At 35.8% G+C, this 121896-nt stretch overlaps 1 protein-coding gene and 3 long non-coding RNA genes across 4 annotated transcripts in view; 2 read left to right on the top strand and 2 right to left on the bottom strand.

Moving 5' to 3' along the window:
* Positions 1 to 6804: 6804 nt before the first annotated feature.
* LOC127844006 (glutamate--cysteine ligase regulatory subunit-like) lies at positions 6805 to 101111 on the bottom strand. The gene is made up of 7 exons (XM_052373973.1): positions 100726 to 101111; positions 75408 to 75473; positions 47873 to 47954; positions 41733 to 41792; positions 25311 to 25513; positions 13537 to 13651; positions 6805 to 9038 (listed from the first exon to the last, which is right to left on the bottom strand). Exons 1-7 carry the CDS (start codon positions 100837 to 100839, stop codon positions 8860 to 8862), a joined length of 819 nt encoding a protein of 272 aa, XP_052229933.1. The 5' UTR covers positions 100840 to 101111; the 3' UTR covers positions 6805 to 8859.
* On the top strand, positions 49718 to 51584 carry LOC127844010 (uncharacterized). The gene is made up of 4 exons (XR_008032504.1): positions 49718 to 49842; positions 50338 to 50451; positions 50703 to 50861; positions 51015 to 51584. It is a non-coding gene; the product is annotated as an uncharacterized LOC127844010 (long non-coding RNA).
* On the bottom strand, positions 51791 to 55004 carry LOC127844011 (uncharacterized). The gene is made up of 4 exons (XR_008032505.1): positions 54861 to 55004; positions 54247 to 54351; positions 53738 to 53877; positions 51791 to 53008 (listed from the first exon to the last, which is right to left on the bottom strand). It is a non-coding gene; the product is annotated as an uncharacterized LOC127844011 (long non-coding RNA).
* A 16492-nt stretch (positions 101112 to 117603) lies between the features above and the next one.
* The window catches only part of LOC127846471 (uncharacterized), a 35512-nt gene continuing 31219 nt past the window's right edge, over positions 117604 to 121896 (top strand). Inside the window, exon 1 of the long non-coding RNA XR_008033517.1 lies at positions 117604 to 117756. This is a non-coding gene — a long non-coding RNA (uncharacterized LOC127846471). The remainder of the gene's footprint in view (positions 117757 to 121896) is intronic.

Below are 121896 nucleotides of genomic sequence, written 5' to 3'. Positions count from 1 at the left end.
CATATATTACTTATCATCCCATTCAGAAATGCATGCAAAAAACATGTTGGAAAGGACGCAATTTCATCTGACAAAATTCCGAAAGGGGTTGTTTACGTGTCACAATGTGAGAGTGTACAGCTATATTGGACAACAAGAATGCCTTCTGACAGTCAATGATTTAATGAGTTTAGTACATCATAATCTGTTTCATGTTCCAAAAAGGAGAATATTCAACCAGATATGTTAAATGTATATAACAGAATTCTTACAGCCTTAATAATGCTTAACACTAACATCAAAATAATTTGTAAAACAATTGATCTCAGGTACAACAAACACAAGCAAAGAAAATTGACCACTTATTCAACCATTTTTTAAAGTTGTAGTAATGGATTTTGCTGGAAAGTACATTTCATCAAATATAGGCAAGTCAAAAAGAATGATAATGTCATTGATATGTCATTTGCAGGGTTTCAACTGGTTTCCAATAGAAAAGTAGGAAAAAAATAGGTTTTCTGAAGAAAAAGTAGGAAAAGTAGGAAGATTATCAACAAAGAAAGTAGGATTAATAGGAAGGATATCCACAACTTATTTATCTGTGTGAACCAACTCTTACCTTTACAAATGACTATTCTCACCATTCAGAAAGCTAATTTGTTGTAGATATCTCAGTTGCTGATACATGCCAAGCTTCTGTAGTTGAAAGGTGGGGACATCTGATGCTCACAGCCAAAAATGTTTATTTTATTTTATTTTATTAGTTACTTAATTACAGAAAGACGTTCTTATAATGTTGTTAGCATTATTGAGATCATCTCACAGCACCCAGCTAACTCAATTATAACACATGCAATACAATAGTTTGTACTCGAGCATTTAGGTTCACATTAGCAAAATAACTATATTTTACACACAAAAAATAAGTTTGGTCAACTCCAGAAGGATAGTCAGAGCATGTTATATCAATACTACCATATAATGTTCATGAAAACCTTATTTAAACTATAAAAAAAGTCCAAAATTATATTTTGCATTCTTTAAAATATAATCTTAGGACACAATTATTGTTTGAACATTTATTTAGTAGCATGTAATAATTGCATCTCCTAAAACCAGGATAAAGTTACAAGCAAGCGACAGAAAAACAGCTAAAGCTGCAGCAAATGGCATGATTTGTTTAAACATCATGCGCTGGTCATAGCTTTGCAATATTGGTTACTTTCAAATGTTAAACACACAAACACATAATTAGTTATAATAATATCAGTTAATACTTTAATGGACAGCATCTTAATAGTTGTTATTCGGAATTCTCCAGTCTGGGTTTTTTCCGATATTTGAGCACGCGCGGTAGGTACAAACAAAAGCTGACTACATATTTTAAAAGAGAGTGAATCAATAATTTCTCTTAAACACCACTTTTTCTCCTTAAACGTTCGTTATAGTTGATAAAAATACCATGGTATAATTATTTTTCTTTAGATGAACTAATCTCGATCGTGTTTAATTTGTAAGAATACTATGTAACACGAATATAATGCTGCATGTACTTTTAAACAGCTTCGGTCACGTAACTATGTCATTGCATATACTGTGTGTAAGCCTGGGCATATATACAGTTTTAATAGAAGTTCGTTAACGAAAACTACCAAAACATTGACTCCATTGTATATATATCATACTATTCAAATATCTTTAAAATCATACAGACAAGTACCAAACAACAAAAACCTTACTATCCTCAATCCATTCGTAGTACTAGAACTACTATATCGTTCCATATCAGTGGGATATTTTTATGTCTATTGATATAGCTCTATTGTGATGCTTTATTTAATCTTATCTGAAAAGTAAAGAAAATTATTCCCTAAAGACTAAGACCTTAAGATTAGAAGGCACATCACTAACGAGCTTGACCATACATTACTTTTATTTGCTATATCTATAAAGCATGCCGAAAAAACAAGAACATGAATAATGTTTTTCAGAAGAAATATTGCATATGTCAAACCGTTTGTATAGGTTCATTCATTACCATACAGCTGACAAAGTCTGTTTTTCATGTCTTTTAAGGATGTTAGCTACTGGACCCATTCGTATAGGCGGCTGTACATCTGAACGGTGTATTTAGAATTTAATCTTGTACTAAACGTCTGACATACATGTATATTAGTGTTAGATTTGTCATGTGTAATTGTTAATAATCATAGGCGCTCGATGTCAATGACAATGTTTTTTTAATTTATTTATTAGTTTTTTAGTTACCCATTGTTTATTATAATGCATACACATACTAAATTAATAAAAATCTTGCGACAAAACGTCTTAAAAAAAAAAGATAGTTTGACTATGTACATAGATATTATACATACATACATACATAGTCGAACTATCTTTTTTTAAGAAGACGTTTTGTCGGAAGATTTTATTAATTAAGTATGTGTATGCATTATAATAAACAACAGGTAACTAAAAATAAACAAGGGCTGTTTGTAAAACATGCATGCCCCCCATATGGGCCCTTGTTGTAGTGACAGCCATTGTGTGAATATGTTTTTTGTTACTGTGACCTTGACCTTTGACCTAGTGACCTGAAAATCAATAGGGGTCATCTGCAGGTCACAATCAATGTACCTATGAAGTGTCATGATCCTAGGCAAAAGCGTTCTTGAGTTATTATCCGAAAATCATTTTACTATTTCGGGTCATCGTGACCTTGACCTTTGACCTCAAAATCAATAGGGGTCATCTGCAAGTCATGATCAATCTACCGATGAAGTTTCATGATCCTAGGCATATGCGTTCTTGAGATATCATCCGAAAACCATTTTACTATTTCGGGTCACCGTGACCTTCACCTTTGACCTAGTGACCTCAAAATCAATAGGGGTCATCTGCGAGTCATGATCAATCTACCCATGAAGTTTCATGATCCTAGGCGTATGCGCTCTTGAGTTATCATCCGGAAACCATTTTACTATTTCGGGTCACCGTGACCTTGACCTTTGACCTAGTGACCTCAAAATCAATAGGGGTCATCTGCAGGTCATGATCAATCTACCCATGAAGTTTCATGATCCTAGGCGTATGTGTTTTTGAGTTATCATTCAAAAACCATTTTACTATTTCGGGTCACCGTGACCTTGACCTTTGACCTAGTGACCACAAAATCAATAGGGGTCATCTGCGAGTCATGATCAATGTACCTATGAAGTTTCATGATCCTAGGCCCAAGCGTTCTTGAGTTATCGTCTGACAACCACCTGGTGGACGGACCGACAGACAGACCGACGGACCGACAGACCGACATGAGCAAAGCAATATACCCCCTCTTCTTCGAAGGGGGGCATAATAAATCAATAAATTAAAACAAGAGGGCCATGATGGCCCTGAATCGCTCACCTGACTAACAAAATACAATCCCAACCCAGATTTCATCAAGATAAAAATTCTGACCAAATTTCATAAAGATTGGATTAAAACTGTGACCTCTATTGACTACACAAGGTTTTTCTAATATTTGACCTATTGACCAAGTTTTAGACCCCAGGTGACCCAAATACAATCCCAACTCAGATTTCATAAAGATAAACATTCTGATAAAATTTCATAAAGATTGGATGAAAACTGTGACCTCTATTGTCTAAACAAGGTTTTTCTATTATTTGACCTATTGACCTAATTTTTGACCCCAGATCACCCAAATACAATCCCAACCCAGATTTCATCAAGATAAACATTCTGACCAAATTTCATGAAGATTGGATGAAAACTGTGACCTCTACTGTCTACACAAACAAATTGTTTACGGTTTTTCTATTTTTTGACCTAGTGACCTAGTTTTTGACCCCAGATGACCCAAATACAATCCCAACCCAGATTCTATCAAGATAAACATTCTGACCAAATTTCATAAAGATTGGATGAAAACTGTGACCTCTATTGTCTACACATGGTTTTTCTATAATTTGACCTAGTATTTGACCTAGTGACCTAGTTTTTGACCCCAGATGACCCAAATACAATCCCAACCCAGATTTAATCAAGATAAACATTCTGACCAAATTTCATAAAGATTGGATGAAAACTGCGACCTCTATTGTCTACACAAGGTTTTTCTAATATTTGACCTAGTTTTTGACCTAGTGACCTAGTTTTTGACCCCAGATGACCCAAATACAATCCCAATCCAGATTTCATCAAGATAAACATTCTGACCAAATTTTATAAAGATCGTATGAAACTGTGACCTCTACTGTCTACACAAACAAATTCTTGACGGTTTTTCTATTATTTGACCTAGTGACCTAGTTTTTAACCTCAGATGACCCAAATACAATCCCAACCCAGATTTCATCAAGATAAACATTCTGACCAAATTTCATAAAGATTGGATGAAAACTGCGACCTCTATTGTGTACACAAGGTTTTTCTATTATTTGACCTAGTTTTTTACCTAGTGACCTAGTTTTTGACCCCAGATGACCCAAATACAATCCCAATCCAGATTTTATCAAGATAAACATTCTGACCAAATTTCATAAAGATTGGATGAAAACTGTGGCCTCTACTGTCTACACAAACAAATTGTTGACGGTTTTTCTATTATTTGACCTAGTGACCTAGTTTTTAACCTCAGATGACCCAAATACAATTCCAACCCAGATTTCATCAAGATAAACATTCTGACCAAATTTCATAATGATTGGATGAAAACTGCGACCTCTATTGTCTACACAAGGTTTTTCAATTATTTGACCTAGTTTTTGACCTAGTGACCTAGTTTTTCATGAAATTGTTGCCGGACGCACGCACACACGCACGCACACACACCGGATGCCGGACATCACACGGTCACATAAGCTCACCATGTCACTTCGTGACAGGTGAGCTAAAAAACAACAGTCATTGACATCGAGTGCCTATGTTAATAATAATAGTAATTACAACAAAAGACTTGAATTTTGACATTCCCTAAAAGAAACACTACTGTTGTTTAAATACTTATTATCCACTACTGAATGGGAAGCAAATCGGATATCGACGTTACTGGTCATTACTGAATTAATGACAATGTTCGTACCTCCCGCGCGTGCTCAGAAATCGGAAAAAACCCACAGCGCGTGAGTTCCGAATTAAATCTATAGTAGCCACAGAATATTTTGTTTATTGTTACTTCTTACATTTACAGATGAACCAGAACATTTTAAATGCAAATATAAATGTTCAAGCTTGCATCAATAACAGAGACTTCCATCTGTTGAATGTCAAGAAGAGACAAGGGACAAAATTGTCACAAAACCAGGTTTTCATTGTGAAAAAAAATCTGATAAAGGGAGAAAACTCAAACTGAACTTTTGAAATGAACAAACAAAATTACCCCCCTTTGTAAGTTTTTTTTTTTTTTTAAATCTATTTTTAGTCGTGGCGACCTTGACATTAGAGATATTGACGTGATTCTTTCGTGCGACACACCGTCCCATGATGGTGAACAAATGTGCCAAATGATTTTAAAATCTCACAATGAATGACATAGTTATGGCCAGAACAAGCTCATTTATGGCCATTTTTGACCTTTGAACTCAAAGTGTGACCTTGACCTTGGAGATATCGACGTAATTATTTCGCGCGACACACCGTCCAATGATGCTGAACAAATGTGCCAAATGATTTTAAAATCTGACAATGAACGACATAGTTATGGCCCGGACAAGCTTGTTCCGCCAGCCCGCCAGCCAGCCAGCCAGCCCGCATTCGCCAATCTAAAAACCAGTTTTTTCCTTCGGAAAACCTGGTTAAAAATACCAGTAGTCCAACTTTGGTATAATTCCCTGCTAATGTCCTGTTGTTTTTTTGCAAAATGTTGAAATTCCGTGATTTTTCTCTGCATGGATATTTTCCTGAAAATTTTCCCAGTTTTTCAGAATGTGTGGCCACCCTTATCATGTTGTATTTTTGCTAAGAATATTTGATGGTAGAATTGTCTATTTGAAGGTAACCAAAAGCCCTCATCAGTGCATCATTGGATTACATAATACCATTTAGTGTTTCTGGACGCTTCTGGAGTTGTACCCATATTTAGTATGTAGTATGTATATGTAGCAGTCCTATGTAATCAATAACTCCAATACTGACCTTAAAAACTACAATTTACATCAGATGGCTTGAGATGCTTGCCACACCTGTCCTCAACAGAAACTTGCCACACCTGTCCTCAACAGAAACTTGCCACACCTGTCCTCAACAGAAACTTGCCACACCTGTCCTCAACAGAAACTTGCCACACCTGTCCTCAACAGAAACTTGCCAGGTTTGCAGCTTTTACATTTTGATAATACATCTTACAAAAAATTGTTTTTTTTGTCTCCAGCAAAAAGTAGGAATAGAAGGAGGTTTTAGTGCAAAAATAGGAAAAAGTAGGAAGGAAATGGAAAAGTAGGAAAAAGTGGAAAAAGTAGGAAAAAATAGGAACGGTTGAAGTCCTGCATTTGCTTAAAACTTGATGAGACAATATTTTCAAATTACATGCAAAACAGCTTATGAGTATGAAAAACTGCTCTACTGATATTTTTGTTCATTTTCTTTGATTGTTTTGCCAATTTTAACAGTATTTCATTTCAATAACGGAAGTCAGTGTACAACTCACAAATATCCTAGGATAGCCTGGTATCAGTACTAAATGCACACACAAATATTTGCAATTGCAGCATGGTCAAAGAAAATAAATACAAAATACAGAAAAAAGTGATCACAAAAGCTCACCATGAGCACATTGTGCTCAGGTGAATGTGTGCTCAGGTGAGCTAAAAAAATACACACAGATGGTAATAGGAATGTTTTATTTACATGAAGTTCTTTCACTTATCTCACACCTGATGAAAAAAGATATATTCATATATATGCAATACAGATGTGCAAAACAGGAACATGCATTGTATACATCACAGACAGAATTGTGTAACATTTGACAATTAATGTGCAAAACAGGAACATGCATTGTATACATCACAGACAGAATTGTGTAACATTTGACAATTAATGTGCAAAACAGGAACATGCATTGTATACATCACAGGCAGAATTGTGTAACATTTGACAATTAAACTATTTAAAAGTACATAATACAATATGTGATGTAAGATAACAATATAAAACGTTTCACCCCTACAGCACAAGGCAGGGCATATTTTTAATACAGAGGAAGATAACACATATAGAGCTTGTTGTTTCAGAGATTTTTAAAGTTATTTCACTATAGTATACAAATACAAAAATGTGACCTCCTTGGCATAGCCAGTTTTTACCCCAGGGGCATGATTTGAGCAAACTTAGCCAAGGATGTGATTTTTTCCGCGGATTCGCCGCTTTCAACAAATACAATTTACTCAGGGATCATTTCTGAAATTTGTGTAAATTTGTTATAATTGGGGATGAGGGTGGGGGGTATGACCCATTCCGCTGCATAAAAAATAAATTATGAAATCTCTCTGCATATTACACTGGCATCATTATCTATTTGCATAAGAACATTTTTGTAATGAGCGATTTAATTGGCTGTTATTTCTGAATCTTCATATAACAAAATCTGCTTTTGACATCATTTTGTTTATGTGTTTGCTTTTGAACATGGGGTTGTTCTTAAGAATATGAAGGTTATAAAAAGAACAAATGACTGTCACCAAATCAAAGAATTTGACAAATTCCTAAAAACAACTTTGGAAATAATTAGAAAGTAATTCATGTTTCTGAACGGTTAAGGAAGATTGACCTCTGTAAGGCAAGCAACATGTGAACAAAATTGTGACATACAGACTCCATTATAAAGTGGAGTTCATTAAAGTTCACTTAACAATACTGTAAAAAAACTCACCATATTTATAAGGTAAAAATATGGGGCAGAAAGAAATAAAAAAAATATCATAGCTGTTGACCTCGTGGTTTAAGAGATTTTTAAAGTTATTTTGTTCTAAGATGGCGGCCATGTTTTTCAACCAACCGGAACTTGTCCAAGATATCATTGGGAAAAATCTTCTGATCAAGTTTCATGAAGATCAGACTATAAATGTCAGTTTTACAGTGTTAACAACATTTTACTACAGCCATATAAGGACAAATGCCCCGCCCCCTGGTGGCCATTTTTTTAAACTAACCATAACCATTTTCTAACTCATCCAAGATATTATTGGGACGAATCTTCTTACCATGTTTCATGAAGATCGGAAATAAATGTGGACTCTTATTAGAGTGTTAATACGGTTTAACTATAGCCATATAAGAAAAAATGCCCGTCCCCTGGTGCCCATGATTTTAAACCAACCGGAACCAATTTCGAAACTCATCCAAGATTTCATTAGAACAAATCTTCTGACCAAATTTTATGAAGATCGGACAATAAATGTGGCTTCTAGTATGTTAACAAGGAAAATAATGATGCCGCACAACGAACAAAAGGCAATCACAAAAAAGCTCACCATGAGCACATTGTGACCATGAGCATTATTAAAAAATTACAATTGTTTTGGGGAGATTATGTGGCCAGGGCAGCTCAAGGCCAGCCTTAGCATTAACACAGTCTGGTCATGATCATCATCAATAACAACTTCAACATCACACAATCATAGCATCTCTTTAATTGTTGTAATCATATTCGGAAATGAATTGTTCAACTGACCACCGTCGTATGACTGAGATAATTGTTTAAACTTTAACACCACAGATATCTGCCTCAAATAAGAACAAAATGTGCTACCAATGGATATGCAAAGATATTTATATTTAAGCTGTTCGGGGCATACACACACACACACACACACACACAGATGACCAATAATGACATGGGACTATTATTACATATCGCAACACTGTCTTAATATCAGTTTATTTTCGTTTTCGAATGTCCCGTTCCGCTTTTAGTATGTAACCCTTGGATTTGACAATTCCTCTGCATTTCACCAAGATTGAGTAGCGCAGGACCCAGAGAGGTTCCCAGTGTTCTGAGTCCCTTTCTGTGCTCACCTCATGCAGGACGTTCTGAAGGCTGTCTGCAGGGAGAATGGCTGAAATTGAGCAATGCAGCATTAGAAATTACAAAACAGAAAAGTAAATGGGTCTATGCAGCATCTAAGAGAAAAAACAAGATAAGTGTTGATGCAAAGCATCAAAGGGCGTCGGGAATTTCAGTGTAAAAGGCACTCAATGAAGTGACATGGAACGATTTTTTTTCTGCTGTAAATATTAATATATTGGCCGATTCTTTTAAACAAAACAGAAAAAGATACTGGTATAACCATTATCTATGATTTTGTGTTATAACCCCGAAATAACCATTATCTATGATGTTGTGTTATAACCCCCAAATAACCATTATATATGATTTTGTGTTGTAACCCCCAAATATTTCATAGTTCATTTTATTTACATTGGTTTCCTTTTTTATTTACTGGCATCTGTGTGCAGTTTTCATTAATGGAACAGAACTGTGTAGGTTCTAAAAAATCTGCTTCATCTTGTAAGCGTAATTTCATATTTTTCTAAACTTCAAGGGTAGATGATTCTGAACTTATTTTTATGTTGCTCATTTACGATAGGGGTTGAGTACTCATTGATATGAAAACACTGTAAAAGTTTTAATTGTGTTTATGAACCCCCCCCCCCCCCCCCACCCTCTCACACATATATTTCATGGGCATAATAAAACAAAAAGTGGTTACAATAAAACAGCATATTTTTTTAAACTAAAATGTCTACATCAAAACAAAAAGTTAACATAGAACACAAAATAATTTGATTCTACTGGGGCTCGAACCTTGGGCCTCTCACATGTGAAGCGAGCGTGTAACCACCACACTACGGAGCCGCTTGAAAAATCATCTTCTATCTAAGATATTAATATGCTATTAAAAGTCGGTTTAAATGGAAACCTGGAAGTTTAAACGCTGGATAGTGAGGACTTACTCCTGTGTATCTCAGGTGAGCAACTTTGGGCCTTTCAGGCCCTCTTGTGTTATTTACTTTGCAATTTAGATATTGGAATATAGTTGTACATGCTTTTTGCCATTTCAGATAATGCATATATCATTATTGGCGTCGCACTGAAGTGCGACGACTAGTATGTAATACGTTTTTTTTCGCTTATGGGAGGAGAAGTTATTTTACGGATCAATGTATATATTTTCGTTGTCAGAATATCTTGCATAGTGGTGATTTTCTGTGTAAATTAGTGTAAATTAGTGCTGCATTTGTGCCTGTTACATTTACTACAACATTTATTGCCAATAATGCAAAGCTAGTTCTTTTTCAGCGAAGCTGTATTAAGCCAGCTTTTCACCTGACCTGACATTTGTAAGTGTCCAATAAAATTCAAATAAAATTTCCAGCGGCTAAGTACGAATGAATACACTTCATTTATTCCATTGGCTGATTTGAGTTTACCACCAGAACATTGGACACATATCCGCGTCTTTGTAACACTGTTTGACTTCATGAAACAATTTTATCTGTAATGAAAAGGCTCAATAGATAGAACAGTTTTACACACAATTCTCGACATAAATACAGTTTGTGCGTGCACCTTTTATTTTCAGAGAATAACCAGCGCAAAAGAGTTTATACTTAAAGGCTATGTTCTCATATTTAGTACTTACTTCCATATTCCTGTCAACATGTTAACATGTGAAAGTATAAAGAGCAGTGGAAGCGAGGCTTCACTTGAATGCATTGCATTTCAACCTGCGAGGTATCGGGTCAATTCGCGGCCAGTGTGTGAATGTCAGAGTTTATATACAGTTCATCACTGGAGTTCGCGGCCAGTAAAATAATCGTTATATAATTAAGACGCTATCCGTGAACTAGGTGACCTGGAATTTCCTTTAGACCAGAAATATGTTAAATGAAGATATTCAGCATGTGTTTTCAACAATACAATGATAAATATTATTTTTGATTAATTTAACAATAATTATTCCACCATATTGACTAATGTATTAAGCATAAGCGCGATGATTCTCGATACTGTTAATAATCGAATCAAATAGCAATGCCCGACAAACCACTAAAACAGGTTTGTTCGAAGAACGCGCCTATAAATACGGATACTTCGCAAGTGGCCGGTTGACTCATATGTTTTAATTTCACTTCCATTCTTCTCTTGGTCTTCTGTTTTGTATCTATAGGTTTATGACCATCAATATGTAATAATGTAAAATAAGCCGCGTAACATCCGGTACTGTGTGTGATGCAGCTAAGAAGTGCACAGAAGTCATCCAAGATAACATTAAAACAAATGTTCTGACCAAGTTTCACCATAATTGGACAACAACAAGAGCACCGCATAACGGGTGCCAATGCTCCGCTGCGAAAGCTTGTCAGATTTTTTTTTTTTTTTTAGAGGTCACAGTGACCTTGACCTTTGACCTAGTGACCCAAAAATGGGTGTGGTGTGTAGAACTCATCAAGGTGCATGTACATATGAAGTATCAAAGTTGTAGGTGGAAGCACTTTGATTTTTGAGCGAATGTTAAGGTTTATGTTAAAGTTTTATATTAGAGGTCACAGTGAACTTGACTTTTGACCTAGTGACCCAAAAATGGGTGTGGCGTGTAGAAATCATCAAGGTGCATTTGCATATGAAGTTTCAAAGTTGTAAGTGGAAGCACTTTGATTTTAGAGCCTATGTTAAAGTTTTATATTAGAGGTCACAGTGACCTTGACCTTAGACCTAGTGACCCAAAAATGAGTGTGGCGTGTAGAAATCATCAAGGTTCATGTACATATGAAGTTATGGTCCGGACAAACTTACTTTTTAAGAGGTACTAAGTGACCCCTGACCTAGTTTTTGACCCGGCATAACCCATATTCAAACTTGACCTAAACATCATCTAGATACAACTTCTGACCAAGTTTGGTAAAGATGAGATGACATTTTAGAGATAGACCGACAAAGTGACTCCTAAATAGCCCCATTACCAATGGTAATGGGGATATAATAAATATGGCCTCTATAGTGTTAACAAGGTTTTACAATAGCCATATATAGCCATATAAGGAACAATGTCCCACCCCATTTTGGCCATTTTTTTCCAGCAGATCAGAACCATTTTCGAACTCGTTCAAGTTGTTATTGAGACGTAATTATGTTCTCACCAAGTTTTATGAAGATCGGACATTAAATGTGGCCTCTAGAGTGTTAACAAGGTTTTACTATAGCCATGTGTTTCAACCAACCGGATCATTTTTGAACTTTCAAGATATCATTAGGAGGAATCTTCTTACCAAGTTTCATGAAAACCAGACAATAAATGTGGCCTCTTGAGTGTTAACAAGGTTGACTATAGCCATTTATAGCCATATAAGGAAAAATGCCCCGTCCAAAGGCCGAATTTTTTTTCAACCAACAAAAAACATTTTCAAACTCTTCCAAGATATCATTGTGACAAATCTTCTGACCAAATTTCATGAAGATAGGATAATTAATGTGGCCTCTAGAGTGTTAACAAGGCAATGTTGACACCGCGTGCCACATGAGGGACAAACGGCGATCACAAAAGCTCACCATGAGCACATTGTGCTCAGGTGAGCTAAAAAGGCGTTTTATTCATATATAATATTATACAAGAGCTGTGTTTGAGAAACACAATGTCCCCTACTGCGCCGCTTTGAAGCCATATATTTCACCTTTGACCTTGAAGGATGACCTTGACCTTTCAACACTCAAAATTTGAAGGTCCATGAGATACACATGCATGCAAATTTTATCTTTGACCTTGAAGGATGACCTTGACCTTTCACCACTCAAAATGTGGTCCATGAGATACGCATGCATGCCAAATATCGTCAATATTGCAAATTTGACGATTGATCTTGAAGGATGACCTTGACCTTTCACTACTCAAAATGTGCAACTCCATGAGATACTCATGCATGCCAAATATCGAGTAACTATCTTAAATTTTTCAAAATTTGACCTTTGACCTTGAAGGATGACCTTGACCTTTCACCACTCAAAATGTGCAGCTCAATAGGATACGCATGCATGCCAAATATTGAGTTGCTATCTTTAATATTGCAAAATTTGACCTTGAAGGATGACCTTGACCTTTCACCACTCAAAATGTGCAGCTCCATGAGATACGTATGCATGCCAAATATCGAGTTGCTATCTTCAATATTGCAAAATTTTACCTTTGACCTTGAAGGATGACCTTGACCTTTCACCACTCAAAATAAGCAGCTTCATGAGATACACATGCATGCCAAATATCAAGTTGCAAAAGTTTTGACCAATATTAAAAGTTTTCGGACAGACTGACAGAGGCCATATATTTGACCTTTGACCTTCAAGGATGACCTTGACCTTTCACCACTCAAAATGTGCAGCGCCATGAGATACACATGCATGCCAAATATCAAGTTGCTATCTTCAATATTTCAAAAGTTATGGGCAATTTTAAAGTTTTCGGACAGACGCACAGACTGCTATATGCCACCCTACTGGGTGCATAAAAAAATATTATAAAATTATAAAATAACATATTTTCTGAATATAATATTACTTACTTCTGGGGTCATTATGAGTCAACAGCTGAATATCCTTAAGTTTGGCATACTCCACTAAATCTTTTGGCATGACACAGCAGGAGTCGAGATTTACTTGATTAACAGCAGGCTTCACCTGCAAACAGGAGAAAATTGGGTCAGCGTTAAATTCAGGCATATCTTATTTATTATCACACAACTAATATGCATCCTAACCTGATTTACAAAAACATCACACAATTATCATTTATTAGTTTCAATCATTCTGTTATTTCCATGGTATTTTTCAAATCTTCTTAACTTTAGAAACATATTCATTAATATCCATATCCATTTCTTTTAGCTCAACATTAGCTGGAAAATTAAATAAGCTGTATTCAAAAACACAAAGGCCAAAATTAATGTTCATGTTTTAAGACTGGTTAAAGCAGAAACTACAGCTTGTTGATTAGTCTAGGTCATTTTTGCACTAATTTTGGTCCGAATTTAGTTTTAACAGTATTGCTACATGCAGGGCTTCCCCTGGCTCAAACATTTCTATAGCCTTGAACTTTGCCTTGCTATGGCAAAAATCTTCTATTTTGGGCTATTTTATAAGTTTTAATGATGATAGAGTTGTAGCCAAATAGAATTTTCTTTAGCCAAATAGGTCAATTTGTAGCAATTGGCTAATTTGGTGAATGGCAGAGTAAGCCCTGATACATATAGTAATAGAGGCAAGACTCCCTATGAGTACCTATTCAAATTGTTCAAAATGTGTACAAATCAAATGTGCAATTGCGACTAAATTGAGCAAAATCGTGTATTCCTCCGTCCGATTAGTCACGTGCCCGAGAGATTAGGAAACCCTGACAAACTGTAGCAGACGACTGCCATTTTGGGAATAAAAACGGTTGAGTCTGGAAAGTATTTTTTAAGAGCGTTTATGGAAAAACAAATACTAGTAATGTGAATTTATATTAATTTTCAAAATTCACTTAAAAATATAAATTTAATTGAAAACCCACAATTACTACTGCTGAAATACTGTAACATTAAATTATTTATCATAAAGTTGCTTCAACTTAATTAAAAAACACAAATGGTGGTAATAGTAATATGCACAACATAATTTGACATACTATTAAATTTGACTAAGATAACATATTTTCCATTTTACATTTTCTCAAATTTTCTTAATATAGAAATTGTGCATTCAGTTATTTTTGTCCAATTGGGAAAAGTACCTTTACCAAAACAATCGGGAACAATAAGCGCTAAAAACTGGGCAAATTTGCGTCGTGAAATCTTCAGATTGGAAATTATGGGTCTTTTTAATTGCTTGGTATAAATTGCACAAACCAATAAAAAATATTCAGTTTCAGCGCTTATTTTATTTGTTCACTTGCAAATTATGCACTTTTGGAACGAAATTGACACAATGGTTCTTCCTTTGGGAAATTTGCAAACAGCAATTGGGAAATTTTCAATTTTTTCTCAATTGGGAAAGTATTCTTTACGGATACTTTTTGAAGATGGAAAAAATTCCTGGCATTACTAGGAAAAAATTCCCCTCAACATATATATGTAACCAAAATAATACTACATCAGTTTTATATGGATAATTATAGAACTTAATCCACACTCAGTAATAATCAAGATTGTTATAATTTTTGGACTAGAATGGTAACAAGGTTTTTAGATGGTCGCTTTAGCGACCGTCTAAAGTGCTTAGTGTAAAATTCAGGTCGGTACGGCCTAGGTATGATTAGCCCAATTCCCGCTTACTACGCGCGAAGAAAGAGTTGTATAATTTATGCAAGAGGTTTGAGTTCTCCAATAATGTTTATTCACAAATGGAAACATTATATTAATATCGTGTTAAATGCAATAGTTTCGAATGGTGTTTTATAGAAAAGAATAATAAACAATGATTGTAATGTACGTGTCGCGGAGGAGATTGTTTATGAATTATTAAAATAGTCCACTTTCTGCTGCGTCTGCGTGACGTAGTATTTTCGCTCATCTCATTCATAAATCTGAGGCTGGCGATAAACAAAGGGGAGTCTGGGTGAGAAAAATGCACTAGTATAAGGTTACGCTTGTTTATATTCACAGGTCTCAATTAATAATACGTTGACCACGAGTTCAACAATTATTACAGGGATACGATAGACAACATAAAAAATGTTTTATTATCGCTGAAACTGTTAAAAAACATTTAATATAACAAGAATATTCTCTAAAAAATGTAGTCTTGCTGTTTTGAAATAAGGTTTGGAATTTTGGTTTCTAAATAACTTTATTCAAAACAAAAGTTTAATTATAGTGTTTTTTACTTTTTAGTCGCATATTTGCCACATTATAATGTGTGTTATAATAGGCAAACCATACAATAGTAAAATTTAATCTGCCTTCACACATAGAAGGAATGGGTCGATTAGGTGCTGCGTTTCCTTTGCTTACTTCAGTTAGAGGTCAATTCTTTACGTAATCACAAGGCCCCGGCTTCAAAGGAATTGCGGAGCGTCCTTACGCATGGTATTTGCGTTTAGCGTCCTATTTGGTCACGTGGTTCTTTTTCGCGGGTGTTTTGGCATTCATGATATGAGGCTATTAATAGATGCGCCTGTCGATAAACAAAGGAAAGTTTACCGGCGATAACAACGCAATAGGTTACGCTCTCACATACAACTCAATGACGTAGTACAGGTCGTAAATTTGGGAAAAAGTTGACGCTTATATATTCTCAATTTATAAAACGTTGAACATAAGTTCAACAATAACTTCAGCGATACGATAGACAAAAACAAAACAAGATGTGTTTGTGAAACACAATGTCCCCCTATATGACGTTTGACCTTGTAGGATGACCTTGACCCTTTACCACTCAAAATGTGCAGCTCCATGAGATACACATGCATTTCAAATATAAAATTGCTAGCTTCAATTATGCAGAAGTGACATTACATGAGCAATTTTGACCCATATATTTGACCTTGAAGGATGACCTTGACCTTGACCTTTCACCACTAAAAATATGCAGCTCCATTAGATACACATGCATGCCAAATATCAAGTTGCTATCTTCAATATTGCAAAAGTATGCATAAAATTAGCGATTAGGGCCACATATATTTGACATCTGACCTTGAAGGATGACCTTGACCTTTTACCACTCAAAATGTGCAGCTCCATGAGATACACATGCATGCCAAATATCAAGTTGCTATCTTCAATATTGCAAAAGTCCTCATAAAATTAGCGATTTTGGCCACATATATTTGACATCTGACCTTGAAGGATGACCTTGACCTTGACCTTTCACCACTCAAATTGTGCAGCTCCATGAGATACACATGCATGCCAAATATGAAGTTGCTATCTTGAATATTGAAATACTGCAAAAGTGTACATTAAATGAGCGATTTTGACCCATATATTTGACCTTTGACCTTGAAGGATGACCTTGACCTTTCACCACTCAAAATGTGCAGCTCCATGAGATACATATGCATGCCAAATATCAAGTTCCTATCTTCAATATTGCAAAAGTTATTGCCAATGTTAAAGTTGGCGCAAACCAACCAACAGACCAACCAACCAACAGACCAACAGACAGGGCAAAAACAATATGTCCCCCACTACTATAGTGGGGGACATAAAAATGTTTCATAATTGCTAAACCCGAATATAACAAACAATTTATAATAATAATACGAATGACCTGTTTCATAACCTCGTTCATGCTGCTACAGCGGGTATTTCTGGAAAACGTTCTTTGGTTCTCAACAGATAGCGGCGATCTTTTGTATTTACGGGTGCGAGCAACGCAATAGTAGAAGGTTAGTAGAAGGTTTAGCTTGTTTATATTCACAGTTCTCAATACATAGACAGTTGGATATGAGTTCATCAATTACTACAGGCATACTTTAGGCAACCTCGAAAATGCTTTATAATCGCTAAAACCGAAAACTACTAAATATATTATATTAAATATATTTATAACAATAAATGTCTTTTAAAAATGTAGTCAGCGTATACGCTGACTTTGAAATAAAGTTAGCAATTTACTTTTCTAAATAATTAAATACAATTAAACACAAGTTAAACTATTGTGTTGTGTTTTTCACTTGTAAGCTGCATATTCACCGCATGAAATGTGTGTTAGCATTGTCAAACCACACATTAGTGTGAGTAAATAAAAACAAGGGCTGTTTGTACAACATGCATGCCCCCCATATGGGCTCTCCGTTGTAGTGAGAGCCATTGTGTGAATATGTTTTTTGTCACTGTGACCTTGAGCTTTGACCTAGTGACCTCAAAATCAATAGGGGTCATCTGCCAGTCATGATCAATGTACCTATGAAGTTTCATGATCCTAGCCATAAGCATTCTTGAGTTATCATCGGGACACCATTTTACTATTTCGGGTCACCGTGACCTTTGACCTAGTGACCTGAAAATCAATAGGGGTCATCTGCGAGTCATGATCATTCTACGTATCAAGTTTCATGATCCTAGGAATAAGCGTTCTTCAGTTATCATCCGGAAACCATTTTACTATTTCGGGTCATCGTGACCTTGACCATTGACCTAGTGACCTGAAAATCAATAGGGGTCATCTGCGAGTCATGATCAATCTACCTATCAAGTTTCATGATCCTAGGCCTAAGCGTTCTTGAGTTATCATCCGGAAACCATTTTACTATTTCGGGTCACTGTGACCTTGACCTTTGACCTAGTGACCTCAAAATCAATAGGGGTCATCTGCGAGTCCTGATCAATCTACCTATAAAGTTTCATGATCCTAGGCCTAAGCGTTCTTGAGTTATCATCTGGAAACCATTTTACTATTTTGGGTCACTGTGACCTTGACCTTTGACCTAGTGACCTGAAAATCAATAGGGGTCATCTACGAGGCATGATCAATGTACCTATGAAGTTTCATGATCCTAGGCCTAAGCGTTCTTGAGTTATCATCCGGAAACCATTTTACTTTTTCAGGTAATCATGACCTTGACCTTTGACCTAGTGACCTGAAAATCATTGGGGGTCATCTACGAGTTCAGATCAATGTACCTATGAAGTTTCATGATCCTAGGCCAAAGCGTTCTTGAGTTATCATCCGGAAACCATTTTACTATTTCGGGTCATCGTGACCTTGACCTTTGCCCTAGTGACCTGAAAATCAATAGGGGTTATCTGCGAGTCATGATTAGTGTATCTATGAAGTTTCATGATCGTAGGCATAAGCGTTCTTGAGTTATCATCTGGAAACCATTTTACTGCTTTTGGTCACCGTGACCTTGACCTTTGACCTAGTGACCTGAAAATCAATAGGGGTCATCTACGAGGCATGATCAATGTACCTATGAAGTTTCATGATCCTAGGCCTAAGCGTTCTTGAGTTATCATCCGGAAACCATTTTACTTTTTCAGGTAATCATGACCTTGACCTTTGACCTAGTGACCTGAAAATCATTGGGGGTCATCTACGAGTTCAGATCAATGTACCTATGAAGTTTCATGATCCTAGGCCAAAGCGTTCTTGAGTTATCATCCGGAAACCATTTTACTATTTCGGGTCATCGTGACCTTGACCTTTGCCCTAGTGACCTGAAAATCAATAGGGGTTATCTGCGAGTCATGATCAGTGTATCTATGAAGTTTCATGATCGTAGGCATAAGCGTTCTTGAGTTATCATCTGGAAACCATTTTACTGCTTTTGGTCACCGTGACCTTGACCTTTGACCTAGTGACCTGAAAATCAATAGGGGTCATCTGCGAGTTATGATCAATGTACCTATGAAGTTTCATGATCCTTGGCATAAGCGCTCTTGAGTTATCATCCTGAAACCATCTGCCATCTGGTGGGCGGACGGACCGACATGAGCAAAACAATATTACCCCTCTTCTTCGAAAGGGGGGGGGGGGGGGGGGCATAATGAGAAAACTTCCCCCCTCCCAGCAGCCATGTTATTCAACTGACCGGGACCATTTTTTAACTCAACTCTTGTATCAAGGAAACAAATGTTCTGAGCAAATTTCATGAAAATTGGGCCAAAAATGTGACTAATACTGTGTTCACGTTTTCACTATATACATATAGAGAAAAATGCCCCGCCCACTGGCGGCCATGTTTTTTCACCGATCCCGACCCTTTTCAAACTCCTCCGAGAAATCAATTAAACTAATGTTTTGACCAATTTTCATGATGATTGGGAAAAAATTGTGACTTCTAGAGTGTTACCAAGGTTTCTCTATAGCCAAATAGGGAAAACTGCCACTATATACATATAGAGAAAAATGCCCCGCCCACTGGCGGCCGTGTTTTTTCACCGATCTCGACCATTTTCGAACTCGTCCGAGACATCAATTGAACCGATGTTTTGACCAACTTTCATGATGATTGGGCAAAAATTGTGACTTCTAGAGTGTTTACAAGGTTTCTCTATAGCCAAATAAAGAAAACTGCCCCGCCCACTGGCGGCCATGTTTTTCAACGGATCGGAACCACTTTTGAACTCAACCATGATATCATTAAGACAAACATTTTGACAAAGTTACATGAAGATTGGGCATGAAATGTGACTTCTACAGTGTTTACAAGGTTTTTCTTTTTTTTGACCTAGTGACCTAGTTTTTGACCCAGCACAACCCAGTTTCGAACTCGGCCGAGATTTAATTGGGACAAAGCTTCTGACCAAGTTTCGTGAAGATGGGACAAGAAATGTGGCCTCTAGAGTGTTTACGAGCAAATGTTTACGGGCAGACGGACGGACGGACATACGACGGACAAAGACCAGTCACAAAAGCTCACCTGAGCAATCAGGTGAGCTAAAAATTATTTCCTATATAAGTCTGTGTAAATCATGTGACCACTGAGTTGTGGTCAACGTTATAATTTGAACAAACTTTTTATCTGATGTTTCCTACCAAATACCGTATATGTCCTTATTGACGCGCACTGCGCGAGTTTTTTCAAGACCCCTGCGCGTTAAAATCAAACCACTATTACCTATTCTTCACATTTGAACAGTGTAACATTTTACCTGCCGCTCACAACATTCCAATCATATGACATAGTCTGCTGCAGACCCTCTACATCGCAAGTCCAATTTAACACAAATCGGCCGTGGATCCCATTTTATTTTTCATCAACTTAAATATTTCCCCTTGAAGAGACGCTCACCATTAAATCAAGTTTGACCCGGTATTTCGCGCCCTCACTGTGTTTAGTTGATAAGTATTTATTGTGTGACAAACAATACACCCGAACGCTCAATACCATACAGTTGACGTCATCGGCGCAAAGTGCACGTGCCACCCATGACAACTCCTTTCACTGCTGTCTCTAGCATCCGAGTTACAAGCAGTCCTCGAGGAATGTACATCAACAAAATATATAATCAATCATGAACAATGTAAATGGTAATTGCTTTACAGAAACAGCGTACTCGTTCCGTTTTGTTTTAAGAAATCAAATGCATAATTATCGTACCCAATCACGATAACCAATTATTTAATTAATTATTATTATTGTTGGTTTGTAATAGTGCTCAAACGGGTACCCGAAAAAAAAACGAATCCGCGGGTCAAACAAAAAACCCGCGGATCCAGGTCAAAGTTTCTGTGAACGATACCGGTTCGGGTCTCAAGCTACGAAGTACAAGATTACATGTTGAACGTGTAGTCAAATCATCTCTTTTAAACAAGTGAAGTCAAATCACATCATTTAACAGTTTAAGCAGTGTTGTTATTACAAATTGTCATAAATGAATCGAAGTGACGCACCAAAAGCAGACATGTAGAGTTTAATTTGTTATTCAGATCCCAACATGGCGATGTTTAAAAAACGAAACTTGTATTATAAAATATTTTGACTTCAAAGTAGAACAGGCAGTAAGAGCTTACAGTGAAAATTATTTTCGGTTCTCTCCTCAAAATAAGACAAGCTTTATTTTTGCTTGACAGGTTGTTTTTCCTATATATGCACTATTGATCGCTATCCCAAGTAATAATTTGTTGTGTAAACTTAATAAATACTTATATGCAGTTTTTCATTCAAAATTAAATGAATCAAAACAATAAAAAGTATAATATTCTAAACAATATACTTGACAAACAGTTGAATATTTAAGAACGCTAAAACATGCTATGGCAATTAATGTAGTTTTATTTTAATTAATTTATGTATTTACTGACCCGAACCGACTCGATTTTTCTCGGGTATTTTAATTTTGACCCACCGACCAGATGAATATTTTTGACCCGTGTGAGCCCTAGTTTGTAACCTATGTAGTATACTTGCACGGTAGCATATATATGGTGTCACCATGTTGCAAACAAAATGGCCGCAAAAACGATGTTTTCAGATGTTATTTGCCACTCTTTAATAGATTATTGGCTACATAAATCTTATCTTATGGTTCCATTAAATTCTGATGAACCCCAGATAAGACGGCCTGCGCGTCTATCAGGGCATGAGCGTCAATAAGGACATATACAGTATAAAGGCTCTGGGACTTGTGGCTTTAGAGATAAACAAGAGATGTGTTTGTCAGAAAAACAATGCCCCCTATTGGGCCGCTTTTCATTAAAAAAAAATTTTTTATTGACCTTTCACCTTGAAGTATGACCTTGACCTTTCACCTTTCAAAATGTGCAGCTCCATGAGACACATGCATGCCAAATATCAAGTTGCTATCATCAATATTGCAAAAGTAATGACCAAGGTTTAAGTTTTGTGACACAAACAATGACAGACACATACAATGACAGACAGACAGACAGGCCAAAAACAATATACCCCTGATCATTTGATCCGGGGATATAAAAAATAAGATTATTTACAATACAAGTCTATAATATAAATAAGGTTACACAGCGTTTTACGGGACGCGATATTCTGCGTCAAATACGCATAAAATGCCAGTCAGGACCCGTCATATTTGTTAATTTGCATCCAATGGGACGCACAATCATTTTGACACTTTGGTTCTCATAATATCAACAAGAAATTCTGAAAGACAACTGCAGTACGTAATTTTCTAGAAGGATGTACTTGTTGTCTCGCTTGTTGATTTATCGACCAATCGTGTTATCGTGCACCTGCTGTTGCTAGGTGCAAAGTCCCGAATTGAGATTACATTGCGTAAATGTGACCTATTTATGTTGCTATGAAAGTAAAGCTTACTGAAGTTACGATAGCTTATTATCTGGCAAGCAAGCTTAAACTATAAAAATAAATACAATCTTTAATTTTATAGGTGTGTGTTAAATTTCGGCTATTGTTTACGTAAATGATCTATTACTATACGTTTGACTGATTGAATTTGACACAGCCAGCACATTTAAGAATACATTCGCTGCTACAGTATCATGTTTCAATTGTAGTATGCTAAAAACAACAAATTCACAGCTAAAACAAGCAAACAATACTTGCCATGAATAAAGGACCATGCACATGTGAATGACAGGAGTGCTATACAACTAATATATCACTAAGTTATATTGGGACCCCCATTTTTATTGACAGGACCCCTGAAAATATTAACTAGAGTCCTAGGGACCCCTGAAATTTGACATGACTGTAAAACCCTGGTTACACGTTGGGTGTGTTCAGTTTTTAATCTAGGGGCCTGATTTTGAGAAACATTGTAGAGGATTTACATACAATGTTACAAAATAAAAATTTAACCTAAACTCTTGCTGTTTTAGAGAAGAAAAGCTTTTAGTAATTTACAATAGAAGTCTATAAAAATTATGTGACAACATGGATGCGGCCAGTTTTTACCCCAGAGGTATGATTTTGAATAGTCTTTGCACAGGACCTCTATATGCTGTTTCATACTTAATATCAAAGTTCTGAGACTTGTGATTTCAGAGAAATTGTTTACCACAAGTTATATACTGGTTAAGTTTGTATAAACCATATGTCCCCTAGGGTGTGGCCAGTTTTGACCCCAGGTGCATGATTTGAACAATCTTTGTAGAGGTCATTTGACAATGATACACAACACAATATTAAACCCTTGAGTCTTGTGGTTTCGGAGGATTTTCTTTTTTTCCACGTTCAAAATCTATTTCTAGCTCTGATGATCTACAATGCATCGGACCACAACAAATGGAACAACTGTGAAAAGGATTATTCCTTTGAAGTTTTGTGACAATCTGCCATATGATTGAGAAATAGGTGTGGTTTGAAGCATATTGTTGACAACAAATGACACATGAGGCCAGAGGGCCCCATACCAGAATAGCTCACCAATAGCCCTTCATACTTGGGTGAACTAAAAATGCAGATAAAATAACCTATTCCGAAGCCATGAGCCATCTTCCCAAAAAGCACATAGAGAATAGTAGGTTAGCGTTGAATAGAGAGAAGTTTATGTTGCAAAGCTTAGAACACCGGGAGCGCGAGCCTTGGTGAGCGCTTTCGGTGTTTGAGCCGAGCAACATAAACTTCTCTCTATTCAACGCTAACCAAGTAATCTATTTATCCTATTGTTTTGTTTTTCAACATGACATTTAACATAAATAGATCTAATAACCTTAACAATAATTTTAATTCATTCTTTAAAGCGTCTAAAATCTATATCTAACAAATGTATTTAAACCATGCATAGTGATATAAAATGTATTTTTTCTGGTACGCAAAATAGTCTCGAAAAATTTCACACAAAAACTGTAAAAAGAGAAAAATATCACCATATGCCTCAATTCAATGTTACGCAGCATGCAAATTGTAACACATTACGACCGCAAAAAGAAGATTTTACATGGCGGCGATTGCTCCTGACAAAATTATGTTGATGTCAACATACATGTAGAATTACACCATGAGTTGTTCTAAACATAAATTATCAAAAAAACTATACTCGCCTAATTTTTTCATGGACGCTGCTGATTTTGATGGAGCCTTCACATCCTGTAGTTTGTGACCCAAACACAAGATTATCCGTAATAATTCTGTTAAGCTTTGAAACACTTGTTGCAAACAGGTTATTCTTATTGAATAGTCTTTCTTTGATAAAATAACAAAGACAAAATTTATTCATCAAAGAAAATACCCTTACGTTTACTTACATCCAAAAGCAAAACAATTCGGATAGACTACTGAACCAAAATACACACCCATCAGTATGTTCTACACACACAATTTCACATCCAAATAGACACGCACATTCTGAAAATCAATAACACGAATAAGCTAGATCTACATGTAGACCTAAATCCTTCGTCTCACTGGTTCCATCCAAGGTATGTAGTCCATAGAATGTGCACTTTTTCATAATTACATCCAGGATACATTAACACGAAAAAAATGTGCGTCTTCAATGTTTTATTCCCAGACATCGCATACTAGTTTCGTGTACACCAAAAGATGACATCACATATTATTGCAAAATGACACAATAAGTATGTCATTTTATGACGCCGTCAATCAGCTGATTCATCATACGGATGGCGAAAATTTATGTCCCTTGAATAGATCTAAAGGTTGAAGGTCGTATAATTTTGTAAGGTTGTAAGTTTTCTTGACTCTAGAGATTTCTTATGAAAAATCATTCAGTGGTAGAATAAAAAGTAGTCCGTGCACACGACAGGTATATTCAGCAAGGTGGGATACAGGTTAGTTTATTTCATGGGGTGTTATAACGTCAATGGTGCGGTGAAGATGGGATAAAAGAAAATATGCAATGATAGCGGCAGATAGCCATAAAGTGAGTTTGTAATACAAAACAGTATCTGTCAGATGCCAATAAATGCCCAGTTAGGGGGTAAAAAGTAATTAATGTCAGATACCAACCTCTGCCCAGTCATGCAACTGCTCCAGTAAGTTTTTGTCCAGGTCTGACACTCCTATTGTAAGTATGGTCTCCTTGAATACAATCGTCTCAAGAGCTTTCCAAAATCGCTTGATAACTTCGAGGGTCAACTCCTCTCCCTTCTCATTTTCAGGGAAGGAAAGAAGCACTGTCTCTATGAATGAAACTTCTAGTTCTGACAGGACTGGAAATCCAAAAGGCAATACTTTTTATTTATTTCATCTCAATTGCATAAAAATCTATTATCAACAAACTCTCAAGACTGTTAATTTTGACGAAACAGTAGGTGTTTTCTTGGCTGGAAATGATGATTATTATCACAAAGGCTGAATGAAACATTGATTAACTCACTATGTCCATTACATTATCAAAGTGACAATAGAACCTGGAACTTCCCACTATATCCATTGCATCAACAGAGTGAGGATGGAACCTGGAACCACCCACTATATCCATTACATAAATAGAGTGAAGGATAGAACCTTAAACCACACCCTCAATCCATAACATCAACTGAGTGAGGATGGAACCTGGAACCTCCAAATGTATCCATTACATCAACACGGTGAGTATGGAGCCTAGAGCCTCCCACTGTATCCTAGTGTGTTTTTTTTCACCATTTTGGGAATGGGGCTGGGTTCCTTTGAATTGGGAAATATCGCGCCCTTTTGACTAAAATTGGGAAATTAATGTTGATGATTTTAGGCTAACAAATACTTTAAATTTGATAATAAAAGTGATATCAATATTATATTTCTAGGGTTCAAGTCACAGGGCTAGATTTGGGGGATGAATGACATGGTTACACTTAAAAAGAATCTTTTTGTTGGAAACCTCCAGTTGGGAATGTGAAGCCCCATTTCAGAAAAATAAATACTTTTTCAATTGGGAATGGGTCCCCCTACAAGTCCCAAATTTGAACAAAAAATCCCACTGTATCCATTACATCAACATAGTGAGAATGGATCCTGAAACCTCCCAATATATCCATTACATCAACAGAGTGAGGATGGAGCCTAAAATATCTCACACTATATCCATTACATCAACAGAGTGGGAATGGATCCTGAAATCTCCCACTATATCCATTACATCAACAGAGTGAGGATGGAACCTGGAACCTCTCACTATATCCATTACATCAACAGAGTTGGAATGCAGCCTGGTCCCCCTACAAGTCCCAAATTTGAACGAAGAATCCCACTGTATCCGTAAATCCGTAAAGATGGAACATGGAACTGTCCACTATATCCATTACATAAACAGAGTGGGGATGGAACCTGGAACCTCCCACTATATCCATTATATAAACAGAGTGAGAATGGAACCTGAAACCGCTCACTATATCCATTACATCTACAGACTGGGGATGGAACCTGGAACCTCCCACTTTATCCATTACATCAACAGATCATTAGAGTAGGAATGGATCCTGGAACCACCCAATTTATCCATTACATCAACAGAGTGAGGATGAAACCTGGAACCTCCCACTATATCCATAACATCAGAGTGAGAATGGATCCTGGAACCTCCAAATATATCCATCATATCAACAGAGTGAGGATGAAATCTGGACCAACCCACTATATTCATTACATTAACAGAGAGGGGATGGAACCTGGAACCACCCACAATATACATTACATCAACAGAGTAAGGATGGAACCTGAAACCTCCCACTATATCCATTACATCAACAGAGTGAGGATGGATCCTGGAATCTCCCACTATATCCATTACATCAGGCAGTCCAGACAACCTTCGACAGTATACCGGCCATAAGAAGATGGAACGCATAAGTAAGTAAGTAATCCATTACATCAGAGTGAGAATGGAACCTGGAACCACTCACTTAATCTATTACATCAACAGAATGAGGATGAAACCTGGAACACTTCAACTATATCCATTACATAAGAATGAGAATGGAACCTGGAACCACCCAGTATATACATTACATCAAGAGAGTGAGGATGGAACTGGAACCTCTCACTACATCCATTACATCAACAGAGTTAGGATGAAACCTGAAATCTCCCACTATATCCATTACATCAGAGTGAGAATGGAACCTGGAACCACCCACTATATACATTTAATCAACAGAGTGAGCATGGAACTGAAACCTCCAACTATATCCATTAAATCAACAGAGTGACAATGGAACCTGGAACCTCTTACTATATCCATTACATCAACAGAGTGAGGATGGAACCTAGAATTTCCAACTATATCCATTACTTGAGAAAGTGAGGATGGAACCTGTAACCTCTCACTATATCCATTACATCAACAGCATGAGGAAGGAACTGGGAACCTCCCACAATATAAATAACATCAACAGAGTGAGGAGGGAACCTGGAACCTCTCACAATATCCATTACATAAACAGAGTGAGAATGGAACCTGGAACCTCCAACTATATCCACTACATCAACAAAATGAGGAGACCTGGAACCACCCACTATATTATACATTACATCAACAGAGTGAAAATGGAACCTGGAACCTTCCACTATATCCATAACATCAACAGAGTGAGGATAGAACCTGGAACCACAGACTATATACATTTATTCAACAGAGTTAGGATGGAACTGGAACCTCCAACTATATCCATTACATCAACAGAGTGACGATGGAACCTGGAATCTCCCAATATATCCATTAAATCAACAGAGTGAGGATGAAACTGGAACCTCTCACTATATCCATTACATCAACAGAGTGAGGACGGAACTGGAACCAACAACAGTTACTATATCCATTAAATAAACAGAGCGAGGATGGAACCTACAACCTCTCACTATATCCATTACATCAACAGCGTGAGGAAGGAACCTGGAACCACCCACAATATAAATTACATCAACAGAGTAAGGAGGGAACCTGGAACCTCTCACTATATCCATTACATCAACAGAGTGAGAATGGAACCTGGAACCTCCAACTATATCCACTACATCAACAGAATGAGGAGACCAGGAACCACCCACTATATTACACATTACATCAACAGAGTGAAAATGGAACCTGAAACCTTCCACTATATCCATTACATCAACAGAGTGAAAATGGAACCTGGAACCTTTCACTATATCCATTACATCAACAGAGTGAAAATGAAACCTGGAACCTGCCACTATATCCATTACATCAACAGAGTGAAAAAGGAACCTGGAACCTGCCACTATATACACTTCATCAACAGAGTGAGGATGGAACCTGGAACCACTCACTTTATCTATTACATCAACAGAGTGAGAATGGAACCTGGGACCTCCCACTATATCAATTTCATCAACAGAGAGAGAATGGAACCTGGAACCTCCCACTATATCCATTACATAAACAGAGTGAGGATTGAACCTGGAACCTCCCACTTTATCCATTACATCAACAGAGTGAGGATGGAACCTGGAATCTCCCACTATATCCATTACATCAACAGAGTGAGGATGGAACCTCTCACCTCTCACTATATCCATTACATCAACAGAGTGAGGATTGAACCAGGAATCTTCCCCTATATCCATTACATCAACAGAGTGAGGATGTAACCTGCAACCTTTCACTACATCCATTACATCAACAGAGTGAGGATGGAACCTGGAACTTCCCACTATATCAATTACATCAACAGCGTGAGGATGTAACCTGGAACCTTTCACTAGAATCATTACATCAACAGAGTGAGGATTGAACCAGGAACCTCCCCCTATATACATTACATAATCAGAGTGAGGATGTAACCTGGAACCTCCCACTTTATCCATTACATAAACAGAGTTAGATGGAACCTGGGACCTCCTTCTATAACCAATACATCAACAGAGTGAGGATGGAATCTGGAACCTCTTACTATATCAATTACATCATCAGAGTTAGAATGCAGCATGGAACCACCCACTATATCCATTACATTAACAGAGTGAGAATGGAACATGGAATCACCCACTATATCCATTACATAAACAGAGTGAGGATGGAACCTGGAACCTCTTACTATATCCATTACATCAACAGAGTGAGAATGTAACCTTGAACCCCCCCACACACACACACACACTATATCCATTAAATCAACACAGTGAGAATGGAACCTGGAACCTCCCACTATATAAATTACATAAACAGAGTGAGGATGGAACCTGGAACCTCCCATCATATCCATTACATCAACATAGTGATAAAGGAACCTTGAACCTCTCACTATATCCATTACATCAACAGACTGAGGATGGAACCTGGAATCTCCCACAATATCCATTACATCAACACAGTGAGGATAGAACCTGGAACTTCCCACTTTTACCATTACATCAACAGAGTGACAATGAAACCTGGAACCTCTCAATACATCCATTACATGAGGATGAAACCTGGAATCCCCAACTATATCCATTACATCAGAGTGATAATAGAGCCTTTAACCACCCACTATATACATTACATCAACAGAGTGAGGATGGAACTGGAACCTCTCACTATATCCATTACATCAACAGCGTGATGAAGGAACCTGGTACCTCCCACAATTTAAACAAGAGCACTGCCTTGCGGGTGCAGACCGCTCATCTATTTTCTTTTTAAAGGTGAAGGGACTTTCATTAACAATCACAAAGGAGGGAGGGGTGGAGTGAAGAGGGGTGTATAGTGTGGGGGTGTGGACATTTATTACATTATCTTCCAAAAATGCGGAAAAAAAATGCAAAAAAAAAAAAAATCGGGGGGTGGGGGGGGGGGGGTGATTCTTGGGTGCGATGGTTGGACGGTATTTCAAACATAAAATAATAAAAATAAATATTTGTGTTTTTTAAACCGTTTCAAAAAATAAAAATTGGGGGGGTGGGGGGGGGGTGGGGGGGGTATAGTGTGAGAGTGTGGTGGTCATTTGTGACATGACCTTAAAAAAAAAAAAAAGAAAAAAAAAATTAGGGGGGGGGGGGGGATTCGGGTGGGAGGGGGGGGTGGGGTGGGGGGGGGGGGGATTCTTGGGTGCGATGGTTAGACGGTATTTCAAACATAAAATAATAAAAATAAATATTTGTGTTTTTTAAACCGTTTCAAAACAAAATTATTTGGGGGGTGAGTGGGGTCGGGGGGGGGGGGGGGTATAGTGTGAGGGTGTGGTGGTCATTTGTGCGGTGATCTTAAAAAAAAAAAAACAAGATGTGTTTGTGAAACACAATGTCCCCCTATATCATGTTTGACCTTGTAGGATGACCTTGACCTTGTGAAGGATGACCTTGACCTTGACCTTTCACCATTCAAAATGTGCAGCTCCATGAGATACACATGCATGCCAAATATCAAGTTGCTATCTTCAATATTGCAAAAGTATTCATAAAATAAGCGATTTGGGCCACATATATTTGACCTCTGACCTTGAAGGATGACCTTGACCTTGACCTTTCACCACTCAAAATGTGCAGCTCCATGAGATGCACATGCATGCCAAATATCAAGTTGCTATCTTCAATATTGCAAAAGTATTTATAAAATAAGCGATTTGGGCCACCTATATTTGACCTCTGACCTTGAAGGATGACCTTGACCTTTCACCACTCAAAATATGCAGCTTCATGAGATACACATGCATGCCAAATATCAAGTTGCTATCTTAAATATTGCAAAAGTATTCATAAAATGAGCGATTTTGGCCACATATATTTGACCTCTGACCTTGAAGGATGACCTTGACCTTGACCTTTCACCACTCAAATGTGCAGCTTCATGAGATACACATGCATGCCAAATATGAAGTTGTTATCTTCAATAAAGCAAAAGTTATTGCAAAATGTTAAAGTTGGCGCAAACAGACCAACAGACAGACCAACAGACAGACAGGGCAAAAACAATATGTCCCCCACTACTATAGTGGGGGACATAAAAATTAGGGGGGGGGATTCGTGGGGGAGGGGAGGGGGGGTAGATTCGGGGGGGGGGGGGAGGACACGGGGGATGGTTTGGGTGGAGTCTATTGTGGTATGTCAGGTAAGAGTAGTTTTGTCAAAGTATCAATCAAATCTAATCATAAATAAAGAAGTTATGGCAATTTTAGCAAAATTTAATAATTTGACCTTGAGAGTCAAGGTCATTCAAAGGTCAAGGTAAAATTCAACTTGCCCGGTACAGTAACCTCATGATAGCATGAAAGTATTTGAAGTTTGAAAGCAATAGCCTTGATACTTTAGAAGTAAAGTGGATCGAAACACAAAATTTAACAATATATTTTAAGTTACTAAGTCAAAAAAGGGCCATAATTCCGTAAAAATGACAACCAGAGTTATGCAACTTGTCCTTTTACTGTACCTTTATGATGGTTTGCGAGTGTTCCAAGTATGAAAGCAATATCTATGATACTTTAGGGGTAAAGTGGACCAAAACACAAAACTTAACCAAATTTTCAATTTTCTAAGTATAAAGGGCCCATAATTCCGTCCAAATGCCAGTCAGAGTTACATTACTTTGCCTGCACAGTCCCCTTATGATAGTTAATAATTGTTGCAAGTATGAAAGCAATAGCTTTGATACCGTAGGAATGAAGTGGACCTAAACACAAAACTTAACCAAATTTTCAATTTTCGAAGTATAAAAAGGGCACATAATTCTGTCAAAATGCCAGTCAGAGTTACATTACTTTGCCTGCACAGTCCCCTTATGATAGTTAGTAAGTGTTGCAAGTATGAAAGCAATAGCTATGATACTTAAGGAATAAAATGGACCTAAACACAAAACTTAACCAAAATTTTCAATTTTCTAAGTATAAAAAGGGCACATAATTCTGTCAAAATGCACGCCAGAGTTATCTAACTTTGCCTGCCCAGTCCCCTCATGATACACTGCAACTCCAATATATCGCGGTTGAAGGGATCCAAAGATCGCGACCGTGATATATCCAGAGCGCGATATAAATTGTCAAGTTATTCATCATGTATATGTATGCATTAGCTTAAGTTTGGCAATCTCAAAACACACTATTTACTTACCATATTGATTTGTGTGTTACATCCATATGTTATTCATTGGTATAACACAAATCATTATTCCATGTAAGTATTTTGAAATGCATATCATTTAATTTGTAATCCGAAACACCATTGTCACATGTTATTGTTCAAGAAAGCATGCACAAATTAGACCCATTTACAAAATGACGTCATTCACCTCATGAAAAGCATAGAAAGTTTGACATGATTCACCTCTCAATTAAAATAAAATAATTTACACTGTATCTAAAGCGCAAAGATTGCTGAGATAGGTCAGTATTGACTTGTGACAATTACAGTTATAATTGTATACACCTTCATGTGTTTACTGGTGCGTTTCGGCAGTTCAAAGCAAATTCAATAGAGAATGGTTAACACCCAAAATGACCTGTGATGTTTGACAAGTTGGATTATTGTTTATCGCAGTACACAGGTGCTAGAGTGGTGTACAATGAGAGCAAACAATCGGGTTAAAACTGGATTATGAATGTCGGATTAAACAGAAATTAAGGTGGGTGAAAAAAGGGTAAAATACAACTTTGAAACGGATTTTATCTCATCAAATTCTCAGATTTTAAAGCATGTTATTTAGAGATTATGCTCATCAGATTTTTGGGAGCCATAGCCGATTCGTGATATATTGGACAACGCGATATAACGGACCGTGATATATTGGATTTGCAGTGTAGTAAGTAAGTGTACCAAGTTTGAATGCAATAGCATTGATACTTTCTGAGAAAAGTGGACCTAAACGCAAAACTTAACCGGACGCCAACGCCGACGCCAAGGTGATGACAATAGCTCATAATTTTTTTTCAAAAAATAGATGAGCTAATAACATCAACAGAGCGAAGAGGGAATCTGGAACCTCCCACTATATCCATTGCATAATCAGAGTGAGGATTGAACCAGGAACCTCCCACTTCATCCATTACATCAACAGGGTGAGGATGGAACATGGAACCTTCCACTATATCCATTACATCAACAGGGTGAAAATGGAACATGGAACCTTACACTTTATCCATTACATCAACAGGGTGAAAATGGAACATGGAACCTTTCACCATATCCATCAACAGAGTGAAAATGGAACCTGGAACATCTCAATATATCCATTTCATCAACAGAGTGAGAATGAAACCTGGAACCTCCCACTATATTCATTACATCAACAGAGTGAGGATGGAACCTGGAACCTCCCACTATATCCATTACATCAACAGAGTGAGGATGGAACCTAGAACCTCTCACTATATCCATTACATAATCAGAGTTAGTAGGTAACCTGGAACCTCCCACTTCATCCATTACATCAACAGTGTTGGATGGAACCTGTGACCTCCCACTATATCCATTACATCAACAGAGTGAGGATGGAACCTGGAACCAGCCACTATATCCATTCCATAATCAGAGTGAGGATGGAACTTGGAACCACCCACTTCATCCATTACATCAACAGAGTTGGATGGAACCTGGAACCACCCACTATATCCATTACATAATCAGAGTGAGGATGTAACCTGTAACCTCTCACTATATCCATTACATCAACAGAGTGAGGATGGAACCTGGAACCTCCACTTTATCCATTACATCAACAGAGTTGGATGGAACCTGGAACCTCCAACTATATCCATTACATAATCAGAGTGAGGATGTAACCTGGAACCTCTCACTTTATCCATTACATCAACAGAGTTGGGTGGAACCTGGAACCTCTCACTATATCCATTACATCAAACAGAGTGAGGATGGAACCTGGAACCTCTTACTCAGGGTCTTCCCCAGGCCATTTAAGCGCCCCTTGCCGGGGCGCTTGAATTTCGAAATCAGAGTCCCCGGGGCGCTTGAAATTTTCCGATCAGTGTATTCTTCAGTAAAAGAAAGTGGAGATTGTCCAAAAAAATCAAGGTTTCCCTATCAGTGTATCGATATTCCCTGTTTTAAAAGAGCACTCGGTACCTACTTTCACAAGTAATCGCCATAAACACCACATGGGGTAATGGATAATCCACTGATAAGAGAATAGCATGACGCGCGTATCGATTATTCTAGCCACATTACACGGTCATTTAAATGCTGACAAGGATGTATCTGGTAACTTTCCAGTCGTCAAACTGTGAAGTTCATCGTCCAATCGGTTACGCGAATGCTTATGAGGGCGGGGTTAACTATTGACCATTATTTTTGATTGACGTCCGGCATGAAGTAAGAGTTTATCGCAGCTTGATTAGCAAGAAGTTGTACCATTTGAGTAATATAAAACCGGTAATTAGTACAGTACAGAACATTAAAGACGGTTTCGGGCATCATCATCACACCTTTTTACTGTAAACAAGTGTTACCTATGACTCATAATTAATTCGAGAAATTAATTGCAAGTGGTAAACAATTAATTATTATAGCGAGTAAGTTGTGCAAATGACTCCCAGTTACAATTATGTGATAACAATTAATTTAATTCCAGTACATGTATATTTCAACATGTCCATTTATAGAACTGATTCACCTCGTTTTTCTGACATTTATTCGACACGTAATGCGCTTTAACAAATTTTCGTTGAATTAATTACGCACACTTGTAAATGTTTCGTCCGATAATCGATAGTTAGAAGACTGATGATGGCAACCGGCCGTGATCCTCGTGGACAACGTGAATTTCATGCATAATTCCGTCAAAACATTTATTCGACTCGTAAAGTGTGTAAACAAATTATCGTTGAATTTATAACGCAACAGTTAATATTTGTTGAAATCTCAAATGGGAATACTTAAATTTGTAATCCGAAACCCATTACCGTAAGTCGATGTTAACGCGTTTTTAATCCGAAACACACTTCCGAATGTAAATGTTACCGCAACGTTAAATATTTTTGCTTCAAATTAGCAGTGCAAATTTATTTTGTGTCGAATCTTTTTCTCAATTAAAAAGAGCGCGAAAATTATGCAGCATGTACAACGTCGCGTGTATTGCATACAAATGGTGTGTATTGAGCGTTTTAACAAGCACACAACAGGTCAGGGGATTGACGCATATTCAGAGGCAATATTTCATCAAATCTATAAATAGTCACTTAAAAAATGGCAAGGTTTGTGTTAAAGAAATAACTGAAAGCTTTTATCGTAAATATTTACCAGAAAGAGATTGATAAAAACGGAATAAACGGGATTATCGGGTAATAAATAGAAACTTGAAAAACAGTAAGTATACAGTAATAGAGTCGGGTTGAAACGGATGTATTGGGGAATCGTTTGAGTCGGGATTTTACTATCTGTGCGGAAAAGTTTTAAAACAATTAAACAATATAAAAAAAATATATTTTTAAATGACTGGGGGATTTTTTTGAAGAGTCATAGCGCACCAAATGACGTCTTTTGACGCTGTTTTTTTTTAGTTATAACGCACCACAGAACGTGAATTGACACGTTAAATTAAAAAAAAATCAACGTCGGGAGGGGACCCGAACCCACCCCCGGGGCGCCTGAACAAATTCCTGGGGAAGGCACTGCTTACTATATCCATTACATAAACAGAGTGAGGATGGAACCTGGAACCTCCCACTATATCCATTACATCAACATAGTGAGAATGGAACCTGGAACCTCCTACAATATCCATTACATCAACAGAGTGAGAATGGAACTTGGAACCCCCCACTATATCCATTAAATCAACACAGTGAGAATGGAACCTGGAACCTCCCACTATATAAATTACATAAACAGAGTAAGGATGGAACCTGGAACCTCCCACCATATCCATTACATCAACATAGTGAGAATGGAACCTTAAACCTCTCACTATATCCATTACATCAACAGACTGAGGATGGAACCTGGAACCTCCCACTATATCCATTACATCAACAGAGTGAGGATTGAACCTGGAACTTCCCACTTTAACCATTACATCAACAGAGTGAGAATGGAACCTGGAACCACCCACTATATCCATTCCATCAACAGAGTGACGATGGAACAACCCAAATTCTTTCTGCACATGACCAGCATAATGCACTAGTTTTAATTACATAAAGTATACCTGAGCACACTATATCTGGGCGTGGATTGCCTTTAATCCTTGATTTTTGAGCGATTTGGTAAATGGTAGTGGTCTGCACACCACTATTAACCTTACGAACAACTAAAAAGACAATTCTAACTGCATGATGAATGACATAGATAATCATCTACACATTAAGGTAATTCAAATCGGGTGTTTTTCTGCTATGTAAAAAAGGCCATAAAATGGATCCCAAAGCAAACAGACCCGATCCAAAACCGAAATTAAAAAAATAGATGAGCTAAAAAAATCCCAATTAAAAAAAATAATTTTTTTTTAGAAAGAAGTGTCTTATGACTTATTATTATTAGACTCTATATCTTAATTTATTTTGTCAGAAACACAATGCCCCCTATTGCACCGCTTTGAAGCCATATATTTGACCTTTGACCAAGAAGGATGACCTTGACCTTTCACCACTCAAAATGTGCAGCTCCATGAGATACACATGCATGCCAAATATCAAGATTCTATCTTCATTATTGCTAAAGTAATTGCAAAAGTTTAACCAAGGTTAAAGTTTTCCACAGAATGACAGACAGACGACAGGCCAAAAACAATATATCCCTGATCGTTCGATCTGGGGACATAAAAAACCTACAAAATATATAACCATAGTTTAATATGATTTGTATCCAAAATGGCAAGGAAAAGACCTATTGTGTCAATACTTGTTGATAAAAAAAATCCCAATTCGGTATTTTTTGTCTTTAAGGTAGCGCACCCATAATGGGCACCTATCCAAGTAAAATCTAATGTATTATTTTCTTAGTCAGCATCATTTCACTGAACTACATGCAAATTTTTAGGTAGACTTTCCGTGCTTTTAAAAAAAATATACTGATTTTTTCAAAACCATCCCCGCGCTTGGCTTTTGTCCAGTTTATTTGCACCCCTGGGGTATATGAAAGTTCACTAATTCATCCAGATTTCCAATTCTGGGCATGCAGTTGGTGTGTACAGATGCAGTAAAGATGGTTAAAGTTTAAACAAGATGAAATAAGTATTCTTTTAAAGACATTTACTTTTTATAACATGGTATCTATGGAAGAGCACCATGAAATGGAAGTGGTTTCAGCCAAGTAGATATTGGGTTTGTTAAAAACAAAGCGTCACATAATTCAAAATAGTATCATTTAAGTAATATTTTGAACTTAGTTTTTATAGATACACTATATACTGCAAAAATACCTAGAAATAGAGAGATTTACCGTTTACTTTTTGAAATAAAAATAAAAATGCAACAGGCATGATTAGTATTATCAGCAGTAAATCACCAAATTTAGCCATAACGTTGTTTTAATTTTAAAAATTGAAGAATGTGCATAAAAAATGCAACATATTTAACAATAAACATAGCTTATATGCTATATTAAATCAAATAACGTTAGAAAAGAAACAAGAGGGCCTGAAAGGCCCAAAGTCGCTCACCTGAGATAACAAGATATTATTGGGACAAATCTTCTGACCAGGTTTCACGAAGATTGGAAAATAAATGTGGCCTCTATAGAGTGTTAAGAAGGTTTTACTATAGCCATATAAGGGAAAATGTCCCGCCCCCTGGCAGCCATGTTTTTTAACCAACTGGCATCATTTTTTAACTCTTCCAAGATATTATCGGGATGAATCTTCTGACCAAGTTTCATGAAGATCGGACAGTAAATGTGGCCTCTAGAGTGTTAACAAGATTTTACTATAGCCATATAAGGAAAAATGACCCGCCCCTTGTTAGCCATTTTTTTCAAGCAAACATAATTATTTTCGAACTCATCCAAGATATCATTCAGACCAATCTTCTGACCAAATGTCATGAAGATTGGACAATAAATGTGGCCTCTAGAGTGTTAACAAGGTTTTACTAGAGCCATATATAGCCATAAAAGGAAAAATGCCCCGCCCCTGGTGGCCATGTTTTTAAAGCAACCAAAACCATTTTCGAACTCATCCAAGATATCATTGGGACAAATCTTCTGACCAAGTTTCATGAGGATCAGAAAATAAATGTGGCCTCTAGAGTGTTAACAAGGTTTTACTATAGCCATATAAGAAAAATAGCCCCGCCACCGTGGTGGCCATGTTTTTCAACCAAAGGGCATCATTTTTGAACTCGTCCAAGATATTACTGGGATGAATCTTCTGACAGAGTTTCATGAAGATTGGACTATAAATGTGGCCTCTAGAGTGTTAACAAGATTTTACTATAGCCTTATATACAGTACACTCCATGCGTTTTCCCCAATTTCCCTCCATACTCCGCGGGTTTCGACCTGGAGGGAGATTAAGAAAATCCCGCTTTACGCGGCGTTTGCATGATTTTGGACGCTGCGGTTAACGATCGGCAAAACTGATAAGCCGACGCGGCGGCCCTCGGCGTTGGCAACGCGGGGGAAACTCCGCGTTTTACGAGATAACGATCAATTTAATTTTGTTTGACTTCCTGATTTTCAAATAAAATTACATTTATTACAAGTACATACATGTACATGTAGTATAATATTTACAATTAAAAAAAAACAATCAAGATAGATCGATCCCGACGTGGTTGTAGAAGTAGTTGTTGTTGTATAGAAAACTCGTTGATTTACGACACACAAAACGTCGTATTTTAATTAATACTTACCAATTAATATAAACACAGTTTGCAACATTGTTTTTATTTTGATAATTTAATCCAAAGTTTTCATGTTAGCGGGTGATTTTCTATACTGAACATGTATATAAATGACCAAGGACCCTAAAAATCTCGCAAATCTGTGTGAATTGACAGTTTGACGTAATCAAAGAAAAGCCGCTTCCTGTCTAAAGGCATAACTTACTAAAGTAAACACGTTCAACGAATGCATAAGGAATGGTTTTAATTGTCGGAACAAAGTCAATTCTCTGCTCGCTAATGCATTGATTTTCTCTTTGTTTGTAGGTTATTCCATTGATTGCTAAAAGGTGGTAACTATTGAGTTGATAATTGCATTTAATATTCACAGGTGTATTCTTGTTGCGTCGACATTCTAAACAATGTTTACCAGTAATTATGGACCAAATCGGCAGAGTGACATTCACACATGTTAATCCCTTTTGTCAAAACACCGCAGACAGCAGTCTACACAATAGGTCAGTAGACAAGCTTTGCGTGTTTTCATAACGTCAAACACTTAAAATCCAGTTCCACCCAGATGTCTTCTTTAATCAGTTTACAATACAATTAGTGTTAAAATAATTACTCTACTAAAATACCGTAACGATAAATTCGGCGTGTTCGATTTGAAATTATTTTAGAGGAAATATCAACTTATTCGCGATATAATTTCGTTAATAAATACCAAAGGAACTTTTAACCGAAATCAACAAAATTCAATGTTCTCTGCGCTACAAAGTTTGTATAAAAAAAATCAATACACGCACGCTTTGCAGGAGTATACATTGTTCCTTGACCTTGTACATTGCAGCATAATTTTCGCGCGCTTTTGTCGGGAATGACTGTATATTGGAAGCATTTGTAAACGTCATGTTAACAATTAAAAATCGTAGTGTGTTTCGGATTACTAATTATTATTCTCATTTTGAAATTTTACGGAACATTTATTCTTGTGTCATATGTGTTATTATTTAAATTTATTAATTTATTTATTTATTAATTTGTCAAATGTATTATATAAGACTTAATTCATATTGTAGACGTACCTGTGAATTAAAAAAACATAATTTTTATACGTATTAATTTTCTATACAATTATCTTTTTTATACATGTACTACAGTATTTAAACAATTTATTATAACAATGTTTTTATTTTTTGGCATGCCCAGTAGCACACTGCTAACGCGGCGTTGCGCGGCGATCACTGATAAGAACGGAAAGTGTCTGCATTTACCGACTAGCCTAAAGTAATACACGCCGAGGGAATTAGCGAACGCGGCGTAACGCCGAGCGTTTTATCGAGTTCACCTGGCTCTTCCAACGCCGCGTGAACACTCGCTAGCAGAAAAAAAAACGCGGAGGGAGCGCGTTTTTTGGGGAAAACGCGTGGAGTGTACTGTAGCCATATAAGAAAAAATGCTCCGCCCCTTGGCGGCCATGTTTTTCAAGCAACGTAACCATTTTCGAACTCATCCAAGATATCATTAAGACAAATCTTCTGACCATATTTCATCAAGATTGGAAAATAAATGTGGCCTTTAGAGTGTTAACAAGATTTTACTATAGCCATATAAGGAAAAATGCCCCTCCCCCTGGCAGCCATGTTTTTCACCAAACGGCATCATTTTCGAACTCGTCTAAGATATTATTGGGATGAATCTTCTGACCAAGTTTCTTGAAGATTGGACAATAAATGTGGCCTCTAGAGTGTTAACAAGATTTTACTTTAGCCATATATAGTCGTATAAGGAAAAATGCCCCGCCCCTTGGCAGCCATGTTTTTCAAGCCAAGGTTACCATTTTTGAACTCATCCAAGATATCAGTGGGACAAATCTTCTGACCAAATTTCATGAAGATCAGAAAATAAATGTGGCCTCTAGAGTGATAACAAGGTTTTACTATAGCCATATAAGGAAAAATGCCATGCTAACTGGCATCATTTTCGAACTCGTCCAAGATATTATTGGGATGAATCTTCTGACCAAGTTTTATGAAGATCAGACAATAACTGTGGCCTCTAGAGTGTTAACAAGATTTTACTATAGCCATATAAGGAAAAATGCCCTGCCCCTTGGCAGCCATGTTTTTCAAGCAAACGTAACCTTTTTTGAACTCATCCAAGATATCATTGAAACCAATCTTTTGACCAAATTTCATGAAGATTGGACAATAAATGTGGACTCTAGAGAGTTAACAAGGCAAATGTTGACGCCACACAACGGACAACAGACGACGGACAAAAAGCGATCACAAAAGCTCACCATGAGCACGTTGTGCTCAGGTGAGCTAATAAAACGGGTCGCAAAAAAGAATGCCTTTTCGGTAGAATTCGAACCTGCTTGGGAAAATCCCACAAGATTTCAAGTCTATCGCCTTAACCACTCGGCCAAGGCAACTTTACCCAGGCTCTTCAATCTTTGAAGAAATCGCGGGAAATTATTATGGCTGCGCTACCTTAAAAAATTTCCAAAACTGACACTTTTATTGATTAAAAAAATCCCAATTTGACCAGACTCCTTTTCCTAAAATGGCTGGAAAAAAACCTGCAAATGTAAAAGTGTAAGTGTGATCCACACAGAAGGTATAGAACAGCTGAAAACACGAGCATGAGGATGAACAGGCGGACAAAGGGCAAGTGTATTATATGCTAAATGCCATCCGCACTGTTGGGGCATACTAATCAATAAGAAAGAGTGTTCTCATACCTCTATCTACTGCTTCCTGCAAAACATCTATTGATGCATTCTGACACAGGAATATCTTCACTGAAATTAGAAAGCACTGTGTTACAGTGAGAACTTTCTTACCAATATAACGTTTTTACTCCAACCTCCTATTTCGGTCTAGAGCGTTTTCTTGACAGCGTCTGATGTGGTTATTGTATAATGACTCAAATTTAATCGATAAGAGACTAAACATTACTGGGGAATTTGACAGTTTGAGTGCGAATATCTATTGTTCGGTGCAATACAGGTGTGAAAATAATTTGTGTTTTGTGTATGTGCCATCGATCTTTTTAATAATTGACAGCTCTGACAAATTTTACAAAACATGTTTCAAATCATTGTTATTTGTAGACAATATAAATATATATATCGTCTGCTAAAATGCAATTGAAAACGTAACAGGCCAAGAGAAATTTAATTAGCAATAAAGACGATTTATTCCATCCAAACGTAGGGTAATTGTTAACAGGAATTCATGGGAAGCACGTTTTTATGCATGACTGAGTATGATGCAAAAAAACATTGCTTTGTATCATATAACATTAAATATAATTTAAACTCACTCACTCTTTGGTTGTTACAATCAAATCTGAACAGTGCCCTATGGAATCGCTGTCCCATAATGCACTGTTCATGTTACACTTCCGAAAAATGGAGTATGTTTGTGTTTATGAAATTCTTAAACACATTTGAGGTCATTAATGGTCAGAATAATTTTTTTTAGATTGATGTATTTATTAGATAGGATAATCGGATATATATGCACATTAGAAAAGTGGTATGTATACAGTTCTCGATACTGTAGGGTTTATATGCATGTAATGGCGAATGACAACACAACCTGGCAATAATTTATGAATGCTCAGAACGCGAATCCGTTTATAACTCTGTCTTGAGACTTGGACCCGTCATGCGTGTAATATTGGAGTAACACTTAGGATTACACACTAAACATAGCTTTGAGAAAGCAAAAACCTTGCTTTTAATTTCCAAATTGTTGGTCAATACAGAAATTACAATTAAATAAATAAATGCTGACTTGACATTAGGTTCAAGAAACACAGTACTCATAACAGGAGGGTCAAAGGCCCTACATCACTCACTTGGAAACCTCACAGAACTAACCTGCACTGATGCACTTTGACTTTTGTTTTCTTGTATGTAAATTGTCAAAGGCGTTTTGCCATTGTTCAGATAAAAAAAGATATGTGTTTGTCAGAAACAAAATGCCCCCTATTGCGCCGCTTTGAAGCTATATATTTGACCTTTGACCTTGGAAGGATGACCTTGACCTTTCACCATTCAAAATGTGCAGCCGCATGATGTGCATGCCAAATATCAAGTTGCTATCTTCAATAATGCAAAAGTTATTGCAAAACTTTAACCAAGGTTAAAGTTTTGGGACACACAAGACACAATGATGAAAGACAGACAGACAGGCCAAAAACAATATACCCCCGATCTTTCTATCAGGGGGCATGAAAAACTTTAAACTTTACCACTTTGAGAAAACAAATACTAGAGTGACATAATGGTATCTTTTACTGTGATAATTATGGAAATTTTTTCCAAATAAAATAAGTCCACATATGTTACACGTTATTAATTAAATTATCTCTAATTCGTACTTTACATCTTGAAGGGACTGTTTTTCCAGACAACAAGTTGCATTGTAAAATTGTGATTTCGTTTATATCTAGAAAAAATATCAATTCAAAATCGTTTGCTATACTATTTTTTTGAAATACACTCAACAAAATTGTTAATTAAAGTAGAATATCTCCTTGCTTTCTGCGCTACAAAGTTTTTATTCACATATACACCAACACTATCCATGCAGAGGACATCAAGCATAGCTTTTTTGCGCTTTTTATCATGACAAATGATTGACAAAATATACATAAGCACTGTTTATTTGCAATTAGAACGTGTTAAGGTCACATCAACAATAACATTTTGCTGTTCTGAATTATTTTTAATGTGCTTTTGAATACTTTCAGGGAACAATACAGTATTTCTGACTTATAATATTTAAAAGAGAGAGTTGTGTTGAATGTGAAGATGAAAATTGTCTCTCCAAAAAAGGCTTACTTTACAAAGTCAAACAAGAGTTATACGGTCTAAGACATATGTCCCCCAAAGAGGGCTTGGAACTAGTGACCCAAATTTCAATAGGGGTCATCAACTGTCCAAGGCCAACACACATGTGAAGTATTTAAGGACCACAATGGAAATAAGGGCTTGCTCTTTTTTGTGTTATCCTTGGTTTGGTGAGCATGTCATAGTTTATTGTACATGATATAGTTTTTAATAATTGCTTAATATTTTATTCTATGTTATGTTGTGAACTGTGTATATGCTTCCTATGCCGAAATAAATCTATCTATCTATCTAAGCCAATTGGTCAATTCGTTGACAATTATTGATCCGAAACAATTTTCACACTGATGGTGACAGTGACCTTGAGCTTTGACCTAGTGACCCCTATTTGGATAGGGGTCATCTACTGTCCAAGGCCAATGCAAAAGGGAATATAGAGCCAAAAGGTCCTTTCGTTGACAAATAATTGATCGGAAACGATTTTCCCACTTATTGTAACAGTGACCATGACCTTTGACCTAATGACCACAATTTCAATAGGTGTCAGCTACTGTCCAAGGCCATGCACATGTGAAGTATTAAGCCAATTGGTCTATTCCTTGAAACACTGTATTATGTGAAGTTGGAATAAGACATCAACTTGGGAATAAATTGTGTTTTTTCAACTTGCATTATATGCAGTTTTACATGTCGTATTTATTTACCGGGTAGTTAGACAAATTATAATTAAAATAGATACTTACATATATAATAGTTTCATTTAAATTGATTTTACTACAAAACTGGATTTTTGTGTGATTTTTTTTGTTAATCCTCATAAAATAAAACTGTGTCATTGCATCGCATGAACACAGTTTTAAAATACAGTTAAAATGATAAAAATACCATCACTGTAAATGAAGTCATGGAAAATTGCTTATTAAGCTTGAAGTATAGATACAATATTACAAAAATTAATTCAGATCTTGAAATGATTAGTTTTGTTTGAGAAAGTCACCAAAAAGATATCCATTCCCAGTTTGATGTCTTATTCCAATTTCACATAATACAGTGTTTTTTGTTTTTTTTATTCAATATAAAACATACAATGTAAATATGTGCATAAGCAAGAACAAAAGTGGTATAATACAACAGTAATAATGTCACACATATTATACATGATATGCTAGCATATACTTTTTTTTTTTTTTGCTTTGCTTGCCTGTGGTGTATGCTGTTATTTTTAAATGTAATAATCAATCCTATAGATGATTTGCGTAGAGTTAGGTAAAAGACAACTGGACTGGGTTATGAAAGTTTATGTGTTTCCATTTTTGTTCAAAAATATGAAGTTTATCGTTGTTAAGGGCTATTTATTTTTCAATTTGGATCTTTAATTTTAAATAGTTTATAAAACAGTTGAAAGTAGGTATTTGTTTTTTGTATTTGAAGCTAAATATAAAATATTTCATGAGTATGATAATGTGGTTCACAGTGTTATTGATTTCTGGTATTTTAAAAGTATTCACACCGAAACTGATATTTAAGAGAGACAGTTTTAATTTTAATTGTTGTTTCTCTAGAAATGTTGTTAACTGGTTCCATAGAATTTGAATATGTTTGCACTCCCAGAAAAGGTGTTCTATTGTTTCAATGTGTTCGCTGCATATATCACATAAATTTGTGTTGGATAGGTTGCACTTAAAAAGGTATTTATTTGTAGCTATGATTCTATGGACATATTTATATTGAAAATTTCTCAGTGTGCTATCTATAGTTGTTTAATATGGAATGATAAATATTTGTTTCCAATTAAATTCTTGTTCTAGAAGAAGGCTTTGCCATTTATTTTGAATCTTGGAGTTTTCTGCAGGGTGTTTAATTTGTAGTTTGTTAAATATTTTGTTTGTTTTGTTTTGTTTTGCAAGTATGTTTTTCGTGAATGATGTTTGAGTACATGGTGTGTTATTTGTATTAATTGTAGATTTAATATGTATGGGTATGCTTTTAATTAATGTGTAATACATTAGGAAATTGCCTGAAGGTATTCCGTATATATAACATATATTCTCAAAAGAGTAAAAGTCTTTTATTCTGTAATCGTACAATTGGTCGACATATTTAATGTTTTGTTCAAACCAATGTTTATAAAAAAAAGTCTTATTGCTTGAAGTTATGTCTTCATTGTTCCATAAAATAGTTTTACTGGTGATTTGGGTTTCTAGATTATGAGTAACATTAGTCCATGCCGATAAAACATTAGATAGAAAAATGTTTTCGTTTGCAATTCCATGCAAAATGGTATTGCTGATGTTACATTCAAAAAGTAAGGAGTCACCATATTTTTTTAGGATTTCCTGGTAGAATAATTTCCATTTACTTGTATTGGTATTATCTAGGTATCTTTTAACCCAGCTGCATTTGATTGCATTCAAGAATGAGTCGATGTCCGTTAATTGGATACCTCCATTTTCTACAGATTGAATTAACTGGGTTCGCTTAATTTTATCAGGTTTACCGTCCCATATGAAATTAAATTTTTCTGATTGTATATCTATAATAATATTATTTGGTGGGTTTGGGAGAACTGTTAGTGTATAAATTAATTTAGGGAGTGCAAACATTTTCAACACCGTGTTTTTTCCGATTAGTGTAAGTTTACAATGCTGCCATGATTTTAAACAATTTTTAATTTTTTGTAATTTTGGCAATATGTTTTTTAGAACTGTTTCATTTTCATTGTTTGTAAAGGTTATTCCTAACGTTGTCCATCTGATGTCCAGTGGAATTTCATTTCTTTTTTAAGTTGAATATTACTTTGTTTAAATTTACCTACTCGTAGCACAGTGCATTTACTTATGTTTAGTTTAAGACCTGATGCCGTTCCATAAAGGGTTAGCGATTCTATAAGGTAATTGAATGAGTCACTATTATCATTTAAAAAATAAGTTGCATCGTCAGCAAATATGGACTGTTTAATTTCGTCGTCATGTTCTAGCGATATTCCTTTTATATGTTTATTTGATTGGATATAGTGTGATAGATACTCGATGCATATAATAAATAGCGAGGATGAAAGTGGGCATCCTTGTCTAACCCCTCGTTCGATGTTAAAATTGTTTGAAAAAAAATCCATTGTTAATAATAATGCTGTTTATGTCGGTGTAAAATATTTTAACTCATTTAATTAGACTTTCACCAAAATTCATATTTTCTAAACAAGAGAACATAAACGAATGGTCTAGTGAATCGAAAGCCTTTTCGAAGTCTGCAAAGAAAATAAGGCCTGAATTGTTTGGTTGGTTGAAATAATTTATGCATTCTTGTATCAGACGTACATTTTCACCAATGTAACGTCCTTTTATGAAGCCAGATTGAGATCTTGAAATGATTGATGGTAATATTTTTTTAATTCTGTTGGATATACTTTTTGTTGCAATTTTATAATCATTGTTCAGTAAACTAATCGGGCGCCAGTTTGATAAGGATTCTAAGATTTTTCCAGGTTTTGGAATGAGTGATATTATACCTTGTTTTTGTGGCGTAGTTAAGTTTTCGTTGTTAAATGAATAGTTAAGTGAATTAATTAAATGTGTTTTAATATCGTTCCAGAATATTTTATAAAATTCGATTGTGATGCCGTCAGATCCTAGACTTTTGTTATTTTGCATTTCTTTTAGTGCTAGTCCACATTCATATATTCATTAAGTAATCCGTCACACAATAATTTTTCCTCTTGATTTAAAGCATGATGTGATAATACAGTGTTTTGACAAGTTATTGATCAGAATCGATTTCCCACTTTGACAGTGACCTACACCTGAACTAGTGACCCCAATTTTGACCCCTTTTTTGACCTTAATGAAGTTAATGGATAAAATATGCTATTTCAGTCAGGTACCCATTTAATTCCCACTTTTGTTTTCTTCCATTTAAGTTTAGGTTGGTTAAAATTGTTTTGATACCATTAAAAAGTGTTAAGTTACAAACCTGACAGGCTAGAAAGAGTAAATTCAAAATAAAATTTTTAAACACTGTACCTGTCAACTTGTAGTCTTCTCTTTCGCTGTGTAGAACAGTCTCCTTGTATTTCTGATGTACACAATTCAGTTCTGTGACATACTGTAAAAGGATTTCAGAAAACATATTAATTATCTATCACTTTCATATTGCCCAATTTGTAATCCAGTTTCAGACTTCGTGTAGATTTTATTTGAAACAAGAGGGCCTGAAAGGCCTAAAGTCGCTCACCTGAGATAACAAGATATTATTGGGACCAATCTTCTGACCAAGTTTCATGAAGATTGGCCCCTGGTGGCCATGTTTTAAAAGCAACCAAAACCATTTTGGAACTCATCCAAGATATCATAAGGACAAATCTTCTGACCAACTTTCATGACGATCGGAAAATAAATGTGACCTCTAGAGTGTTAACAAGGTTTTACTATAGCCATATAAGGAAAAATGCCCCGCCGCCGTGGTGGCCATGTTTTTCAACCAACCGGCATCATTTTTGAACTCGTCAAAGATATTATTGGGATGTATCTTCTGAACAAGTTTCATGAAGATTGGAATATAAATGTGGTCTCTAGAGTGTTAACAAGATTTTACTATAGCCATATATACATGTAGCCATATAAGGAAAAATGCCCGCCCCTTGGCAGCAATGTTTTTCAAGCAAACGTAATCATTTTCAAACTCATCCAAGATATCAATAAGACAAATCTTCTGACCATATTTCATGAAGATTAGACAATAAATGTGGCCTATAGAGTGTTAACAAGGTTTTACAAAAGCCATATATAGCCATATAAGGAAAAATTCCCTGCCCCCTGCACGCCTATTGGCCATGTTTTTAAACAAACATAAAACCATTTTCAAACTCATTAAAGATATCATTGGGACAAATCTTCTGAACAAGTTTCATGAAGATCGGAAAATAAATGTGGCCTCTAGAGTGTTAACAAGGTTTTACTATAGCCATATATAGCCATATAAGGGAAAATGCCCCGCCCCGCCCCTGGTGGCCATGTTTTAAAAGCAACCAAAACCATTTTGGAACTCATCCAAGATATCACAAGGACAAATCTTCTGACCAACTTTCATGACGATCGGAAAATAAATGTGACCTCTAGAGTGTTAACAAGGTTTTACTATAGCCATATAAGGAAAAATGCCCCGCCGCCGTGGTGGCCATGTTTTTCAACCAACCGGCATCATTTTTGAACTCGTCAAAGATATTATTGGGATGTATCTTCTGAACGAGTTTCATGAAGATTGGAATATAAATGTGGTCTCTAGAGTGTTAACAAGATTTTACTATAGCCATATAAGGAAAAATGCCCCGCCCCTTGGCAGCCATGTTTTTCAAGCAAACTTAATCATTTTCAAACTCATCCAAGATATCAATAAGACAAATCTTCTGACCATATTTCATGAAGATTAGACAATAAATGTGGCCTATAGAGTGTTAACAAGGTTTTACAAAAGCCATTTATAGCCATATAAGGAAAAATTCCCTGCCCCCTGGTCACGCCTATTGGCCATGTTTTTAAACAAACCAAAACCATTTTCAAACTCATCAAAGATATCATTGGGACAAATCTTCTGACCAAGTTTCATGAAGATTGGAAAATAAATGTGGCATCTAGAGTGTTAACAAGGTTTTACTATAGCCATATAAGGAACAAAAGCTGTCACCATAGGATGACTTTTGCCTCCTATAAACGCTTGGCAGAAGTTATGAGCTTTTTTCGAAACCAAAATGCAGATTTCGAAACCTAAACACGGACCCTAAGTTCAAGGTCAAGGTCACAGGGGTCAAAATTTGTGTGCGTATGGAAAGGCCTTGTCCATATACACCCTTTCAGTTATTAACTGATTACAATTACCTCCCCTGAATGACGTCATCCGGGGATACCCGATTATCGACTGTAAGCAAACAAAGAGATGTCTGTTTGACAATGTGTGTTTTCAACGGTGTAAATGGACTTAAAATATGAACGAAAAGGTTTGTACTGACCTTATTATTAATAATTTATTATTTTCTTATGCAATTTTGATATTCGGTTTATAATGCTGATAAAGCAGCGGTATTGTTTTTGTCTGTTATATGTTTTCGCGAGGACGAAACGTTCAAACGAAGGATTTTTTACTGAAATAAATCCTGTTCAGAAATGTTGATATAGATTAAATAGGTGGAAATATTGACTTGTTTTATCTAAGGACATTTCGTATTCGTCAAAGTATGAACACTCGTTGGCATTTATATTTTGAAGCAACTAAAGGACACTCGTACTGGTCTTAGTCATACCGTGCTTTTGTACCAATTGACCATTTTTTTAAATTGAAAGCCAACGGCATCCAATGCAGCATATGGTTTGTTAAAAAGCTATTTGTTTGATTAGAGCTTGTACTAAGCTATACCCGGCCTAATGTGTATTAATGTGTAAAGTACAATGAATCAGTTATCATGAATGTTATGAAACAGAATTTTGTTCAACAGATTAATGACCACGACTATGCTGTCCAGTTTTACACAGCAACACCAGTATTCGACTCAAAACCGGATGGAAAACAGATTCAAGACATTACTGTATCACTCGAGAAGAAGTTGAAGGTAAATTAAATTGTTTAGTCAATTGATTTGTTTAAATAACATTTGGGAATAAAACATTTATAGACATATAATAATTAATATCAATACAAATAAAATGAAATTCTTAACCAATAGGATAAAAACACATCTTATTATTTGTTAACCACGTTTGTGGACTTTGTTATACTGATTTTAATGATCCAAAATAATTGGTAAAGTTGTTATTCACTTGATTTTTTTAATATTATTAGTTGATCTTCATAAAATTTCAGTCTAACAGGATCTGCTGTGTGCCCAAATGTCACACCACTGGCTAAGGATTGTTAGAAGGCCATGGAAAGCCCAGCTATCATGCATTTCCAGCTGAAGATGATCCAGTTCAAGCTGTTTGGTTGAATAAAATACGAAGAGATGAAGACAGACATTTTAAGGTCAGTTGTTAGTGGTTTCAGTAAAACTTTAAATGATTTTGTATAAAGAAAAATAAAACATGTAAAGTACTATACATTTTCATGTCAGAAAAATAGTGTTCATGTGATTCAAAAAAAGCACACATATTTATTTATTCTTTTTTTTTCTTTCAGATAAGTCACAATACGGTTGTCTGTTTTCTCCATTTTGAACGTGACTGTCTTGATGAATCTGGATTTGCTAAGCGGAGGTATCTAAAACCAGGAGCCATCCCTACACTATTCGACTGCTGGAAGGACAAACCACATCTGTTGAAGCGAATTCAAGTGGAACGTGCAATTAACAAGATTAAAAGTTTTCACATATTTGATCAGGTCATTCTGGTTTCTCTGTTTGGGATAATTAATCAAATTTGGACAGTTTGCTCATTGCTCACTCTTTTCCAAGACCCAATTATACCATGTCCTGGTGTTTAACATACATACCATTTATATGAACATTTGTTGTTCGTGTACATCATACTACATGTAGGCTAATGAAAAACCATTGGCTGTTCATGTAATATTTGTACATTTTTTGGCTTTGTATAAAGTTTTTGATAATTATCTTGATATAAGCATTGATTTAGTTACAGATTAATGCTTAAAGAGTACTTAAAGCTACACACCTTGAAATAAAGTACATGTTCATATAGATGCAATTTGAAAGTGTGCAAAATTTTCATTAAATCTATAGTCTAGTTAGCAAGTAATTTAATATTTTTTAAACAGGAATAACTGCTTTTAAAACTGAAAGAAGGATTTCTATATTAAACACGATTATTTTTAACTTTTTAAAGCGCAAAAAAAGATGGCTTTCTACCTTGTTACCACCAGATATATTCTAGTTGGCATAATAAAATTAAATCTATAGCCTAGTTTAATAGCAAGTTATTTTTTTTTTCAAACAGTACTGCTTTTAAAACCGAAAGTAGGATTTCCAGACGTACACATCCATTTCGACAAACGCGATTATTTTTAAGTTGTAAAGTGCAAAAAAGATGGATTTCTACCTTGTAACCACCAGATATATTCTAATTGGCATAGATAAAATATGTCACTCATACTTAAATTTACTATGCCAAATAAGGTGTGTGGCCTTTACATAAAAATTGTATATACATCTTTTTAATCATGTTTGTTAATTTGTTTTGATTGTATGACTACTGAATAAATAATTTTGTTAATAGAAATTTTAGTTTTTTTTGGGAAATATTAGGTAAAACTAAGAAAGTCCAATGCATATTGAGACAAATCAGTACTTAAGTTCGTTTCCTGGGAAGAACCATTACTGATTCTCAATGGGGATCGAAACTGGTTGCTCCAGATTGCTTAGCAGACACCATAGCAACTATTTCACTAAGACTCTGCTACAGATTTGCGTAATCCTTTGAGTAAAAACACTTTGTAATCAATGATATAAGCTTTATTACAACAGAAATAATGCAAGATAAGCACATTTGAGTAGCATAGTTCATCACAAAACAGTATGAAGTATCATTAATTGTAAGATTAATGCTGAAAGACAACATGTGAAAGCTAGAAATCATAAACTAATTTAAGGAAACACAATCTGAAAATTACAAACATTCAGATACAGGTATTGCACCAAAATGAGCTGAGATCCTATGATTATATTGAATGAATAAATGTGATTTGAGGTGAATCTCACAAATACTGACACTAAAATAACACAAAATTGAATACTTTCAAATATAATTTAGATTATTTCAATACTCTTTATTTCTGATTACCGGTTTTTCATGGAGCGGAAACACTTGCATCTAACAATTGTTGAACTGTTACGTTCAGATGTCCATGTGTCGAATACATAACCGTCATGAAAAAACACATAGCCTCGTTGAATAGGCTTTTCAACACCCAGTTTTGAACCTTTACCAGAACTTTTGGTCCATTCCAGAATGTTCGTGTACGAAAAGTCTTTGAAGATCGGTCTGGTGCTTTGGGTCCATGTGCATTCTTCCAAATTAAGATGTTCTTCCGCTGTTGACACTGTTGATTGTCCTTGACAGTTCATACAGGACGACTTCTGCTTAGCTGCAAATGGCTGGTCTGGATAAGGATCCACAATTAGGATGTTATCCTGGTTGTCACTGAATTTCTTTACCCTGGAAAATATATAAAAGTAAAGATTTAAACTTTGTAACAGAACATTAAGATTTAAGGTGTTACAAAAAAAGCACTACTCCAGAGTCTGTTTCAGATACTTGTTTTCCACCTAATAAACGCCACCCCTACCTTCTTTGTGACCAAAAAATGTATAAAGACAATTTAACTAGTGGCAACCAATTTCTAATGCAGACTTAAGAGAGTAATGTAACTTATTATGTCAGGGATTTTAATTGAAGCAGAAAGCTGTGTGCCACTATGCATGTTATATACATTGTAAAGTACTATATGCTGTGTGGTCGAGTCAGGTAGACTAAACAGATAAAACTTATTTTTAACAGACTGGTTGACAGAAACATAGAAAAAAATTCACAACATGAATGTGCGTTTTTAATATAAAAAGCAGGCTTTTTCCTGGCCATTTTGGGAAAAAAGCAATTGCAGGATTGTGAATTTTTCGTGCCAAAAATCAACTGATTTGGGAAAAACTAATATAAAATAACCCTTCACAATCATTCAAATTAGATGAAAAATCATATTATTCATGGTAATGTACTTTGTTAGATGTCATTTACATATAATTGAGTTAAAATAATCATAACCTCTTCTTTCTTTTTCTATTGGGAATTATTTTTTTCAAATTACAATTTAGGTTAGGGAATGGGTCCGTTTAACTGACCCGTAGATACACCAGGAAAAGGCCTGAAAAGGCGATATAAAATAAGTACCTCAAGCAAAGTTCGGCTTTTGTCTCATTCGATTTCACAGCTTGTCCCCGGCATTTCAACCATATTCGCAACTCTGTAACTTTGCATCTTTCTGGTTGAAGTTGCGGTAAAACAGCGCCAGGGACATCCTTGGCATACAGCTACAAAAAATAGGTTTTAAGCATTATTGCTTCTTTAGAAAAAAATCATGTTACTTATACAACATACAAAATTCATCATATTATTTTTTTAGAAAATGGTTTGAAATAAATATGATCGATACTTAATGTAGTGTAAGTTACATGTTTTTTTTTAAAGTGGCAATAATGCTTAAAACCTGACAGCTGAACTTGTATGCTTTCATGTTGGGTCTCTGTACCGAGTCAATATTTATTAGAGTGTATTTATGGTACATGACTATGTCCGGATATATTCATGCCACCAATGTGTATGTATTTGCATAATTATATTAATAATAAACTTAGGAGTATTTATTATAGTGAATTCACATTTTAAACAAAAAAACAAACCTTATGACAATCACAGTCGTGTACTGTTGTACTTTCTTTTCTGTTACAGGATCTGGTTCAGCCATGGTACTTCACTGTTTCTGAACATAGCATTTGGGATGATTCCTGAAAAAACCCCACATATAATGCTTTTTTTGCAGCTGATTTTTATATTATTTCAACACTTCAGTCAAACACTCAAAGAAACAAAGGATAGTTTCGGTTTTGAAAGTTTATAAATATAGAGATTTTGGTGTAAAAAACATGAAAGTTAAATGACCCGTTCTCCTGATTGGTTTTCATTCACATTCTTCTACTTTCTAGTTCTATTTAAGAATAAAAAAGCCCCGAAATCATATAATTCCTATGATAAAATCATGATTACAAATATAAACTTTCTGAAAATAACTCGTAATACGCTTTGCTTTCAAAATTTGGCATTTTTATACAATATTTACTTTTAGGTTCCAATCCAGGTGTAATGGTATATGTACGAACATGAAATGTGTCTTGACAAAACGGAATGTTTAATGCATTTTTTCTCACTTCATCGTACTTAAAAGTAAATATACAACAAGCGATAGCTTTAATATGCGTCAATAAAATAATAAAAATAAAACATGTGTGCAACTTACGCATATATTGTGCTAAAGACGTTGATTTCTTCAGCGACACAGTAAAATTTTATTTTCTCTGGCGAATTTCTATCCCCCGTTGACGTCACATCCGGCTAAGGGACACAACTCTAACACTAGTAAAAGCGAATAACTGAAAGGGTCTATACACATGCATGCCAAATATGAAATTGTTATCTGAAGCGACATAGAAGTTATGAGCATTTTTCAAAATTTAAACGCAAAGTGTGACGGACAGTCGGACGGACAGTCCGATCACTATATGCCCTCCTTTGGGGGCATAAAAATGTCTTGGAATATCAAAATAAATCAGAATGCCACATAAACTAAAGAGCGGACACAATGCTAAATCCTTGAAATGCACAAAGTGACCCCATGACCTAGTTTTTGACCCGACATGACCCATATTTGAACTTGACCTAGATATTGTCACTCTAGATACAACTTCTGACCAAGTTTGGTAAAGATCAGATGAGAACTACTTCAATTAGAGAGCGGACACCATGCTAAATCCTTGAAATGCACTAAGTGACCCCGTGACCTAGTTTTTGACCCGGCATGACCCATATTTTAACTTGACCTAGATATTGTCTTGATACAACTTCTGACCAAGTTTGGTAAAGATCAGATGAAAACTACTTCAATTAGAGAGCGGACACCATGCTTAATCCTTGAAATGCACTTAGTGACCCCGTGACCTAGTTTTTGACCCAGCATGACCCAAATTCGAACTTGACCTAGATATTGTCTAGATACAACTTCTGACCAAGTTTGGTAAAGATCGGATGAAAACTATAAAATTAGAGAGCGGACACAAAAAAGTGTGACAGACAGACAGACTGATGAACAGTGCGAAAACTATATACCACTTTTCTTCGAAAGGGGGCATAAAAATGCCCTGCCCCCTGGCGGCAATGTTTTTCAACCAAAGGGCATCAATTTTTATCTCGTCCAAGATATAATTGGGGTGAATCTTCTGACCAAGTTTCATGAAGATAGGAAAATAAATGTGGCTTCTAGATTGTTAACAAGATTTTACTACAGCCATATATAGCCATATAAGGTAAAATGCCCCGCCCCTTGGCACCCATGTTTTTCAAGCAAAGGTTACCATTTTCAAACTCATCCAAGATATCATTGGGACAAATCTTCTGACCAAGTTTCATGATGATCGGAAAATAAATGTGGCCTCCAGAGTGTTAAGAAGGTTTTACTATAGCCATATAAGGAAAAATGCCCCGCCCCCTGGCAGCCATGTTTTTAAACCAACCGGCATCATTTTCAAACACGTCCAAGATATCATTGGGATGAATGTTCTGACCAAGTTTCATGAAGATCAGACAATAAATGTTGCCTCTAGAGTGTTTAACAAGATTTTACTATAGCCATATACATTTTGTAGCCATATAAGGAAAAATGCCCTGCCCCTTGCCAGCCATGTTCTTCAAGCAAAGGTTACCATTTTCTAACTCATCCAAGATATCATTGGACAAATCATCTGAGCAAGTTTCATGAAAATCCGAAAATAAATGTGGCCTCTAGAACGTTAACAAGGTTTTACTATAGCCATATCAGGAAAAATGCCCCGCCACCTGGCGGCCATGTTTTTCAACCAACCAGCATCATTTTCAAACTCGTTCAAGATATCATTGGGATGAATGTTCTGACCAAGTTTCATGAAGATCGGACAACAAATGTGGCCTCTAGAGTGTTAACAAGATTTTACTATAGCCATATACATGTATAGCCATTTAAGGAAAAATGCCCCGCCACTTGGCAGCCATGTTTTTCAAGCAAAGGTTACCATTTTTGAACTTATCCAAGATATCATTGGGAGAAATCATCTGAGCAAATTTCATGAAGATCGGAAAATAAATGTGGCCTCTAGAGTGTGACGAAGTTTTACTATAGCCATATAAGTAAAAATGCCCCGCCCCCTGGCGGCCAGGTTTTTCAACCAACAGGCATCATTTTTGAACCCGTCCAAGATATTATTGGGATAAATCTTCTGACCAAGTTTCATGAAGATTGGGCAATAAATGTGGTCTCTAGAGTGTTAACAAGATTTTACTATAGCCATATAGCCATATAGCCATATTAGGAAAAATGCCCCGCCCCTTGGCAGCCATGTTTTCAAGCAAATGTGACCATTTTCGAACTCATCCAAGATATTATTAAGACCAATCTTCTTATCAAATTTCATGAAGATTGGACAATAAATGTGGCCTCAAGAGAGTTAACAAGACAAATGTTGACGGCGCACGACGGATGACGCACGACGGACAAAAGGCGTTCACAAAAGCTCACCATGAGCACGTTATACTCAGGTGAGCTAAAAATGTTCTGAAACAGACAATAAACAAGAGTTCCACTGTCAGAGACATATGCTACCCAAGGGGCTTTAAACAAGTGACCCCAATTTCAATAGGGGTAATCTAATATCCAAGGCCAATGCACATGGGAAGTATCAAACACATCGGTCAATTCATCGAGGAGTTATTGAACTGAAACAATTTTCACACTTATTGTGACAGTGACCTTTAACCTAGTGTAATAGCCTGGGTGGACCTGTCCGAACTTAGTAATTTCCAAATTGTAATACAACAGCTTTTGTCATATTTGAATAGTACTTACAGTATATTAAGCATAGCTTTCCTCTAGTTATCCATTTCTTTGATGTATTTCATGTGGATCCAGCTTATATTTAATGAAGCCATCCATTGTTTAATATGGGAATTTTATTGTTCCAGCATCTTAGGCTGGCGCTTAAGATTTTGAATTTGACCGCCATTTGCATTCTTTATCTCTGACGTAGGAATATATTGTTAACATTGACATTTGTATATTACACAGCTGAAATTATAATATTTGTAATGTGTTTCTACATATAGGAATTCTTATAATAATTTAGCATAACATGTCAATCGAATCATTTTTAACTCCGTTAAAGTCACACCTATGCAGCACTATTTTACAAGTTGTGTGGCGTAATGCTGGAGAGCTTTTGACACCTCAAATTTTTAAAAGTCTTTATAACTGGGAAATGTTTTGTGTAGTTATTTTAACGTTTTTGTTTTCTATGAGAAACGTTGATTTATATTGCGGAATATGTTAATTAGTTATTCAGTATTGTTCACAATATTATTGTTCTTGTAATAGTTTAACCGAAGTACCGCCTTGGTACTTCCAGCATCTCGCTTTGCATTCTGGAATCTGATAGGCTGCAGCATTCAGTTCCAGCATCATGATGCTTGCAGCATTTAGTTCCAGCATTCTGATGCCTATATAAGGCGCTCAAACCAGTCAATCGGGGTCAGTTAGCTTGCCAGCAACAAGTGTCATCTATTATTATTAATACCTGCCAAAATGTCTTTCAAAATGTCTAACTCAACCAAAAGTGTCAATAGTAGCAATAATATTCTTTAATGTTTTTTTTAATTTCAACACGTATTTAAAGTATAGTCAACCAATGCAACTGGCCCCATTGACAACTTTGAATGCGACTACTTTGCAACATATATAAATTTTACGACAGTTATAAACATAACAAAATCAATGAAACGATTAAAAGCTGTTAATGTTTAATGAGTTCATCCTGACCCAAGGACCCGCTCGACCTAGAGACACCCCTGGGTGCTTACACTAGTGACCCCATCAATAGGGTTCATCTACTGTCCAAGGCCAATGTTCATGAGAAGTATCAAGCCAATCATTCAATTCGTCGAGGACTTATTAATTGGACACAATTTTCACACTTATTGTGACAGTGACCTTGACATGCACATGTGAAGTATCAAGCCAATCTGTAAATTCGTTGACAAATTAAACTATTGATCTGAAACGTACTGGTCTACCAACAGACTGACCCAGCAAAACAATATACACACTCTTCTTTGAGGGGGGGGGAGGCAATGTTTATCAACGGACCAGAAGCATTTTGATTGAAGCCCAGATATCATTAGAACACATTTTGGACCAAGTTTCATGAAGATTAGACAGTGAAGATGACTTTTAGAGTGTTTACAAGCTTTTTATTTAATTTGACCAAGTGACCTAGTTTTGACCTCACTTGACCTAGTTAGGAAAATCGGCCAAGATACCATTGGGAGAAATTTTCTGACTTGAAATTAGACACTATATGTTGCCTCTAATACGTATTCACATGGTAAATGTTGATGACTCACTATGCATGACATAGATAAACAATTGACAAATGGCGCTCATAAAAGCTCACCACGTTTTGCACTAAGTCCACAAAACTACAATATTTTGTTCATCTTTGTTTTACCAACCTGGTTAGTTTTAATAGTTTATATATTGAGTACGAAAATACTATATTATTGTTTTATCAAATGTGTGTGATTATAATTTCATTTCTTATTTAATATTATGGGATGTTTAGTTTGGTCATAAAATTGTTGAATTGTATTTCCCCAGGTCATTAAGGACAACAGCTATAACTCTAAGTTTTCGGACACTTAAAACTTTTTTTTTGTGTGTCAAAAAATTTTGATACGAAAAATATTCAAAAAGATGAGTGTCCGAAAATTTAGAGACAAATAAGTTTTGTCAATTATTATATTGTAATAAAACCAATTGATACATGTGCAGAATTTTATTGTGTTATACTCTCCTTTCTCTACTTAAAAAATATCCAACATTACTGATTTGCAATATCTTATCTGAAAATGGTATATAAAAACATTAACAAAAACAACATACTGCTTCCTAAATACGAAATTTCATTTTATTTCAAATGCTGTTGGGTGAAACCATTGTGTTTAACCAGTATACATGGTAATCTACCCAATAACGCAATTGTAATGGTCCATAGCCCTCAGGGCATTCATATGCCAGGTTTTATGACATAAATCCGGTTGTAAAACTCCAAGATCGAAGGGTCTCAGATAAGCGAAAACAGGGCAAAAATCTGGTAAAATAGCGCTGTAAAATATACTGTCAGAATAATTGGAGTCGTTAATTATGGACAAAAACCCTTGCGTCCAAAAATATAGTCACTGAAAAATTTTTGGCTAAAACAGGTGTTTCCGAAAACTTAGTGTACCAAAACTAAGAATAATTACAGAATATTGGACTAAGTCTGCAATAAAATGGCGATAAAACACATCTATGAAATTTGTGAATTCACCCCACACAACTTCGAGCATATCATTTAAGAGCATACATGCCAGAAATTTTCAGGTCCAAATCGGGACATTCCATTAACAAGAGGGCCATGATGGCCCTGAATCGCTCACCTGATTAACCTTGCTTCATGAACTTAAATTTTATTAGACCCATATACAATCCCAAGCCAAATTTCATTAATTAATACATTCTGACAAAATTTCATTAAGACGTGATGAAAACTGTGACCTCTTTCATCTACACAAGGTTTTACTAGAATTGGCCGGCTGATCTAATTTTTGACCCCAGATGACCCATATACGATCCAAAATCAGATATTATCAAGATAAACAAGGATAGGGTTCCGGTTCCGGTTTGGTGTAAACATCTAGATTTAAAATGTAGTGTGAGTAATTATAAAAAATCTTGTGTTATAAAGTTACAATAATAACGATATTGAGTGATAATCATGACATTCGAGGTTTAATGGACAGGATATGTGTAAAATCTGCAAAAAAGGAGGTTTGTTACTTTGAAAAGACAACTCTCAAGCTCTTGTTTTTCCATGAGCGGGTGGGGTGTGGAAAAAGTCGCTCAAATTGTTCATGAATACATAAATATGTGTTAACATTTGTTACACGTACACGTACATATTTCCGAACGGTTTTCTCGTCACGCTTGACTGCACCTTGTAATAACTCTATGGTTGTAGATATATTGCACAGAGGTGTTTAAAAGCTAATCTCACTACTATCCCGTTAAGCTTGTGATTGTTGTGAACCATGAATAAACGCCAGCATTCATCCACTGCGAGTGAGCAAACGGATACCAGCTTATTGGACTCGTCTGTTTTTGACAGTTTAAAGGGGCAGAAGTCCAAAAAAGATTCAAAGAAGAAAAAAGTAGAAGATGATGCTCCCAAACAAAAATCTATAAAATCCATGTTAAGTCAGCAAAACGCAGAAGTTACCACTGAAAAGTCTATTCTGTCCAGAGAAACACGTCTACATGAGATTAGCTTGAAACTCTCCACAGTTTTGACAAAAGATGGCACTTCCGTTATTCGAACAATTATCAGGGAGACCATTGATGAACTCAAAGACAAGTTATTGAGCTCCGTCATCAAACGCTTAGAAATAATCGAATCAAACGTCTTCGACCAATCAAAGGAAATTGACACTTTACACATTCAAATCAACAATAAGAATAAAGAAATAGAAGAGCTTAAAACAAAACTAAACAAATCAGAAATGCACAGTGCAGAAAGTTTAAATGAGCTCAAACAATACAGCCATAGAAATAACTTGCGCATCACCTGTCTCCAAGGCGACACAGAGTTCCAATTGTCCATATCGGTTACAGAACAGGTGTCGTCCCTTTTGAATACCAAGCTTGGATTGAAGGTTCAAAAGGAAGACATAGATGTCGCTCATAGGTTAGGGAAATTTAACCGAGATAAGGCCAGACCAGTGATCGTCAAGTTTGTAAGGCGCCACACGAAGGCTGACGTTATGCGAAACGCTAAACTGCTCAAAGGGTCAGGTGTTTTCCTAAATGAGGACCTTAAAAAATTAAACGCGGAAGTCCTAGCGTCCGTAAGGCTGAAAGACCCAGAGAACGTAGAGTGTGCCTGGTCTTTCGAAGGGAAGCTCTATGCACGTTTTAAAGGCAAAGACCGCTCAGACAGAATTGACTCCGAACACTTTCAAACGTGGCTCAACAAACCATGGCCGCAGACAGTCGGTTCACAGTCGTATGTCAGCCGGGCCTCAGCTAACACAAATCGACGCCGTTATTAAAGTTAATCAGACGTGACATACTCTAAATTTATTCAGCTATAATAGGTGTTCCAATCAGTTTTTTTTAACATAACCTTGTGAGTAAACCCCATATATAAATATTTTCGTTTGTGGTATCAGACTCAGTCGCATATTACCCCACACAATTCTAGATTAGTACTTATGTTTCTGCATCGTGTACATGCTTGTTTGTATATTTATTTATATATAACTATGCATCTGTATGTATTTGTATGTGTGTTGATAGATGTGTACAGATGTTGTTTTTTGTACATCGTATATACATAGTGCATATAGTGTTATATATATATATGTGTGTGTGTGTGTGTGTGTGTGTGTGTGTGTGTGTGTGTGTGTGTGTGTGTGTGTGTGTGTGTGTGTGTGTATGGGTGGGTGTATATGTATGTGTGTATATGTTTATGCTCATAATAACTGGATTTCTAACCTATATCAAGATGTGTATACATATAAACAACACTCATCTCTTCATTCACATATTCAGATATATATAGATATAAATAATAATGTATAATGGGAATATATACGTGTATAAATATAAGTTATGGATATATATGTATATGAATATGCATGTTTATATGTGTATTTGGGAATATATACATGTATAAATATAAATAATGATAATAAATATAAAGTGTAAAAATATATGTGTATAAATATAAATAATGATAACAATTGGATTTCTAACTTATATCAAGATGCGTATACATATAAACAATACTCATCTCTTCATGTATCTATTCAGATGTGTATAAATAAAAATAATGATAATAAATATAAAATTTAAAACATCTGTGTATAAATATAAATAATGATAACAACTAGATTTCTAACTTATATCAAGATGTGTATACATGTACATATAATCAATACTGATTCCTTCATTCATCTATTAAGATGAAATGATTTTTTTTTAATGTTAAGAAATCGAATGTAAAACCTTTGCCTGCAAGATAACAATCATGTATCTGTCTTTGCAAATATGTAGCTTACTCATTTAGGGTTATACTATACTAACATAATTTTGACAACATCTTAGACTCAGATGTGTATGCATACAAATAATGATAATCCTTTATGCCAGGGCCCTCAATCTATCAAATCTGCCGCCGAATTTCGGCGGCAGTCCCCCACCTGAAAAGTATACTTTTTTCCCCTTTTTGGGGGAAAAATTCCCCCTAAAAAAAAAAAGAAAAAAAAAAAAGAAAGATGTGTCTCATGACTATTATATCTCAATTCTATTTCAATTTAATCTTTCAAACATACTTTATTATGAACAAGAGTTCCGCGGTCGGAGATGACCGCATTGAAGCCGGATTTTTGATTTAAATGACAGGAAAGTACCTTTCGTGTTTTTGTCAATGCAATACTTAAATTACTGAAATATTGTTCAAAGGTCAAAATGAAATGTAAGTACTTTTCAAGGCATGAGCAAACCTTGTGTTATGTTTTGAATGCATGCATATACATGAACAACAATAACATTTAAGGTCACAGTGACCTTGACCTTAGAATGAATGACCTTGAAATGACCAGTGGTCATCTAAGTGTGCTTGCAAACCTTCATGTCAAGTTTGAAGACTCTATGTCCAAGCATACCAAAGTTATAACAATTTTAACATTTTAACATTTAAGGTCACAGTGACCTTGACCTTCAAATGAATGACATTGAAATGACCAGTGGTCATCTTCTAGTACTGGCCAATCTTTATTTCAAGTTTGAAGACTCTAGGTACAAGCATACCAAAGTTATAACATGAAATAAGAACTTTAACATTTTTACATTCAAGGTCACAGTGACCTTGACCTTCAAATGAATGACCTTGAAATGTCCAGTGGTTACTTACTAGTTCTGGCCAACCTTCATGTCAAGTTTCAAGACTCTAGGTCCAAGCATACCAAAGTTATAACAACTTTAACATTTTTACATTCAAGGTCACAGTGACCTTGACCTTCAAATGAATGACCTTGAAATGTCCAGTGGTTACTTACTAGTTCTGGCCAACCTTCATGTCAAGTTTCAAGACTCTAGGTCCAAGCATACCAAAGTTATAACAACTTTAACATTTTTATATTGAAGGTCACAGTGACCTTCACCTTCAAATGAATGACCTTGAAATGACCAGTGGTCATCTGTTAATCCTGGCCAACCTTCATGTCAAGTTTGAAGACTCTAGGTCCAAGCATACCAAAGTTATACCATGAAATAAGAACTTTAGCATTTTTACATTCAAGGTCACAGTGACCTTGACCTTCAAATGAATGACCTTGAAATGACCAGTGGTTACTAACTAGTTATGGCCAACCTTCATGTCAAGTTTCAAGACTCTAGGTCCAAGCATACCAAAGTTATAAGAACTTTAACATTTTTTATATTGAAGGTCACAGTGACCTTGACCTTCAAATGAATGACCTTGAAATGACCAGTGGTCATCTGTTAATCCTGGCCAACCTTCATGTCAAGTTTGAAGACTCTAGGTCCAAGCATACCAAAGTTATACCATGAAATAAGAACTTTAACATTTTCGAGCACGCCGCCACCCCGCCCGCCCCCCCCGCCCGCCCCGACAACATCAATCTATAAGCCGAGATTTTTTCGAAAAAAATCCGGCTAAAAATGCAATGAATATAGTGCAACCTTGTACAAATGTAATAATGAGAGAGTAAGTAAAAAAATCCCCCAAAAAAGGAAACGCCGCGAAAATTCCCCCTCCTAAGGACTGCGGACCCCTTCCCCCAAAGTAGTGTGAGGGCCCTGTATGCTAATGCTTTTCTAGAATGTATACCAAATTGCATAGATGACCAAATGTATTAATTCTTTGTTCCACGAATTCGAACCAAATTGTATAGAGAACTAATGCTGTAGTTTCTTTTTTCCTCAATTTTTTTCTTCGGGTTGTGTTATCCTGACAATAATAATAATATTATGCTAGTGCTTTTCGAGAATTGTTACAGATGTTGTACACCCAACTAAATATAGAAGTTCTTTTTTCCAATATTGTGAACCAAACTGTACAGATAATTTAATATAGTAGGTTTTTTTTTACAATTATGCATAACACATTATATCAGACATTTCCAAAAGTGCCGGACCTTCGGACCTGACCGACTTTTTAACACAGGTCCGATTGAAATTGCTATGTTGCCGGTCCGAATGTCCGGTAAATAATTTAAGAGCAAGAGTTTATTTATTTTATAAAATTTAAACCTGAAAATGAAAGAGAGCTTTAATGAAATATGAGCAGTAAAAATTATGTCGTATTTTTTGTTAACAGTCATAAAATGTTACTGTGCCTGCGCACTGAACACTTCCTACTATGCAAGTAAATATGTCATTTTTTACGGTTAAACGAAAACATGTTGTTAAACGAAAACATGTTCTGCAACTTAGATCGTTGTAATCCGGTTATTAACAGTTTGTTCCCGATCAAATTTATGCTTAATAGTGCTTTTTCATTAATTTATATATCTGGCCAGTTTGTTGATATTCGTAGTTTAATTCTGAGTTGTCATATAATTTCGGGACCGGGAAATATTTGTCATTGCAATTTTCGAAATACCAATTATTGCTTTGTGCTTTGAAACCTTAGTCTGTTAAATTATTTTATTGATATGCCAAAGGTATTCTGTTGTTTAGATCCTTTTTTGATTCCTTACTATTATAAATGTGATTTTTGTTTAATCGTTTATTTACATTCTTCAGTCACTGTCACACTATCAGCATTTGGAAACATTTGTTGTACCAGTATACAATTATTGAATGATCAAATGAGAAATTGCATTGTTTCAAACTTATTTTTGGGTATTTTTTTTTCTTTAAAAAAATGCGAATGTGTTGTGATTTGTTAGTGTTCATAGCGTTGTGGTGTTTATGATTTCATTTGTCCAATTATCATAATGTCAATACATTTGTGTTGGCGCCCTGATGTTTCGGTCCTATGAATCACTGTCCGGTCCTGCAAGTTTTGTAAGTCCACAGGACCGAATGTCCTGTGGATTTTAAAAACTTTTGGGAATGTCTGTTATATAAAGAATTTAATATTTGTATTGGCCCTTTTCTCAAATATAGCAATTGGAAAGCTCATTAGAATACCTAACCATGCTTGTTATTATGAATACTCGATTTTCAATTTGTACAGTTAACCTAATGTAGTATTTCTTTTTTGCAATTTTCTGAGCCAAATTGTATAGAGGACTAAATGTTTGTAGATGCTTTTTTCCTCAATGTTTTTCTTCTTCAAAGAAGGGAACAAATATAGGAATCAAAAGGCTCATTAGAGTACCTAATCATGTTTGTTATTATGAATACTCGTTTTTCAATTTTACTACTGAAAACCTTGCTTCTGCTTCCCTTTTGTTTTCGCTGGAAGCATTTAATACTACTAACCATGTATACGATACTCGCTACTAACAGCCTCTAAATAAAAATATGTTCATAACATTATTACAATTTTAAAAACCTAAATATTCGAACGTAATGCTCCTCTTCTCATCCGTCTTTTTTTTACAGTCAAATAATATAAAACGTAGAAAATTATTTCATATACGGTTATTCATATTAAATATATATAAATATTGTGTTCTTTTCCTGAGTAAAAAGACATAATGTAGGGAGAATGTTTTTAATTCATGCATACTCATGTATATACAAACATTATTTTAACTGGACCACTTCACACATGTTGTTTTTTCCTACGTGTTTGTTATTTAATCCAAATATTTTGTTGTTGTTTTTTTTCCAGCGTACCAAAGTGCGCACTTGTGTATGTCTCTATTGGGACAAGTCTTGTTTTGTTTGTTGCCTTTTTCCCTATTCCCTTTTCATTATATCTATGTATTTCTTCATTTCTATGGATTTTCCATCTTTTATATCCTCAGTATTCTTTTTTTTCTTTATCTTATGTGTAGACATTTTCTTCTGTGGAATTATCCCGTATTCTGTTTTTCCTTTTTGTTTTCTTTTTTTGTTTGTATTAATGGACATATTATGTCTTATAATAGAAAACAACTGGACATTTTTTTAAATAGAAACCAACTGGACAAGCACACACAAATTATCATCTACATCACCCTCCATCTCTTTAAATGGTTAAAATATGTACTTTAAATGTAAAAGGGCTCAACAATAAAGGCAAACGCATAAAAATCTTCAAATGGTTAGACGAAAAAAATCATAATGTATGCTTATTACAAGAAAGTCACTTGACACACACTTTAGCACAAACCTTAAAAGATGAATGGGACGGGGACATCTACCTCAGAGGACAATATACTAATAAACAAGGCATTGCCTTTCTGATAAAAAGTAACATAGGGATCACAGTTGATAACCTTAACGAAATAATAATTGGCAGACTAGCAAGTATAGATATCAAAATACATGAAACACAACTAACATTAATCAACGTTTATGGTCCTAACATAGATGATTCCACATTTTACGAAACATTACAATCCTTTATAATTAATAACCAAGATAAAAATATTATAATCCGTGGTGATTTCAATACTGTCCTGAACCCATTATTAGATAAAAAGAATGGAAACCTTTATACTCATCCTAAAAATAGAAACATTTTAAATAACATAATTGAAAACTACAATATGATAGATATCTGGCGTACAGTATACCCAAACGAAAGCAAATTCACCTGGCACTCAAACACAAAACCAACAATATTTTGTAGATTAAGACTATTTTTTAATATCTGAAATATTTTACACACTACAAATTAAAAACCCTACAGAAAACTCCAAAACCCAAAAGTCCTTTTCGGAGAACATGAACTTAATTGGAAACACATATTTACCATGCCATATAAAGCAACTATCGAAAGCAAACTGAGAAATTTTCAATATAAATACATCCATAGAATTATAGCTACAAATAAATATCTCTTTAAATGCAAATTACTGTGAAACCATTATTATTCGTCCGACATTATTTTTCGCGTTTTTCGTCCTTCGACCGATGGACGAATTCAAGATCCTAACGAACAATCATGTCCCATATTTGAAACAAATAAGACTGAATTACCGTAGGCATGAGGCATTTAAATCCAGCGTAATCCACGCATATACACACGGCTCGAAATTAACACTCGCACACTCGCAAAATGCGAGAAAAAAAGATTGCAAGGTAAGTTATAAGCCACTAGTATTTTTTACATATAAAGAAATAGTGAAAAAAAACGAGTTATATTGCTTTAATGCGTTCGAAGGTGTGAACGCTAAACCGTAGGTCAATTTTTTGAACGTCCGAATACCCATATGCGGAAGCGCGCAACTTGTTTGTTGACTGGTATACTTATAATACAGATACACAGATGGTATTGATACAAAGAACATGAAACAGTCGACTATTCACACTCAAGTTAAATCCGATTTTGACACAAAGGGGTGTTCATTATACAGTGTACAGTGTACTGACAACTGACATTTCCTGTAAAACGCGAATGCAATAAGGCTGTATCGAATGCGTCGACTTCGTTTAGGTATAATAGTATTGATTAGCGCTAATTGTTAACAACTTTATTACCCATTGTGTGTATTGTGTTTTTCAGGGGTGATGCAGATTATACAGCCTACACGCGGCGAATCCGGATTAAAGACAATACTATTAAACGCAATTAAAATATGACGATGTGTGAAATATATTATGCGCTTTGTTACAAATTAATAAAGAACATTTTGATTTGTGTTTGGTTGTTTGGTTTCAAATATTTACGATGCAAAACGCTTGAAACTTTAATGAAATATGACTAAAATAATTTGCTTACGCTAATTATAACCCATAATGTTCGCACCTTCTCTAATTGGCGCCGATAAAGGTAAGATTGTAATCAGTTTGACCGTGATAGTAATGGAAAAAGACTAATTGGCAATTGGCTTCGTTGTTTAAAACACTTGTTAACGATTATTCAGTCCAACTTATCCGCTAATCATAACAAAGAACGTGTCAATGACATAAAATGATAAGGGACAGTTACTATCACCTAAAATAACAGACTTGCTAATTGGCATATGCCAAACAAGGCCCACCTCCTGCAAGTGACTACCAAGTGCTGCACCTCTCTTTCCCCAGCATAATGTTTTCGCAACCGCGTATTACATGTATTACAAACAAATCGGACGTTTTTTGTTTTGTTTTTTCAAAACCAGAAATGGACGAATTTAAGAGCGGACGAAATAGTCATTTTTATGAAAAGGGCGAAATTTTGTGCCGACGAAAATAAATGGTTTCACAGTATCTAACTCAAATCTGTGTGACTTCTGCGGTGAAAACATCGAAACTATAGAACATCTTTTTTGGGAGTGCAAACACATCCAGCCTATTTGGAATCAATTAGTATCTTTTCTTGAACAACAGCAACTAAACGTTAAACTATTTTTCTTAAATGTAAGTTTCGGAACTTACTCATTGAAATAAATGGACTGTAATAATATCATGGTTCAAACAAAAATCTCAAACCTAAATTCAAGCACTTTTCAAGGACTTTTTAAGGCCAAATTTTCATTTTCAAGGCCGAGAACCGTATGTTAGTTTCCTTTAAAAAATGCATTTTCAAGCCAGATTAACACAGTATATATCATTTATTTGCTCTAACACATTAAACTAATTTCACAATAAATCATTTGTGTTATTTCTAATTATTACATACACATAAATGTTATCCATCCTTAACTCAATGAGTCTCACATATGTATTTACTTTTTAAAGTTATTACAAACAAACACACTGTCTCTTTATATGCTCACATCAAACAGACTAGTTCATTTCATTTAAACAGAAGTCAGTTACTATAACATTTTGTATTTCACAGGGCTGTTGTTGTTAATGTCTGTTTTAGATTGCACAGTTTTAACAATAGCACCTTCCTGTTTCACCAAAAAGCACAGTGCAGGACCCCTGTTTGCTTCTCAATTTCATGTTTTCTTTGTGGGTTTCCCCTTTATCGTGGCTTTTCAAAGCGCTTTCACCCATTCCCCCCGACACCAATGGTCTTTATATAGACCCAACAATGTGCTTTTCAAATGTCAATTGTTTTCTGTTCCGAGGAACATTCATAAGTTTCGCGCAAAACATCACGATAAACGTCATTTTGACAACTTCTTTATGACCAGAAAATAGCGCCATGAATATTCATGTTTAAAGAATGTTGACGTATCGTATAAGTTGTAATTATTTAAGCATTTTTTCTGCATATCATCGGTGTTTATGACCAGAAAGTAGCGCCAGGAATATTCAGTTAACCACTCTGGTTTGAAACGACACTTCCCCATCGCTGAATTTTTACTCGCGAAAATTGATCACAATGGCGAACCTCTGACGTAGTACACATAATCTGTGACGTGTACACTTAATGTTTCGTACCCAATAGTGTACGAAACTTATATTTTGGTACACATTTTTTGCGCGAAGGAATTTATGATAAATTTTCGTAATATTTTCCTTAAGAACGATTTAAGTTTATGGCGATGATAAAAGTAATTTTGAACAAAATAAAAAATTTCAAGGCTTTTTTACATGAAATAAGTATTTTTCTAGCACTTTTTCAAGGCCAACCTTTGTTCAAGGGCTTTTCAAGCCTAGGACTCGTTTTCAAGCACTTTTCAAGCCCTGTGCGAACCCTGAATATTGTGAATTTTATTCTTATATTGATGAAATATTTTATCTTTAACATGAAGCACAAAAACAGGTACCAAATTTTAATTGTTTTGTCCATAGTCTTAAACTAAAAATCCAGATTGAGAAAGAAATAGCCCTCAGTAATGACACATTACAAATCTTTGAACAAAAATGGAATCGGATTAAATTCTCATAATGTTTGTCCACTTATTTAGATTTCACTCTAATGTTAGTTTATCTTTCTAAAATATTTTTGTATATTTTTTTTTTCAATCTTATAAGATCATTTTGAATATACAACAAAACACACAAGTCCAGTATGCTTTCTTTCGACTTTATACAACTCATCATTTTTCATAACTATTCTTCTGTTGTTCTTATCTTTTCTCTTAAAAAAATATATATATTAGAATATCTAGTATAACATGTCTGAACTTTATTGCTTTGTACAATCACTATGTTGTATGATCATAATTATACATGTATACATTGTATGTATTACACTTCAACACCGTTATTTCGAACACCGATAATCCGAAGTCACCGTTAGTTCGAAGTATTTTTCGGGTCCCGATTGTGGTTCTTCTTTGTTCAATGTAAAATTTCATTGTTAATCCGAACTTCGTTAAACCGAAGAAATCGTTAATTCGAAGTGATTATGTCGGTCCCAACACTATAATTCGCACCTTATTATCAATCTTTAATCCGAAGTCAAAACTGCAAAACACTGTGCGTAATTTCACGCCTATGTCGTCTGCGCGTTGTGCGTCAAAGCCGATAATTACACCTTTGTCGCCTGCGCGTAGCATGTTAATTTTATAATGTCGTCAAAAGCCGACGACGAGGCCGACAACACATGAATTAACATGATATCTAATCAACGTGTGACCATATGCATCAACGACGTAAGGCAGTCCTGCGAGCAAAACACAGGCGGAAGCCAGTTCTTCAATTTCCTTGACAAATTGGAGAAATATGTTACACACGTCCAGTTAAGTGCTGCTAACGCCGGTGTTCAGAAAGACATCGCGTCTTATTTTAAAAAAATAGTGAATTCATTTCCGAAAATGTATTCATATGTATTTACATGTATGATGCGCTATGCATTATATTTTATATGTTCTGTAATTAGAGAAAAATAAAAAGAAGAAAAAGAATAGTTTTATTGATCCGTTTGTACTAGTAGAAATCTATTTTGCTATCTGACTAGTTTACGTTTTTAAGTAAAACAATTATTAAAAGTACAGTGTGACCGAACCATGCGAATTCCACACTGTTGTATTGTTTCAGGATCAAAGAAGTCGTCTGTCAAATGTTTATTTCGAATAATCGTTAATCCGAAGTTTTTTTAACGGTCCCGACGACTTCGAAATAACGGTGTTGAAGTGTATATTGAATTAAAAAAAAAAAAACAAAAAAAAAACATATTTCATTAAGATCATATGAAAACTATGACCTCTATTGTCTTCACAAAGTTTTTCTATGATTTGACATTGTGACCTAGTTTTTGACCCCAGATGACCCTAATACAATCCCAACCCAGATTTCATCAAGATTAATATTCTGGCCAAATTTCATAAAGATTTGATGAAAACTGTGACCTCTACTGTCTACAAAAGTTTTTTCTTTAATTTGACCTAGTTTTTGACCCTAGATGACCCAAATTCAATCCCAACCCAGATTTTAACAAGACAAACATTCTCACCATATTTCATTAAGGTCTGATGAAAACTGTGACCTCTATAGTCTACACAAGGTTTTTCTATTATTTGACCTAGTGACCTAGTTGTTGACCCCAGATGACCCAAATAAAATCCAAACAGGGCTCCCCTGGCCCAAAAATTTCTGTAGCCAACATTTGGCATTGAAATTTTGTGTAGCCAAATTTTAGAAACTGTAGCCAAAGTTTTAGCAAAGCATTCGGAACCACCTGTTGTAAGTCTAGGCTAAGGGGTGTAAAAGAAGAAACTACAAAACGAAGCTTTAATATGTTTATTACTATAATCATCATGTGTGCTTAACAAAAATAAACAGTTTACAACAAACCATTTATAGAAGTACATAGTGTGAAGCATTTCTTTGACCTTCTTTGTTCCCCCATTTAGTACCATCTGAATTTGCGAAAGAGTGGACATGTTTTTTTTTTGAGAATTTGAAAGAGTTTATAAACAGAATTCAGAATTTCACCAAATATGGAATGGTAGCGGCTGCCCCGGCACAACTCAATGCCAACCGATGTGCTATGCAGTGTGTTGCCAACACACCTGGTACTGCACGCTTCAGACGGGTGACTACCCCAGAATTTCGCCCTACCATTACAGAAGCCCCATCAGTGCTCACCCCACATAAATTTTGAATGTCAATTCCCTTTCTACCAAGCAAATTAACTACATTCTCATGTATGCTCTCTGCATTTGCTCATTGAAGTTCAGCCACACCTAAAAAGTAAGTATGTGGCAAAGCCATTCCAAACCCATCAGTTTCCAAAAGTCTAACATAGGTCACTAAATTTTGCTTCACTGAAATTTCTGTGCTCTCATCGATTGTGATACTGTACTTGCATGATGTCTGTATCTTCTGGAGAAGATCACTCCTCAGAACATCTGCCATACAGTTTTGAAATTCCGACTCACTGGAGCTGTGTTCATATGACGTGTGGCTGTCAACTCGAAGGTCATTGAGCTGGGTTGCACCCTGAAAATATATAAATACAAATATGCAACCTGACAATATAATTTATGATTTCAAATATATTTTGCTCAATATTTTTAGCAAACTTAAAAAAAGTAACACATTTAGCCTTTAATCATTACAACATTACGAACTTCTCGAAATAAAAATCAATTATCAACTTCGTTACTTACGTTCATTGTGTGACTAAGTTGATAATTCGCTAATGGCTTTTACTCAAATTGATTTAAATCGGCAGCAATCTTTAATCTTTAATCAGATGTAATTGTTTATTAAAGCCGCTACGATGTACGATTTCACCATTGTTTTGTTTTCACACCAGTAATATTCCGTTGTCTCGATGACCGGTTCTGACCGCGTATCAATTTTTCAGGTCAATAACATGGCGATGTATTGATGCACAGTCTACAGCTGAAAGAGTTTAATATCTGGGACGGCATTTGTCAGGAAAAAAATCAATACCGATAAACCGCATTGTTCAATAATTAAGCAATGATTAATAACACTTATCCTTTATGGATTTTCATGAAATAAAAACCATAATAAAATTGTATTCTCTTTAATCTGATATATAAATTATTATAATACACTTAGTGAAAAACAATTAATTATGCTGTAAAAGGTTTTTCTATTATTTGACCAAGTGACCTAGTTTTTGACCCCAGATGACCCATATACAATCCCACCCCAGATTTTATCAAGACAAACATTCTGACCAAATTTCATAAAGATTGGATGAAAAATGTGACCTCTATTGTCTACACAAGGTTTTTCTATTATTTGACCTAGTGACCTAGTTTTTGACCCCAGATGACCCAAATACAATCCCAACCCAGATTTCTTCAAGATAAACATTCTGACCAAATTTCATAAAGATTGGATGAAAAATGTGACCTCTATTGTCTACACAAGGTTTTTCTATTATTTGACCTAGTGATCTAGTTTTTGACCCCATATGACCCAAATACAATCCCAACCCAGATTTCATCAAATTAACATTCTGACCAAATTTCATAAAGATTGAATGAAAAATGTGACCACTACTGTCTACACAAACAAATTGTTGACGGACACACGCACGCACACACGCATGCATACACGCACGCACATACGGACGCCGGACATCACACGATCACATAAGCTCACCATGTCACTTCGTGACAGGTGATCTAAAAATGTCGGGACATTTGACCAAAAAGCGGGACACCTAAAACGATCAATCATGCCACCTTTACTGTAGTCAGTAATATATATTACTTACAAAACCTCATAATTTCTGGCAAATATTGATGATAAATGTGTTAAAGAATTTCATGAAAATAGACCTTCACCATTTTCCGGAATAAACACACATGTGCACTATTAAGATGAATCCATAACGTGAATTGTAGGGTATGCCTCTATTTGACTTCAATCTGGGACAGAGGCATGCGTAATCATTCAACATGATGTGCGCGCATTGAGCACTGTTTTTATACAACCAACCATCAATTAACTCTAAATTTAGACTGATGCAATAATAGGTACAACATTTATTTCTGAAAATCCGCCAAAAGTGAAAGTAAATTTATATGAAACATCAATGTGTATGGGTCAGCGCTCAATTTGTTTCATATACAAAACTGGTGATTTTACAGGTTTTTTAGCCTCAGGTGGTATAATACACTGAATACCTCGTAAAGTAATAGAATCTTTGGACTTGATTTGGGTCATGAAATACTGAAGCAGTCTGTGTTCACGGCATCTATCGCTAGCAATTAGCGACCCCTATTATACAAACATCATGGTGTGAATCCCCTATTAAATAATGAATTTGCCGATAGAGCAATGATAAGGTGTCAAAAACAACACCGGATCACTCGACTAATGGTTTGTTAATTTGAGGGCAATAAGGGATTAGCATTGGTAATTTAAGTCAGACGGAGCTTGAATAGCAAATGTTATTGTGACCTTATAGAACATATGTCGTTTTGTACGAATGTCAGGACAAATTGTGTCACATTGCGATACCGCGACAAACAACCCCAAAGCACGACTGTCCTGCCAAGATCGGGACGTCTGGCATGTATGTTAAAGAGTACTTATGGATACTGTATTGTTGTAGTCTTTTGTAATGCTTACAGTGCAAAAGTTCTATCCAGTCTTATTATTCATAATTCTATATGAAAACTATTAACATTGATCAGGAACTCTCAGAAAATATACTGATACTTTTAACAATTTAGTTTCTTTACATGCCACACAAAAGGGAAAGCTTTAAATCATCTAAAACACTTGGTTCACCTGCAATTCATTCTTGTCTGCTTCAGCCAAAAATGCCTGGAAAGTAGTGCTCACACATTCTGTTATCTGAAATAAATCAATAACACCATTTGGATTGCATGTTTATTATTTAATTAAATCACAAAAAATATATATATTACATAGGGGTCTTAATTAAGCATATCGGTATGCATACATTTGACAAAGGACGCTTATCACAAACCTATTGAGAGTCCCTGGAAAACACCTAGGAAGACCGATTTGTGCATGACTTTTCTCCAGTATAGAATGACATGACATTGGAGTGTAGGGGGCATGTCAAAACATACGCATATGATAGAAATCAGATGCTTTATTGCATGGAAATAGACAAAAATAAACATTAAACCTACAGAAAATATTTATAAAAAAACATAACCTCAGCCTTGATCACTGCAGTAGTATTACATTTTTTGCCTTCAATACACATTAAAATTAGCATTTAAACATTATAGTGACAAACTGACAGTTTGTTTGATGATGGCAACCGGATGTAATCCTAATGGAAATTTTGCATTTCATGCATAATATAGGCACATTTATTAAACTCGTAAAGCGTTTTAACAAATTACTTAAATTCATTACACGCAGCTATAAATATTTTGTTGAATTCTTAAATGAGCATTTAAATATTTGAAATCTAACACATGCTACCAAATTTTTATGTCAACACTACATGTAAAATTCTAGCTTTAAGGATGTACGTGACAGTTAAGTTTTACGCAAATTTGTTTTAACTGTAACACCGGTTGCGCAATAAGTGTATGCTTTTTCGGATATTCAAATAAAATGGGATGCATATTCAACAAGGCTTTTGTCAAGCAATATGGTCCCCTTCCGGCTCAACCATTGTCAGAAATTCCACCACTTTCAGAATGTATTTTTTGTTGTTGCAATAGCAACCACAATTTTTGACGTAGGAACAAAATGAAATGACGTGCATAATGTCCATATTGCCATCTATCCATGTTGCAAGTTTCATGAAAAAATATTAAGAACTTTTAAAGTTATCGCAGGATCCAGAAAAGTGTGACGGACAGACTGACTGACAGACAGACAGACCGCAAACCATAAGTCCCCTCAGGTGAAACCGGTAGGGGACAATAAGGGAATGATACCAAGAAAAAAAGTATTATGAAGTTTAGAAAAGTGATAAACAATTTGTAGCCCCTAAATAACACAGTAAGAATCGACCATCATTCCTGCGACTACAAAAACCTTTTTTTATGTTTGTAACAACAAGCAATTATCTCATTACGGAAAACAGTCAATACTTACTTATAACTGAAAATGTTTGTGTCGCAAGTACAACTTGTTTAAAACAGATAGCTTTCCTTCAAATTAGGCAATTTGTCATTGAATCATAATATATTTAAAACATGCCATCAAAGTATATGTGTTATATTTAAAATATAATCAAAATTGTGTTATACGTTTCATATTATGCTTAAAAACAAATCAGAAAACTTTTATTTCTCAAACAACGGCTAAAGATATCAACTTTTATGTAGTGTTGTTTGAGATAATTTACTACATAGAATATCTGATGATTTAAAATTATTTATCCACAACGCTCTGATACTTCTGAACCCTGTGCGGATGTTGGTGCATCTTGCCTCACATGTACAGTACACTCCACGCGTTTTCCCCAAAAAACGCGCTCCCTCCGCGGGGTTTTTTTGCTAGCGAGTGTTCACGCGGCGTTGGAAGAGCGAGGTGAACTCGATAAAACGCTCGGCGTTACGCCGCGTTCGCCAATTCCCGCGGCGTGTATTACTTTAGGCTAGTCGGTAAATGTAGACACTTTCCGTACTTATCAGTGATCGCCGCGCAACGCCGCGTTAGCAGTGTGCTACTTGGCATGCCAAAAAATAAAAAAATGTTATAATAAATTGTTTAAATACTGTAGTACAAGTATAAAAAAGATAATTGTATAGAAAATTAATACGTATACAAATTATGTTTTTTAATTCACAGGTACGTCTACAATATGAATTAGTCTAATATAATACATTTGACAAATTAATATTTAAATCATAACACATATGACACAAGAATAATGTTCCGTAAATTCCAAATGAGAATAATAATTAGTAATCCGAAACACACTACGATTTTTAATTGTTAACACGACGTTTACAAATGCTTCCAATATACAGTCATCATGTATATATTTCCCGACAAAAGCGCGCGAAAATTATGCTGCAATGTACAAGGTCAAGGTACAATGTATACTCCTGCAAAGCGTGCGTGTATTGATTTTTTTTATACAAACTTTGTAGCGCAGAGAACATTAAATTTTGTTGATTTCGGTTAAAAGTTTCTTTGGTATTTATTAACGAAATTATATCGCGAATAAGTTGATATTTCCTCTAAAATAATTTCAAATCGAACACGCCGAATGTGTATCGTTACGGTATTTTAGTAGAGTAATTATTTTAACACTAATTGTACTGTAAACTGAATAAAGAAGACATCTGGGCGGAACTGGATTTTAAGTGTTTGACGTTATGAAAACACGCAAAGCTTGTCTACTGACCAATTGTGTAGACTGCTGTCTGCGGTGTTTTGACAAAACGGATTAACATGTGTGAATGTCACTCTGCCGATTTGGTCCATAATTACTGGTAAACATTGTTTAGAATGTCGACGCAACAAGAATACAACTGTGAATATTAAATGCAATTATCAAGTCAATAGTTACCACCTTTTAGCAATCAATGGAATAACCTACAAACAAAGAGAAAATCAATGCATTAGCGAGCAGAGAATTGACTTTGTTCCGACAATTAAAACCATTCTTTATGCATTCGTTGAACGTGTTCACTAGAGTAAGTTATGCCTTTAGACAGGAAGCGGCTTTTCTTTGATTACGTCAAACTGTCAATTCACACAGATTTGCGAGATTTTTAGGGTCCTTGGTCATTTGTATACATGTTCAGTATAGAAAATCACCTGCTAACATGAAAACTTTGGATTAAATTATCAAAATAAAAACAATGTTGCAAACTGTGTTTATATTAATTGGTAAGTATTAGTTAAAAGACGACGTTTTGTGTGTCGTAAATCAACGAGTTTTCTATACAACAACAACTACTTCTACAACCACGTCGGGATCGATCTATCTTGGTTTTTTTTTTAAATGTAAATATTATACTACATGTACATGTATGTACTTGTAATAAATGTAATTTTATTTGAAAATCAGGAAGTCAAACAAAATTAATTTGATCGTTATCTCGTAAAACGCGGAGTTTCCCCCGCGTTGCCAACGCCGAGGGCCGCCGCGTCGGCTTATCAGTTTTGCCGATCGTTAACCGCCGCGTCCAAAATCATGCAAACGCCGCGTATAGCGGGATTTTCTTAATCTCCCTCCAGGTCGAAACCCGCGGAGTATGGAGGGAAATTGGGGAAAACGCGTGGAGTGTACTGTATATAATACTTGCGTATTTTTTTTTCTTAATTTATTTCTTTTGGTCCAATATGATTCGAAAAAAACTAACATTGTGTTTATTTTTGGTAAGAAATTGATTAAAAAAACACATTGATGTACAATAAGGCATTTACAGACTGGTCAATCGTTAAGCAAAGTATTTGAACGTGTACCGGTACCGCACCTGCAACTAATTTATAATATACACATAACGTCATATTACACGAATGCAATGCAATCTAAATCTTTCTACCTAAATATAGTGAAATCTTTTTTAGATTTTGTGACACGCTGAAATACTTAAGACAAGACATGGGATCACATGTAGAATTGGGGAATTTGATAAGGCCTGTATTCTGGAATGGGAAAACAACAGCCTTTAAAATATTTGACAGACCAATGACCCGCATTATATTGAGCAAACAGGATCGGATATTTATTTATTTAGTGCAATTTCAGTCGTGATGTGTTGGAACTAAGTATTTATTGTTTGACTGCAAGTTGTATTTTTAATTGCAATTGTGAACAAAAAGAGCCTGGTGACTAAGTTAATATCCCCCCTCTAAAGACAGAGGGATATAGGGCCTTGTCCGTCCGTACGTCAGTTTGTCCGCCCATCTGTCACGAACAAAAGGTTGCGGGGGATATCAATTCAACAAATTTGCTTGTTTATCTGTTTTCTTATTGCTTTTTGATAACCCACGAGCCATTTGGGTAAATTGGAATGAAATCTTTATGCAGGAAGGTATTAACAGTTCAAAGTAAGAAATTATATATTTTTTAATTTTCAGATTAACTTTGTTGATATCCATTTTAGAGCTGCAACGATTCACCAACAGCTTGATGCGATTCGATTTCGATTTCAGACACTCTGATACCAATTTTTTCGATTCGATTCATCTTCAAACCCAGTTTTATCATATATTCACTCTTATGCCTCAAAATTAACATTTCTGTTCAAATGTGATTTCAATAAAACACATAAAAAAGAATAGCAAATTAGGACTCAATTTTAATATAAAAACTTCTGACTAGAAAATTGTGTTGATTGCACAATAATATAAACAAGGGCTGTTTGTAAAACATGCATGCCCCCCATATGGGCTCTCCGTTGTAGTGGCAGCCATTGTGTGAATACGTTTTTTGTCACTGTGACCTTGACCTTTGACCTAGTGACCTGAAAATCAAAAGGGGTCATCTGCGTGTCACGATCAATGTACCTATGAAGTGTCATGATCCTTGGCAAAAGCGTTCTTGAGTTATCATCCAAAAATCATTTCACTATTTCGGGTCACCGTGACCTTGACCTTTGACCTTGTGACCTCAAAATCAATAGGGGTCATCTGCGAGTCATGATCAATCTACCTGTGAAGTTTCATGATCCTAGGCATATGCGTTCTTGAGTTATCATCCGAAAACCATTTTACTATTTTGGGTCACCGTGACCTTGACCTTTGACCTAGTGACCTAAAAATCTATAGGGGTCATCTGCGAGTTATGATCAATCTACCCATGAAGTTTCATGATCCTAGGCGTATGCATTCTTGAGTTATCATCCAGAAACCATTTTACTATTTCGGGTCACAGTGACCTTGACCTTTGACCTAGTGACCTCAAAATCAATAGGGGTCATCTGCGAGTCATGATCAATCTACCCATGAAGTTTCATGATCCTAGGCGTATGCATTCTTGAGTTATCATTCAAAAACCATTTTACTATTTCGGGTCACCGTGACCTTGACCTTTGACCTAGTGACCTCAAAATCAATAGGGGTCATCTGCGAGTCATGGTCAATGTACCTATGAAGTTTCATGATCCTAGGCCCAAGCGTTCTTGAGTTATCGTCTGACAACCACCTGGTGGACGGACCGACCGACCGACAGACCGACATGAGCAAAGCAATATACCCCCTCTTCTTCGAAGGGGGGCATAAAAATAAATAAATAATCATAAGAACCTATCTGGAATCAGTTGAATGGTAGTACTATCACTATTACACCTTAACCCAAAACCGCTAAAAGCATGTCTACCACTGTGCCATGACAGCATCACCTGTTACCTGTAGGACAAATCACATTCTCTAATAAACTTAACAAAACTCCAACAGAAATAGAACTACTTTTCTGGCTGGTGACTTGAGTAGTTGCACTTGTGCGACCTCTTTGTCTTGCTAAATCAACGTTATGTTTGCGTTTGACATATTGTATTAAATTAGATTAGTGGTTTAGCCGGACTTAGCGTACGCCACATCCTTGAAGCACAGTTTACACTTTGCTTTATTGGTAGGGCTACCATCCCGAAACCCAAAATACTGCCACACTTTTGATTTTAGCTTCTTAGGCGCATCTGATAATTTCAATTTGTCGGCAACAACTTGTTCAGCCAATTTGACGCTTTTTCCGAAAGTAGACCGTAACGGGCTTATTGATTGGATGACTAAAGAACAAGGGCTGTTTGTAAAACATGCATGCCCCCCATATGGGCTCTCCGTTGTAGTGAGAGCCATTGTGTGAATATGTTTTTTGTCACTGAGACCTTGACCTTTGACCTAGTGACCTGAAAATCAATAGGGGTCATCTGCCAGTCATGATCAATCTACCTATCAAGTTTCATGATCCTAGCCATAAGCATTCTTGAGTTATCATCCAGACACCATTTTACTATTTCGGGTCACCGTGACCTTTGACCTAGTGACCTGAAAATCAATAGGGGTCATCTGCAAGTCATGATCATTCTACCTATCAAGTTTCATGATCCTAGGAATAAGCGTTCTTCAGTTATCATCCGGAAACCATTTTACTATTTCGGGTCATCGTGACCTTGACCTTTGACCTAGTGACCTGAAAATCAATAGGGGTCATCTGCGAGTCATGATCAATCTACCTATCAAGTTTCATGATCCTAGGCCTAAGCGTTCTTGAGTTATCATCCGGAAACCATTTTACTATTTCGGGTCACTGTGACCTTGACCTTTGACCTAGTGACCTCAAAATCAATAGGGGTCATCTGCGAGTCCTGATCAATCTACCTATTAAGTTTCATGATCCTAGGCCTAAGCGTTCTTGAGTTATCATCCGGAAACCATTTTACTATTTCGGGTCACCGTGACCTTGACCTTTGACCTAGTGACCTCAAAATCAATAGGGGTCATCTGCGAGTCATGATCAATGTACCTATGAAGTTTCATGATCCTAGGCCCAAGCGTTCTTGAGTTATCGTCTGACAACCACCTGGTGGACGGACCGACCGACAGACAGACCGACATGAGCAAAGCAATATACCCCCTCTTCTTCGAAGGGGGGCATAAAAAGCAACCAATCGCACGCGTCGTAATTACAGGTAAAGATAAAACCTACACCTTCCTGTATCAATAGTCAGAATACAGCGCGCTTTACATATCTATGTATATATATATGTATATATGTCAAAGAATCGAATCGAATTTGGTAGGTTTGGTATTGTAATCGAATCGAAGCATTTCGAATCGATTTTCGATGAATCGGATCGAATCGTTGCAGCTCTAATCCATTTGGTGTTTTATGATATTAAATAAAATTATATTTATAAATGATCACAGATTATTACATTATTTTCAACAGTTTTTTCACTTGTTTGCTCAGTTTTGTACTTTAAGGCTACGTGAACTCACACGTTGAAATAGTCGTTTAATTCAAAGCTCAGTAAAACAAATAAGAACAATCGTCATCCTCGATTTTTATTTTATTTTAATATCAGCAAAAGATGGATCTATCACACATTATGCTATATGTAATAAAAAATAATCATAACTACCGCATACGTTCTGTAAATGTATTCTATAGTTTAAACAAGGGCTGTTTGTAAAACATGCATGCCCCCCATATGGGCTGTCAGTTGTAGTGGCAGCCATTGTGTGAATACGTTTTTTGTCACTGTGACCTTGACCTTTGACCTAGTGACCTGAAAATCAATAGAAGCCATCTGCCAGTCATGATAAATATACCTATGAAGTTTCATGATCCTAAGCTAAGCATTTTTGAGTTATCATCCGAAAACCATTTAATTATTTTGAGTCACTGTGACCTTGACCTTTAACCTAGTGACTTGAAAATCAATAGGGGTCATCTGCCAGTCATTATCAATGTACCTATGAAGTTTCATGATCCTAGGCTTATTAGCTTTCTTGAGTTATCATCAGGAAACCATTTTACTATTTCGAGTCACTGTGACCTTGACCTTTGACCTAGTGACCTGAAAATCAATAGGGGTCATCTGCCAGTCATTATCAATGTACCTATGAAGTTTCATGATCCTAGGCGTAAGCATTCCTGAGTTATCATCCTGAAACCAATTTACTGTTTCAAGACACTGTGACCTTGACCTTTGACCTAGTGACCTCAAAATCAATAGGGGTCATCTGCGAGTCATGATCAATGTACCTATGAAGTTTCATGATCCTAGGCGTGAGCATTCTTGAGTTATCATCCGGAAACCATTTTACTGTTTTGAGTCACTGTGACCTTGACCTTTGACCTATTGACCTAAAAATCAATTGGGGTCATCTGCCAGTCATGATCAATGTACCTATGAAGTTTCATGATCCTAGGCCTAAGCATTCTTGAGTTATCATCCAGAAAACATTTTAATATTTCGAGTCACTGTGACCTTGACCTTTGACCTAGTGACCTAAAAATCAATAGGGGTCATCTGCGAGTCATGATCAATGTAGCTATGAAGTTTCATGATCCTAGGCGTAAATCATTCTTGAGTTATCATCTGGAAACCATTTTACTCTTTCGAGTCCCTGTGACCTTGACCTTTGACCTAGTGACCTGAAAATCAATAGGGGTCATCTGCCAGTCATGAGCAATGTACCTGTGAAGTTTCATGATCCTAGGCCTAAGCATTCTTTTCAGGTCACTAGGTCAAAGGTCAAGGTCACAGTGTCTTGAAACAGTAAAATGGTTTCAGGATGATAACTCAGGAATGCTTACGCCTAGGATCATGAAACTTCATAGGTACATTGATAATGACTGGCAGATGACCCCTATTGATCTGGAAACCATTTTACTATTTCGAGTCTCTGTGACCTTGACCTTTGACCTTGTGACCTAACAAGAGCTGTCAGAGGAAAGCGCGCTCGACTATTCGAGTGCTTGACAGTATAACGTAAGCCATCATGGGGAAATTGTTCATATTCAATAATTTATTAGACGAAATTTCAAAAATAAAAAAATATTAAAAAAAATAAAAATAAAATTTGGGGGGGGGAGTAGGGGGGGTGAGAGGGGGTATAATGTGGGGTGTGGTAATTTATTAGATGTTTAAAAAAGAATGGGGAGAGGGGTGGGGTGAGTGAGAGGGGGGTATAATGTGGGGTGTGGTAATTTATTAGATGTTTAAAAAAAACAATTGGGGGGGGGGGGGTAGGGGGGAGTGAGGGGGGTATAATGTGGGGTGTGGTAATTTATTAGATGTTTAAAAAAAAATTGGGGGGTAAGGGGAGTGGGGGGTGAGAGGGGGGTATATTGTGGGGTGTGGTCATTTATTAGATGTTAAAAAAAATGGGGGGGTGGTGGGGGGTGGTAGAAGGGGTGGGGGGTGAGAGGGGGGTATAATGTGGGGTGTGGTAATTTATTAGATGTTTAAAAAAACAATTTTTTTTTTTTGGGGGGGGGGGGTAAGGGGGTAGGTAGGGGGGTGAGAGGGGGGGGGTATAATGTGGGTGTGTAGTAATTTATTAGATGTTTAAAAAAATATTATTTTTTGGAGGGGAGTGGGGAGGGGTAGGGGGTAGGGGGGAGTGAGAGGGGGTTTAATGTGGGGTGTGGTAATTTATTAGATGTTTAAAAAACATTGTTTTTTTCGGGGGGGGGGGGGGGTAGGGGGGGGTAAGAGGGGGGTATAATGTGGGGTGTGGTAATTTATTAATGATGTTTTTAAAAAGAAAATTGGGGGTGGGGGGGTTAGGGGGGGTGAGAGGCGGGTATAATGTGGGGTGTGGTAATTTATTAGATGTTCGAACACAAAGAAAAAAAATTGGGGGGGGTGGGGGTAGGGGGGGTGGGGGTGAGAGGGGGGTATAATGTGGGGTGTAGTAATTTATAAGTTGTTTAAAAAAAAATCAGGGGGGGGGGGGTGGGGGGTAGGGGGTAGGGGGGAGTGAGGGGTGTATAATGTGGGGTGTGGTAATTTTTATTAGATGTTAAAAAATTATTTTATTTTTTTGGGGGGAAGGGGGATGGGGGGGGTAGTAGAGGGGTAGGGGGAGTGAGAGGGGGTATAATGTTGGATGTGGTAATTATTAGATGTATAAAAATAAAAAATTGGGGGGGGTGGGAGGTAGGGGGGTGGGGGATGAGAGGGGGGTATACTGTGGGGTGTGGTAATTTATTAGATATTTAAAAAAATGGGGGGTGGGAGGGTAGAGGGGAGTGAGAGGGGGTTTTAATGTGGGGTGTGGTAATTTATAAGATGTTTTTAAAAAAAAATTGGGGGGGTGGGGGGGGTGGGGGGGTAGGGGGAGGAGAGGGGGGTATAATGTGGGGTGTGGTAATTATTAGATGATGTTTAAAAAAAAATTGGGCGGGGTGAGGTTGGGGGGGGGAATATAGGTTGGGGTGATGTTTGTTAACAAGTATGCAAAATATAAAAGCAATATGTCAAGGGACAATGAAAAAAAAAAAAATGATCTCACACTGACATGAACAAATATCCTCTATTTATTAAACATGAAATTTAAACTTATTGCATTTGTTTCCCCTGTATATAAGAAAGATATAATAGTGTATTATATATATTTATATTAATCAACAAAATTAAACATTAATACAATATTTAATATACAAAATATACAAAAAAAATCTCATATTCTGATAATATTTTTACTGTTCCACGTTATTTTACTCAAATGACGATGTTTCATTGGACTGATAATTATAGATTTAGGATTACAGACCAGTTGCTTCAGTTATATTGTTCAGAGTTCGCCCTGTTGGCCGCATATGCGTTCTTAAGTTATCATTCAAAAACTATTTTACTATTTCGGGTCACCATGACCTTGACCTTTGACCTAGTGACCTCAAAATCAATAGGGGTCATCTGCGAGTCATTATCAATGTACCTATGAAGTTTCATGATCCTAGGCCCAAGCGTTCTTGAGTTATCATCCGGAAACCACCTGGTGGACGGACCGACTGACAGACCGACCGACAGACCGACCTACAGACTGACATGTGCAAAGCAATATACCCCCTCTTCTTCGAAGGGGGGCATAAATATGTACAGCTACTAGAAATTCAATATTGATCTTCTTTTATACACTGTAACTCCAATATAAAGCGCTCCGTTATAACGCTGAATCCAATATAACGCGGAGGGTGCTTGGATCCCATTTTTTCTCCAACCTTCCATTTTATTTCTGATTCAAATCCGTATAATGCAACTTCATCAACTTTCCATTTTTCATCAATTTTTCTAACTAAAGTTGCAAGAGATAATTCATCCGAAGCCATATTACGCCAGTTCATTATCGAGAGCATGAACAATGGGAGAAAATGGCGAGATTGGAATGTATGAAAAAGCGTGACTTAGTCTTATTCGTTCTCACTAATAACAATGTTATTGATTTGAAGTGAGGTGGGAAATAGTTTGAATATGCACTAAATTAAAACAAGAGGGCCTGAAAGGCCCAAAGTCGCTCACCTGAGATTCAAAGGAACTGACCTGTTCTGTGCAGCCCAAGATGTCATTAGAACAAAATGTTCTAACCCACTTTCATGACTAGTGAACACCTTGGCAGCAACGTTTTTCAACAGACCAGAAGCATTTTCATACACATTCAAGACAGGGTTGTCATTATGATTGTAAACAAAGGATCATTTTGGAATATTAACCGATTCGGCCGGGGTTCATGGGGGCCGCCTAGGCTCCCATGTAGGTCCTGGTAGGGGGTTCGGGGAGCGAAGCCCCCCGACCGAAAACGAATTCTAGACAATTTAGGGACAAAATACTGCTATTCTCAGAGCATAAAAAGTTCAAATGAGGTCTAAAAAGAATAGAAAATTTTAACATTTTCACATTTTTAGTATACTGTACAATGTAAAAACATATTATATTGATAGATATTTGCATGTTCCAATTCTATCCATTACCCGATAATCCAGTATTATTATGATTTCTTTTTTTTTAAACCAAATTACGACCAATATTGACAATGAACGTCGTCCGCTATTTAACGCAAGTGCATATACAAATAGAATTGTGGGATTGGGGAATTCCCATTGAACATGCGTGAATCACGTGACGCGATTTGAGAGCATTGAGAACCGCTTATATTTAGTAATTACGACAAATCAACGACTCAATCTAAACTGTTACATGTACCTCCTTTCAGAAAAGTTTGCGAAAGTGAAAGTGAATATCTGAGAATAAAAACTTCTTTCTTTAAATTTTACCGAGTAGATCTTCTTTTCATTTCGGATCGTGATATAACTTGTCAGGTCATTCATGCATGTAGACCTATATGTATGCATAGATTGGCAATCCCAAAACACGTTATTTACCTACTTATTACATTATGTGTTATGACCATTTGTATAACAAAATGAATTATTTAATTGAAGTATTTTCAAATGCGTATAATTAAATGTGTTATCCAAAATCATTTTCAGATTTCATTATTCACGGAAAATTAAGAAAATTATAGCAACAGAGACACATATATCTCGTGTTTTTCATGTACAGATGAAAATCATGCCAAAATTAGACTTCATGTATAACATCACGTCATTCTACCTGGGGGAAAGCATGGACTTTAATATTAAAGATGCTGAATAACAACTTTGTAGCGCAGTGGTCGCTAATATCTTTTATTTTGGTAAAAAATCGAAGAGCATTTTTTAATATGTGGTACTTTTTCTCTAACTACAAAAACTAGTTAATTACGCTCTACAGTGCTACATTCGTTGAGAAACGGTCAGTAATAATCTGTGAAATGTACAGCTATTTGATACAGTTTCAAATGGGGTCTGCGTGTATTCGGCTGCCTGAGCGCTGATTGGTTGACGTGCTTACCAAGAAGAATTTGATTGACAGCTGGAAAAAATCAATATTGGCCACTCGCTGAGAAATTCATTGAAAATAGTAGCTCTAATAGGCGGAGTAAACAGACTGACTGAATGACCGGGCTTCGTTCTACTATACTACAGTTATTCCTCGTCAATTATTGTTGGTTTGCGTGATCAAAACTTCCGATCGCAATTTTAAAGATTTGGGAAAAACAACAGATTTTCTGGCAATTTTAACCGATGAATTCGATCGGCAATCGGTTAATAATGACAACCCTGCCAAGATATCATTTAAACAAATATACTGACAAAGTTTCATGAAGATTCATAAGTGCATATTAGGAAAAATGCCCCGCCCACTGGTGGCCATGTTTTTCAAGCAACTGGAACCATTTTGGAACTTAACCAAAATATCATTGGGACAAATCTTCTGACAAAGTTTCATGATGATCATACAATAAATATGGCTTCTAGAGTGTTAACAAGGTTTAACTATAGCTATATAAGGAAAAATGCCACGCCCCCTTGGCAGCCATGTTTTTCCACAAACCGGAACTATTTTCGAACTCATCCTGGATATCATTGGGACAAATCTTCTGACCATGTTTCATGATGATAGGACAATAAATGTGGCCTCTAGAGTGTTAACAAGGTTTTACTCAAGCATGATATATAGCCATATTAGGAAAAAATGCCCCGCCCCCTAGTGGCCATGTTTTTTGAGCAACAGAAACCATTTTCGAACTCATCCAAGATTAGGACAAATCTTCTGACCAAGTTTCATGCAGATCGGGAAATAAATGTGGCCTCTAGAGTGTTATCATTTAGACAAACATTTTGACAAAGTTACATGAAGATTGGGCATCAAATGTGACTTCTACAGTGTTCACAAGTTTTTTCTTTTTTTTGACCTAGTGACCTTGTTTTTGATCCAGCATGACCCAGTTTTGAACTCAGTCGAGGTATCAATGGGACAAATTTTCTGACCAAATTTCATGAAGATCAGACAATAAATGTGGCCTCTAGAGTGTTCACAAGGCAAAATGTTGACGACGGATGACGCACGACGGACAAAAGGCGATTACAAAAGCTTACCATGAGCACATTGTGCTTAGGTGAGATAAAAATAGGAACGGCTGAAGGTCTGTAAATGTGGCCTCTAGAGTGTTAACAAGGTTTTACTATAGCCATATAAGGAAAAATACCCCGCCCCCTGGCGGCCATGTTTTTCAACCAACCAGCATCATTTTTTAACTCGTCCACGATATTTTTGGGATGAATCTTCAGAGCAAGTTTCATGAAGATCGGATAATAAATGTGGCCTCTAGAGTGTTAACAAGATTTTACTATAGCCATATAAGGAAAAATGCCCCGCCCCTTGGCAGCCATGTTTTTCAAGCAAACATAACCATTTTCGAACTCATCCAAGATATCATCGAGACTAATCTTCTGACCAAATTTCATGAGGATTGAACAATAAATGTGGCCTCTAGAGTGTTCACAAGGTTTAACTAAAGCCATATATAGCCATATAAGGAAAAATGCCCTTGGCAGCCATGTTTTTCAAGCAAACATAACCATTTTCGAACTTATCCAAAATATCATTGAGACCAATCTTCTGACCAAATTTCATGAAGATTAGACAATAAATGTGGCCTCTAGAGTGTTAACAAGGTTTTACTATAGCCATATAAGGTAAACTGCCCCGCCCCCTGGCGGCCATTTTTTTCACCGATCTGGACCATTTTCGAACTCGTCCGAGATATCAATGAAATCAATGTTTTGACCAAGTTTCATGATGATTGGGTAAAAATTGTGACTTCTAGAGTGTTCACAAGGTTTGTCTATAGCCATATAAGGAATACTGCCCCACCCCCTGTCTGCCATGTTTTTCAACAGACCGGAACCATTTTTGAACTCAACCAACATATCATTTAGACAAACATTTTGACAAAGTTACATGAAGATTGGGCATCAAATGTGACTTCTACAGTGTTCACAAGGTTTTTCTTTTTTTTGACCTAGTGACCTAGTTTTTGACCCAGCATGACCCAGTTTCAAACTCAGTTTAGGTATCAATGGGACAAATGTTCTGACCAAATTTCATGAAGATCAGACAATAAATGTGGCCTCTAGAGTGTTTACAAGGCAAAATGTTGACTATGCACGACGGACGTTGGACAACAGACAAAAGGCGATCAGAAAAGCTCACCATGAGCACGTTGTGCTCAGGTGAGCTAAAAATAAAGGGGTTTTGCGCGGTTTAAAAATCGCGGCACATGAACTTTAAATAGTCACACAAGCAAAAATTTATTTGATGTTTAATAAAAATGGGGAATGTTTGTGTTTATGAAACTCTTGAGCACTTTTATCCTCAATATTTATTAGATTTTGCTTTTTAAAATGGAAAATACGGGATTATTAGGTTTTGAATAGCAACGGGAAAAAGTAAGTATGCAGTAATTGAGTCTAGATAAAACGGATGTATTAGGAAATCAATCATGGGATTATGGGTATCTATGACTTAAAGGGTTAAAACAATTTAAAAGATGTTGTAAGGAATGACTTTATTGCTGTTTTTTTTTCTTGAATAGTCTTTACGCACCAATTAAGGTAAAAAATAAATGTAAAAAAAACATTAAAATATGGAGGGGGCTGCCCTCCCGCACCCACCCCCAACAGCACAGGGCGTCTCAATGAAAATTATCCTGTGGAAAGCACTGAGAGTGTCTGTAGTTTAGGCCTAAATTAAAATTAAGTTTGTTTGCCCTTTACCGACCGACCCACTTTTACCCCCCGACCCAAATTTTTTTATTGCGATTTCTGAAAACGTATTATTTTTTTTATTTTCGTTTTTTTCGCCAATCATAAAAGAGCCGACTGCAATATTTATTCGTGCGCATATTTATATCCCTGTCCATTATTATCGCCCCTGACCGATCTAGGTCTCTCCGATGGTTGGAATTTCATATGCCCCAGAATAGACTGTAATCCAAGCGTCTATAACCAGCATCGCGATCGGCGGTGTTCCGTGAAAATGACCGAACGACATCATACTTAACTATTTGTTCGCGAAAGTAGTCGGACATATACGAGTTTACGTTCGTCACACACATGTTGTTAATGTGATCCAAGATGGCGGACAATTAAAAGAAATAACGATGCTCAGCGAGGACAAATGACTATCGAATTAACGACGGACATCATATAATTAGTATGGTTTAATGAAAAGAGCGTGTCATTCTACGATGGAGCATACGTTTTAGATACAAATAAAGCTCTATTTTTTTTGGAAATGTATGAACTGAATGTCACAGAACAAGTGTTTGAAAATTGGAATGCAGTCTACTCGCAAAGAAAAATACATCTAACAGTTACAGGATTATCGTTCGAATATGCAAAATAAAAGACAAACATGATTTGATTTATATGCAAGTGGATCTGTGTTTAATCAGATTCATGTGCATATTCTGCTTTATTATGTTTGCCACTCTAAACAGTTTACTGTAATGGCATGTTAGTGAAATGGATATGTAAAGGTAAACTTATTTAATATATTAATGTCTCTTAGCTAAATACATCGACAACACTCAAGTATATATGTTTAAAGCGTTAATATATCCACAAACTGAACTTAACACTCTTAATTTATTTCCTCAAATCAAGTTTTCATGCTTATGTTAGTTGCAATAATACTACTCCCAGCTATTGACCCTCTGAGCTGTACATGTATGTACTCATAAAAACTCAGAGAATTCAAGAAGAACTAATGCTTATGTTCAGTTTGCCCTTTTATGAATTTACTTTGCCATGCCGAGACTATGCACTAACAGACTAAACACTTAAAATTGAGGCCTGTAAAAATTTCAACTGGCCTGTGAATTGTTTCTCCTGGTAGGCAAGTCTGGCCTGTAAAATGTGACGTTTTTTGGCCATGTCTGAATTTTTCCATTAAAGGCTGTCTTTCTACACTCCTTCAATGCTTGTTGCATGCTTATTGAGCCCAATATAAGGGAAAGGTTTAAGTTAAAAATAAAAGCTGTCTGGCAGTTAAATAATGACAAATGCATTTGAGCAATTAACATCATATAATGAACACATATTTGATGTAATAACACACAAGCATGCATTTGATATTAATATATGCAAGAAACAGCAAACAAGATAATGTTAAGCTACATAGTGCTTTGTACACTGCAACAGTGCTTTAATAACAGTGTTTTAAATATTCAAAGACTATTATTGTATTAAAAATATAATTTTTCAAATAAAATAAAATAATTTTCCTACCTACCTACCCAACTGTAAAATTTAGGGTCGGTAAAGGGCAAACCAACAATATTTTAATTGTGGCCTTACTTAAAACACATAAGTAAAAATATCTGTAACAAGGCTATTGTAAAGCAATATTGTCCCCTACCGGCTCCACCATTGTCAGAAATTCCACCATTTTCAGAATTTTTTATTTTTTTTGGTTGCCATATCAACCACAATTTTTGACGTAGGAACGAAATGAAATGACGTGCATAATGTCCATATTGCCATCTATCCATGTTTCAAGTTTCATGAAAAAATATTAAGAACTTTGAAAGTTATCGCAGGATCCAGAAAAGTGTGACGGACTGACAGACGGACGGACTGACGGACGTACTGACAGACGGAGCGCAAACCATAAATCCCCTCCTGTGAAACTGGTAGGGGACAAAAAAACAATCACATGGCAAGACAAAAATCCACCACCTTCCTGATCCTTAGCTGGCCACGGCAAAAAACTGGCAACTGGGTCTCCTGTAATTTCGGAAAATATCTTGCCACCATTAACCATTATGTAAGTCACTGATACATTTTTGTGACATGGCCAACAGGTAAACCTGCTACTTAATCAGTGATTTTTTTCACCCAATTGGGAACGGGTCCAGTGCCTATGCCATTGGGAATTTTTCACGAGTCACAAAATCTTCCGAAAAATCAAGTTGTGAATAGTACCAATTGAAGAATGGTATTTTAATGACTTTGTTTAACTTTTTTCAACTTTAAGGCCACGACTTTTATATTTCTTGGTTTACAAAACCGCCGACCCTAATTTTTGGAAAATGGGAAAAAAAATAAAATCGGAAAATCGTCTTTTTTTATATATTTTATTCCCGACCACACTGAAAAACGAGCGAAACGAGAAAAAAAAACGATCCGGTTTGAGTACGGTTGCGAATAAAATCAAGTAAGTACAATCAACGATTGGTTCACATATATTACAGAGATCGGGATATTTTTCAATGTGACACAGTATGTACCAGTCCTTTTATGGGCACTTCTCAAAATTTATTTAATTACAGACAATAGGAAAATCAGCGTCAGTAAAATGTCGACCGCATCAAAATTTATTTCCGAGTCTGTGACGCAACTATATTGTTTAACATGTTTATTATATTAAACATACCCGATATTATAGTAGATAAAAAAGTATTACCTTGCAATTTGATAATTAGTATAAATAATCCAATAAAACACTGCCATTATTTACGATATATGTGTTTAGGAATTTTGTAAACACGTCCGCCATAGTTTATAGGAACTGTACAGAAAGTTTGGAAATCGGAACAAATCGGTATATCTCGGAAAATCATTGATAAATGTATTTGTCGTTTTAATGCTTAGGGCCGAGTAATTTCGGCAAATCGGAACTCAACTTGCGTATTAAAAATACTAGCTCAATTAACCGTTAAACTCCGCCTCCGTTCTCTGCAAAAGATTCGAAGGCGGAGCTATGCACGTGCTATTATTAAATTGGAGGATTGCAATTGAGAAACAAACGCACGATTGGTTCGGCATGTTGATTGCTAGACAAAGGAAGCCAATTTTGTCGGCGCGAAATTTGTCGCTTTATTGCTTCAGACAGCAAGCGGCTTTCCTTTGATGACGTCAAACTGTCAATTCACACAGACTGCACATTTTCAGAAGACTTTAACTGGCTCCTTGTTTACAATTCCAGTAAAAACACTTGCTAACATTAAACTTTGGATTAAATTATCAAAATAAAGCAAAAGCCAAGTTGACAAATATGATTGTATTAATTCGCGTCAGTTTAAAAAAGACGTGTTGCGTTGTAAATCAATGAGTTTTCACGACAACAACAACTTTAACAAACATTACCGCGACGACGCGGGGATCGATCTACCTCGATTTTTTTTCATGGACGATGTCATATGTCCAATAAGAGCAAACACAAACTTTGTGTATGAGTAGTTTATCTTATATAAGATTTATGCAACGGGCATCGCATTGCGTAATGGTGCGCATCGAATTACGGAAATGAAGCGCAGTTTTTCGTTTTAATGGGAGAAGAACGCATGTCATTTAATGGAGTGTTTAAAATTGCCTGATGTTACAAAAGGTGCTTTTAGGTGACTCATTTTATTTGAAGATATAGATGTGTTTCATTGCATAATTAGATTTTTCGTCTCTGTGTTAAGGTTATAAAAGATATGATGTCTTTGTTCTGATGTTATTAGTATTAACTTATTTTTCCAATGATGTTTTTTTTTTTTTTTTTTCGACCGCCCGATGGACCATTTTCAAAATAATTTTTGTAAACCAATAAAAAAAAAAGTCGTGGCCTAAATGACACAGGAAAGAAACATAAATTTTTATTCACAGTCTTGCACAAACAACAGCATGCTATCGGAACACAGATTGTTACAGAGTTCTCTGTTTGTGTCTGCTTTAAATATATCAAGAATGGCGTCTCTCTGGGCTGATGAGAGTCCAGACACCCCCAGGCTGCATAGCCTTATCAGAGCACTATGTGTGCCTTGTCCGAGTCTGTTTCGTTTGTCTGTGCAGACTGATGAACTTTTTACGAAGCCAAAATCAATTTGCTTTTGACTTTACTAGGCTTTCATTTCTTTCTGTAAAACTTTATATTGTGACTCATGGCGAGTATTGCCAGAAGCATAAGAAAATTTGGACTGGTTTATATTTCGCAATAACATACCATATTCCTACCAGAGTTGTCGTTCGTGCCTCAACAATGGACCGCAGTGTAAAAGAGTGATAACATACACGTATTTAATGTTGGAAAGTAACATTAAATGTTTAAACTAGTCAATCATTAAAAAGTCAAATCGGCCGCAAGTTAAAACGGTCTTGAAATACGTCAAGTTGGAGTTTTCGGGGATTGTTTACTCGATTTTGATAGGGATTTTTTGTATTTTTTCGAGAATTGGACGGGTCCGGTTCATTTTGGGAACGGGTCCGTAGGTCATTGGGAACGGGTCCGTAGGTCATTGGGAACGGGTCCGTTTACCGGACCCGTCCAAAGAAGGAAAAAAATCACTGACTTAATATAAGTTGTCTTTTTTCATTAGTAATAGTCCTGATTATGACAATCCATAGGAAAGGATTCTAATGGTGCAAACCACGCAAGACAAGCTATGACATCATGTGTATTTGTGTACTCACGATCAATCATTGGCTTCTTAAGAGGGAATGTTTGGATGAGACGCAGATTTTTTCAGCAAAAGTTTAGATGCAGGAGTTGTCTTCTCAGATGAAAAACTACTGTTCATAGCCTCATCTTTGAAAGTACCACTCTTGGATAAATGAAATCCAAAAAGCATTACAATACCTATTTTTTCATTAAAGCATATTACATTACATTGTATAAAAAATTTCCATTTTTATTATTGTTTATTGTTTGATAATTGTTTATTCTTAAAGTGTATATCTGTGTAATTTATAAGTTTTAAATATGTTTTTATTTTATAATGTTAACTAGAAATGGCGCAGCAGAGGCCAACGCGTATCCCCACGCAACATGTTTGACCCAAGGGTGCCCAAGCGTTGGTTATGGGGCCATGCATAGTTGAGATTGACCGTATTGTCATAAGAGATGTTCAGTATCAATTTGAAGTAAATGGGTGTAGAAATGAAGAAATTATAGTAAAAGGCAATTTTGGGTGGGCGTGGCCTATGTGGACGGGGCGCCCCAGGGTTGGTAATGGGGCCATGCATAGCTGAGATTTACCGTATTGTCATAAGAGATGTTCAGTATCAATTTGAAGTAAATCGGTGTAGAAATGAAGAAATTATAGTAAAAAGGCAATTTTGGGTGGGCGTGGCCTATGTGGGCGGGGCGCCCCAGGGTTGGTAATGGCGCCATGCATAGTTGAGATTGCCTGTATTGTCATAAAAGATGTTCAGTATCAATTTGAAGTGAATCGGTGTAGAAATGAAGAAATAATAGTAAAAGGCAATTTTGGGTGGCTGTGGCCTATGTGGGCGGGGCACCCCAGGGTTGATAATGGGGCCATGCATAGTTGAGATTAACTGTATTGTCATAAGAGAGGTTCAGTATCAATTTGAAGTGAATCAGTGTAGAAATGAAGAAATAATAGTAAAAGGCAATTTTAGGGCGGGCGTGGCTTATGTGGGCGGGGCGCCCCAGGATTGGTAAAGGGGCCATGCATAGCTGAGATTGACCATATTGTCATAAGAGATGTTCGGTATCAATTTGAAGTAAATCAGTGTTGAAATGAAGAAGTTATAGTAAAAGGCAATTTTGAGTGGGCATGGCCTATGTGGGCAAGGTGCCCCAGGGTTGGTAATGGCGCCATGCATAGTTGAGATTGACTGTATTGTCATAAAAGAGGTTCAGTATCAATTTGAAGTGAATCGGTGTAGAAATGAAGAAATTATAGTAAAAGGCAATTTTGGGTGGGCGTGGCCTATGTGGGCGGGGCTCCCCAGGGTTGGTAAAGGGGCCATGCATAGTTGAGATTAACTGTATTGTCATCAGAGAGGTTCAGTATCAATTTGAAGTGAATCGGTGTAGAAATGAAGAAATTATAGTAAAAGGCAATTTTGGGTGGGCATGGCCTATGTGGGCGGAGCGCCCCAGGGTTGATAATGGGGCCATGCAGGGCCCTAAATCCATTTTAGGGGAAGTGGGTCACTACCCATAGCAGGGGGAATTTTCGCGGCGTTTCCCTTATTGGGGGATTTTTTAGTTACTCTCTAATTATTACATTTGTACATGTTTGCACTATATTCATTGCTTATTTCATAAGTTAGTATGTTTAAAAAGATTAAATTAAAATAGTATTGAGATATAATAATCATGAGACATCTATCAAAAAAAAAAAATAATTTTTTTTTTAAGGGGAATTTTTCCCCAAAAAAGGGGAAAAAAGTATACTTTTTAGGGGGGGGAATGCGGCCGAATTTCGGCTGTGGATTTGACAGATTGAGGGCCCTGCCATGCATAGCTGAGATTGACCGTATTGTCATAAGAGAGGTTTAGTATCAATTTGAAGTAAATTGGTGTAGAAATGAAGAAATTATAGTAAAAGGCAATTTAGGGTGGGCGTGGCCTATGTGGGCGTGGCCTACTGTAAACGTATAGAAATTCGTCGGTATGAAATTTCGTGGTTTAATAAAAAACAACTAATTCGTTGACACGTAATTTCGTGGATTTCAAATTTTCGGGGAAGATTGACAGTCATAATCATTAAACTTTTCTTAAAACAACCAGAGTAATAACAAAGAATAATCTGCTAATGTGTGTTGACAGCAAGGCTTGTGATTAATTCGCACTGAAGCATGAAAGTGTTGCCGATAATTGTCGATAAGAGCGAATAAGCGGCGATCTTGTGGGTCCCTGCTCGCTAATTGCCATCAATGTAATTGTTGTTTTGACAATATTTGCAATTCTCTGCTCAATCGGTTCCCTAGTAGTAACAATTGAGTAATAAGGTCCCCAAAATACAGGTGTGAAAACCGTTATGTCTCTTTTAACTTTAATTGGCACTAATTGACATATGTGATAAATCTGCAAACTGTTAATTTGACGACGTCACATAAAAGAGAACAATCGTTGATGTACAGTTAAAATTCCGTGCTTGATTTAAAAAGTATTATTACCCAAACACTTATCAAGAAAACAACATATTGTATTACCTAGCATATCTCAATCAAATATCTCAGATAACCGAAAACAATAAAGAATGTCGGCAATGACATTCGAAAAGGACTGAGTTCGGATTAAAAATGTAAAAATAATCGTTGGTACTTAAATTCGTGGTTCAGCGGAACAACGAAATCCACGAAAATTCGTACCACACGAAATTTAATGGTTTTACAGTATGTGGGCAGGGCGCCCCAGGGTTGGTAATGGGGCCATGCATAGCTAAGATTGACCGTATTGTCATAAGAGAGGTTCAGTATCAATTTGAAGTGAATCGGTGTAGAAATGAAGAATTTAAAGTAAAAGGCAATTTTGGGTGGGCGTGGCCTATGTGGCCGGGGCGCCCCAGGGTTGGTAATGGGGCCATGCATAGTTGAGATTGATTGTATTGTCATAAGAGAGGCTCAGTATCAATTTGAAGTAAATCGGTGCAGAAATGAAGAAGTTAATGTAAAATAACATAAAAAATGAGTGAAAATCTCTGACCCGGCCCCGCCCCAACCCCCATAACTTTTGACCCAGGGGTCAGATCAAAATTCCGTCACTGTCACCGTCGCACATATGTTCATAGCTACCATGTATGTAAGTTTCAAGGTTCTAGTGCTAATAGTGTAGGAGCAGGTGACCAGGACAGACGGACGGACAGACGCACATCACCACAATATCCCCACTTTTTCTCCGAAAAACGTGGGGATAATAAATTGAAGGTTGAATAATGATTAAATAACTTGACAATTTGTACCAGTTTTGTAAACGTATTTTGGTCTTGAACCAATTTCCTGAAAATTAAAAATGATGAAATTTAAATTGAGTTGAATTAATTTATAAAATAATATTTCCGTTAATATGCTCAGTAAATCAAGATAACTTAATACCGTAAATTAATAATTTGCCATATTTTCTAATCCTGTATTTAAAATTTGATAAGAACCGGAACATTGTGTAGCAATAAAGATTGAAACCGTACAAACATATCGCAAAAATACAATTTTGCCATTTAAAACAGCGTTTGAGATGCCCCCCACCTCATTCATCAACTTTTCCCGCCATATTGCCTAACATGATTCCCTACTGATGACTTCACTTGGGTTTCAAAAGTTGCATGTAAAAACCATTAAACAGCGGCTTGTGTGATAAATTTTGTGTAAATGTATTCTTTCATAACTTACGTTTCAAATGACAATAGTATTTTGATGAAAAAGTTTAAATGAAATTAACGGTACCCATTTCTTCAAATTCTCATTACCCAGAACAAGGCTCACTTTGTTAACATGGTGCGTACATGCTAATATGCAATCCACAATAGAAAAATGACTAGGTCATCGCTGGGAAAAGAAAATATACATTTCAAGAAAAAAATGGTTATGCTCTATAAAATACAGTTTGATCAGTAATTTTTATAGGGGTAAGAGCAATAAATTGGTTGTTTCTGAACAATGATCCGCTTCTGGGGAAGATCTGTTACTCGTGACCAAACTGTACTATAAATAGCCTTAAAACTGACAATGCAGGGAAGGTAAATTTCTTGTGAAAAATGTCAAGAGATGATGTTGTATGGAAAATACTCATAAACAATTTTGTGTTACTTAGGAATACTATATGAACCATTTGTAAAAGATGAAATATTTGATAAGAGCTCTGATGAATTACAATATTTACCTGTTTTTGTCACATATTTTATCAGCAAAACAATAATGGCCTGGTCAAATTTTTTTCAATAATAACTGCATATAAATGGGTGGAGAAATGCCCTCCTGCTGAAAAATAGGGGGCGGAGAAATGCCCTCTTGTCAGAATTGATGACCATGATCAGTGCCCCCTAAATATTGTCTTCCCCTTAAAGAACACCCTGAGCAGATTGATCCTGCAGGATTTGTCTATTCAGGGGATCTTTTTTTATTGCATGCGTCGGACCAAAGAAAATGATCACTTTTTTCTAATAAAAAGTTTTTGCGGCTGAATTATTTCATATTTTCCCTGTAGTTCAAACAAAAAGCCCATGAATTAGCATGCAATTTAATACAAATCTTCGACGGTTCAACATAATAAACCCGTCTGCCGCTTTCTTCAAAGGTAACAAGTGCTCAATAATTGAAGTTGGTCCGGTCTCCCAATTATAAGATGGCGGTGCTTAATGTTAAAGGTAACAAGTTATCAGCCTGCCCATCCTAATTAACTGCAAATATATAAACTGATAAAAAAATTTAACTGCACTTTTTTCTTCAAGCCCTAAATATTGCAAAACATGGCAAAATGGATGCCTATCTATAAGTTAGCGGAGACTTGTCTACCTTACCCACTGATAAAGGCATTCCACAATTCATGGTTCTTAAAGCTGACACAGGGGGGGGGGGGGGGGGGGGGGGGCACTTTTCCGCCCCTTGCATTATTGTGAGGGGCCAGAAATCTGCCTACTTAACTCTGACAGGGGGCACTTATCTGCCCGGGGAAATTGCACTTTACCGGTACGTAAAAAACAACGGAAAAACATACCCTAACCCGCAACACCTAGAATGCAACACCTAATAATCCTTGTTATCCTATATATTTTCTAAGTATCAGGGGCTACTGAACCCAAACCAAGTAGCCCCCAAACCCCCGCTTTGTTGATAGTGGAAAACAACTGTGTACCGGTAAAGTGAAATCTAGCACATCTGCCCCTCCAAATTTGATGGGAGGGCACCTCTCAGGGGGGGGGGCGCGCCTCTCCGGATACCATCTCTATAACTCTATAACCACGACTCTAAAAGAACCCACGACTCAACAACAATCTATCAATCATAATAATAGTCATGATACATGATACTGATTAACAATGCCAAACAGAATGTCATCATTCGTTTTATTGCGAAACTCACCTCTTCAGTTGGATTCTGAGATGGTTTTCTTTTCAATCTGTTCCAATTTACAATATTTCCGCTATTTATTAGTAACGTTGTTGCTTTTGGAACCACGGGTATTTCTTCCGCCATGTTTGTTGTTAACGTTAATGAAATTTGCTTACTTAAAACACACACGAGCTTTATAAATGGTAGAACAATCGAACTATAATTTATTTCAGTATTATATATGTTCAAAAATGTTTTCTTGTATCATACGTTTCCACAAAATTTATCAGTACTGGACAATAATGAATTTATTAAATATAGCAGAGACGTAGATACGTCTATATAGTTATGAAGCTTTTTTAGGACTTTTCTTGGTACGCTGCAAGGTCAAAAACTAGAACATGTAATGAAGTCCTAGCAAGTCATAATATCGCAACATCCGGGCACTTGCGTCAGTTAGAGTTACGGAATTATGGACGATACGAACCATGGACCATACGGCCCAGACTATACGGCCATTAACGAATTAATACATTTAATAAAATATTAAAGTCGATGTAATGACATTAATGACTACATTCTTTGTTTAAATTTGGAACATTGGCGAACCATACGGCTAAGAGTTTAGGACCCTACGGAACATGTCAGAATTAATATTCATTTCGTGTCCCACTCCTTCAATATTGTGTCGATTAATTTAATAAAATATTAAAAGTTGCTGAAATTATATTAATGACAACATTGTTGTTTTAATTTGAACATTTGCGGACCATACGGCCCCGATTTGCGGACCGTACTGACCATGTCTATATTAATATTTATTTCGTGTTCCACTTCCTTCAATTTTGTATCAATAAATTTAAGTAATATTAAAAGTTGCTGTAATAACATTAATGACAATATTATTGTTTAAATTTGAACATTTGCGGACCATACGGACCAGACTATACGACCAAGATTAGCGGACAATACGGCCCAGATTAGCGGATAATACGGCCCAAATTAGCGGACCATACAGCCCAGATTTGCGGACCATACGGAACATGTCTGAATTAATATTCATTTCGTGTTCCAGTTCTTTCAATATTTTATCAATAAATAAATTAAAATATTAAAGTATCTGTAATGACATTGATGACAAAATACGTGTTTTTTATATTAAGATTCATTTCGAGTTCCACTTCTTTCAATATTTTATCAATAAATTAATTAAAATATTAAACAACTGTAATGACAAAATACTTGTTTAAATTTAAACATTGGCGGACCATATGGATCATGTCTTAATATGTAATTCATGTTCAATTAAGATTGTGAGAAAATAAAAAATATAATTATGGCGTGACCATAAACGGCAATAGTTCTATTATTTCATCGTTAAAAGCGGGACTGCACGATTTTGTCAACTATTTATGAATTTATATAAAATGTGTACAAAATTTATTATACATATATTTCAATATAAATTAAAATAAAAGTAAAGAAGAACATGTGCCGAAAAATGCGAAATCAGCTAGATATTTTATTCTGAAATAGAAAATGTCTGTACAGTCTAATTTGCCAGCATGTATATCATGCATGTACGATGTGAATCTAAATTTAGTTTTACAGATCATTTTAATTTCCTGCAACGATATTTATTCATACGACACAAGAACACTAACTCCGATCCTAATACAAAGACGAATGTACGGTGGCACTAAGGTGACATCACCGCTCCAAAAAAAAGTCGGGAAAACACAAGTTATGTTTTCCCGTCGCCAAAAAAAATATTAACTCGGGGAAACACAAAATAAGTCTGTTTTCAGGAGTTATCTTTTTTTTGGCGACGGGAAAACAAAAGTTCTGTTTTCACGTTGTTGTTTTTTTGGAGCGGAAAACACAAGTTCTGTTTTTCCGTCTCTTTTTTTTTTGAGACTTGAAAACACAATCGCTATATTGTGCGCACAAGATAATCGGCCAATCACAGACGCGGATTATATGGAGGGAACATTTGAAAATATAACTTGCCGGTTACAATTATGCGATAACAATTTTATTTCAGTACATGTATATTTCATCATGTCCATTTATAGTAACTGATTCACCTCGTTTTTCTGACATTTATTCGACACGTAATGCGCTTTAACAAATTTTCGTTGAATTAATTACGCACACTTGTAAATGTTTCGTCCGATAATCGATACTAGACTGATGATGGCAACTGGCCGTAATCCTCGTGGACAACGTGAATTTTATGCATAATTCCGTCAAAACATTTATTCGACTCGTCAAGTGCTTAAACAAATTATCGTTGAATTCATAACTCAACTGTTAATATTTGTCGAAATCTCAAATGGGAATAATTAAATTTGTAATCCGAAACCCATCGACTTACGGGAGTAAGTCGTTCCCGTAAGTCGATGTTAATGCGTTTTTATTACGAAACACACTTCCGAATGTAAATGTTACCGCAACGTTAAAAATATTCTTGCTTCAAATTAGCAGTGCAAATTTATTTTGTGTCGAATCTTTTTCTCAATTAAAAAGAGCGCGAAAATTATGCAGCATGTACAACGTCGCGTCATGTGTATTGTGCGTGTATTGAGCGTTTTAACAAGCACACAACACGTACGTCAGGGGATTGACGCATGTTCAGAGGCAATATTTCATCAAATCTATAGTCACTTAAAATTTATTTGATACTATAAAAAAATGGCAAGGTTTGTGTTAAAGAAATAATTGAGAGCTTTTAGCGTACATATTCACCAGAAAGTGATTTATAAAAACGGAATAAACGGGATTATCGGGTAATAAATAGAAACTTGAAAAGTAGTAAGTATACAGTAATAGAGTCGGGTTGAAACGGATGTATTGGGAAATCGTTCGAGTCGGGATTTTACTATCTGTGCGGGAAAGTTTTAAAACAATTAAACAATATAATATAATACATAATATATATATGTATATATATATATACATTAATATATATTTAAATGACTGGGTAATTTTCTTGAAGAGTCATAGCTAAAGAAACTTCAGCGTACAGTTTATATAGTATTGACATACCTGTACGCTGAAGCCAACCCCGTATCGAAAGTCAACCAGAGTCGTGACATATTTATGTCAGGCTATAAATTAAAGCCAGTCCATTTTCTTGGATACATTCCTTCATATATTGGTGAATGAATATAAATTACTGCATCGGGGCATATTTTAAGGTTCAAATGCATCTTACAATAGATGAAAATAACTCTCATCAGCCTGAAAGTCATAATTTTGACGCCATTGTCGCTTTGTCATGTGACGAGTTTTCATTTGGATACTTTCGGATCGACCTTGACATTTTTTGCTGGAATTGTAAACATTACTTTCGTTTTCTGAAATATATTATTTGTGATTATCAAGTTACGTCTGGTGGATTTAAACACTGATTTCAAAGTGAATTTGGTAATTTTGAATATTTTGTACATTGATTTTGTATTTACACTACAATTTGTTTACAAAACAAGCAAGAATAATTTAAAATACCGGGAAATGTCATTCTGAATTTGTAAATTATGTAGCACATGGTTTGTTACTAAAAATAGAAATAACATCATATGACCGTGAAATCTCGGGAGATTCGCATTTCAATCATGTGTGTAGCATCGCTGTTTTCCTTATATGTTAGAGCAGAAAAGATAAATGTTAAATGTTTACTTTTCGTGAATTCCTGGTTGACTTTCCTAAATCTGAGAATATGAATAACTTGATTGAAATAATCATGAACACAAACGTTTCATTTCCCGTTTTTTTTTGTGTTTTAACAGATGTATAGTATCACAGCATAATACGCAGTGTAGTATTTCGTGTATTAAAACAATCTACATGGCGTAAAGACATATGGTCCGTATGGTTCGCAAGTCTGGGCCGTATAGTCCGCAAACCTGGGCCGTATAGTCCACTAATCTGACGTATGGTCCGCTAATCTGGGCCGTATTATCTGGACCGTATAGTCCATGGTCTGTAACCGAGTTACGTGCCCCTTGACGACGGTGAAAACAATATTTAGCGCTGCGCTATTTTATTTGCAATGAGAAATAGAGCGCGATCGTTATTTATATATTTAAACGATTGAATTAAGATTTTTTTCAACATGCAAACAAGTTGTTCTACTTTACTGAAACAAATTAGATCTAGATTAAAAACAAACAATAAATATATAAATATATCAATTTCAAATATACAACATATATATATACATTAACCATATAGGAAACTAGGAAAACAAACACGTTGATACCTTAAATTTAATAAAATAAATGCAATATTTTTTATTTGATTGTTTGCATCAATCTTAAAATCGTGTAAGCCTTTGTATTCCGGTGTTTATATGCCCCTTTGTTCTGCATAAACCGATTAGCTCGTCTTGATCAGATATTATCCAGACTTAACTAACAGCATGGTGTCATAAACCACACTGGGTGGTAGATGACAGCGCCATTAAACACGATTGATGAGTTCGTCGGACTAAATAAATTCAGATAAAAAAATCAGTTGATTTTATATTTTCAAAATAGGTAGATCTGTTGATTGCAGATGTATTACTATTAATATTGAAGAATACGATAAAGCCCGACTATCCCTTTTAATTGGTGACATTTTGTACAACATCACGATACATCATTCGGTTACTAGATTTACCGAAAGCGCGCGCTCCCATTAGATCTTTATTAGCATGGGTCGCCTATTAGCATATCCGTACGTAGTATCGGCCCTCTTACTTTTTGAAAGCTTGAAAAACATACATTTTTAATACGTCGATCTATAGTTTAACGTGTATTCTTGGACATAATAACAAAAACTGCATTACATTCGGAAATGTTTCGCAAAAATACTGGCGAGACTATAAGCTCCATGTTGTAATCAGTATAATGTACAGCGTTTCTCATAATATCGGCCTATATTGTTCATGTTTCTCTTTATTTATTTTTTTTCATATACTTTTTTCACAAATACCGCGTAAGCGGCTTATAAAACAAACAACATTTGATAAACCTATCAATCAACCAAAAACAAACTCATTAAATTATGTGTAATCATAATATCAGCTTGGAATAAACATGACCTACTTTCAAAACCGGAAAACCTCGAAAATGGAAAAACTTAATTAAATTGCACTGTCCAGCACTTAATTATTGAGTTTTTTTTTTCAATGGCACGATATAATTATGAGGGCCGGGAAAACTGATAATAAGGGATATTATTTATATATATGCTCTTTATTTTCACTTTTCATGATATCGAAATAACCAAACTAATACCATACATAACAAAGCAAAATGCATTCACATAAACGGACTGCTTTTCAATAATACTCTTTACAATTATATACTATAAATGACGGTATGTTATACTTCAACCTAGACATTCAATTCAGTGAAGCATTGATGTAAATGGTATAATTTTTTAATAATCTTAATATCAAATGCGAAATCTGTAAAGACACTCCAAAATGATGAAAAAGTAAACTATCTCCTCGTTTGTTTAATGCACCCCTCCTTTATTTACTGCACCGCTCTTTTTTCATTGCACTTATATTTAGTTTTGCATTTTCCTTGTTTCTATCTCGTTCCCTTGGCTTGGTTAATCGTTCCCACGACATAGCTAGTTAGTTCCCACGAGTAGTAAGTCGCTCCCTCGAGTTAGTATGTCGTGGGAACGAGATAGAAATAAAGAGGAGTGCAATTTAAGAAAAGAAGAGTGAATGCCACCACTATGCCACCATACATGTAGAAATATGAGTCTTTGATAGGAGGCGACGGCGACGTTTTTTTCCGCTCATCGGGCTGGCGCCGGCCGATGATCGCGCGCACATCGGGTCATTTTGTAACATCGGGCGGCGTCCGGATTAATTTTTTATATCACAGTTTGTTTTACCCGACATCGGGCCCGGAAAGGAATCGAATCGAGATCGAAAAAAGATCGGACGATCAACGATCGGTTATCGCCCGGCGTGCGCCCGACATAGGATTCATTGTACGTTTATCATAACGAGCATCGTCCGGCGTCCGTCGGGCATCGTGAGGAGGCCCTCCGGCAATCAGACGGTCGCCGGCCGATTTATATGCCTCTGGGAAATACCTTTACTTTTGCCGATACACGTTCAATGAATCCGATGTCGGGCGATACCCGTGCGTTGATCGTCCGATCTTGTTTCGATCTCAACTCGATTCCTTCCCGGGCCCGACGTTGGGTAAAATTTTTAAGTGAGACTTAAAATTAATCCGGACGCCGCCCGATGCTACAAATCGGCCTGGTTTCCGTGCGATCATCGGCCGGTCGCCAGCCCGATGAGCGGAAAAATACGTCGGCCGCTGATCGGACGGTGATCGGTGTCTATTTGTGACGGAGGTGTTAATTGCGCAAATTCTGGATCCCCTGTGGCGCGTACTAGCTGTTAAAGGTCAATTTTAAAGACAATCCAAAGTCAATATATTAAACGCTATTTGCATTGAAATATGATTAAATTATCGGGAAAATAACGATTGCGTGTTGTGTATAACCTGAAAAAGATGATTTTGTTGACTTTTATGATCGTAACTCATTCTACACATAGATGGTGACGTCACTACGTTATTGTCAGTAAGACCGGTGTGTACACAAGGTTACAATACACTAAATGATCGCTTCATGTAGGGCTGTACTCTCTAAAAAAAATATCATAGTTGACAGGAAGGCATGTTTTACACTTTTTACCATTATTCAGGTGTTATCTTGCGGAGATAATGGTAAGGCATGAATAGGTGTTCACTACTGAATCCCTGAAATATGATACACTTGAAGACTATAGTAAACCATTGCACTAGAAAAGGTTACATTCCACTAAGAAACGGCCGAAAAAAAAAGTTGCAAAAACAGTCGATTTTGATTTGTGTCAAGTTCTTTCTTGCATTGTACATGACATATGTTTTTTATTGCATAAATCGATTCCGCTTAGAATGGCCTTTAAGAAAAGGTATGGTTATGGGGGTCTCTATGTGCAAAATGTTGCATTTATTTTCGCTCAAAGTTGTCGCTTTTACATTGAATTATATAGGGAAACTATTTGGTGTATTATGACCACAATGATCGTAACTCGCAAAGCGTTGATTCGCTTATCTCCCCTGTTTTCCCCTGTTGTGTGACGTCAGAGCTGAACAAGCATTTTCGCGTCCGCTTAGAAGATAAGCGATAGATCAGAATTCGGATTTTATTTTTTCTGTTTGTATTGATATTTTCGTGAAATTGTTTTCACAGTAATAGGGAAAATGGTTATCTGTGCGGCCTTTCGCTGTAAATCACGTTCTGGAAAAGATAATGTGATTCTTTTCCAGTTTCCGAACGACAAAAAACTGAAAAAGATTTGGTGCACCAAAATCGTGCTAGCCATGTTTCCAAACACAAACTGTTTTCTCCAAATAAAAACAGCCGCGTCTGTTTCTGCCTCGGCATCGATCCACAGAATCACGCCGCGTCTTTACACGCGGCGATTACCAGAGTAAAAATATTTACAAATATTTATTGTATACTATAGCAAATGTTAAATAATTTAAAAATTAACGAAAATTAGAAACAGATAATACGCTGATATATTTACTTCTGCGCGATTGTGTTAACATTTCGTCAGCTTCTCTTCATACTTCATACAATTACCATCGGATGTCAACTGTCAAAACAATGATAATTCCGTATATGGCCGATTTCCGTTTTTCACATTAAATTCTTGTAAATAATTGAAGAAACAGTGCTCAAATTCCTAAACACAAACTTTCTCTATTTTTTCCAAAGTATCAAACGAATTTCGGCATATGTTTCTTTTTAAAGATTTGATGAAATTTCGATTAAAAGTTTCGTAGCGAATATCAGTACCGGAGTATCTCGCGAATTATTTGCTATTGACAATTCCTTTGAATAAAATAAAAATCAAACACGCTGTATCGTTATCGTTACACTCTTTTAGTTCGTTCATTATTGAAAAATTACATTCAATTGCATACATTTGTATCAATAAATAGAATGCCGGACAAAAACCCTCCCGGATAAAAACCCTCCCGTCAGTTTTATAGGGGCCGGACGAAAACCCTCCCATGAATGAACGGGGACGGACAAAAAACCCTCCCATGAAAAAAACGGGGGAGGACAAAAACCCTCCCATGAAAAAACGGGACCGGACAAAAACACTTCCGTGAAATCTGAGCCACGAATTCAAGTACCAACGATTATTTATGAATTTTTTATCCGAAATCGGTCATTTCCGAAGGTCATTTCCGACATTTGTATTTTGTTGTCGGTTATCCGAGATATTTATTTTTTGTAATAGTGACTTCACTTCAGTAGGTAACATTACACTATATATCGACTAATTAAAATATTTCCGAATTGAAATGTTATTTTACACCCATTTGATGTCAATTATATATGTTTGAACTAAGATTTTTATTATTACTTAGTATGATAAGAACTACGATATTCATGATTACTTAGTATGAATAACAAGTAGGGTGTAAATATATAAAATATCAAATTGTGCGCCGGCTAGTGCATTAAGAACATCAAAGTCGTGTTTCTTTTTTTTCATCATCGCAAAAATAACAGAGGCGGACACAGGCTTCCCAAGACATTCTTTATTTCGTTTGTCTTCACGCAGCTTCAACGCTTCGACGTGAAACTGATCTCCCTCATGGTTGTGACTTTTGGTTGAGTTTATTGTCGTCATATTTATGTCCGCGACTACAGCGCCCTTACAAGACTTTGCCGCGCGTTGAGAACATTCCCAGCGTATAGTCGATTTTGACGTTTTCTTCTTAGTGTAGACGAAGCCATTGCGCGCGAGTCTTTTCTTTCCAGCTGAAGTGGTGATGATTTCCATGTTGGATGTGTGCCTTTACACAAACAAATTGCTTTTTATATGTTGCAGACTCACAGTATGATATTTTGAGCAAATGTTGTCAGCATTGAGTGATTTTTTCGGATTAATGAATGCAACATTGTGTGAAGCAAATACATTTATCGGCGTTTAATTGCTTTTAATTGATTATGTGATTAAACTAATTAAAAACTAAAAGCAGTTGCAGATTCACAGTTTGCTATTTTGAGTAAATTTTGCGGATTTATGAATGCAACAATGTATGAAGCAATTACATTTGTCGGTGTTTGATTCCTTTCACGGGAGGGTTTTTGTCCGCAGTTGCAGATTCACAGTTTGCTATTTTGATATATATTATTGTATGCCATTAACTAGTTAATTGTTATGATTAGCTGATTAGTGGGCCTAAATAACCGAACCATTGACATATTTGACAATACAGTATGCTTTATATATTGTCTGCAAAAATGCAATTGTAAACATTACAGTCAAAGATAAATAAAATAAGTAATTGACAAATTAGTTACATGCTAACGAATTGTTAGTTGTTAACAGAATTTTACTTTCATTTTCGCAAAGTTTTCAGAAACTTCCCGGAAAGCACGTTTTTTGCATGAATGAGCGTATGACGCGATAAAACGTTGCACTGTATCGTATTTCATTCAATCTAAATTTAAATTCACTTGTCTATAAATGGCCCCATTTTATGTTTTAATTGATGTTGTTATTATATTGGATTATCGGATATATAGGCACATTAGAAAGTGGTATGTTTACAGTTAATGGATACACATTTTTTTTCAATTTCACACCCCTGAAAACACAATACATGTACACAATACACACAATTGGTAATGTTGTCGGATTAATGAATGCAACACTAAGTGTTAAATTTTTTTTACGGGAGGGTTTTTGTCCGCCTCCGTTTTTTCATGGGAGGGTTTTTGTCCTCCCCCGTTTTTTTTATGGGAGGGTTTTTGTCCGCCCATGTTTATTCATGGGAGGGTTTTTGTCCGCCCCCTATGAAAATGACGGGAGGGTTTTTATCCGGGAGGGGTTTTGTCCGTATTCCCAGTTGTATTGTACTGTATACTGATCGCACAAAAAATCATCGTATACAATTCAATGTTTGTATTCAAATTGTCAATATTATTTATACGTTGTTTGGTCTGTGTATTATGTATGTTGGATGGTTCTCATTTGTTTTTAGAAATTATTTTGACAATAAATATCGTTATTTAAAACGTTTTAAGCAAGTCTCGTTTCCGAGATCATATACGGGAATTCGCTATTTAACCGATCTATAAAAATCATTGTTTTGACAGACGGCACGTGCTTATATAAAGTGTGTGTGTCGTAATACACAGGATATTGGATGTTCAGGGCATGGATGGGCAATAAAACAAAAACGCGGTCTGCGGTTTTCGGTAGAACGTTTGTACTGACCAACATAATATTTGATATTGCACGTGCTTATCTTACATTTAGGGATCAAAAAACACTGGTCGAAGCCATTGTGTGCTTCTTTGTGACATAAAACAAAATCCCGCTGGCTATTTTCAGTAGCACGCGTGGTCAGAAACTAACAAGTTAGAGTAATAAATCACAGAGATTATGATCTGAGAACTGCATGGAGTCTGAAATGAAACAAAATACGAACAAATCAAAATGGTCGCAGCCTATTTTTTTATATAAAATTCGACATGTAGACATATATGGTGAAATTATTAAAAATCAATTATGGGTTCGTCGTGGCTACAAACCACGGACTCTAGATGAGAATAGACACTCCGTGTAAAAACTGCGAAAAGCATTTAAAGTCACTATCGCGCTCACCAATACAAACGGCTACTGTATTATGCTATATAAAAACATTCGACAACAAGTAGTACCATACGATGGTTAATTAAAATAGGAAGACCCTAAAAACAAGTAACATTGATGTAAAAACGTTATATTACAAGCATTCGGCAAGTTTTAAGCATCTAAACATCTAAATATCGTTCCACGATGTAATCTACTTTCGCTTTCGAGTCAGGATCGGATTCATTCGGGTTGCGTTCATTTGCATAATTTATACAAGCCATTTTCGCATTCGCTAAGTTCCAGTTACCCAGAAATCATTTTGATTTCACATAATGATTATTCATGAGAGCTACGTCATGCTTCCGACGCTTACCGTATCCAATCTCGTGTTTGCCCGTAAATGTTCGGATATTTCACGGGAGATATAAATGGAATTATTTGTGGCCACAAAAAAATAAAAACGAGCATTTTGTATCTCGTTTAATCAATTCTACCAGACAACATCTAACGTTGAAATTTTGCATTTTGCTAAAAGGAACATTGATTTTTTTATGGGTTAGCTTTATTTAACGAAATATTCGATATTTTTGAGCGTGATTGTTACTTTAAACAACACGAAATTATCACTAATCCAGGTGCGGGAGCCTACAGCCAGGTGCGAGCACGGTTTCCCTTAAGCACCGGCGACTAAAAGGCTAACAGCATTGAAATTTGGACAATAAGACATATTGTGTTTATATCTGCTAACAATCCCGAATGTTTATTTGACGCTTGAATTTGTAAACGGCGCGCTAAGAGAAGACAATCAGAAGTGTGTTTCGGATTACAAATGTGTATTCTTATTGGGGAATTCAACACAACATTTATATTTGAAATATATTTGTAATGAATTAAATATAAATTTGTTAGAAAGCTTTTCGTGTCGAAAAACTATTTTTATAATATAATGCGTGAAAAGCACGATTTCCAGGAGGATTACACCCGGTTGCTATCATCAGTAGATCTAACTGACTACGATTTTATCGTGGAGGAGTACACATAAGGATTTTCGCAAAAATTAAGATATTATGTTTTTCATTTTCGTCCATTAATATGACACTTCGGAAAAAAAGTCGCGTCTTTACCCCCGAAAAATACGGTAGTGTTTTCTGTCCTCTGAAATTTTATTGAACTTTACATTTGCACTATGCATTTAAGTGGAAAAGATTACGAACTAGACCAAACATGCGCGTTGAACAGTTAGAGCATCGATGTAATTACATCGATGTGTGCAAATGATTAGAATTATTGTTAGAAGTTAAATTATGTGTTACAATAATACGATTTCGTTCACTTGCATTTATTTACAAAAAATACAAAAATTTAGATATATGATGAACAATCTAATAACGAACATTTTATGTCTTTTTCCAGCTATTTTGGGAAAAGGAGTCTTGTCTAATTGAGATTTTTTTAAATCGATAAAATGGCGTGTGCTGTACATATACGGTTTAATTTCATGCAGTTCATCTTCATAATGATCATATTCGTCAGAAAAGTCCATAATTTAACATAAAAGTATTGATGTAATAGCAATTCAGTTGATCGTCTCGGCATAAATAACGCTGTAAAAAATAGCGGATTTACAGCTCTGACGTCACAGCAAGGGAGGTAAGTCAGTCCAACTTTTAGAAAACGGCGCGTTATTGGAAGATTTACCTGGTGAGTTATGGCATAAGGCGTAACGCTTAATTGTTGCAAATAGTTTTATTCCGCATCTCAAACAATTATCTTTCATATTATAAAGTTTCCAAAAGTGTTAAAATTGACCTTTAATCGCTGGCGTGAGATATTTGCGAATCGCGTCGGGTGTGTAATAGTACGGGTTCCTGAATCTTTCACCTGACGAGGCGTTAATAAATCACCAATGATGAAAAACTAATAAATAAACTGTTATCTATTTTATATCTACCCCAATGTTTATGAACGTTTTATTAACATACCAGAGATTGTCCTTATTCTGGATTGCACCAAGGAGATTGGCTCCAAATAACAAACATTTCCAAGTACAAATACAACAATAATACAATCGAAATATATCATAATACAATGATACTACAGTTACACAAATAAATGATTATATATCGAGCACAACATAAAAGTGTTTAATATTGATCAAATTCTTAAGTTAATCACAAATGAAAATACTTAACATTCAATAACGCGGATAATGGGAGGAAACAAGTCTTACTACATGCCCCCCTAACATAACGACAAATGAATATAATGGATTTATTTACAATTATTCCTGAAACACAGTTTAAATATTTTTTACCACAATATAATTTAACACTCAAAGTAAAAGCTAATTATTAACACGTTAACACTTAAACTAAATGTGTTCGGACATTACAATTGTTATTTTAGAGTTCATGCGCGGCGATCAACAGTGGTCGGTCTGATGTTCAACCAGTTTTTACCATTTTACCAGTTTAATTTTATACTCGGCAAATTAACAAATGCGATATGAGGTATAATAATACAAATACAGATACAAGATACAAGACAGACTGTCTGTATACATACAGACCTATAAAATGTTATTTTTATAGGTCTTTGGTGTACACAATTATTACGAGTGTGTATATTTATCATATACACACTTACATATACAATCATATGAATTATGAACATATTAAGATGTATCTTGTGCGATCAAACTGCAAACAAATTTTTAAGAAAACAAATGGAATAACATGTTGTGTGCCGGATGGCTCAAGCATTCTGTTCAGAACTGCATTCAAGAACTTGCCTATATTCAATAGTGTGTGTTTCTTCTTTACGTTCATTAAGGCGTCAAAACTTACGCAATAACAGAATAAATTAAATTTTACAAACACCGGAATATCAATATAAAGAAGTGAAACTCCAGCTGCTGGAGCAGTGTTGAATTCTCATTAAAAACAATTAGTTGGTCCTTTATTTAAGGCAAGTGACCGATTGCCTAAACAATACAAAACAGCACAACACAGCACAATACAAACCAACATAAACACAAAATATGAATAAAGCTGGGGTCACCGCCTTGGAACGGTCAATGCAAAGCATAAGTCACATAAACAAGCAAGCTATGTAATATGGGTCTATTACGCCCATTATTGCTGCTTCTTCCTGTATTTGTGCGATGATGATCTGAAATATTAACTGTATGATGCTATATTTCTTAAATAAATGGGATGTAGTTGACACTTGTTGGTATAGTTTCATTTCATCGTTCCTCAAAAAGTTGTAGCTCTGTTGCTCTGGTCTCTGTCCTACCATTGAGTAATTAAATGGTTACTAAATTAAATGCGTTTTAATTCCCTTTTATTATTGTTTAATTTTAGTTGCAATGCTATGAGGTTAAAATTTATTTACACTTGCCTTGAATAAACGACCAACTGACATGACGCCGCCTGTCAATCAAATCCTTATCTTAGAATTGATCCACCAATCAGCGATCGATTTATCGGGCGCACTCGTTAGCAACGACCTGTCCGCCATTTTCCTAGACATGCTACATGTCTAGGTTCACTTTTATTCCAACGAGTTTCTTTTGTTTTCCTCTTTAAAAAAACGATTCAAAATGGTTAAACGGTGTCAATGGGGATTATGTAACTCGGACAATCGATCGTTATTTCCCCTAAAAATTCGGACAGAGTCAATATACGACTCATTAGCAAATTTTCTTCCTTGAATTCGTTGACGTAGAGAGCATCTATACGGCAAAAAAAAATGTTCACCAAAATCATCGGGTTTATCGCTTAACCGTATCATAGACATGTTCATCTGCATTACTTTACGAGAACTGAAACCCAGAATGAAGCCTAATTCATGCTGTGTTTTATTACTCTGATAGTAATGCACTTAATTGACATCATACATGTTATTTGAAGGTGACATGTGATATTTTATCTTATTTACAGTATCTACATATTTGCAGTCATGTGCTGGCACCAATAAACGCTTTTAATCCACACTAGGAGCTCGAATGCCTAGATCTCATTTTTTTAAACGACTTTCGTTTATTTTGTTCGGATAAAAAACGGAAATGAAATATGGCAAAAAAGGTGTAAATAGGGTTAATGCAACTCTGATATTTGGTATCCAGAAAGATAAGTTCGATGAATTAAATTTATACCATTTCCAACGCGGCAATGCGATCTTGACAAGAGCGAGTGGAAGTTTCAAGAATTACCGAGATCCCCTTTATAGAACATTAATTTATTTCAAAAACTTGAAATGTCATATAAGCAATAACTAAGCATTATTAGGTATGTATTATGTCACGTGTGCATGTAAAATAATTGAGAATTTTGGTACCCACTTCGTGTAACTTTACGAAATCCCCGTTAAAAATCGCGTTTCTGTGTGTGTCAGAAACAAGTGAAAACTATTTTGTTATTATTTTAATAAAGACGTATCGATAAATGCTATTGTAAAAGAGTTATTATTACTGATATTAGTTAACCAATAAATGCGGTAACTTCGGGGAAGTCGGTACCTGCGCGAGCGTCTGATATTGGTAGCCTTATTAATTTATGATAGTCTGAACGTATTCCATTTCGTACAACGCTAATTTATATTAGACAATGTCCAAACTTATTGTGTTGTTTTTGCGCTTTAAATTATAGTGATTGATAAATGTCCCATAAGCAATGTTTAATATGATTAATATCACTTTTATACGTAATAACATGTGGGATTGAGGTACCCACCCGGCGTAAGAAAGCGCGTAAAACTTCACCGAATTCCCAGTTATAAAGCGCTATTTCGTGTCAAATACACGGGTAGGGGGAATGTTTCGGTCATAATTTTGTTAATAACACGGGTAAATACCGGTGAAATGTTAATTTATTGCAAATACCACCATAACACGTAATAACGGGTTCGATTTCGGTAAGCGCGCAAGCGTTAATTTGGAGAGCGTGTTTAATGTGCCGATTTACCCGTTATAAATAGCTGATGTTCTCTTTAATCGGAAATTTTTTGCATTTGCAGAATAACTAAATGGCATCAACCCCTTTACAAGTGTAATATGGTGTTAAAATAGTCCATAAAATCATCCGGGATATCGCGTAAATCTATATGCAGTCTATAGGCAAAGAAGCCATTTTGGTGTTAGCTTGTCTATGTTTGATAACCGCTAAGTCACGTGATTAAGTGGGCGGAGCGATCATAGATAAGGCGTCTGCAATACTGCTCCAGCAGCTGGAGTTTCACTTCTGTATATTTTTATATGCAATACTGCTCAAGCAGCCTAGTTTCACTTCTTTATATTGACAAACCACAAACGTCAATTACGACGTAAATAATAAAACTATTATTTCAGAATTTTCCGTTTGGTCCGAAAACGATGCCCGTGTGGCCCGAAAATCTGATCTTTTGTTTTATCATAAACCGCATTGATATCTGCCTGATATAACGTTGCAGACACCTGATTTATATATATATATATATATATATATATATATATATATATATATATATATATATATATATATATATATATATATATATATATATATATATATAATATATTTTATATCATGGTCAACAGGAAGTTCTTATATCATTCATGTGTGGAGGATGGTCATATTACTCGGAATCAACTATAAAGTAATCATTTTTAGTAAAATCGAATCAGATTAAAAAACAAACAATTTGAAACCAAGAGGTAATATATTTTAAACACTAAATGCAACACAAACAGCAAAAAACATTTTTTTACAAATAATAAGCGTGCACATGATGTAATTATTAACACATCAAACGACAAGTCATATTCTTTCCCGATTAAAACTGCAGCTTTTTAAATAGCGGTTTTTTCATAATTTCTTTAAAATCGGGGACATAGAGGTATGATTAACAGAAAACCAGATTACTGTCTGATGTTTTTGTAATATATCAGGCTCGGCACGAATAAAATAACGGCTCGGCAAGCCTCGCCGTGATATATTATTGTTATTCTTAGTCTTGCCTGATATATTACAAAAAGATCCGACAGTAACCTCTTATTCTCTGTATCTGGTCCGTGTTGACCCAATCTCTTGCACGACGGTTAAAGTATGTGAGAGCAAGGAACGACAACTCTGCGTGGAGATTGGTGTTGACCGTGATATGTAGCTGTAAACCCATTCTATACATAAATGGTGACGTCAGTAAGACCGGTGTGACACAATGGCTGTAAACCCACATTGTCATGTGATCAACAAAATGGCGGACGTAACGTTATATGTAAACAAGTCGTCTAGTCACAGCGTCCCATATTTTCCAATTAAAATCTAGAACATTTCATCATTTGTAGGTTTCGAAATCACTCAGACTTGGAATTATGATGAGATACAACAGGATACAGAAATGTTAAGGTGTATTTAAGTTATTGTTGATATTGTTTTATACGTATCGTTTTTATTATATAATATGGATGAACCATTTTACACCATCAGCATTTACGTTTAAATGATGTTACGATTTTTTATTATTTGCTCTGTAACAAATATACAAGTAATTATCATACTGTAATGTTTTATACATCTTTTATTACTTTTGAACTCCTCTGCAGGGATGGAAACAACAGTAGGTCTATTGGCTTGAAGCCTATACCCGGGGGGGGGGGGGGGGGGGGGGGGGGGGGGGGGTTATGGGGTGTGTTTTTCGACTAAAATTATAGAAATGGGTATGGTTTTGAGCATCTAAGTATAGATATGGGTATTGAAATCGGAAATTTGCTTGTATATAAATGCATATAGATTTGAAAGTATCAGTATCAAAATGGGTATGATAAATGTCATTCTTCTATATTTAAATGGGTATCAAAAAGTAAATTTCAGTAGCGGTAAAGATGCAGAAACTTGACTGTTTTTATCTGTTGCTTGATCGACCAAGATGATACTGTGACTTCATATATTAACATACGTTATATATTAAGTGACGAAATCGTTACATAATCTAAAAGTGCCGGGAAAAGTGCAGTTACTGCAAATGATTTATGAAAATTGTGTCGGAATTAGACGACTGTCAAAATAACCGACTTTACGCTACATGTGTACACGGAATTATACTCTATCATTCCCGGCTGTCATTCGATTGTCAATTTAAAACGCACTTTTTACCAAAACACACATTAAGCGCACTTAAAAGTGTGTTAATTCTGTGACTTTTGTTAATATCTGCGTTTTCAGTATTCAAAAGTGCATTTAAGTGCGCATTTTGTGCGTTTTTGCTTTTCAAGTGCGTTATTTAAGTGAAAAAATTTGTTTTTTGTGTGTTTTCTTCATCTGTAAGTGCGCATTTGAGTGTAGATGTGAGCAAAATGTGTGTTTTTTATCTAAGAAGTGCGTCTTTTATTTAGGAAGTGCGTCTTTTATCTAAGAAGTGTGTTTTAAGATTTACAGATGTGGGTTTTTTCTCACAAATGTGCGTTTTTCTTTTTTGATGTGCTTCTTTTTTGAGCATAAGTTAGTCATTTATTTCATAAGTGCGTTTTTATCATATGATCTGTTTTTAACGGATGTATCTAAAAAGACACATGTTTAACACACTTCTTAAAAAGTGCGTCTTTAACAACCGTTTAGCAAATGTTGTACAGAAATTGAACAAGAAACAAAATTGTTGCAAGCTCTAACAATTTATTTGCATCAAATGAATAAACATAGACATATACCTCAGTAACCTGTTATAATATAAGGTGCATAACATTTAACAAACATGTGCGCTTTTATGTGGGTTAAAACTGCGCTTAAAGTGAGTTAAATGTGCGCTTTTTAAATAAAAAAGCGCACATTTAACTCGCAAAAAGCGCACATTTAACCCACTTAAAGCGCACATTTTACACACATAAATGGCAGTGAAAAATGCACTTATAAAAAGCGCACGTTTAACGCACATAAAAGCGCACATTAACCCAAAAAAGCGCACAGTTTCTTGTTTGTTTGTTTTTGTTTAAAACTCACTCTGTAAGAAAAAGCGCACAAAAACGCAGTGCCAATACTGCCACGCTGAACACACGCAAACGTACTTAAAACGTACATTTCACACACTTTTTTGAGAAGGGTTGTGACATCTTGGATAATAATATATGTTTTGTAGAAAATTTTGATTACGTGTGGAATCAAGAAATCGTTATCACAGGCTTTGAAAGTAAATTAAGAAAACATTTAATTTCAGGTCATAAATATATAGGATTTTATTAAAAGTTGAAAACATATTTAAAATGGATATTTCTATTACGATAGACGAATTGGAAAGTGATCAATTTGTTTTCTAAGACAGTTTAGATATATCTCTAGCTCAACTAAGGGTCCAGTTTATCAAAATTCTTGTATTGCAATGGGTCCACTTTCTCAATGGTATCTTATACAAATGGGTATGCTTTTTCAAAAATCTTGTATCAAAATAGGTCTACTTTATCAGAGTTCCGGTATAAAAATGGGTCACATTTTGTTAGTCTCAGCGGGACACCCCTACCCTAAAATTTGGGAAGTAACCCCCCGGGAACCTATGCACTAAATTACCGAAAATAAGGAACCTGTCTCGCAGTCTGATGCATGTTTATCAAGGGGTAAAAATGCCTAGATGTGGGATGTTGGCGGACGAAATAGATAAGATATTCCGACTTTATAACTATTTTCCACTTAGAGACTTTTTTTGAAGAATTTTTAAAGACCATTTTTAGTGATTTTTTCTATGACCATTTTTAGTAAAAATCTTTTTGAGAAAAAAATGTTCGTAAAACAATTATGTTATTGACAAAAGCTAGATAACGTTTACAATAGGTATTTTGTTTACTAACAATTCATGAAAGTTTACATGGCACAGTGGTAGCTCATCTGCTTACAGATCCAGAAAACACGGGTTCCAATACTGGCGGCGTCAGTTTTTTTGTTCATCTTTTTTTTTTAATATAAAAATTAGTTAAGTGTTTTTAAAACAATACATATTTGTAAACAATCATATCTAATGAAATTGGAAAAAATGCCAAAATAGGTTAACAATTCCCTTAAAAACATGGATGGGTACAAGGTTTTTATCAAATTATTATTGTAGTTTCACAACTTGCTTCATATTTGCCATCATTCCAATTAATACAATAAATATGTTTCATACATTGTTTTGATAACTTTTTGCATACTCAGTGATGTGTTTTTAACATTAAATCTCTGCCTATTTGATTTTGAGATGTCATACTTTTTCAATGTATTTATTAATGGGGTACGTTATTTTAAATAGTAAATTTTGTTTTAATGGATAAATAATTATTATCCATATATATATATATATATATATATATATATATATATATATATTTATATATATTAATCTGCAAATTATGTTGCATATTATTTGAAATTATTTGAATAAGTTGAGTAATAACTAAAAACTTCATGTGTGCTCCAAAATACTGTGTGCATGTAATATTTTGTGTATTTAACAAAGTTTGTAAATATAACAACAACAACACAAAATTGTTCCTGTCTACTTTAATGAAAATAAAACAGTAACAACAGTATAATGAATAGTTACAAACAAAACAAGAAAAACAAAGATATAACTTTGACTTAAGTTTCGGAATGAAAAAATCATTCAGTCTCGTAAATAGTATTGATCTAATGTTAATGAAAACAACAGCATAAATAAACATGTAGCCAATCAGAAATAACATTTACATCAGGGCATTTACTTTGCTCACAAAATACCAAACTATCTTGATACATATTTTTGATTTTCTGATTGATATAGACAATCCCAGAAATCGATAACTCCCGTATTACCGCCCCTGAATACTCGCATGCGCCGCCATGACGGTACTGAAGAACAATGCAAGGACCTATAGGTCACATAACCCCAAACCGGAACTCCTGTTTTTAGGGTTACATGCAGTCAGTTTGATACTTAGCACACATTGTTCAGTGCATGCTGCATAGGATTTGTAAAATACATTCCAAATGGAATGTTTTGGTATCAATTTGAAGGTATATTTGTAAGCAATAAGAAAAAAAGCCATTTTTGTGCTCTACTTTTTATGTTGATGGTTCCCGGCTTTGAAAGTAGGTCAAACTATTTGAGCCCAAAATGGTCGCCTGCACAGCTGTCAAAACCGGTTTGCCTATTCTAAGGTGAATATTTTGAGTTTCAATGTATAGAATTTAATGACATCCATTTTTTCAAAAGATTGTGCATTTATCTTTCCAATGATGTATGATGATATAGTGGGTCATTGCTTTATCATGGTAAAAATTGATATCGAACTTCAACTATTTTATCAACCTCCGCGCAGTGATTTGACAGGAACCAGCATAGCATTGTATGTGAGAGCAAGGAACGACAACTCTGCATGGAGATTGCTATTTTATATGTAATACATTCTATACATAGATGGTGACGTCACTACGTTATTGTCAGAAAGACCGGTGTGTACACAATGATATGTAATATAGAAGGAAATTAATTGCGCATGTGTAACCTATATGTTTGTATAGGTTACAATATACTAAATGATCGCTTCA

The sequence above is a fragment of the Dreissena polymorpha genome, chromosome 9 (genome assembly GCF_020536995.1).
Source record: "Dreissena polymorpha isolate Duluth1 chromosome 9, UMN_Dpol_1.0, whole genome shotgun sequence".
Taxonomy (NCBI): Eukaryota; Metazoa; Mollusca; class Bivalvia; order Myida; family Dreissenidae; genus Dreissena; species Dreissena polymorpha.
The sequence above is the reverse complement of the archived record's forward strand: the minus strand, read 5'-3'. Positions and strand labels throughout refer to the sequence as shown.

What these genes read in the sequence shown, in the direction of transcription:
- LOC127844006 (XM_052373973.1), bottom strand. Translation starts at nt 100,839, where the DNA reads ATGGCGGAAGAAATACCCGTGGTTCCAAAAGCAACAACGTTACTAATA. An exon ending in CAGACAAGAATGAATTGCAG is followed by an intron (nt 47,955 to 75,407) that starts GTGAACCAAGTG and finishes ATCCTTTTACAG; the next exon opens with TATGTCACAGAACTGAATTG. An exon ending in AGAAGACTACAAGTTGACAG is followed by an intron (nt 41,793 to 47,872) that starts GTACAGTGTTTA and finishes TTCTAATTTCAG; the next exon opens with TGAAGATATTCCTGTGTCAG.